We start from the raw sequence: 104,356 nt of genomic DNA on the forward strand, positions 1-104,356 counted from the left end.
TGGCCTCTCTGCGCCTCCCCCGCCTTCCCCTTCGTCATCCTTACTGAGGGTGGGGCGCTGAGCACCTCGCTGGGGCCAGGGGTTCCTAGGAGCGGGGGTCTTTGAACCAGGTCTCTGTAGGGAGACCCTAGTCCTCCCACAGAGCAGGGACCGCTGTGGGACACCTGTCGCCTGTGTATCCTAGACCACCAGCTGATACCTGCTTATTTAAGAGGCCTGTCGTCGTCACATGCTATGTATGGGTCAGCGGAGCAGTGGGCGACGGGCCTGGACCCTGGGTCATCCAGGCACAGCCAGCCCTGCAGTGCCACCCACCCCTCCTGCCCAGGGTGGACGTCCCCAAGGGACCGCGCTCTCCAGGCGCTCGTGGACAAACAGGCCCGTTTGTTGAGCCCTCGATGGTCCAGTGGGGCACGGACAAGCCCTGTTCTTGGGCTTCATCAGAGCCCCCCACCCCATGTCGTCCTGCTCTGGTGCAGTGCTCCCTGACCCCATCATGGGTGGGGCTGCAGCCTGGGTACCTCGTCCTCCGCCCCAGGGGTCCAGGGAGGGCGGCCATCATGCCTCAGGCCTGGATCCAGCCGTTGCTCTGCTCTGACCCTGTGTCTGAGGATGGCTGTGGCCTCTGTCCTGAGAGACCGCCCGGGGAAGGAGCTTTAGGCCAAGTGTTAGCTGGGGTGTGAAGCTGCATGAAAGGTGGGCAGGTGAGGATGCGGGGCCGGGCTGGTGTTTGGAGAGGGGTGAGGAGCGTAGAGCATGGGGGCGGCGGGGAGGGGCGCAGGAGGAGTCTGGGCTGGGCCAGGGCCAGCTCTGATTTGCATTTTCCGTGAAGCCTGGGGCCCGGGGCCCAACCCGGTGCTCTCGGTGGTCTGGGGAGCAGCACATTGTCCCCAGCACCTGGCCGAGTGCAGGGGCCGGCAGTTCCGCCTGTGGGCAGGGTCTGGGGAGCCTGGGCCGAGGCTGAGCCGGGGCGGGGGGGCATGAGGATGACGGCATGAGCTGCCCAGGCACGTCCCTGCGCTGGTGCCCGGCCTTGTGGGCCAGAGTACGTGCATGTGTGCGTGTGCGCGTGTGTGCGCGTGTGCACGCGTGTGTGCGCGTGTGCGTGCCTTACACACCTCAGAGCCTGCTCGTCCCTTACCTGTCGAGCTCCCCGAGCCTGACGGTGGGCAGTCTCCTCCTTGCACACATGAGGAGAAAGTCCAGGTGGGGGGGGCGGGCACCTGCCCAGCCTTCCGAGGAGCCCCTGGGCTTGGCCCTCCGTTCCTTGGGGTCTCCCAGGCCGCCCCTGCCCAGTACCCGCGTCCCTCCGGTGCCCCGTTGGCCCAGGCTGCCCCTCCTCCGTGCAGGGCGGCACCGTCATCGGCAGCGCCCGCTGCAAGGCCTTCACCACGCGGGAGGGGCGCCGGGCGGCCGCCTACAACCTGGTCCAGCGTGGCATCACCAACCTGTGCGTCATCGGCGGGGACGGCAGCCTCACGGGCGCCAACATCTTCCGCAGCGAGTGGGGCAGCCTGCTGGAGGAGCTGGTGAGCGAAGGTGGGTCGGCGGCGGAGCGGCTAGGGCCGGGAACAGGCAGGACCAGGGGAGGCGAGACGCTGCTGGGCTGCCGGCCGGGAGGAGGGGGCCTGGCCCGAGATCAGGCGGACCCTGGGTGGCTCTAGGAGCCACGGGCCCGGGTTTGGCCGGTAGTGAGGCCTGTGGAGACCCAACGTCAGGGACCCCCAGGCAGTGCTGTCCTCCTGGTGCTGGATGGCAGTTCCCAGGCTGACTCAGCTGCGCTGTGATTCATTCCCCGATGTGGGTTACGGGCTTGTCACAGTTTGCAGAAGTGTGATAGTTAAAATTTGGTAACATAAGACACAGAGTCCTGGGGGGTCACCAGTCGGAAAGTGACCTGTTGGAGCTTCGTTGGTTCTGTGCTGCTCGTGGGGGACCCGGAAGTGAGGGGTGCACTCTCCAGGGCTCCCCTGGACGTCTCCCAGAGGGTGACAAGTCCGTAATCAGCGGTTCAGCCACTGCCGCCGGGCCCCAGGACCCCTGCTGCAGGACCTGAGGAGGGGGAAGCTGAGCCTGGGGACCTCACCAGGCTGCACTGCCGGGTGGGCTGGGGGAGGGGGTGGGGATTGGGGTCCGGGCCCCGTGTTGTGGCCAAGGGGGCCGGGTGGGGCCGCTGAGGCTGCACCTGGGCTGGGCTCCTCCTTCCCAGGCAAGATCTCACAGAGCACGGCTCAGACCTATTCGCACCTGAACATCGCCGGGCTGGTGGGTTCCATTGACAATGACTTCTGCGGCACCGACATGACCATCGGCACGGACTCGGCCCTGCACCGCATCATGGAGGTCATCGACGCCATCACCACCACCGCCCAGAGGTGAGTGAGGCCCGCAGCCCCCCGCCCAGCCAGGCCACCAGGCAAGCAAGCTTGGGACCCCGTCTCCCGGCGAGGGGCTGAGGCTGCCCTTCTGCAGGGTCAATGGCTTGTCAGCGTAATTCCATCCCTAGGAGCCTGTACTGGCTGCCCCCAGCCCCCAGGTGGGGGGGACTTACAGTGGGGTGAGCGGAGGGGCTTGGGGGTCTGGTCCCCACCCTGCCAGGTTGTCCCGAGCCCTAGGTGGCCAGTGGCTCTGACAGGTCTCCTACGGCCCTGGGGCAATGATGCACCCCACAGGGGATTCTCAGGCTGCTGGCTAGTGACGGCCAGGCCCCAGCAGGGTGAATGGCCTTCAGCCTCAGGAGCAAAGATCAGTGAAAACCAGCGTGAAGCTGGCCGTGAGCCCGAGACAGAGGTGGCTCTTAGCGCAGAGCCTTGGCCCCCCTGGGAATGACAAGGGCTGTCTGTCCTTGGGCTGCTCCCGCGTCCTCTGTCTCTCCTGGGCACGCCCTTGGCAGAGCTGGGGCCATGGGTGGTGTGGCACGAGAGGCCAGGCTTCGTGGCTCAGCTCCGCTCAGGGGGCCTTTGCACTGATGCCCTCTGCCCTTTCCGTGTCCACAGCCACCAGAGGACCTTCGTGCTGGAGGTGATGGGGCGGCACTGCGGGTAAGGGGGCTGCCCGGGTCAGCCGGGGGGCCCGGGGCTTCGGGGGAGCGGGAGCAGGGTGCAGCGCCTGCAGGGCTCCTGGCGCGTGGCAGGTGCTCACTTGACACCGTGGGTGTGAGAGCCGGGGTGTGGGGAGTCCTGACTGTGGGGCTGGGTGCCGCTCAGAGCTGTACCTCCCCTGTGACCCAGGGACCGGGGCCTGTGGTGTCGGGTTGGGGCCCACCTACTGCAGCCCCTCGCCCTCCCGCCCCTCCAGGTACCTGGCCCTGGTGTCCGCCCTGGCCTCGGGGGCCGACTGGCTGTTCATCCCTGAGGCGCCTCCCGAGGACGGCTGGGAGAACTTCATGTGTGAGCGGCTGGGTGAGGTGAGGGCCTGGGGGTCTTCTCCCAGGGTCCCTGCCGTGAGCTGCGTGGCCCGTGTCCCCCACGAGAGTGTCCCTGGGGTCACGTGGCCAGCTTTGGCCGATTCACTTCCCTCTGGTTCAACAAGCATCTGCAAGCATCCCCCCCTGGGGGCGGCACCGCAAGGAGTGGAGAGGGCTTCGGTGCCGATGGACACACCCGGGGGCTGCCCCGGCGCGCAGAGGGCGCTGAGGGGGACACTCACCACTGCCCCAGGCGCGGCTCTGCGTGGTCAGTGCTGACGTGGGCGAGGGGCGGGAGCGGGGACACGGTCAAGCTGGCTCCCTCGGGTCCTGACCGCTGAGCCTGGGCACGGGGAGGTGGCTCTGTGAAGATGGGTGGACGGGAACCTGGGGCAGTGGCTCCAGCAGAAGAGGCTGTGGAGGCGGGAGCAGATGGGGGGCTGAGGCCTCATCCAGGAGATGAGCAGGGGTGCCTGAGACGGGGTGCCTGGAACGCGGCTCTCCAGGCCCTTCAAGATGGAGCTGGGGGGCTCTGGCACAGAAGAGGCAGATACTCTGCCCTGGGCATCCCCGAGGCCCCCCAACTAGGATAGGCTGGCCCCTTGGCTAGGCCAGTGGTGGGAGGGCTGTGACGGGGGGGGAGAGGCGCCTTCACATCAGGGGTCGGGGGGCACTCGAGGGCTGTGGTCTGGATTCAAGGCAGGGGAGCCCCTGAGACTGTGCACCCAAGTTCACACTCGGGCCCAGTCTGGGGCCCTAATGGGCTGTGTCTACCCCCAATGTCCTCTGCATCCTGGCCCAAGGGCAGGACGAGCGTGGAGGCTGCCCGGGCCAGGCCTTTTGTTCTGGAGTCCTGGGAGATCAGTGCCAGGCCCTGTGTTTCCTGAGGGAGAGGCGGGCGGCCCGGGGCTGGCTCTGGAGCGTCCCTGTCCCCATGTGACCGAGGTGGTGGCATCACTCCCGTCCGCTGCCGGATGCTGCTCTCCCTACCCCCCACTCACACCCCAGGGTTTTGTACCCCTGCCCAGGGCAGTGGGAGGGGCCGAGGGTCATGACCGGCTTCTGGAACCTTCCCCAGTGAAGACAAGGGTAGGGCCGAGCTGAGCCTGGCGGCGAAGCTAGCCAGAGACCTCTGTCCTCTCCTTGGGTGGAGTCCTTGCACCCCCGGGTGGCCTTGTAACCTCGCCTGGGTAGAGGGGGGCTCTGGTGGTGATGGTCTCTGGCTGACCTCGGCCTTGGCCTACTCGCTGAGAACTTGGGGCTGGGTCTTCCTGGAAGTGGCCTGGACTCAGGCCTGGCCTCAAATCCTGGTTCCTTCCTGCTCTGTGTAAGGCCCTCGCCTCACCCCGACCCGGGGTTCCCTGAACTTCAGTTTCCCCAGCTGTTACATGCAGGTGTCACCCTCTGCCCTGCCCGCCTCCTGGGCTGCAGCGAGTGAGGCTGAGGGAGGTGTGGGCTCTTCTGGCTGTCTCACTTCACTGCACCACCCCCACCTCCTCCAGGCAGCCCTCCACTCCTGGCTCCCCCGCCCCTCTGTACCTGGGTCTTGCAGGAGCTGCTCTGACCCTGTCTTTCTCTCTAAGTCTCTTCGGGTGCTGTGGGGCAAACATCTGAGGCTGGTGGATCAGAGTGAATCCCACAAACATTTGTTGAGGAAATAAATAAGCAAAAAGCACTTTCAAATCCCCAAAGAGCTTTGCCTTTGCAACAGTTAAGAGACGCTAATTCGCCCATCACCAGCTGATGTAGGAGATCTTCCCTCAGTCCGGGGAGTGGGAGGGGGAGGAGGAATCCTCCAGTCCCCCAGTCTCTACCCGCAGGAGGGGCAGCTGCCCCGCGGCGTGGACCCCAGGGCGGGCTTGCAGGTCGCAGCCGTGGCTGGGGCAGGTGTCTGCAGGCTAGCGGCTGAGCGCTGCCGTGTCTCTGACCCAGACCCGGAGCCGAGGGTCCCGCCTGAACATCATCATCATCGCCGAGGGCGCCATCGACCGCAACGGGAAGCCCATCTCATCCCGCTACGTGAAGGACGTGAGTGGGGGGGCCCCGGGTCATGTGGGGTGGGCGGGGCCTTGGGGAGGGGGCTCCCCTTTATCTCCAGTGCCCAAGTGCTCTTGCTGGGGCCCCACCCCCAGCTCCTGGAAGGAGCTTTCTTGTCCCTAACGATTGCCAGATGTGGGGTGGGTGCAGCCGGGACCCCTGAGAAGCCCTGGCCCCCCTGAGGCTGAGGTGTGGCTCCCACCTGCTGGGAACCCCCAACCCTCTGGTTTCCAGTCTTCATTCAGATCATCCCCCATCCTAGGGGCCCTGTCCAGCCCCCCAACAGTGTCCCAGTGACAGGGTCCAGCCCCTGCCGGCCCCGCATTGACACGGGAGCCCACTGCCTATCCAGTACCAGATTCATAACAGAACAACTCTGGGGGGGACTCCTTCGTCCCTGTGAGCGGCACCCACCTGCCGGGTTCTGCCCAGGGCCCTGGGCCCCCGTCCCCCAGTGGGGCACAGCCCCTGGGAGCCTCCATGCCCCTCACTTTGGTCGCCCACCCTGTCCTTGAGTTCCCAGCCAGGTGCTGCCAGGAGCCGGCCCCTCTGCCAACTCTCTGTGCGCTGTGCTTCCTGCCACAGTACCTGGCAAGGCCTGACCCACAGGGGCTGGAGACCATGATGAGCTCTTGCAGCCGGCACGTGTGGGAGCACACGCCCACACACTCACATGGAAACACACACCCACACACACAGGAGCACACGCCCACACACTCACATGGAAACACACAGCCACACACAGGAGCACACGTGCACACACTCAGGCTGTAGGCGTGAACCCTGGGCTGCCTCTCTGGGGCCCCTGGGGAGCTGACACCCTGAAATCCCTGAGGCAGGGTGGGGAGGGGGGGAGGGGCGAGGGCTGGGGGCCACGGGGTGGTGGGACAGTGGGGTAGAGCGACAAACTCAGGCACCCCCTCTCTGTCCCCACGAGCAGCTAGTGGTCCAGAGGCTGGGCTTTGACACACGTGTGACCGTGCTGGGCCACGTGCAGAGGGGAGGGACCCCGTCGGCGTTCGACCGCATCCTGGTAGGTGGGGCGTCACCCTGGTGCTGGGTGGGCACGCGTGTGTGTGCGTGAGCATTTTTTCACTGCTGCTGGTGCTTGTGGGTGAGACCACGGCCTGGCAGCCTAGGCCGCACCCTCCTGGCGATGGCTTTGGCAGGACCTTGGGAAGGGAGGGCGGCGTGAGCAGCAGGTCAATGTCTGGTGGTTCTGAGTCTGGCCCAGGGCCTGGGTGCCGAATCTTGATTACCGCTGGTCCCACCTCACCCTCTGCAGGGTGGGAGTCATGCTGCAGCCCCACAGGGACAGGACCCGGGGCCAGGGAGGCCCCGAGGTGGTGAAGCGCCCGCCTGTGAGGCGCTGGTCACTGGGGCTGGGGGCTGGAGACTGCAGGGCTGGCCGGAGCTGTGCCTGGGCCCCTGTGCTGGTTGAGGCCGGGTGACCAGCGTGGGCCTGGGGGAGCCGCTGGACCGAACCTCTCCCAGGAGGCCTCGGTGCGTCCCCATCCCACACAGAGCAGTGGGGACACTGACCTCAGAGGGGGTCTGGCCCCAGGGGTGCACTCGGGACGGGGGGCCAAGCACTGGCCCTCCACCAGGCCTGGCGCACAGAAGGGGCTATCGAGTGCCAGCTTGGGCCCGGGGTCTCGCCTGGTGGCAGGAGAATGGGCTCACCTGCTGGTTTTGCAGATGGTGGAGACACCGGAGGCCTGGGTCGAGGACAAAGGGGCGCCGGAGGCTCAGCTTAGTGCTGGCCCCCGAGCCCAGGTCCTGCAGGGTGACACCTGCACACAGTGGGTTACAGGAGGGCGGCCATCACACAGTTCCCGAGGGACACAGGCGCTTTCTCCCGGACTGTTCCCGACACACACCTGACCAGTGTGGGAGGCCGGGGGCGCGGTCTGGGGGCGCGGCGGAGGCGGGGGACGCCGCTGTCTCACCAAGCTGAGCCGCGGGCCTTGGTCTCTGGCGCGCCTGTCTGTTCCCATTGGCCGTGGCAGGACCCCTGTTTGTGATTTGTCTCCATGGAGGATGGTCCTTACCTGTTTTAGCTGGTCCAGCCCGCCAGTCCATGCCCAAGTTTGCACACACATCAGGACAGCTGTGACAAAGGAGCCCCAAGCGAGGAACCTCGTCATAGTGGAGAGAACTCCGGAAACCCCGGTCCAGCCCTGGCCCTGCCACTGCAAGCCCGGGGTGCGGGGGCCACGCCCTCCTAGCAGGGCCGGCTGAGACCCCATGAAATGGTGCCGGGGGGCTGCTGTGAAACGTGGTCATGCTAAGTCACCATTTCTAGTATAAACAGTGTCGCTTACTCCAGAAGCTTCTAGTGTGTGCGTGTGTGTGTGTGTGTGTGTGTGGCTCTGAGAGCCAAGGGCGTGTGCGTGGCGTGGGGCCGGCTCCGTGCCGGCTGCACCTGCCTGAGCCCCGCCCGCCCCTCTCTCCGCTCAGAGCAGCAAGATGGGCATGGAGGCGGTGATGGCACTGCTGGAGACCACGCCCGACACGCCGGCCTGCGTGGTCAGCCTCTCCGGGAACCATTCCGTGCGGCTGCCCCTCATGGAGTGCGTGCAGATGGTGCGCACCCGCCTGCCCGGGGTGCCGGTGTGGGGGGCTGCCCAGGGAGGTGCCTGGGGCTCTCATGCCCTGCTGGGCTCTGCCGTGCCCCCTTCCCGGCCACAACCCCGGAGCTGCCTGTCCTTCCGGGCCTCTCGGCCCAGCCAGCAGGCCTGCTGCAAGCCCCCCGCCCCCCGCGCCCCTCCACGCGTGTTACACGGAGCGGGCGGCAGGTGCATCGCACCTTCTGTTGTGGCCCCCCTTCCGAGTGTGTTGCTGCGCCCCCCAGCGGGCCTCAGGGTATCCGAGGCCTGCAGTCCTCCAGGTGGGGGAGGGAGGTGTGAGCACATCCCCAAGGTGCCCCCAAGGTAAGACAAGCCCGAGACAGGTGCGGGAGCTGCAGGGAGCTGGGGAGCCCTGGGGAGCCCGTGGGGGGCCTGGGGAGCCTGGGATCGAGAGGAGCCAGGGGAAGCCCAGGGGAGCCGGGGGTGGGGGTAGCTGGGGGGAGCCAAGGACACTTAGCTTCCCAGAGCCAGTGGCCTGGGACAAACTGGCTTTGCAAACTGGGCAGGGTGGGGCCCTGGGGCTAGGATGGGAGGGGGAGGGGGAGCGGGTGGCCAGAGCCACCGGGACATCTCATGTGGTCGGAGCAGGGACCACGGGAGTGGGGAGTGGGGAGCAGAGAGAGGCTGAGAGGCTGGCTGTGGGGACACTGGGGTGGGGGGCTCGGTAGGTTTGGGGGGCCCTGCAGCTGGGGGCAGAGCGGGGCCTGCCCAGGGGAGGTGGGCTGGCGCAGGAGGGGGGCCTCCCTGGCGCTTCTCCTGGAAGATCCTCCCGCGGCGACCTCCCCTGGGCCCCGCTTTCGGGCAGGCTGGTCGCCAGTGGGTGGCGGGTCTGGGGGCCAGAGCAGCCTCACCCTTCGTTCCTAGGCCCTTGCTGCCCCCCACCCCCTTCCCAGGGCTGAGGAGGAGCGAGGCCCGGGTGCCCCTTCCAGGGAGGGGAGGACCTGGCAGGCCAGGTGGGGTCCCCTCGGCCCCTCAGCGCTCTCGATTGCCGGCAGTGACGGCTGCCCGGCGGGTCTGGGACAGGCCCCCCGCGCTGGGCTCGGACGCATGTGCCAGGCCTCCGCCTCCAGCCTGTGCATCTTGTTTTCTTTAAGACCAAGGAGGTGCAGAAGGCCATGGATGAGAAGAGGTTTGAAGAGGCCATCCAGCTCCGAGGCAGGTGAGGGCCCGGGGGGCCTGGTGTTGGGCGGCTGTCTGCTCAGCGGGGCCCACAGCAGACTCCGAGTGGCTCGCACACGGCCACCCCCGACATGGGGACGTGCCCACCTGCAGAGGTGGCGCTCTGAGACCCTCCTCCTAGGGCATGCATCGTGTAGGAGGGACAGGGCCCGACAGTGGCCGAGAAGTAGGCAGGCTGCGTGGATGTGCCCCGCGGGGCTGGCGGGGCCTGCAGGGCGCTGGGGGGATGGGGGGGACACAGCACAGGGAGGGCACCTGGGAAGGGGGAGGGGGAAACTACAGAAGGCAGCAGCGAGGCAGGCCCGGAGGGGCCAGGTCAACTGGCCCTGCGGGTCTGCTTCCCGTGGTTCCCGTGGCCACGCTTCCCGCCCCGCTGCGGAGCTGCCGGGACCACGCAGGCTGAAAGCGGGCGCTCGCTTTGCCGAGAGGGGCGTTGGGATCGCATGTCCGTGGGGGTCTCTGCCGCCCGGCGATGGCGCCCAGCCAGGGTCCGTGGCGACAGGAGTGGGGAGGTGGGCCGCACCCGTGTCTGGTTCCTCTGAGGCTGTGCTGCCGGCCCCGTGCTGTGCTGAGATGTTTGGCTGTGGGCTGCGCCATGCACGACCCGCTTCCTTTCCAGGAGCTTTGAGAACAACTGGAACATTTACAAGCTGCTTGCGCACCAGAAGATCTCCAAGGAGAAGGTGAGGGGCGAGCCGCAGAGCCCACACCTGGCTGTGCCCTCGGCCTCCTCCCGCCTGCCCTGCCACCCGGCCCAGGGAGCGGGGAGCTGGCCCCACTGAGCCGGGACCCTCCCTCCTGTCTGGGGTCTGAGCTGTGAGCTGAGAGGACCAGACCTGGCCTCTGCTTGACCAGCAGGTCCCAGACAAGCCTGGGGATTACGCTGGCCCGTTGCTTATCAAACGGCTGGAAGAATTTAAGTCAGGAGAGGAGGTTTAACTCAGGAGACGAGGGATGCAGTGTTATGACACGTTCCAAAATAGCTAAAACCCTCAGGAAATGGACTCTCTTCAAAATAAAGATGACAGCAGGATTCGTTTCTGAAACCACGAGGGCAAGGAAAGGGTCCCACCAAGACAGTCTTGGACGGTGGGGTCCTGGCCCCCCATTTATCCTGGGAGCTGGTCAGGGGTGGGCAGCGGCTTCTGGCAAGGCAGAGTGGTCCCCACATCCCCTTCCAGAACCGCCTGGGGCATGACCACCTCGGGCGCGTCAGGCTGGTATTACCAGGGCCCACTAGAGCCAGGCTGCCCAGCAGAGCCGGTGGCCACACGTGGCCGCGGAGTGCTGGGAACATGGCTGCCCTAGCGAGGTGTGCCTACACGCCACACGGGCGCAGGTTCTGAGGAGCAGCGAGGGAAGCGGGTGTGAAAGCGCCCCATAGCAGTGTCTTACATTGATGCCGGGTTGAGGTGATGACATGTTGGTTCTATCAGGTTCCAGCAACCCTAGGATTAAAAGAGCATCGCCTGCTTCTTTGCGCTTTCCTGTCGTGGCTACGGTGGCCCCCTGCCCTCCACGCACCCGTGCTGCTCGTCAAGGACTTCCTGGGGTGCTGCTGCCCTGAGCCCCGAGTGTGGGGTGGTTGCTGAGGGCCTCCAGGCAGGCGCTGACTCTGGCCTGAGCCACTGCTGCCCCCGCGAGCCGCGCTTGGCCGACAGCGGCCCGAGTCCCGCTCCTGCCTTTGGCCGAGGACTTTGCGGTCGTGAGCGGGGCCTGCACCGTAGCTCATGTGGTCTTGGGCAGAGCCTTGTGGTGTCAGGAGGACAGGTCTTTGTCATGCCCGGGGGAGTCCCATCTCTGGCCCGTGTCCAGGCTGCCACGAGGACTGGGGCCTCTTCTCCGGAAGCCGCTCTCTGCTGACTTCTGTCCGGGTCGGCGGTTCCCCCGCCCCAGCCCCGTGCTCATGCTCTTGTCTCCCCGCCTTCCCTGAAGACCAGCTTCTCCCTGGCCATCCTGAACGTGGGGGCCCCAGCGGCCGGCATGAACGCGGCCGTGCGCTCGGCGGTGCGCACCGGCATCTCCCAGGGCCACACGGTGTACGTCGTGCACGACGGCTTTGAAGGCCTGGCCAAGGGGCAGGTAGGCGTGGCCGTGCCTGAGGCCGGGCGGGGGACCGGGCCTGCGGTGGTGGCCCTGTGTGTCTTTGGTCAGTTTATGACGTGTCCCCGGCTTGCTTACGAGCAAACAAGGACCGAGGGGCTCGCGATGTGGGTTTAAGGGCAAGGCCAGGTCCTCTCCTTGGGTTGGAGGGGGAGCAGCTGGGTCCACTTTAGCCCGGCCCGGGCCCCGAGACCCCGCTCTGACCTGTGGTAGGACGGTCAGTGCCAGGCACGGCCTCTGTCCCCCCTCCCCCGAGGACGTGCACTCCCTGAGGACAGGTCCATCACCTGAGGAGGGGTGGGCCAGCGCCCCTGGCCTGCCCCCCGAAGCCGTGCCTCCCCCTGCAGGTGCAGGAAGTGGGCTGGCATGATGTGGCTGGCTGGCTGGGGCGAGGCGGCTCCATGCTGGGGACCAAGAGGTGAGCACCTGGCCCCCGAGGGCAGCAGCGGGGTGGGATGCAAGGGAAACCAGCCCTGTGGCCCTGGGCTAGGTCTCCTCTGGCGGGTGGCCTGTCCAGAGCGGGACACAGACCCTCCTGCCTGGGGCTTCCTGGCCAGGAGCTCACTTGAGGTCACCTGTGTAGAGGAAGGCTGTTCGGGCAGCTCCACACCTACGGAAGGGATCCCCTCGGGCAGGAAGTGAGGCTCGCAGCCAGGCTGTCGGGAGGGCAGTGGCCAGTGCCCAGCGAGGGCACTGAACGGGTGCCAGGCCGCTGGTGGGCCCCGCCGCCCCCGGGTGCCCCACCTTTGCTTCCACCTCTAATCGGGAATCCCACCGCCACGCCCCAGGCCTGCCTTCTCCCGAGCTCAGACACGGTGCGGACGTGGGTCCTTCCAGCCTGGCGTTCTGTACAGATGCAGCACGCCCGTCTGATTTCTCTCCCACTGCAGGACGCTGCCCAAGGGCTACATGGAGAAAATTGTGGAAAACATCCACATTCACAACATCCACGCCCTGCTGGTCATCGGAGGCTTCGAGGTGAGGGGGCAGCTGCAGGGGAGCAAGCGGGGGTGGAGGAGACCCCAGGGTGTGGGCCGCCGAGGTGGCCCTTCCGGAAGCCCCATGTGCAGGAGGTTACCTTGAGCCAGCTCGACTGACGGGGCCACCAGGGTGAGTGTGGCGGGGCTGGTGAGGAGGGGGAGGGGGTTAGGGGGAGGGAGGAGAAGGAGGAGGAGGGGGAGGGGCAGCTCTGACCGCAGGGGAGGGACAGTGGGGGTGGGACAGCCCAGGCAGGAGGGCCGAGTGGCCTCAGCCTCCCGCCGCTGAGGTGGTGGTCCAGAGCGGCTCTCGGCGGAGTTCTGGGTAGCGGGGGGCACGTCGGTGTGATGCTGGGGCTTGGTCAGCCCCCGTAAATGACAGATACCCACTCCTGCCCTTTCCTGAAGGAGCCCAAGCCCCCGCAGACTGCATGGAGTGGGCTGGGGTCAGGGCAGGGTGGGCGGGCCTCCTTCCTGTCCTCCTTGGAGTCCAGTTTCCCTGGTGAAGGCGGCTGCAGAGCTCCTGGGTGGGGCCCGCCTGGTCTCGGTCCTGGGGTGTGGCAGGTGGGCCCAGACGCCCATCGCCAGGCACACAGCCAGGAGCAGGACCCAGGGGCCCCTCCTCCTGCCTCGCCCGGCAGCCCGGCCTCTCCGGGGCCGGCCTTGAGCCCCCACCGATCCCTGCAGGCCTACGAGGGGGTGCTGCAGCTGGTGGAGGCCCGCGAGCGCTACGAGGAGCTGTGCATTGTCATGTGTGTCATCCCCGCCACCATCAGCAACAACGTGCCGGGCACCGACTTCAGCCTGGGCTCGGACACCGCCGTCAATGCCGCCATGGAGGTGGGGCATGGGGCCGCTGCCCCCGCGTAGGCCGGCAGTGGGCGGACGGGGCGCCTGGGAGGGGAGGGCGCCCAGAGGGGCTGCCGAGAGGTGGGATGGGGTGCGGGGCCCCCACCGAGGCTGGCGGCCTGCATGGGGAGTGGGCAGGACCCGGCTGCCCCCGAGGTCTCAAGGATGGCAGCGAGGGTGTGGCTCTGGGGTCACCAGGGTGTGAGGATGACGGTGGTCGAGGCTGCCGCTGACCTAACTGAGCTACCGTACTGGTGTGGACATCGGGCCATGGTCCTGTCCGGTGAAGCAGCCACACGTGGCTCTGGGGGGAACCCAGGCCTCCGGCTGGGACGTGGGAGGGTGGGAGGTGGGAGCCCGGTTCCTGGAGGGATCCCAGCAGGCTGGCACCACCAGGGGCTCTCTGGGGGCATCCCCACTGCTGTCCCCACCCTCTAGACCTTTCCCACCTTTGACTGTGACCCCACATGAGCCCAGCTTCCCCAGGGGTTCAGCACCTCCGTTTTGGGGGGGTCTGAAGCTGGAAGGGGGTGTGTTGCTCAATCAAGTGCTGCGTGTTTTTAGATGGAGGAGAAAATACAAGTGAAACAAGAGGCTAAAGGAGATCCCACCCCACCCCCATCTCCTAACCCAGAGTCCCATGATCCTCAAGGGTTTTCTTTCAATTTACCTCCCATCTGAACTGGCTGTGGATCGCCCACGGCTCCTCTGAAACTTCTCGTGCCCCTGCCCCTCACCAGATGAGGGAGGACGGGGTTCGGTTTTACTTTGCAGCTCTGATTTCTGGTTGAATATTTTTCTATATGTTTATTGCCCATTTGTCAGGGGTTTTTTTGAAATTATCTTTTTCCACCACTTGCCTATTTTTCTCTGGGCACGTTTTCTTTTTTATTTGTAAACGTTCTTTACATATGTAGGCTATAGACCCTTTGCCAAACATTGCAGCTGTTTCCTCCACTTTGCTCTTCATCTGTTATCTGGGGTTTATCCTCATAGTTCAGACACCAGTAGCCTACGTATCTGCTTTATTTCTCTTTCCTCAGTTCTTTATTTAATGCTCGAATTTCTTTGAACTGTTCAGTTAGGATTGTCATCATCATTAGCGTCTGCAGAGCACTTACTTCACGTGTCGTCAGGGCCCCTGTTTACGAAGACCCTGCCCTGGCAGAGTGTCTTCCCCCGTTGGCAGATGAGCAGATTAAGGCCCAGTGTGTCCCTGGCCCAAGGTCAGGGAGAGCCTCCTAGAGCGTCCCTGGCCCCTACCCACTAGATGCTAGTGACACCCACCTTGTCCTGGGGGCACAAATGCCCGGGCTGAGGACCCAATTCCATGTGGCCGCATGGAGGGCGTGTGGTGAGGGCTGCCAGTGCCCTGGGCACATGGGGCAAGGTCCCAGCCGCTCCTGATCTTCAGTCACTTTGGGAGAGAGACCCAGGTCCCTGCAGCGTCGCGGGTCCCCGCGGTCTGAGGGGAGGGCTCTGACCCGCACCCTGGTTCTCAGAGCTGTGACCGCATCAAGCAGTCGGCCTCGGGGACCAAGCGCCGTGTGTTCATTGTGGAGACCATGGGGGGCTACTGTGGCTACCTGGCCACCGTGACCGGCATCGCTGTGGGGGCCGACGCCGCCTACGTCTTCGAGGACCCCTTCAACATCCAGGAGTTAAAGGTGAGCCGAGCCCGTACCTTTCTCCCGGCCAGGCTGAAGGGTCCCCTCCTGAGACACAGCGGAGCAGGCCTGCGGAGGAGCCAGGGCCCCCGCCAAGCAGCCATGGCCCAGTGGGCTGGGGGCTCGCTGCCTTCGAGGGGACCCAGCCCGTGACCCTCTGCACCCCTCCCCCTCCCCCTGGCAGTGCCCCTGCCGCCCTGTGGCCTCCGTGGCCGCTGGCCCCGGCCCTCCCAACGCGGCTTCACGGTCCAGCCCCAGGCCCACACCCGCACCACCCCACACAGCCCTCCAGCAACCGCAGCCCGGTCCCCACCCCCCACCCCAGGCTGATGTGGGTCTTCTCAGCCCCACCTGTTGGCTCGTCCGGAATAGCCCCTCCCAGACAGCCTCAGGCTGCTGCCCCCGACCCCGCTCAGCCCAGGTCTTCACCCCACAGGCCAACGTGGAGCACATGACCGAGAAGATGAAGACGGACATCCAGAGGGGCCTGGTGCTCCGGTGAGGCTGCTGGGCGAGCCCGCAGGGTCCAGCAGTGGGGGCAGCTGGGTGGAGCAAGGCTGGGGGGCTTAGGAAGGAGTGGGTGGGGTCGGGCTTTCCCGAGAGCCTGTGGCCCGGCCCGGAGGGGCTCAGCATCCAGGCGAGGCTCAGGCCTCCCCTGCCGCTCCCACCCCGTTCTTCTTCCCAGAAACGAGAAGTGCCACGAATACTACACCACGGAGTTTCTGTACAACCTGTACTCCTCCGAGGGGAAGGGCATTTTCGACTGCAGGACTAACGTCCTGGGCCACCTGCAGCAGGTACGGGGTGGGGGAGCACGGATTCCGTGGAAGGCTGCTCCCTGGCCCCCGGCCCCCAACTGTGCCCGGGCCGAGGGGTCCCAGGAGGCCGTGGCAGGAGGAGGACCCCTCTCTGTGCCCCTCCTCATGGGGCACCTGGCTGTAGGTGCCCCTTGGTCCCCACACCCCCGAGCAAGGCTCGCATCCTGCCGAGGCCTCAGCCTGAGGAAGGGGCGGGCCCGGGAGCCACCTCCACCCTGACAAGCCCCCTCCCCTTCTGGCCCCCCGGAGGCCCTGCAGCAAGCCCGCGCTGTGGGTTCCAAGCAGACTGAGGGCCGTGTGCACCCCTAGGGCTCCCCTCTCCCGGGGGGTCTTTGCTCACTGGTGGTGGGACCTGCCTGCCAGATGCAGGGGCCCACGGAGGCCCCCCAGTCAATGAGTAGGCAGCCCACTGCCCGGCCTCTGGAGGTGGCTTTTAGGCCAGATTTGGGACGGAGAAAGGGGCCGGGGTGCTGCAGGTCGAGGGGAAGGGCTGTCAGCCCAGCAGGGCTCACCTGAGGTCATGGCAGGGCCTGGTTGCTGGGCTCGGGCCGGGGCTCGGCTGCCTGAGGCCCAGCTCCTCCCTGAGGGCCAGAACCTGGCCTCACCCACTGTGTTTCCAGGGCGGGGCTCCCACCCCCTTCGACCGGAACTACGGCACCAAGCTGGGGGTGAAGGCCATACTCTGGATGTCGGAGAAACTGCGGGCAGTCTACCGCAAGGGTGCGTGAGGGAGGTGGTGGGTAGCGTGACCTGTCCCCGCCGAGGGCCCTGGGTGTGGGGCTGCCAGCACGTGCCTGTGTCCACAGGGCGGGTCTTCGCCAACGCCCCCGACTCGGCTTGCGTGATCGGCCTGCAGAAGAAGGCGGTGGCCTTCAGCCCCGTCACCGAGCTCAAGAAGGACACCGACTTTGAGTGAGTCCCTCCGAAGAGAGGGGTGGACCGCCGGGCCCAGACCTGCCTGGACCGCTGATCCCACAGGGCCGCCCGGTCCCCACGCCCAGGGCTGACCCTGGGTCCCTGTTGCTCCGGACGGGGCAGAGAGTGAGGGTGGGGTCAGCCATGGTCGGGTCTGCAGGCGCTCGCGGTCTGCCGAACCCTCCTGGGGGCGGGCCCCGGCACCTCTGAAGCGCGGTGGCCGGAGCTAGCCTCCACATGTCCCGGGTCCCGAGGTCCAGGTGTCCCCAGGGGGCGTGCGGGGCCCAGCTTGGGGTGGCGGCCCGGGAGCTGACCCGCCCCGCCGCTGGCGCCGCCTGCCCCGCCCCTGGCGCCGCCTGCCCCGCCCCCTGGCCCTGACCCCGCCCCGCCGCAGGCCCCGACCCCGCCCCCGACCGAGTCCCGGCCCCGCCGCAGGCACCGGATGCCCCTGGAGCAGTGGTGGCTGAACCTGCGGCTCATGCTGAAGATGCTGGCGCACTACCGCATCAGCATGGCCGACTACGTGTCCGGGGAGCTGGAGCACGTCACCCGCAGCACCCTCAGCATCGAAACAGGATTCTGAAGCCGCGTCCCTGCCCCGCCCCCGCCTGCGCCCGCCTCCCCCCCCCACCCCGCCCCCACTTTGGAGCCTGGGCTGCTGCCTCCTGGAGCCTGCGGGCGGGCGGGCGTTGGGGAGGTGCACCCTGGCTCCGGGACTCTCACGGCCCAAGTCCCAGCCTGCTGTCCGCTCGGCTCTCCCCCAGGACAGAGCACCCTGGGCACCCACCTTCCACGGCAGGGGTATGTGGGGGCGTCCACGTTTGGACACCACCGCCCCTCTGCCTCGGTACCCCGAGGTACCTCTCCCCAAGCTGGCCCTGCACCCTCACCAGCCCTGGGGGCACAGCAGCCTGGGTCTCCGTGCCGGAGTGGGGACGTGCCCCGGTGCGCCTCACTGTGACCCAACCCCTGTGTGCACTGACCGGCGGGGCTGAGCAGCGCTTGTCACCTTTTCTAGAAATAAAATCACCCCGACTGTGGGGTGCTGTCAGTCTCTGGAAAGCAGGGCCTCTGGAACCTTCTAGGGAGGGTGGGCAATCTGGTGGTTGGTAGCTCCCCACCTGCACACACGGGTCTGGGGGCCTCCTCTGGGCTCTGGGCTGAGCCCGGTCTCAGGGACACGGGCCCTCTGGGGCCGCACCCTCATCCCAGGACCAGCAGCCCCTGCCCATGTGATGAGCTGAGCCCCCCCCCATCCTGCGGGGTGACCTGAGCCCCCCAACCCCGTCCTGAGGGGTGACAGGCCTGGCCTCCCCCCGTCTTGGGAGGACTTCTGAGCCTGGTTCTTAGGCCCCAAGTCTGACCCGGACCGTTCCCCCCGACTCAGCCTGGGGTCTCAGAAGTAGAGCCAAGGATCCCGGGGCAGGTGGCTGAGGGCAGGCAGCCCTCGCTCCGCAGTGTGGCGCCGGCACCAGGGTCCTCGGGAGGACAAGCTGGATGTCGACCTCGTGGTCTGTGCTTGGCAGGTCTCCGTCACCCCTGCGCAGGCGGCCCATCCACGTGTGTTCCCACTGCAGTCACTCGGGCCCTTCGCCCGGGGCTGCTCTGCCTGCACTCCTGCCCTTGGCACCCTTAGAGGTCAGGACGAGGTTCTGGGACCCAGGAGGTTTTGTGGGGAGGCCCACAGGCCAAGTTGGGGGTCCCCGGGTGGGAGGGGGTCTCTCTGTCGGGCCCAGGCTGGGGCCCACCGTCTTAGGCTGCCTTCATGTCCCCACAGACCCTGGCAGGGACCCTTGGTGACTCCTGGGCGCCGCAGGCCTGGCTGGGCTGACCTGTGCTGGGGGCCCACACCAGCCTCACTGTGTTGCCGAGAGCCTGGGGGCTCCTGGGTGGCCATTTCTGGAGCTGGGGACCTTCCGGTCTGCTTTGCCAGCCCTGGGGCAAGCCAAGGGGGGACAGTCCCCCAGCGGTCTGAGCCTCTGTCTCAAAAGACCAGGGGCAAGTTTCCAGGGCCCAGAAACCTGAGTATGTGTGCATGTGTGTGTGTGTGTGCATATGTGAGTGTGTGTGTGCACGTGTGCACACCTATGTGCCTACATGTATGTGCGCACACGTGCCTATACATATGAGCGGGAGGCTGGAGCTCAGGGGTGGTGACTCCCTTGGGGGTGACCCTGGCTGGTGGCAGCCGTGTCCCCTCTGTCCTCACCACACGCCCGCCCCAGCCAGGATGCCACGCTGGCCCAGGCACTGCCCAGTGACGGCCTCGTCCTCGCCTGGCTCCACTTGACCCCTGCAGTGCTGGGGCCAGCCCCTCCCAGGGTGCCCAATGCCCAGCCTGGGGGAGGGGGGAGGAGCGCTGGAAGGCTACTTTTCCAGGGTTTTCGGGTTGGTTTGGCTTAAATGTGCAGTGTCTTCAGATGCTGGTATAATGAGCACTTGGCGGTCGCCTCAGCAGCCGTGAAGGACCTGGCCCTGTGCTGGCCTCCGAGGCGTGGACGCCCCCTCCAGGCCTGCTCCCTGCCTTCAGGCACTCAGCGCTCCCCAGGGCGTCCCGCGCGGGGCACACAGGAGGCTGCCTGCCAGGCTGGAAGGACGTCCGCGGTGCCACCGGCCGCCTGTCCAGCAGCTGGGAGGCCCAGGCAGAGGCTGCGGCAGCTGCAGAAGGGCCGAGGTGTCCGGGCCCAGTTCCTGCCCTGCTCCTCCCTCCCCGTCGGCCCCCTTCCTCCTCTCAGCCAGCCTCTGGGCTCCCCAAGCAAAAGGGGGCTCCCTGTTCGGCCGGGTTTGGTCTCACCTGGACCTCGGCCCTTCTGAGCTGCCTGTTGGTAGAATTCCAGCGGCAGCAGGAGGGTGTCTTCTGCTCCTAGTTGCTGAGCTCGGGGAGGGAAGGCCCTCAGCCTCCTTAGCCCTGATCCGGGGATGCCTGGAGGGGGGTGACGTGGGGCGCCGAGGTCACCAGATTAGGGCAGGCCCACCAGGACACTCCCTTCTGTTAACTCAGAGTCACCTGATTAGGGGCCTTAACTACATCTGTGCAACCCCTTCACCTTGGCCATATACGGCCGTGTATCCATCACGTTCACAGACTGGCCCCCCATTTGGGGGTGAGGATCTGGTAGGGTGTACACGCCAGGGGTCTGGGACCTGGGGCCGCCTCAGAATCCTGCCCCCCGCCACAGACAACAAGACTGGGCCTCAACTGCAGGAAAGCATGTGTGCAGCAGTTTCTCAGAACAGGATGCGGGTGGGGTGTGAGGCCAAGGGCGCGTTTCAGGGGACATGGCTGGGGAAGGAAGGTGCTGCAGGCCCAGGAACGGGGCGAGCCAGGGACCGGGCATCACCCTCGGGCTCCCTGAGGCCGGGACAGGGCCCTGGGAGGGGCCGGGTGGGGTCTGCTGCACACTGGGGTGCTGGGCAGGCGTCCACGTGGTCTGGAGAGCAGGGGTGATGACCCACCTGGCTTGGGAAGCAGCCGGATCCCCACGATTCCTGCAACCCCCCTCAGCCCCACTGGTCTAGGGCCACCCGGCTGAGCAGGGTGGGGAGGGCCTGAACCCTGCGCCCCTCTCAACCCTAACAGCACCCCCGAGGCCCAGGACGGTCCTGGAGGGCAGCTCCCCCGAAGCCATGGCCCCCTCCCTGAGCCTGGTGCCCACCGGGGAGGCTGCCCGGGCTGGCTCTGGGACGCAGGTGACCACAAACGCATAGTTTTTCTGTCTCAGCGTTCTTGCATTCTGTCTCACTACGCGAAGACTATAATTTCAGGCCCTGACAAACACTGCTATTCCTGCGAGCTTTCCAGGGAACACAGCCCATGAGTCAGTCTTGCGGGGGTGATGGAACTCTGAGAGCGTCCACCAAAGTAGACACTTGTGCAGCAGGTTCAACTAGAGCCCTTCTCTGTAATTCTGCTGGCGGCGGGGCTCGGCAGGTGCTGGAGAGCATTGAAGACTACCCCAGAGGCTCCTGTGCAGGTGCGCTCACGACAGGACTGTGGGAGGGGCCTCCCCTGAGGGCCTAAATGCAGGGGGGTGGGGGGAGGCCCTCAGACGCTGTCCCAGACCCTGGACAGTCCGGCCAGGGGACATCAAGGCCACATGTAGTGTGTTTGTCTCAGGCTGATGGTCGAGTCGGGGTGCTCACCTGTTGAGGTGCTCACCTGTCGGCAGTCCCGCCCATTGGGCACGTGGGGACGGTACGGTGACGCCGTACTGGCTACTTGTTGACGTCTTGAGGAAGGGTTTACGCAGGTGCTACACCCCTGGCCTGACTAAGGGCCATAGGTTTGTCTCTTCCAACCCTGCCCTGCCCACCAGTGTCTGCAGAGGGGGCAGGGCATGTGTCGGGCTCCCCAGGCGAGCTGTGGCCACACCCACCTCCCTCACGTGACGCTGTGATGGGCAGCTTTGCCCTTTACGAATAAATAGCAAAAAGTGACAGCCCTGCAAGAGCAGAAAGACGCCGACTTCCCAGGGACCAGGGCCCGTGTTGAACAGGGATGAAGGTACTCAGGTCGGCTACAGCAGGGCACAGACCAAGCTCGGGGTCCCGCGTGCCCACGCCGTCCTGGCTGGCTGAGCGGCCGCAGGAGCACGGGGCAGGCACTGCTGGCCTCACTCGGCCAGGCCACCGTTCGCATCCACTCCTCGCTGGGCCGGCGCTCTTCCTCGGCCCGAGAAGATCCGGTGATCGCCACGGTGGCATCCCGCTCGGCATCCCCAGGTGCTCCCACGCCCTGGCGGGGCCCCTCGGAACCGCAGGCTCCCCGGGAAGACACCAGGGCCCGTGTCCATTCACAGCGCCCTGGAGAACCGCTGTCCTCAGGGGATGCTGGCAGCCAGGACACCTTGTTTCTTGTCTAATTTCCCAACTGGTTTGACAGGGGCCCCGTGAGCATCCCACAGCCCCTCTGGGGACAGAGGCCCCATAAACGCTTCCCGGAGGATGACCATCAGAGGGAAGCCCCAGTGTCCCCCTGCAAACAGGGCAGCCCTGGGCTCGGGGACAAGGTGGGTACGTGGCCCCTGGACGGCTCCCTTCCACTCCCGCTCCTCCTGCAAGTCGCCCCCAGTCAGCACGAGCAGAGGGCAGCCCCGGCTGAGTCCTCCCCAGAACTCGGAGCTCACCTCCTGACCCGCTGGGGGGCGGGGGGAGGGGGCTGAGGGAGCAAACTGGGGGGTGCTCGGGGTCCCCATCCACCTGGCGGCTGGGAGACGGGGTGTCGCCTCCACGTGGGAGGCTCTGGGGGGGGGGGACACCGGCCACCTCCTGGCTCAGGCTGTGCTGCAGCCTGGCCCAGCGCCCCACGTCAGGTCAGGACCCAGATCTCGGCCTGTCCTGCCACGAGTGTTGGACGCTGCGTGCGGCACAGGGGCTGCTGGCCCAGGTGACCCAGTGGCGGGGTCCGAGATGCAGTGACCACCCTCGCTCCTGGGCAGCAGCTCCGTGGAGAGCACACTGCGTCTGGCCCGCCTCTGGCTGCACTGGCCAGCGTTTCAGACGAGCGATGTGTCCTCTTGGGTCTCAGCCCTCTCCTCCTTAAACGGGGGCCAACAGGACACACACACAGGCTGTAATGCCAGCACCTGCTTTGCTCCGAAACCCCACCTTCAGGGCTACCTGGGGCGAAGTTCACGGCTGGGACTATGACGTGCCCACAAAGACCAGAGGCCTGGGATCCAGGCCAGGGCTGGATGCGCGGGGAGCTGAAGAGTCAAGGCGCTGAGGCCGGCAGCTCACCCCGACCAGGGCCCGAGTCGAGGGTCCCCGACTTCGGCGTACCAGGTCGTGGGGCAGGGGAAGTGGGTGTGAGCCGCGCCTGGTGGGTGGGGAGAGGGAGGGTGTTAACGAAACATAAGCACGCCCAGCTCGTTCTAACCAGGACGAGGCTTTATTGAGAGCATCCAACGTCCCGTAAACACGAGAGAAGGCACATGCACAGGCCGCGGCCACCCGTCCTAGACGGCCCCGCGTGGCGAGTCCTCGCTTCCCGCGGCCAGACCTCACCCCCTGCCCTGAGAACTACAGGGGGGCCCCAAGGTGAACCACCGCCTTCCCCGGGGCCTCCCACGAGGCCAGCGTGAGACGGTGGCACCACGAGTGCAGCTTCATCTTCCCAGAGCCGGTGGTCTTCCGGGCTGGTTTCTTGCACACGTTGTGGTCAGTCCCCCTTGGGTCTGTGCAGCCCTCATGCAACCCGACACACCCTCGGCTCCCACAGGGGCGTGGATGTTCCTGCCCCGACAGGACACCAGTCCCGGTCATTCCAAGGCCAGCAAGAAGGGACCTCCCCTAACGGCTCGGAGGGCACCCTCCTCCCCTTGCACTGGGGGCACCAGGAAGGACCCCAGGGCTGTGGAGGCACCCGCCCGCATCCTGGTCACCGCAGCAAGGCCTGCGACTCTTCTCAAAGGAGGAGAACATAAGACGCGGTTTCCAGAAGGCTGTCCCTTCCCATGCAGCTGCGTCAGGTCCCCAGACAGAAGCGGCAGGCCTGCTGTCCAGGTCTCCTCACTCGGGCAGCACAGACCCTCTGTGTCGTGCGGGGCTCTCAAGAAGGGACACCAGTGCCCTGCAGACAAAACGTCCCTGGAGGGGGCGGGCAGCCCATCCCTAAGGCTGCCACCGTTCTGGAAGTCTCCTACGGTCGACAGAAATCCATCCCATGACGGAGTCAGACAACTGGCTGAGAAAACTTGCGCGAGCGACTGCCCTTACCTTTAACAAGAATGTCAAGGCCGTGCCTGTCATTCAGGAAACATCTGCTTCCAGATCAGACTTTGGAAAAATATTTATTAGGGAGGACGGCTGCAAAGCCCACCTTCAAGAAGAGGCAAGTCGAGGTGGCCCTGCCATATAGGAGGGCATCTGGCTACGGCCCCTCACGGCAGAGGGCACAGGGGCAGGTCTGCCCAGCCAGCCCCTCCTGCCCTGGCGTGGTGCCCATCCACAGCGAAAGCTCGGCTTTCCTGGGTGGGCGAGGCTTCCTGAGGCCGCAGCCCTGTGTGCCGAGGCTCAGCCTGGGGTCGAGCAGAGGCCGCAGCTGTGCCCCCCCCCCCCCCCGCTCTCCCAGGTGTTCGGGAAGACGCCGGGCTTCAGCTCAGGGTCCCCGCTGACAGTCACTCCATGGCCCCCTGCAGCTCCTGCTTCTGCAGGGCCTGGAGCCGGCTGACCACGCGCTGGTGGACGGCCTCCAGACCCTCACTGTCTAGTTCCCGCAGCAGCAGGAGGACGGCGGTCAGGATGTTGTTCTGGGGGCACAGAGAGTCACCGCGTGAGCATCACGCCTGCGAGGCCAGGCCGCCCACACCACGACACACGCGCACATCGCGGGAGCACGGCCTGCAGGAGGGCGGCCTTGCAGGCAACAGATGGAGACTCCGGCAGACGGAAGCCACAGTCGTGGCACGGGCGTGGCACTCACCTCCGGCAGGGACTTCCTACGAACTGACTTACCTCCTGTTCACAGCCCTGAGGCCCAGAGAGGCTGGGCGGCAATGCAGCAGGGGCCAGAAGCAGGCTCTCAGCAACACGCACTCAAATGCACACGTGCTTAGTGTGTGATGCACCCGTGGCCACATAGCTACACCTGGTTTCCATCTGCATTTGAGCAGGGAAACATTGCCATTTCTACTAGGAAAATTCTGGAAGGATTTTGCACAAGGCGGCTACTTGAGCCGATCCCTCTTGTGGGATGACCTGAGGCAGAGCCGCAAGCCGGAGCAAGCGGCCCGTGTGGACACGTGAGGACGTCGCTCAGAGGCTCACGCTCGGGGTGCTGAGCCCTGGCTCTGCAACGCCCTAAGACTCCTGCTCCCCTCAAATCTCACCAGCCCTCCCCCGTGTCCCCAGGTCTTCCTGGCCACCGGCACCTTGCACTCGGAGGCTTGCGGGGGGCTCGATACCCACAGGGACACCCAGCCTGGCCGGGACCCTCGGTGGCAGAGCCAGGGCCCTGCTGTTCTCTGCTTTCAGAGCAGGTGTCCTGTTTGAGCAGGTTTGATGGTCTTTCGTCTGCATTTATGGCAGGCGCGGAGTTGAACCAGTGTCTTCACTCTCTGGTCCACTCTGCACTGCAGAGGCCCTGGGGTGGGAGTGAGGGTGGGGGGAGCTTCAGGCCTTAGCCCACCTGCTGGGCAGACCTGCCACTGGGGACGGTACATACCTCGGGCTCCTCCCAAAACATGTGGGAAGTGTGTGCAGGGACCCTGAGCTGCCCCACGCGGCCACCTCACTGAGAGTGTTGTCACGAGGGGACAGTGACCTGCCGGGGTGGGGCAGGGCGGGGGAGACCAGCCACAGGCCAAGTGACTGCTGCCAAGATTGGCCTTCAGCCTGCGGTCACATCTGTCCACAGCCCTGGGGGCTGGCACTTCCAAGGACGGGGCCTCAGCCCATCCACTTCTGTACCTCCCGTGAGCTTTGCACGCATTTCAAGTGGTCACACATGAATGAGCAAGGCCCAGCCCGTGGCTTCGGGCAGCCTCGCTCGGACTGTGGTGCCCCCCTTCATGATGCCGCAGGGAGGTCACAACACCTGACAGCTCTGGTCAGGCCGAGCCAGGGGCTGGAGCAGGTGCTGGGCCTCCCCACAGACCCTGGTTCTGCTCAGACAGCTCCCCTTCCCACGTGAGCCGGTGGCGAGGCCCCCTCTGGGCTGAGCTGACTGGTGACCCATTCCCCTGCCAATGACCGGCTCAGGGAACTGACACCGAGCCTGCTGGGGGGCAAGGGCACGTGGGGAAGATGTTGCACTGGTAAGAGGACACACGGCAAGAAACGGCCCCACCCTTCTGCCGGCCGCGAGCCTGGAGCAGGGCATCCCTGTGAGCGCGGGACGAGCCCAAGCACAAGCCAGAGTGACACGAGAGGACTTGGAGGGACCCGGGTCTTTGCCGATGTCACTCAACTGCCCATATGACCTACTTATCGTTCAGCCAACAAGCCGTGATCCTTACAGGGGTGCCTGCAGAGCCGTGGGGCCTGCCGCCTGGTCACTGCACAGGGACACCGCCGCCGCCCTGGCCAGGAGGGTCCCTGCCTCTGACCGCAGGCGGGAGGCCTCTCCCCAGGCAGCAACCTTCCCGCCCCCAGACCGCCCTCGGCACAGCCCCGGGTGCGGGGGGGCCCCCGCTGCGCACTCAGGCACCCCTCCTCCGTCTGCCACGTCCAACCAGCTTAGATGTAGACACAGACACTGGACCCAGACGGTCGGCTTCCCACCCTCTAGGGCCTGGTTTTGCGCGTTCCTGTGGTGTCTCCAGGCCCCGGCCCCCGACCCCCGGCCCCCAGTCTCCACATTCTGGGGCCACTTCCGGCCAGAGCAGCTTCTGTCACACTCACCCTGTTCTTGCGACTGCTTGTGGCCGCCCTCTGCGGGAAGGAAGGAAACTGGTCCCGGGAAGGGCGCTTCAGGCCGAGCTGCCCCTGGATGCTGCTGGCGGGGGCGGGTGGGGGGAGGACAGCGCGCGTGAGGCCCGGGGGGCACGGAGCCCCGCCCGCACTGTTCACACAGCATCTGTGGGCCCAGCGCCTTGGGGCACAGCGAGGAAGAGGCTCCTAAAAGCGGACCCCACCCCATCCACAGGGAGAGCCCCACTGCAGGACCCTGCTTCTGGGGGGACAGGAGCAGTGGCCGGGGGGCGGGGCAGCTCTACTTCTCTGACCCCTGGGGTCACCTCCCTGCTCCTGGAGCTCCCCCCAGGGCCGGGGGGTGGGGCACGAGCACAGATGATGCACGAGCCCCGGACAAAGAGCAAAAGCCACGTGCCCTCCCTCTCCCGCCGCGGGGCAGCAAGGCGCACGGGCCTCATCTGCAAGCGGGCGCCCGGCCTGGGGCCCTGCTGTGAACAGTGGTCTCCACCACGTTCCCCAAGTCCAGTTTCTGCCCACAAACGTCTGTGACAATCATTCAATTGAGGTGCCCTGTGGGTCAGGGAGGGCCCTCCCTCAGCCCACCTGCCCTGCCGTCCCCGGGGCTCCTGAGGCTGCACAGAGGCTCGGTCGGCCACGGCCATGGCCACGAGGCTTCCCTCCTGCGCAGGGGGCCCTGCACGCCCACTAGCCCACCGCCCCGAGTCCACCACTCCCTGCGGAGGGCTGGTCCCACACGCGCACGAGCTCCCTGCCCTGGGCCTTCTCTTGGCCACGTGGCTGACCCCAGGCTGAGGGCCCCTGAGAGCCAGCCCAGAAACAACCACCCGCACGCCCCCTCCAGCCCCAGAGGCACAGCCGCGCGCGGGAGGACCGGGCAGGCCCGCGGGCCACACCTGGTCTCCTCCTCGCCGAGGCTCAGCGGGTCCCGTGGCATCTCGGTGGCGGCATCCACGGTGCTCGGGATGTAGGACAGCTCAGGCGGGCCACTGCCTGAGTCCTCTCTGCTGGGGGCCGTGACCTCCTCTCCCTCCACCAGTGCTCGGGACACCTCCTCCTCCGTCACAGCTTGGGGGGGGGGAGGGGCAAGACATCAGCGGCCTCACCGCGAGCGAGCCCCCTGAGCCGTGGCCCGGCCGGCCCCTCGGCGCTCAGCACGGTCTGCTTCGGAGTTGAGGCGGCTGTCTGTCCACCCCGACGGCCAGCCCCCGGGAGCAGGGCTGGGTCCCCCACCATTGCATCCCGCCCTGGAGGTGCTGGAGACACGACAGATGGCCAATGACTGCTTGTGAATCTGAATGTCAGCATTTGCCAAAAGCAGGTAGATACTCATAAAAAACCCTAAACTAAGACAGGGTTTTAAAAGGAACAGACTACACTATATTTCTTCTATTTCACTCACACATGACAGTTTATGTGAAGTTTATTTATATTAAAATCATTCACCTAGGAGAAAATAATCGTGCACATAAGGGTCAGGAACCAGCACAGAGAACGCCAGGGGATTCACAGGAAAAAGGCATGGCCCTGGAAACGAGCTGGAACCCCAGAGGTGTGAGCAGGAAGGGCCCACACACATCGCCTCGTGGGTGATGGAGGAGACGCGGGTTGAAACCGCAGGAAGGCGCCCCCCATCCCCCCACCCCACCCCTCCAACAGCAAGGCAACCCGGGGTGGGGGGGGTCAAGGAGCGATGCAGCGCCCTCACCTGCTGGCATCACCACCTTGGGACCCTGTCGACCAGCAGCGATGCTGCCCGGCCACCCAGACCGTCACGTGCTCCCGGGGCAGGTGGACGAGCATTTGGAGCAGAGGGTACTTAGCAGGATAAAAAGGAGAAGCAGCAACTCAGCGCTTCGATGGCGGGACAGAGAAACAACTGTGCGGGTTCAGCTGAGATCCTGCACTCCGCGAGGGGCCACGCCGGGTGGCAGACGGCACAACCTGGGGCTCCCCGAGGAGGCCGGCCTCCCCGGGCCCTGCGAGACGGCAGGGGTGGAGCCTGCTCGCGTGCGACCCGGCCCGCGGGCACCTACCCTGGTTGTCCAGCTTCTGCAGGTGAGGCAGGTTGCGCAGGACGGTCATGCGGTAGAGGTGAGGGCAGGCGCCGCAGCAGGGGTTCTCCGCCAGCCACAGCACGCGCAGGCACGGGAGGCCCTTCAGGTAGAAGAGCTCCGCCAGACTGGGGATGCAGTTCTTGCGCAGGTAGAGCTCGCTCAGCTGCCGGCAGCGGCTCACGGGCTCCAGGGTGGAGATGCTGTTGACGCTGCGGGGAGACGGCCGTCAGTGCCCGCCGGGGCACCCCCGCCCCACGGAGACGAGAGCGCTGCTGGGCCAGTGCCCACCTGCCCTCGCCTTAGAAGTAGGTCAGACCCGGCATGGCTAGTCAAGTGCAAGGGAGGGCCCAGGCCCAGGAGAAAGCCCTGGGGGCGGGGGAAGCTCCTCCAGCTGAAGGTGGGAGCGGCAGCCCCCGCTCTGTTGAGGCCGCGAGGAGTCAACCTTGGGGGTAGGAGGTCTCAGCCCCCTTATAGGACAGGAGACTGCGGCCTCCCGGGGACACACCAAGCCCAAAGCTGGCAGCGGCCAGGAAAACCCATGTGACCGAGAACCGAGCACTGAACTTCCAAACCCCAGGTTCACAAGAGAAACAGCTTCGGGTTTAAATTATGAGTGAACCAGAGACAGGACATCAGCCAGGCACCAGGCAGAAACCTACAGGTCTGAGCTGACGGAACGGGATCACCCCCTGCACACCCAGTCGGACCAGCTGGCTCAGCTCGAGGGGGGCGGCCAAGCACCCTCATGCCCTGAGCCCCAGGCCGCAGGGGACCCTGCCCGACGTGCCAGACCGGTCTAGACCACCCTTTGCTGGCCGCTGCATTTGTGCCGGGCAGGCTGTCCCAACTCCTGCCTTAGGGCCGCTGCTGCCACACCCGACACTCGCTTGTCAACGTGGCTGCTGGAGTGCTCGGCACCACCTCGCCCGGCAGCCGGGACGAGGCTGACGCCATCTCACCACCAGCAAACCCAGGCTTTGGGATCCTCACCATCAGGGAAGCTGCGCAGGCGATGGGGTGAAGCGAGAACTTCAACCTGCAGGGCCCGGAGTCCCCTCCTCGCCCACTGGGCTAACGCTGCCGTTGCTACAGACCGAATGTGTCCCCCAGATTCAGATGCTGAGATCCTGACCCCCAGTGCAGTGGTGTTAGGAGGTGGGGCCCCCATGAGCGGGGTCAGCGCCCTTATAAAAGGGACCCCACAGAGCTCTCCGCCCTTCTGCCAGGTGAGGACACAGGGCGAAGATGCCGTCTGTGAGCCAAGAGGCAGCCCCTCACTAGACCCTGATCTCAGGCTTGTGGCCTCAGAACTGCGAGGAATGAATGTCTGTAAAATCCCACTAGAGCGGCCAGAATGGACTAAGCCTTCCTGCCCACGGGCACTGAGACCAAAGCCAAACGACGTCATCTCACAGGATGGCCAACCCGCATCCAAGCAGCAGTCCCCACCAGTTCAAGCGGCCAGCCAGCCAGGCGACAGCCCTGGGCACTGTCCTCCCCCGGCTGCGGTGGTGAGAACCCCTGCTGCACGACGAGGGGGCCTTCGGCTCGGAGGCCCAGCAACTTGCCCCAGGTTCCTCAGACAGCGCTCGGCAGCGACAGGGTTAAGTCCACAGCCCGCTGCAAGTTTCCTGCTGTCTTTGGGTAATGAAAGTGTATACATTTGTTTGTCAGGTAAGGCCTTCTGGGGCGTGGGCTCAAATCCCAGCTTCACTGATAATCGTACCAGGTAAGTGACAGTGGACGGCTGGCGCCTGCACATGCTGGCGCTCCGAGCTCCCCACTGCACCTGCTCTCCTCGCCTCCACCCCACCCCACCCCGGGGCCACTGCTGCCTTCACCCCCGTCTGACGGGTCTTACAGCCAGGGAAGCCAAGGCACACAGGCCCGAGCTGGGCCCCGGGTGGGAGACGGGTCCTGGGCCCACTCCTTCATTCATTCCTTCATCCCACAAGAGGGTGCCGGCCTGAGCCTGTCGGGTCGGGGCTGGGGGTGCGTGAGCACAAGGTGGGCGGCACGGCACCCACCAGGTGACCCTGGAAAGCGCAAAGGAGGCCGAGCAGAGGGCTAGGGAGGGACAAACAGGATGGCCGGCTGTGTGATGAGGAAGGTAAGTCACGGGATCTGCACGGGACCAAGGGCCTACGACCCCACACACAGCGCGAGCCCTGCGACCTTCTGAGCTGCCAAACAGGGAGTCTGCCTTCCTTACAGGGCTTAAATCTCCCTGAGGTTTCAGGTGTGGGGACCTGCAGAAAGCACCCACCCTGGCATCTGGGCATCTGGCAGGGTCAGCTCCCTCCTGGGCCCAGAGTGGACAGGACAGAGCTCAGGGCTGGAGGGCGTTCCTCCCTCCCCCTGACCCTGCAAACTCCCCAGGCGCCTGAAGCCCCAAAGGCAGTATTTGGTTCTTTCGAGGCTTCCTTTGTTAAACCGCTAATGGCTCTGGAAGAGGTCAACTATTACCAAGGACAGATCGTGTGATGCAGGGAAGCTGGCAGAGCTCCAGGCAGTGACAGAACCAGGAGGGCGGAAAAGGCTGGCGCGCTGGGGCAGACGTGGTCACGCTGGGGCAGCTGCTCACCGTTAGGAGGGCGGCACCCACTGACCCCCGGACGGGCAGGCGAGCTCAGGGGGAGGCCCGGGTGCCCTCCAGGAAGGGGGCGGAGCTGCCAGGCCCTCGTGCTGCCTGGGCCTGGCCTGCAGCAGCGGCCCTCCCAGACCTCGTTGGGAATTTTCAGGTTATCTAAGGGCCTGCAGGAGGGACCTGAACACTCTCCTCCTCCTCCAGCCCCGGTGACTTAAGAGTGGGGCGGGCCGGCATTTAGTACCTGAGGGTGATCACTTCCAGGCTGGGCATTTCCCGGCAGATGGAGATCTAGGAAGGAAAAGAGTGTGATTTTGCAAAAGTCGCTGGGCGCTGGCCCTGTGACGTCACCCCTCTCCAGCAGCCAAGAGAACCAAGATGGAGCCGCAGTCTACCCCACGCCAAGGGCCTAAGCAGAGGAGCTTCCCTCGCCCCAGGAGCACGCAGCGCTCTGCATCCCGCTCCCCTCTGCAGCCCAGATGTCCCCTCTACCTGATGGAGAAACGGGCACCCTCTCCACAACTTTAAACAGCATCATTACTACCAAATGCTGCCAGCCCTCGAGACGGAGCGTTCCTAATTTTACATGCCCTCGAAGGACATTGGTAAGGGGAGCTGAATGGACAGAGGGGCCACTGCTGCCTTCACCCCCGTCTGACGGGTCTTACAGCCAGGGAAGCCAAGGCACACGGGCCCGAGCTGGGCCCCGGGTGGGAGACCGGTCCTGGGCCCACTCCTTCATTCATTCCTTCATCCTGCAAGAGGGTGCCGGCCTGAGCCTGTCTTCTTGCTGCCCCTGACATCCAGGGAAAGGACAGAAGCCGCTTCTGGCCAACAGAGCTGTGCCAATAGGGAGACAGGCTTGAAACTGGATCTCAGACCATCTTAACACTGACTCAGCGGAAGAGAGCAGCGGGGCTCAGGATGGTCCATGCAGGCTCCCTGACCTGTAAGGCTGATGAACGGTGAAGCCCCAAATATCTGTGTGCCTGCCAGACACCACGCATGGCGCCAGATGGGGTCCTGACATCAACAAGTGCACTGCCTGGTCCGAATGCTTCACATTTGCGGTGGATCTGTTTTCTGTTACAGTGGTGTTTTGCTTCGTTTGTTTTTGCTGCTGAATAGGCAGCACTTCAGCTACAGAATGAGGCGGAACCGGCTCTTCTGGACAGCCCTGACAGCATTTCCAACTTTGTTTCTCAGAAAAGGTATGGTTCAAGGTACAAAAGAGAAGTCAATAAGAACCCGCTGACTAGCACTCACACTCTGTACGAGCTGGAGACATTCATCCCAGAAACAGGCGGGCGGGGGTAGAAATCTATTCATGGACTTACAGCTCAGCCCAGCGGCCCAGTTCCGTGCTCCGCCCCCACCCAGGCCCCATCTCTTCCTGCCATGGGAGTCGGGGTGAAGCTGGATCTGACCAAGGGGAGGAGCTGAAGTGAAGAAACTCCTCGGGGACGTGAAGTCCAGGAACCCATACAAAGAAACCTCCAGCTGAGCGCACTGCTTCTTAAAGTCACCCAAGCCACTGGGGCTCTTCCCCGGGTGGGAGCAGGTCTGTGCCGTGGACCTGCCCGCTCCTCTGAGAGGCCTGCCTTTCACCTGCAGGAGAATGTGTGCAGGAACGTCACAGTGCACTTGGGTGCTACAGAACTTTTCTTTCATGAGTGGTCCCGCCTTACAAAAACTGCTCAAGGAACAAAGGACTGGTCGGCCGCCTGGATCGAATGGGAGAGGTCTGTCAATTTAACCAGCCTCTTGGGGACCAGGGATTGTCTGGAGATGATCAGCATGATACTTACATCAGTGAGGCGGCTGCCCCTGGGGAGAGAAAAAGACATACGCGCTTTTATTTTGTTAAAGTTGAATTTAAAACATTAAAAACAAAAATTAATGACAAACGTCTACAAACTTTAAGAGTCTGTGATTTTAACGACAAAGTAAAAGACAGCTTTCCCAGATAACTGACAAAGGTGCCAAAAATCGTTTCCTGGTTGATTTTGGACAAAACTATTTGATACTGGCGGGCTCCTTCGCAGACTAAGGCACGGCAGAGGTTGCCCCATTTGAAGGACACAAAGATTTACTCATTCTCAAGGCTGTTGCACTGAGGGATGATTCCCTCACTAATGTGCATAAACAAGGGTGTCTTTGTAAGGGCCAAGTTCAAAGGCTAAACATGCGACTTATGAAACACACTTCAGAAAGCCTGGAATAGGGCTGTTATGCCTCCCCGCTTAGGGGAAGAATGACCGCCCCATGCAGAACAAAGGCACGCATTATTGAAAACAATGACAGGGATGCTGTGGCCAAAATACCAGAAGTGCAGCGCAAAGAGAAAGGCTTTTAATGAACAGGCAGAGCTCACTGCGGTCAATCTGCCCGACACCAGTGGGAGGACGGTCTACTTCTGGCTGAGCGCCACCTGAACTGTCCAGTGTACAGGGCGCGTGGAGCCGTGCTCTGAACCCCCAGTGAACGTGTGCGGACCTTTCCGGAGTTTCAGAAGTACTTCTGGTCCTTCCTCGGCTCAGCTAGGCCTGGCCGCCCTGCCTTTGAACCTGCACCTGTATCTCTTCCTGTCACCTCCCGGACAGTGAGTCCCCTGGGGACAACCCCTCTCCGCACCCCCCAGGGCTCAATTACAAAAATGTTTACTGAAGCATCACTCTAGAGTCTCAGTTTCCTTTCTTTCCCCTAGCAAGGGTGTCAATCACCTTGATCTCCCACCTTATCAGCAGGCCTGGCTCCCAGGGACTGCTGGCAATGTCAGAAATGAGACCTGTCCACAGAGGGAAACGTCTGCCCACTAAAGCTACCTAGAAGCCCAAGAGCCAGTCTTCAAGGTAATTCCAATTGTTTCCAGCAAGGAGGGCAGGAGGGCAGCTTTGGAGCTGTGTGTGAAATACCACTGCTCAGGAGGAGTGAAAATTCTGAAACGACCTTTCCCCAAAGGCCCCCTGAGCTTATGGCATCACCTCCCAGAGGCTGTGAGCCCCTGGGACCGGGCAGACCAGCCTGGACAGGGGCCAGGAAGGTGAGGCCAGAGGTGCCCCCCTCCACCCCGAACCCCTCTGCATCCTCCGCAGGCCCTTCTCGGTCCCGCCCCAGAGCAGAGGGGGCGGGCTGGGGTCCCCGCTCCAGGGCCGAGGTGCTGGGCAGGGGTCTCCATTCCTAGGCGGCTCTTCCCAGCCCTGTCCCAGGGAGAGGGTCCCGGGAAGGGGGTGCCGGGCAGCGGGGAGGACACGCGGGGACGGCCCCCGGCCTCTGGGCCTCACCAGCAGTTGAGCTTCCGCACGCTGTGCAGCTCTGAGGCCTTGGCCCGGGACAGGACCATCTTCCGCGTCAGCTTCATGACGGTGGGCCGCCCGGAGCCCTCACCCCGGCCCAGCTCTCAAACCCCCAGCTTCCACGGAGGCCATCCACCAGGCCGCGGCGTTTCTCCAAGGGGCGGGGCCCGCGTCGTCAGGGGCGGGTGCTGAGAGCCCATTGGCCGGCAGCGAGGGGGCGGGCCGGCGCGAGCGCAGTGGGGCCGCCTGGGCTTCTGCTCCGCGCATTGGCTCCGCCTCGCCCACTCCGCTCTGCCCCCGGCGCCGCGCGCCCGGTTCTGCTCATGCGCATTGTGGGGACGCCCGGCTCTGACGCAATTCTGGCACGGCTCTGACGCAATTCTGGCGCGGCTCTGGCGCGATTCTGGCGCGACTCTGACGCGATTCTGAGGCGACAGGGTTGGAGACTGCAGCCAGCCGCGGGACCCCGGTTGGGTCCCGAATCCCAACCCCCGGCCCCCAGCCCCCTCCCCGATCCCCGAACCCTGGACACCAACCCCGGGCCCCAGTCCCCGCCCCGAGTCCCAAATTCCGAATCCCATCCCCGGGCCCCAGTCCCCGCCCCGAGTCCCAAATCCCGAATCCCATCCCCGGGCCCCAGTCCCCGCCCCGAGTCCCAAATCCCGAACCCCATCCCCTGGCCCCAGCCCCCGCCTCCGCCCCGGGCCCCAGTCCCCGCCCCAAGTCCCGTGCATTAGAAGTGATGGTCTCCTAACTGCCCTGAATTAGAAAGATTTAAAGTGTTGAGAGGAGAACTCCAGGACAGTCCCAGGGCTGCGTTGATCCTCTCCCTCTCAGCATTTAAGGAAAGGCGGCAGGTGCCAAAGGTACGGGCCAGCCCTAACAGAGACCTCGCAAGTACTTAAACATTTTAGAAATCAAAGGTTACTTGGGCTGCAAAGTACATTTAGACAGGTACCCGGGATCTCAGACCCGTTAGAATTGACAAGACCAAACTCAGCCTCCTCTGGGACCTCTTTCCCATTAGGCCCTGGTCCAGTCTTTGGCCTGCCCAGCCCGATCTCAGCAAAGATCCTGCGAAGTCACCCCCACCCTTGATCTCTGATCGCCCTCATTATCTGATTAAGCGCCTCATGCCTCCCTCACAAGTGGTAGCTAATCTTCTTGGCCTGTAGTTTGCAAGATCCCCTGCCCTTGAAGTCTCTTAGTAACTTTCCATCCACTGGCCCCTCACTGCTCCTTGGCTGTAAATCCCCCTTTTCCTTGTTGAACTTGGAGTTGAGCACAATCTCTCTCCTCTAATTGCAATAATCTTGAATAAAGTCTTCCTTACTCTTCTAACACGTGTCAGAATAATTTTTTCTTTCACAGGGGTCAAAGGTTGCTTTCCCATGGTGTCACAGCCACACCCGAAGCCCAGGGACCTGGAGAGTGGTGAAGGACCTGCCTGTACGAGGGACCCCTGGCAAGACCAGGGGTTGCAATTCAGTGGGGGAGAGTGGAATTTTGCTATAGCATCTCCCATCCCATCCAAGCCCACCATTTTTATTGTAAAGACAATACAGAGAATTCTAAAAAAAGAAAAGCATCCCCACAGTAGTTTAACAATTGCATTTTCTGTATTTCATCCTGTGTGCTGTATTTTGCTGGGACACACTGTGTTGTGAGGGGTCTATCAGTCAATTCTTGCCCTGAGCCCCCTCATCCATGCCTGGGTTCTACCGTATGGTGGGTGGGCCCAGAAACAATCTTGAGTGAGTGGAACCGGGTGCGAGGGGCGTGGGGCGGAGGGCACAGCTAGCTGGAGCACAGGTGGCCCAGACCCCCATGCCACCTCCACCGTTGTCCCAGCGCCTGTGGCCACACGGGGGCTCCTCTGATCAGCTGGTGAAGGATGGCCAGCTCAGTGTGGGGCTGGAAACTAGGGAGCTGCAGGATGTCATCCTCCGGTGGCCCTGAAAGACTGGTGAAGGCCAATGCCTGCAACAGGCAGAGCTTCGAGCAGGGTGTCAGCCTGGGGTTTGGTTTGATCCCACTTGCAGGCTGGTAAGTCAGCCTGTTACTCCTTCGCGGGTGCCGGCAGGAGACTGCGGCTCCTGAGTCAGAGACAAAGGACGGTTTATTCCTCGCGGCACCGGCACGTTTGCGTCAGCGCCCCGAGCCGAGTTCCACGGGAGCGACGCGAGGGGCTCAGTGGTGCTCACTGCCCACACTGTGGGTTCATGCGGTGCCAGGAGGGATCAGGGAGCTCTGGATCCACCGCTTTTCCAGTCACCAGTGAGCAATCCTCATCTTGGTCCAGGGGCGACATGTCTCATGTCTCACGGTTACCAGCTGTGGGAACAACCCAAGGAAACGGCCTTGCAGCCTTGGCACACCAGCGAGACCTGTAGGTGAGCAAGAGGTCCCAGGAGTGCTGGCCCCCCACGTGGAGCGCCTGTTCCTCCGCTCTGGGGTGGGGAAGAGCACTGACTTCGGGTCACGCGTGGACTCACGGGCAGGCAGGAATGGCCTGACCCTCTGGGTGGTGGTGGGACCGAAAGGAGAGAGACGGGAGAATCGGGAACCGGGAGGTCCGGCAGAGACACTCGGGGTGGGCCGCGGTGCGGAGATCCTCATACGCAGCAGTGAGGCCACCGGGCACCACCCACGGACGAGGCGCTGGACGGCCAGGGAGGGCAATGCCTCGGCCAGTTGATGGCCATCAGCCTCTGTCCTCAGCCAGCCCGGTGCTGGCTGGTGAGTCAGAGAGGGCAAGGCCATGGTGGCCCAGACGGAGGCCGCACATGGTACCCTCTCTTGGAGAGACGGGACGGTGATGCACTCGGGCAGGATGGACACGTTCTGGGGCTGGCCTCGGCTTTCCCGCCCGCAGGGACTCAGGCAGCACCATGGTCTGAAGGCTCGATGTGGTTTGATCCACCAGCACAGGGTCCCGCAACATCTCGTCAGATCAGGGGACCCACATCAGGGGCACGAAGACCCTGCGTGATCTGGCCCCTGCCCCCTCCCCTCATTTCGTGCCCCACTCCCCTGGTGCACTCCACCGGCCACCATGGCCTTCCTGGTGGTCCTCAAACACACGACTTGAGTTCACCTCGGGGCCTTTGCACCTACTCTTCCCTGGGTCCAAATGGCTTTCATCGGATTGTTCTGGTTCAATCCATCACACTTCCTTAGAAAGTGGATCACTTCCTCAATGCACCCTGCTGAGAAAGGCCGTCCCAGCTTGCCTGACACTGACCCTGTGACCTCCAGCTCCTGCCCCGCTGAACTCCTCAATGTTTTTCACGCCCTGAGGTGGTTTAGGTCATTCTTCCCCTGGACTGCGGGTCTGGGCTCCTCTTTTCCCCGGAGCCCCAGCCCCTAGACAGGGTCTGCCCGTGGTGAGGCTGGCTGACCAACGTGCATGCAGGGTCTGCAGGTGCCTTCGGATGCCAGCTGTGGCAAGTCCCCGAGTCACCGCTCCCTCCCCACCCACTGGGGGTGAGAAGGTTTCCTTCCACACTGGGTCGTGAGGACTGCCAATGGACGTGGGAACTTAGCGTGGTGCTTGGCAAGCAGACGGGAGCTGGGGGGTGGGGGGACCAGCCGAGCGATCGAGCCTCTCTGCCCTCGTCCACCGACGGTGACGCTGGCTGGTGCAGAGAGCAGTCCGGACGGACAGACTTGGCTGCAAACCACAGAATGGACTTGTGGAAGAGAAGTGAGTCCTGTGTCTATTCACTTTATTCTGTGTCCTGACTGTCCGGGCCATTTCCATCTCCGTTCTCATCCTTGTCGCTGCAGAATGAATGGGCCACCTGGTAGAGCTTTCTGGGCGGGCACACAGCCACGAGGGTGTCCACGGTCTCTACCCTCCTGGGCAGCACCACCGCGCCCACTTACTTCTATGGGCAGTCCTTTTTGATTAGACGTTTCTGGAATGCAGTTCATCCTTTGACCTCAGAAATGAAGGGATGAAGGAAAACAAGGTTGTCCCCCAGCATGAAGCCCACTTCTCTTGGTCCCCTCTCTAGACCAGGGTCAGCAACCCACAGCCAACAGGCCAGATCCAGCCACTGCCTGTTCTTATAAATAAAGTTTTATTGGCACACAGCCAGACCCATCCGCTTATGTTTTGCCATTGGCTGCTCTCTCGCTGCAAGGGCAGAGTTGAGTAGTTCAAACCGAGACCATCGCCTGCAAAACCTGAGCTATTAACCATCTGGCCCCGTACAGAAAAAGTCTGCAGCCCCTGCTCTAGGCTCTGGCCATGTTGGCTCCCAGCCCTCAGACCCTCCCCGCCTTCCTCTGCTCTCCTCCAAGGAGCCGCAGCCTGGCCTCTCTTTGCTCCTGTGTATTACTCATGACCAGGGCTCGCCATGCTAATCGGTTAGATCACTATCCTTTCAGCGATTGTGGTTTTTCTCTCGCTGCCAGACCAAGGGGCTTTATATCTTGGGCATGATGCCCGTGCTGTAACAAAGTCTTCTGCGCTGCATTTCCTTTACCTGAACTTGAAACAACCCTCGGTCAAGATCAGTACTTGCTGCTCTTGTACCTTATGGTTCCTGCTTTTTATTTTTATGGAAAAGACATTTCATAATTGCTCTTGCAGCAGTGTCCGGCACGTGGAACAGGACCTTCTTGTGAAATATGTTCGTCTCTAGAAGGGAAAGAGCCCCACAGGGAACAATGTGGGCACATATGTTTCGTCAGAAGCCTGATTCATGAGATACTTCACCTTAAGCAATGTTCCCACAGAGGCCCTGGGGTACCTGGAAACGAAAGCCAGCCCGTCTGCACCTGTCCATCGGATGGTCCTGCAGTTACTTCTGTCTCATGAAATATTAACTTCCCCTCAGGGTGCTTTTAGTCATGATGGCTCTTGGGCCAGAGGGCATCAAGGAAGGAGCCCTGGGTGAGAGTATGGGCACAGCTGCTGACCAGCAGCTGCAGACACGGGTGGGTCTCCTCTTCCTTTGCCTGTTGACTAGGGTCTGAGATGCCTTTCTGGGGTTGTGGCCGTCCTCGTAGCAGGATAAGTCCTGTAGCGGCCACTCACTGAGCGCTTGCTGCTTGCGGGCTCTGAGGGTGCAGCAGTGATGTCTGGAAGGCTGTGCCCCTGCAGCGTGCAGTCCTGCAGGCCAGAGCCATTGGGTAACACCCACTGTTGCTGTTCTTTAACTCCGTGGTGCCAACCACCTTGGAGGAGTGGCTCCAGCTGCCTTTAAAGTGGCTGGAAAAAACGATCAAGTGCTGTACAAGGGGCTCTGATGGGTTCCGACACCTTCCCCAAGCTGCTTAGAAACCTCCTGATGACCGGAGGGTGAGACAGGGGCCAGCCTTTGGCCGGTGGACCCGTGGCACTGCCGGCTGGCTGCTTTGCAGAGAGGCAGGGGCGGGTGGGGGCGAAGGGCCTTCCAGAGGGGGCTGCTCCGGGCAGGAGTCTGGACACTAGGTCAGCACACCCAGGGGAGGAAATGAGGGTCAGCAGGCAGCCCCCCGGGCCCTGGGATCAGAGAGGCACAGGACCCTGTTCACTTCCCTGGACCCTGAGCAAGGGCCCGGGAGTGGCCGTGGGGCCTTGTGGGGTGGCAGCTGGGAAGGAGAGGGCAGAGGGCCTCTGTTGGGTGAGAGACTTGTGGCCAGGGAGTCTGGACCTTTAGGGAAAGTTGGGATCAGTCTTTCAGAATACAGTCAGTCCCCTCTGCCCTCCAGCCAGGAGGACTGAGCGGGGCAGGGCAGCCAGGGTGGAAATCAGGCACCTGTGGGCCCAGGGGCCAACACGTGCCAGGGTGGATGCTATGCTTTCGCATCTTTCCGGCTCCTCCTGCTGCCTCAGTTCCTGCCTTACCGGGAATGGTCTCCTGGCTTTGGGGCCCCCAGGAAGACAGGTGACGGCAGGGATAGGCCGGTAGGGGAAGTGGTTGACCCAGTCCGGGGGCCCCCTGGGTCTCCAGCTCCCGCTGACACAATCCCCACCCAGCCCTGCCCACCCCCCCACCCCCCCAGGGCTCTTTGGACTTGACCAGAATCGCTGCCCCGGGTTTGCACGTGCCACCAGCCTCTCGGGAGGGGATGTGGGGAGGCTGACCCCGCAGCTCGCAGCTCGGGCGTCTGGGCGACCCTGCTCCTGCGGCTGTTCTCTCCTCTTTGGCTCTGGCCTCGGGCGCGGGACGGGGCGAGCTGCGCTCTCCGGAGCCGTGACGCAGAGCGCGCTGCGGGCCTGAGATGCGGGCGACCCCGCGGGGCCAGGGCTGCAGTCCTGCGCAGCGGCGCGAGTGACGCGGGGGCGCGGGCCTCCCCGAGCAGGTAGGCGCGCCGGCCGGGGTGGAGGACACCGGGGTGCGGCGAAGGCGCGGGTCGCGGGGAGGACGCGCAGGGGTCCAGGGGCGCCGGTCGGGCCGGCACAAGCGGAGCACAGGCTGGGGTGCGTGCGCCGCGGGGTGCGGGGACCCAGGCACCCGCCTGGGTGCAGGCGCGGCGGCGGGAGCTGGGGCGCGGCTGGGGTTCGGGGGCGACTTCAGGCTCTAGGGTCTGAGTGGGCCGGGGCGCAGAAGGCTGGGCGCGGGCCCGGGCTGGGGTGCTGGTGCGGGGCTGCGGCGGGCGTGCGGGGACGAAGGCAGGGACCCAGGCAGCGCGGGTGCGGGCGTCCGCTGGGCTGCGGCGCGGGACGCAGACGCTGCGACAGGGCTGGGCGGGGTCTGTCCGGGGGCGCCGTGTCCCGACTTGGGGAGATCAGGGACTTGGCCATCTCAGGCTCTTGCTCCGACCCCCCCCCCCGCCCCCGCCCCCGCCCCCGCCCCCGCCCAAGACCTCTGTGGCTGGTACTTCCTTTGCCCCTCACCCCGCGTGTGGCTATTTATAGTCTGGAAAGTGCTTTCACAGCCAGGATTTCAAAGGATGCTGGAGCGGGAGCCGCTGGGAGCAGCTGCAGGGTTTAGAGGAGTGGAGAGGGGGTTGCGCATAGGGCCGCAGCCGGTGTGCCCAAGCCCGCTTGCGGTTCTATTTGCTGGTGAGTCTTCTGGGCTGAGGGGGGTGGGGTACCAGGAGGAGCCCTGTCTTGGTGAGTCTCCGTGGCCTTGACCCGTGGTCTTGAGCGGGACATTCACCCCCCTCACTCCCCCCTATGGCCACAGCTTCACATTCTTGCCAGTGTCCTGTGCTAGGTGACGTTTGTGGGTGTGCGTGTGGTGTGGCCGTATATTCAGGCCTATGCAGTCAGGTACTCTCTCTCTCTTCTTGGAAGTCATTCACTTTTAGAGTTTTCTCAACACACCTGTGCTAATTGCTTATGAAGAACTTTAGCTATAAAACAGGGTGGCCAAGTTTGCTTTTAGGTGATATGTGAAGAAAGCAACTGACGATGTGATTTTGGGGAGAAGAACCCCAGAGAAGGTTGGATGGGGGGGCTTTGTAAGGTCATTGTCAGCGCTGGGCTTCCGGACTCTCCCAGGGCCTAGGCTGCTGGACAGGGAGCTGGGTTGGGGGGAGGAACGGGGGGAGGAGGGAGGAGAGGGTCAGGCCAGCATCCCCCCTGCAGCTGGGCATGGGAATGCTTACACATGGCTGGCTCTGTCCCCTGAAGTCTGATGGGGTGGTGGGTGGGAGGACTGGTGTTTGACACGTTTCCCAGGGACCTGTTGGCAGCTGGGATTTGAGAAGATCCACACAAGCCTCTGTGGGTGTCTGAGATGGGCAACTGTCTGAAAAATGTGAATCTGAGCAAACGCACTTGAGTTTCTTAAGACCAGGTCCTTTATTGCTCATCCTTTTGCTCTTTGTCCTGTACAGGACCGAGCCCTGGAGAGGGGGGCGGGAGCTGCCTCTAGCCCAGGTCCCCTTACAGACTAGCTGCCCGGCTGTGCGCTTTTCAGAGCCTCATTTTCCTCTTTGGTCACCTGGAACACTTCCTACTCATCTGCTTCCCTGAGAAGCTGGTCGTGAGGCCAGGTGAGCTGCTATATAGGACTGCAGATGGCGCTGTAAGGGCCACACAGGTATAAGGCCCCCTCCACCATGAGTGCTGTGCCAGGAAGCCCTGGAGGGGCTGCAGAGCCAGCGCTGCTCACTGCCGTGTCTCAGTCCGTCCAGGCCACTGTAACACAATTCCACGTTCGGTGGTTTATAAACAGCAGACATTTATTCCTCACAGTTCTGGAGGCTGGAAGGCCAAGATCAAGGTGCCCGCAGGGTTGGTGAGGGCCCCCTTTGGGTTGCAGGGAGCTCTCGGGGGTCTCTTTTATAAGTACCCTGATCCCATTCACGAGGGCTCCACCCTCCTGACCTAACCACCACTCAAATGCCCCATCTCCAAATACCACCGCATTTCGGGGGGGCGGTTTCAACATAGGAATTTTAGGGGAACACAGTCAGACCATAGCATTCTGGCCCCCAAAATTCATGTCCTTCCCACATGCAAAATACATTCACTGCATCCCAACAGGCCCCAAATCTTAACTCATTCCGGCGTCCACTCCAAAGTCTGAGTCCAAAGTCTCCTCTAAATACTACCTAAGTCAGGTGTGGGAGGACTTGAGGTAGATTCACCCCGAGGCAGAGTCCTCTCCGGCTGTGAACCTGGGAAACCAGACAATGTTACCCAGTGCAAGTTCGTGTGTCCGACGGACGCACAGTGAGGCCAAAACAAACTGAAACGTCGGAGTCTGGAGCAGAGAAAGGTTTATTGCAGGGCTGAGCAAGGAGATGGGTGGCTTGTGCCTCCCAAAACCCCAAACTCCCCAATGGCCTTCAGCAAAGCACTGTTAAAGGCCAAGTGATGGGGGGAGTCACAGGGTCTGTGATCAGCTCGTGCACAGTTCTCTGACTGGCTGATGATGAGGTAACGGGCGGGGTCACAGGGGCTCACATTATCAGTGCTCAGGCTCCAGTGGGTCTGCGGGCTACATGCTCACAGTCAAGTAGTTAACATCTTCCGTTTGGTGGGGGAGGGGGTGGGTGGTTTCACAGATGTGAAACAATGCAGGAAATGTACAGCAGAGGATGTGGGGAAAGGGCCTGCCCCCGGAAGGCGCCATAGGGTCCTGCATGCTTACAACAAGCTGTGTGCTTCCAAAACACAGTGGACGGACAGGCGTAGGGAGGACATTCCCATTCCAAAAGGGCGAGATTGGGAAAAAAGGCAGGGTGACAGGGTCCTGAGCAGGTCTAAAGCCTTGAGGCCCACTGAGGGGTGCTCCTGCCCCTCTGCTTTGCTGGGCACCGTCCACTGTGCGCGCTCCTGGCCCGGAATCACAGGCCAGGGGCTCCACCGGTCTGGGGCCGCCCTGCCCCACACACTGCCCTCGAGGCAGCCCTCTGCCAGGGCGCGTGCCCTGGGCTCTGGGCACCTCCATCCTTCAAATCCGGGGGCAGGTAGCCACGCTACCCCCAGGGCTGTGCACGCTTCCCATCGGCAGAGACAGCATCTTGCAGGCGCTGCCACGCCAGACTGGCTGGGGCCACACTCCTGCTGAGGAGTCCAGGATAGGAGGGGTACAGGGCAGCTGGGCCCCCCTTTGAGGTCGTTCTGCCCCTCATGCCCTCCCACTCTGGGCCTGTGCTGGGAGGACAGCCCCGTGAGCTCCAAAATGCCTTGGGGTCAGTCTTCCATTGTTGTGGACGTGGGTCCCGGCTTCTGTTGAGATGGCTGACCAGTCTCCCCAGCTAGATGAAAACAAGCAGCCCAACTACATCCTTAGCAAACCTGGCCACACCCTGCATCTTCCGTCCTGAACAAGCTTTCTCATTCCTTTCCTTGTCTATAGGCTGAGAATCTCCCAACTCTCTAAACTCTGAATCCTTTTTGATTAGAAGTCCATCTTTAGGTCATTTCTCTCTCCTCACAATTTGCTATAAGCATTCAAGAGAAGCCTTAGCTGTACTTTCAACACTTTGCCTCGATGCTTCCTCAGCCGAATTTCCGGTTTCATCACTTACAAGTTCTGTCTTCCACAAAACACCAGGAGAGGAGCAGTTCAGCCAAGCTCTTTGCCTCTTCAGAACACGATCCCCTTTCCTCCGGTTTCCAACTCTTTATAACACGATCCCCTTTCCTCCGGTTTCCAATAACATGGTCCTCGTTTCCGTCTGAGACCTCGTCAGAATGGCCTTTACCATCCACTTTCTACCAACGCTTGCTCGTGACCACTCAGGCTTCTTTAAGGAGGCTGAGGCCCTCTCTCCAGCTCTCCTCTCCTCTGAGCTCCCCTCACCAAACTTGCTCTGTCTGTCCGCAGCGATGGAGGCTTCTTCTAACGCCCCTCCGAACTCTTCCGTTCTGCACATTGCTCGGTTCCAATGCTGCTTTTCCATTTGCAGGTGTTTGTACCAGCAGCCCCTACTCCTGGTACCAATGTTCTGTGTTATCCCGGTGCTTTCATGTGAGGGAGGTTTGGCTCCTTCTTCTGAGCAGGTGTGGGCGCCTCTGGGAGTGACCCTGCCCCAGGAACAAGGGGGACGGGAGCTGCCTGGAGGAGGGAATGAGAGGTGAGGTGAGGGTGGCCTGAGCCCTGCGCGCCAGCGACTGGGTGGCTGAACCCCAAGTGCCCAGTGTGGAGCTGAGGGACCCCGAAGAGGGTGGACCAGGAGGGCCAGGGGGTCCAGATGAGGGCTGGACGGGTGCCTCACTCCCCGACAAGTCCCCGCCCCTCCCCAGAGCACAGTGACCGCATGTTGACGCTGGACGAAGGGTGTTAGGGAGGGGAAACTCCCTCCGCTGCCCCTCTAGGGTTCTCGTGGCTGGACTAACAGTAAAATTTACACAAGACAGATTAGCAGGAGAGAAAGAAACTAATTTTAATTCATAGAAATGGGACCTAAGAAGTGGCCAAAGCAGGCAGCTTTTATACTTTTTAGTATAAATTTGTAAAGAATTGACAGGACAAAGAAACTCAGGTTTTGGGTGCCCAACGAGTGAAGGATCTAAGCAGAGTTTGGGCGTTAGTCAATGAGAGAGGTCATGAGATTGGTTTATACAGGCTTCTTGGCCCTGAATCCCCCATCTTTGATGATAAGCGTGTCCTTCGACCTCCAGGTGCAGGGACTGCACCTTTCACACGAGAGACATTTCCTGCTCTCAGGGAGACAGAAAGGAGGGTCAGAGTGTCCCTCTTGCATTGGTCGTTTCTTAAGGAACTCTAATTCAAAATAATCAATATGCCTTTGAGGCATATTTTGGGGCCACCTACACTGGGCCCCAACAACGGGCAGAGAAAGGACCGTCCATCAGTGACCATGATGTGTGGGGGAAGGTGATATGGCCAGAAAGGGCTTCAGGGCGGGAGACGGAGGGAGACCTTGTGACCTGCTCTCTGCCCCAGATGGCCCCCGTTCACACCCTTGGAGCAGCTGGGTGGGGGGTTCCTCCCTGGATGACACCTTGGGGTGATATGGGGTGACATCATGGGATATCATCATGGGCACCATGGCTCCAGGGAGGGCCTGTGGGGTTCACACACATTTGTTTTTCCTGTTTGTGAGCTGAGGGAAATGATCGGGCTGCTTACGGAGGTCTCAGTGATGGAGCTGGAGCAAAGGGTTTGAGGAAATGAGATCTGTTCTATTGGGAGGACCTGTGCCATGGAGGGCAGAGCTGTGCCACTCCCTGAAACCAGCTCTGTGGGCAGTGGGGGCTTTTTTCCTTTTTGGAAAACAAAAGAAGTGGACCATGGGACTTCCCTGGTGGCGCGGTGGTTAAGACTCTGCACTCCCGATGCAGGGGGCCCGGGTTCGATCCCTGGTCAGGGAACTAGATCCCACATGCATGCTGAAACTAAGGAGCCAGTGAGCCACAACTAAGACCTTGCACAACCAAAAAAAAAAAAAAAAAAAGGGAAGTGAACCATGTGTGGAAACAGGAGGATGAGACCCCAGCGTGAGCACCACGTATGATGACCGGGTGGTTTCCCCCCTGGTCTGGGGGCTCCTGGGCACCAGCAGGCACACAAGGAGTGGTGGTGGGGGGGGGATGGCACTCTTTCTCTGGCCCTTCACAGTGACCTGAGGTTATGAGTGGGTGGCTGGGCCCCGGGGATGCGCATGCGCCTCCAGACTGCCCAGGGCCCGATGGGGCTAGAGCTTGGGCAGCCAGGAAAATGTACAGACCGGCGAGCAGATGGGGCCCTGCACGAGGACACATCTGACTCATTTCCCCCGATCCACTGCAGCAGCCCCCATGGCCTGCTTCTGACCTCGGGTGGCCGTGGGGTGTGGCAGCTTGAAGCGGGATCTCAGTTCCTTGACTGGGAATTGAACCTGGGCCAAGGTGGTGAGTGTGCCGAATCCTAACTGCCAGACCACCAGGCACTAGTGGCTAGGGTCAGAACCCTGGTTCCTGTCTGCTTTGAAGAAAGAAATCAGCAAAGAGACAGAAAGTAGTGAGGCAAGTAAAGAGTTTATTAAGAACAGAATACCTGCAGATAGACACATGGGTGGGCTCAGAGAGTCACGTGCAATGGGGTGGCTTAGATCACTTATATGGGGGCCGTTTTCCAGGTCTTTGTTTTCCTCTGGACAATCATCTTGCTTTGTTCCCATATCCGGTCTGACTCAGGGCCCTTCCCTGTGTGCGTGAGCATCTTCTAGCCAAGATGGCTTCCAGTGCGAGGGTCTCTGGGAGGTTGACAGGACATATTAGGGGCTAATGCCCCCTCCCTTTCTGACCCCTGAGGAACTTTTCTGTGCACGTGCAGTGGGGGAGGTCTTCTTGATCTCAAGAATGAAAAACATGGTCATCTTATCTTTTTACTCCATCAGAGCTTAGCTCCCCTCTGCTCCTGCCATTAACTTTTCCTTGAAATGTCTAATTGCTCAGACTGATAAGCTCCAGCTACTCAGCCTGGGTCGCATCTACCTCCTACCTCACTTCCAGGCCCCTCGGCCTTGCAGGCTGGAGAAAAGCCCATTCCGAGGGAGCAGGACAGAGCCCGTGCTGCGGAGCCGAAGCGGGGCTGTCAGGATGGAGCTGTCGACGCTGAGGCGTCGGGATGGAGCCGGCTCCAGGCAGGAGGACGGCTTCGGGGTGCAGCCCAGGAGGGTGGCTGACCTGGGCATGGTCCCCAACCTCCGGCAAAGCAACAGCAGCCTCTGCAGGAGCAGGAGGTCGCAGTACCCCTTCGGCAACTGTGAAAAGGTAGGTCCGGGTGCCGCCGGGTCTGCCAGGGCCCTGGTGGGGTACAGTGAACACCCAGGGAGGGCAGAGACCCGGCTGAGCTGGGGGCTCCAGCCCAGAAAGGCCCTTTAGCGGAGGGGACTTGGAGAGAGTGCTGGGTGGCTGGGTCTGTGCCCGGGGACTGTTCCTGTCCTTGGTGCGCTTGGGAAAGTGCTGGGTAGGCACTAGGGTCCCGGGCCGCCCTCACAGAAAGCCCTCCACCCACATCACTGCGCAGTGACTGCACGTCCTCTCCCGACAGGGAAGGTCCCAGACACCCGCCAAGTCCTGGGCTGGCTTCACGGAAAGCCCCGGCAGGCCTGTGTTGGAGACACTTGAATGTCACAGGCCCTGGTCGGGTGGGAGCAGGGTGTCTCATGTCTCAGCCCGCAGCCCCGCGGGACATAGGCAGGTATCCTGGCACTCACTGGCCACCTTTGCACCACATCGCGCTGTTCCTGAGGAAGGGCACAACCTGGAAGCACAGTGCTTCCCAGTTTATAGGCAACATTGACCTATAAACTGTAAAGGGCTGTGAACATTCCCCGGGGCCCAGGAGGAAGCAATTCCTCAGGCTCACTCTTCCCTCCCCGATCTGCTCCCGAGGGCCTCCAGCAGGTGATGGGGAGGGCTCGGTCTCCCATCTCTGAAGAAAGACCCCTGACGTGTGCCGGGGCGCACAGGCGGGTCTGAGCGAGGTGTGGGATGTGGTCTTTGGAAGAGTGTTGATTTGACTGTCTGAGGATCTCAAAGTGCCCTTTTTACCCTCAGCAAGGAAACCTTAGTTCATGGATTCCTGAGAATATCAAGAAGAAAGAATGCGTGTACTTTGTGGAAAGCTCCAAACTGTCCGATGCTGGGTGAGTGGCTTGTTCTGTGTTTACGGCCCCTTCCCTGTTCCCACGTGGAGTGGCTGATCAGAGCAGGGCCGACCGGGGGGCCTCAGTGGGGGACAGTCCCTGTGTCTGTACCGGCCTGGGATGCTCGGAGTGTTTCCACGTACCCCACAAACAGGGTTGATTCGTGTTTGCGTTTCCCCTCCAGACACACCCTCGCCTGCGCTGTGCCACAGACGGGCCTCGCTCTTTCTTACTTCCACTCCTGTGTCACCCGGGGACGCTGCCTCTGCCGTGGAGCCCTCCCTGACCGCGCCCTGGGATGTCACCTCTCTCCCCCACTACACTCCGTGTCTCTCTTTTATGCCAGTTGCCGACGGCGCTGCGATCGTGTGGCTCTGTGGTCCTCTCCGAGCTCTGACCGTGTCTGAGTTACTTTATTACTTCCCTGCTGGACGGTGATGGTCAGCATCCAGCTCAGGCTGTGAACAGTGCAGGGAGGAAGGGCGTCCTCTGCGGGGATGATAGAAGAGGATGACGATCTGGAACCAGCCGTGCACGATCACCGACGGGGATGCTGTTTCTGGGGCCCTGGGATGTGCCCAGGGTGTTATCACAAAAAGTGCCCCGTTTGGGGGTTCACGCTCCAGCTTGGCTCCCTTTCAGACGAGAGCCCTCCTCTCTCCCCGGGTAGTGGTAGGGGCGGACCCTCGTGTCAGAGAAAGTGGCCCCCGTGCTCCAGATGACGGCCTCAAGGCTGGCAACCTCTAATGTACTTGGTGGTAATCAGAGTTCAAGTTCACACCGATTATCCTGACAATATGTAGAGAGTGCTTTGCACTGAGGTCTCCAGTTTTAGTTTTTAAAAATAGGTTTATAAAAATAGCCTCAGAGGCGACTCGTTATACCCAAGCTTTCCATACAGGAATCACTGGTTCCAAAGCACTTTGAAGACGGTTACTGCAGAACCTGGGTCTGGTTGGTAGGGGTTCGGGGGCTTGACCATCTGTCAAGCCTCTGCCCCATCATTTCCTCTGAATTCTGAGCCAGTGCAGAAACGTCCACAGGAGTCAGTGAGGCTTGGGGTACAGTTTGAGACGGAAATGGGGCTCCCTCCTCATTCAGTGTCTCTGTCCCGCTTTGAAGAAATGACGCTCAGGATGCGTTTGGCTCTGAAACTTCCAGAAGCACCTTTCTCAGTATGAGGATCCACGCAAAGAGCAGCTACGGTGGTGGCAGGTGGAGCGGGCTGTCACTCAGACGTTGCTCTGAGTGTGTGTAACTCCCTGTGGTGGCTCCTTCCTCATTTGTCCCAAGGGGCTGGCGGGGGTGCCCCACTTATGCCCACGTAGGCCACGAGTGCAGGAGGAAATTCTCTGATTATTCAATTTCTGGGTCAGCGGTCTCAGTGCAGTTTCCTGCTTTGTGTCTGGTTTGGGAATGCCACGTTGACTTAAGATCTAATCCCACTGGGGGGATGCTTAAACAGAGGAGGGAAAGGGTCTGTTCTAGGCTAACTGTTAGAACCTATGAGAAAGTTTTGGGTAGCCTCGGGCCAAGCTGGAGCGTGAACTCCCAGACGGGGCACTTTTTGTGATAACACCCCGGGCACATCCCAGGACCCCAGAAACAGCATCACCGGCGGTGATCACGCACGTCTGGTTCCAGATCATCATAAAAGGGGTCCTCGTCCTGATGACCCTCTTCCCCGCCTCGGACCCAGCTCTCTCCTCCGTAAATGGAGGAGCTTACGCGAGGTGCTCGGAGAGAGCCCTGCGAGTCTGCGAGTGACTTGAGTCCCTAGGGGTCGTCGAGGAAGGTGTGCGGGGCGTGCTGGGAGTTCCTCATGGCTGGCCCTGTGCTCCCAGCCCTGGGGGCCCCGGCCTGAGCGGTGGGGCCAGGGGTGGCCAGGGACGTGCCTTGTGGGTGGAGAAAGGGCCCCCAAGTGAGCCCAGGAGACTGGGGTACAGGGTGGGCCGTGGCCCTCTTCACCCGCCCTTGGTCCTCTGCATGGCTAGTTAACCTGCACGAATTTTATAAATTATTTCCCATCTAGAACCTCATTTGACCCTCACAAGTTTTGCAAGCTCGAGGTCAGACAACGTATTATTTTCCCCGTTTAACGATCGAGAAGTTGAGAGTCAGAAGACCCTAAGGACAAACACTCCGTAAGCAGCAGGGAAACTTGTTTTCTCTCTCTGAGTCCAGTCGTGTTTCCCCCATGTCATCCGCTCAGGTTTCACCTGCTTTTGGACTTTTTTGGTTTGGTCTCATCTATATCTAGTCTTCTAGGTCACTTGTTACTAGCAAAAGCAGGACTCTAAAAAAATGTGTAGATTTCCGATTAAACAAGCTGTAAAGAACACAGTTGCTGTCTTCTCTCTCTCCTGCAACCCCAAAGAATAGCCGTAAAGGAGTAAAACGATTTCAACCCACGAAGACAAAGAAGGCAAGAGGTGACAGTCGAAAAGAGGTAGCAGGGTGGTCTCTTTGGGGGACCATGTGTATCCTGCTAGCCCTGTGTCCAGAAGTTTCTGCTTGGAGCCTGCACTGTGTGCTTTTTAAACCTTTTTATTTTGAAATAACTATATATTTATAGGAAATTGCAAAGATACTACCGGTAGATCCCATGGTTCCACCAGTGGTTACATGGTCACCTCCTCTAACCCACCATCTGTAACCCCTGGCAACCACTTACCTGCTCTTCATCCCTATAACTGCTTCCTTTCCAGAATATCATATAAATGGAGCCATACACAGTGTGATCTGTTGAGATTGGCTTTTTCACTCAGCAGAATGCCTTTGACATCCATTCGAGTTGTGTGTGTTGGTAGTTGCCTCCTGTTTGCTGCCAAGGAGCAGAGTGGCCGCCATCACAATATTTGTAGTGAGGCTTTTGTGGACGGCAAATATTGGGTCTTATTATTTTTTTTACTCACTCTGCCAGTCTCTGTTTTTTTTGATCAGTGTATTTAGAATGTTACAGTTAATGTGACTATTGATATATTAGGACTTAAGTCTGCCACTGTATTTTCTTGTTTACATTTCTCTCTGTTTCTCTTTTCCTGCCTTTCTGTGGGTTACCTGAATAATTCTTAGAGTTCCATTTTGATTTATCTATGCTGTTTTTGACCATATCTCTTTGCATAGCTTTTTTTTTTAGTGGTTGTTCCAGGTATTACATTATATATCCACAACTCATCGCATGTTACTGACATCTACTTACCTACTGATGTATCCAAAACCCATCAGGGTCTCCTGGTGTTGACATTTACCAGGTTGAATGAAATGTAGAAACAGTCCCACCTTTTACAACACTTTGCCCTTCCCCATTTATAATATAATTATCTACAAAATTTCGTCCACATGCACTGAGAATTATGTTAGATCATGGTGCAATTTTTCTTCAACCATCAACCATACTTCAGAAAATTCAAGAGGAGGAAAATGTGCTATATTCACCCACACTTTTACTCTTTCCATTGTTCATTCTTCCTTTTTAATATTCCAAAATTCCTTCTTTTATCATTTTGTTTCTGTTTAGAGAACCTTCTCTAGCCAACCTTTTTGGGGTAGTTCTGTTGGTGACAAATTCCCCAGTTTTCTTTCATCTGAGAATGTCTTGACGTCCCCTTCATATGTGAAGGATATTTTTGCTGGATGTAGAATTCTGGGTTGGTAGTTTTTGTCTTTTGAAAAATGTCATGTCACTTCTTTCTGGCACTTGTTTCTGGCTTTGATTCAAAGTCAGTTGTTGGAATTATTTTCCCCTAATAGGTAAGGTGTCATTTCCGACTTTCAAGATTTTTGTCTTTGTCTTTAGATTTTAGAAGTTTGACGATTATGTGTCTCCACCGGCTCTCGGCTGGGGCACCTCGTTCGCCCTGGTGGGCTGCCAGTCCTGACCCCTCTGGGCCTCCTCTGACCCCCGCAGTGGGGTGGGGGCAGGCGCTGGTCACCCCTGGTGACCGAGTGGCCTTTGCAGGAAGGTGGTGTGTGAGTGCGGCTACACGCGTGAACAGCACTTGGAGGAGGCCACCAGGCCCCACGCCTTCCAGGGCAAGGAGTGGGACCCGAAAAAGCACGTCCAGGAGATGCCAACAGACGCCTTTGGTGACATCGTCTTCACGGGCTTGGGCCAGAAGGTGGGAAAGGTTGGTTTCCATGACTCCGTTGCTCTTACTGTGGACCAGAGCCCACTGTGGGTGACCGAGGTGGCTGGGACTCCCTGGGGTGGGAGTGGGAGGCTGGTGGAAACCCAGGGCGGAGCCCACCTGCCCAGCGCTGAGGGCGGAGTGGGTGGGGCTCGCATGGCAAATGGGAGACACGCGGTGCCCTCAGGGAGCAGGCAGGGCCGCTGCTGGCGCTCTGCAGGGTGTGGGCAGGGTGGCCTGGATGGCTTTTGTCACTGCCAGGAGGGAGTGGGAAGAGTACACGGGCCACAGGTGGGCGGGGGTCGGGGAGGGAGGGCAGCGGGGAGGACCTCGGGGATGTGGTGAGACCCAGGAGCAGAGGCGAGAGCCCTGCCAGCGGGGGAGGGGGGGCGGGGTCCCAGGCCTGCCCGGGAGCACGGGGGCAGGGAGGTGGCAGCAGCCAGAGGGCCAGGCCCCGCTGGGCTCCCAGGCGCTGCAGATTCAGAGTGATCGCTGGACCAGCAGCATCTCCAAGCAGATTTTTGGACCCCACCCCAGACCTGCTGAATCAGAGGCCCAGCCACCCTGGTTTTAACCAGCCTTCCGGAGGATTCCGTGGCAGCTCTTGGGCCGCACTGTCCTGGAGGGTCTGGTGTAGCCACTTATTTCTGTGCTGGGGTTCTGGGACCTTGAGCTTCTTGTTAGCCGGGTGTGACCTTTCCCCTCGACGACTCTGAGTCGCTGAGACGCTGCCCACTTGGCCAAAGAGGCTGAACAAGGAGGGTCGGTCTGGGGTGGGCACCGGCCCCAGAGCCACCTGCCTCAGCACCGTCCCCAAGCCCTGCCCCTCGTGAGCCAGTGTCAGTGCGATGCCAGGCCCCTCCAGACGCAGCTGGCTTAATCTGAGAGGGGGCGTCCTCTGCGGAGCATTGGTGGGAGCGGGGAGGGAGGAGGCGGTCTTCTGCAGCATGGGGGCAGGGCAGCGGGCAGCGGCGGTCAAACCCTGAGGAGGCGATGGCGGGCGTGGCCTGGAATCGGGCATGGGGCTCAGGCTGGGGTGCTCCCAGAACAGGGGCCAGGGGCTGGTCTCCTCTGGGCGGCCTCCCTTCCCTGCCCCTGCCTCCCCCTTCCCTCGAGCAGTGTCCTGCTCGGGTGCGGCCCCTTTACTCGCTGGGTCTGGACCCGGGTGCGAGCATTCCCCCGCCCAGCTGGGGCTCTCAGGCACTGCTAGTGCAGGACGGCTGGGCTCTGGGGCTGGGCGGCCGCTCACTGGCGCTCTGGGGTCTTCTGACCTCCCCGCAGTACGTCCGCCTGTCCCAGGACACACCCTCCAGCCTGATTTACCACCTCATGACCCAGCACTGGGGCCTGGACGCCCCCAACCTCCTCATCTCCGTGACGGGTGGGGCCAAGGACTTCAACATGAAGCCCAGGCTGAAGAGCGTCTTCCGAAGAGGCCTGGTCAAGGTGGCCCAGACCACAGGTAGCACCGGGGGTGGAGGGCCCAGGGCCCCGGCCACAGGAGGGGCTCAGGCCTGGGAGTGATGGGCGGGACGGAGGGTCCCTGGGAGGCCAAGTCCGGGTCTTGGGACTGGCTGGCCCTCGGGGGTCACCGAGGCCAGGCCCGGGCCGGGGGTGGGTGTGTCCGGTGGGACTCACCCCGCCCTGTCTGCTGCTGTGCTTGGCTTGTGCATGGCGGCAGGTGCAGCTCTGGTTGGCTCTCCGCTAGTGATGCTTTGAGATAGACACATTCAGGGGCAGTTCTGAGATGCCGTGCTCCCGAGAGCAGGACAGAGAGAGGCAGCGGGGAGGTGGGGAGAGAGGGCAAGGCCTGCAGTCAGCGACGGGGGTCCTGTTCCTGTCCCCGCCCCCGCCTGAGCAACGTGGGGAACCGCAGCTCCCAGCTGCCGCAGGAGGGCGTGATCGTGGCGGGGCTTCCATGAGGCCCCGGTTTGGGGTAGAGGGGCTGCAGATGCGGGGCAGTGAGCCCCAGAGACGCACAGGGCGTGGGCGTCGGGCGTGGGCGTGGCAGGGCCCTCTGTTCCTTCCCAGGGGCCTGGATTATCACCGGGGGGTCCCACACGGGCGTGATGAAGCAGGTGGGCGAGGCGGTGCGGGACTTCAGCCTGAGCAGCAGCTACAATGAAGGGGAGGTGGTCACCATCGGAATCGCCACGTGGGGCACCTTGCATAACCGGGAGAGCCTGATCTACCCCGCGGTGAGCTGGCGGCTGCTCCGGGGCGGGCGGGGGCGGGGCGCAGCGGGGAGGCCGAGGGGGCTGTAGGACCTTAGCGGGTGCTCAGCAGACAGGCCACCACCTGGGCAGCAGGGTAAATGCAGTGTGGAGGGGAGTGGCTGCACGGGGACACAGGAGACCCGGGCTCAAGCCCCCACGCCGTGGACCCTGGTGACCCCAGGCGAGTAGCTACCTTGGTTGGACTCTGGTTTCCTCCGCTGAGATCATGGGATGGGTCCACACAAGAGTGTCTGGAGCCGCCACTGGTCGGGGGCTCCTCCTGACGCCTCCCTGATGAGAAATGGACTTTGCAGAAGGCGGTAGCTTGTCCGGGAGCACACAGCCGGTGAGCACCTGGGTTGTCAGATCCCAGGGCCTGGCCTTCTAGCCCAAGGATTGACAACACTCTGGTTCCCCCACTGAAGACAGAGCCTTCCTGCGTCCGTCCACCTGGGTGCAGCCCTGAGAAGCAATTGCTTAAATGTGGGGATGTGAGTGGAAAAGATCATTCGATTCATTCAGTAAGATTTTGGAGGACAGTAGATGTGACATAATGAGCACATGTCCACCTAATTCACGGAGTCAGGAAAGTTTGGGGGAAACACTGGCCCCAAAGACAAGTCTCCTTGACTTGCTGAGGAGACGTTATTATAACAGCCCCTCGAGGGGAGATTTATGAACGAGCCCTTGCCCTTCCCGGGCGGTGGCGGCGTGCCTTCACTTCCTGGGGAGAGCATCCTCTGGAAGGTGATTCCTTGCGTCCGTCACAGACACTTGTCATCAGGCCAGTCTGCCCCTCAGCCCTTGTCCTTTTGCGTCAGCGTCACAGACGTGCTTAGTGCACGGGACTGGTTCTGTCTTGAATGCTTGTTATATGGAGTGGAAATCTGAGGCCACGGGAGACTGGCTGACTTCCAAGATCACGCTGCACTTTTCTCCCCGTTTCGAGTTCAGAAGACTTCCTGCGATGCCACCTGCCATCCTCTGTGGACACCAGGGGCCGTGCGCGCGGGCCCGGCAGCCACCCCTCCTGGATCTGGGTCCTGGGGCTGCTGGGACAAATGACCACAGAGCTGGTGGCTGAAGGCAACAGAAATGTACTCTCTGACATTTCCGGGCACCAGAACTCCAAGACCAGTACCACCCGGGCAAACTCGGGATGTCGGCAGGGCCAGGCTCCCTGCAGAGGCTGTGGGGGAGACGCTATTCCCTGCTTCTGCCAGCTGCTGCTTTCCTTGGCTTGTGGCCGCGTCGCTCCGGTCTCTGCCTCTTGGTCACATGGCCCCCTCCTCTTCCTCTGCATCCGCTTCTAAGGACACCTGTCGTGGCAGTTGGGACCCACCTGGATGATCCAGGTTAATCTTCCCGTGCTGAGATCCTTAGCTTCATCACGTCTGCAAAGACCTTTCTCCAAACGAGGTTCCAGGCATTAGAGCCTGATATCTTGGGGGGTGGGGTCACTTATCCAGCCTGACGGAGCTCCTGTTCTCGGTGGGAAAGACGTAGAACTTTCTGTCTGTCCGTGCCCTCCTCCTCCCCGTCCCCAGGGTGGCTTCCCAGCTGAGTACGTCATGGATGAGGACGGCCAGGGGCACCTGACCTGTCTGGACAGCAACCACTCCCACTTCGTCCTTGTGGACGACGGGACCCACGGCCGCTACGGCGTCGAGATCCCCCTGAGGACGAAGCTAGAGAAGTTCATATCGGAGCAGACCAAGGAAAGGGGAGGTGAGCGAGGCACGCTTTCCAGGGTGCTCGGGGGGAGAGGGGAGCAGGCTGGTCCAGGTGTCTGGGGCTCCGCTGGCCGTGACCAGCACATTCGGCAGGTGGGGCGCTGGGGAGGTGTGGTCAGAACACACCTGGATGTCTGTACACTTGCTCAGGGGTTCATCTTCTCGCGTCCCTTTTAACCAGCAGAAGGAAAGTTCGGGCAGGCACTGAGGTCACAGCATCCGACGGTCACTTTACATCACAAACATGTCTCAGTTCAGAAATCAGAGCGTGCGGTAGTCAAAGCTTGGACCTTGACATCTCTTCCCTTGTGGGTGGGATGGGATGGATTCTGGGGTGTTGGGAGGTCAAATACACAGGATTTTGCACACGATTTGCAGGTTGGTTGGACACCTTTGAGCCGAGGTTTTCAAGCTTCATTGCACATCAGGGGTCCCCAGAGTGTGGGTTCACCCTCAGGGTCTCTGATTCACAGGTCCGGGGAGTGAGGATTTGCATCTCCGAGTCCCCAGGGGACACGGATGCTGCTGGCCTGGGGACCACACCTGGAGAACTTGTTTTGACCAAGAGCAGCTGGGTGGGAGTGTTCGGGGTGTGTGAGTGTTTGGGGAGGGTGAGACCATGTGGACTCTTGGAAAGAATGTTTGCTTCCCAGGGAAAGATGTTTCTAGAATCTTCACAAGCCCTCCTGGTTGCCAGGCTGGATGAAAGGCTGAGGGTGGGGCTGGCTGGCCAGAGGACGGAGTTGCGACGCCGTACTCCCGCGCCATGCATGGTGCCCGTTGGCTTGACGTGTCCCCAGCCCTGCCCAGATTTGAGGCGCCACGAAAGGGCTGCAGGGAAAACAGGCTGGTCGCAGGGGCCAGCCGGGCAGAGCGGACCAGCTGGGGGAGCCCTGGGTGCTGAGGGTGGTCTACGGCCCTCGGCTTCCCGCCACCCCAGAAAGGGACAGGAGTGCACTCGGTTAGGCTGCAGCTGGCGGTGGGGGGGCCCACGGTCCTAAACTGGGCTCTGTGCTTCGTCCTAGGCGTGGCCATCAAAATCCCCATCGTCTGCGTGGTGCTGGAGGGGGGACCCGGCACGCTGCACGTGAGTCCTGGCCAGGGTGGGTGGTAAGGGTGGGCTCTTGGGGGTCAAGTCCTGCTGCGGGTGGGACGCCTGCCCCAAGTGCTGTCACCAGCCCCCCAGGGGGTCATCAGCAAGAGGGGACAGGGATCCTGTCCGCTGGGTGGGGGGGTCGGAGCCCCCTGAGTGGCCCTGCCTCAGGAGGGATGCTCTGGCTTTGGCCCTGGGGCTTGACCTGCACAGAAGAAAGAGGGGCTCCAGAGGGGACTGGGGCAAGGGTGGAGCCCATGCCCCCCCCAGGACCCCCGGGCAGCTCATGGGGGTTTCTGCAGCTCTGCACCCAGACTCCCGGGCGGGGTTCTGAAAGTACAGCCCTCGGCTCCCCCTCAGCCCCGTGGGACCAGCAGCTAGATGTAAAGCAGGACCCTCAGTGGCTTTGACAAGCTGCCGTGGACCTTTGTTCAGAACCCACTCTCTGCCGTGGGGTGGGCCTCCCTTGTGGAACGCGGGCCAACTTGCCCTCTGCTGTAGTAACACACGACGACATTACAGCCTGCAGATTTGGGGCAAGAGCATGACGTTCTGTTTATGGGATCATCGAAAGTGTCTTTTTATGTTTAGTAACCGCAGGAGGTCAACACAGGATCCTGGGGTCCCTGGGAGGACGGGATGCGTCTGGTCCCCACTCCCACCCTGGCTCTCCCGCAGCATCGCCCAGACGGCTTCCTCAGGCCCAGAGCAGGGCGTCCTTCCTGCTGGGGTAGAACCCCTTCCTCAGGTTGCGCTCACCCTGGGTCTCCGGGCGTCTCCCTCGATGTCCTGGTTAACGAGGGGGCGGACCTCTTGCAGTGCCCCCTCCTTCTGGAGATGGTGCCCGTGTCCACACATCGAAGGGCGGAAACGTCCGAACCTTTCGTGACAGTGGTGTTGAGTGAGAGGCCTGAAGGAGGTGGTGTGTCGGGTGTGTATCCCACGTACATCAGGATTAGCCACTCTCCCCTCTGAGCAGTGGCATGCTGCCAAGCAAATGTCTTCTGTAAACTTCGCAATAGCCAGACATCAACACTGTTTGAGCATCTCTGTATTAGAAGGTGTCCGTGCGGGTGAGGAGTCAGGTCCCGGGCTCACGGTCAGCCCCTGTGTTGCAGACCATCTACAATGCCATCACCAACGGCACCCCATGCGTGATCGTGGAGGGTTCGGGACGAGTGGCTGACGTCATTGCCCAGGTGGCCAGCCTGCCCATCTCCGAGATCACCATCTCCCTGATTCAGCAGAAGCTGGGCCTGTTCTTCCAGGAGATGTTCGAGACCTTCACCGAGAGCAGGATTGTGGAGTGGACCAAAAAGGTGAGGCACACGGTCACATGAGTCACCAGGCGTGGACCTGAAGCCAGTAAGTTAGACGCTGTCAGCTTGGCGAGCGGGACCAGGACACGCCAAAACCAGACACAGAGACCCCAGCGGGCCTGGGGCGGGCACGGGAGTGATCTGCAGAAGGTGGGGGGCTCTGAGCCCGGAAGGCAGTGGGCCCAGGGCAGGCGGGAAGCCCTCGGCTGAGGCAGCAGGCTGTCCTTAAGGGAGGACGTGCTCAGCCTCTCGCCTGCAGAACTCCGGGCCTGGGCCGGTACCGCAGGGCACGAGACACGGCCGTCCCGGGAAGAGGCCCCTGCTGCCCTGGGTGGGCAGGAGGCTGGTGCTGAGGCCCTGGGGGCGGCAGAGGGGTGGGGAGCCCAGATTCCGGCACAGGGGCGCTGCCAGGTGACGGCAGTGGGTGGCAGGGTCCGGCCCAGCCTCCAGGCCTGGTGACCTCAACGCCACCGGGGAGATTAATGGAGACCTTCTGGGGTCGACAAGGCGGGCAGACGTGCCAGATGGGGGCCCATGCGTGGTTCCGGGAACCGTGTGGTGACCTGGGGGCTGCTTCACGTGCACCCTTAGATAGAGGCATTGGTGGCCCGGGCCCATCCTGGGGCCAGTGTTCTGGGAGACCCCCCCCCCCCATCGCCAGGGGGTTTGGAGACTTGAGACCTGGGAGGGAGCTAGTTATGCCCCAAACGGGCACCCTTTCTGCCCTGTGGGCAGGAGGTACTGAGTGGGAGCACGGGGAGTTGGGTGCTGAGCAGGGCACACGTGACCCTGCGGCAACAAGTCCGGAGACAGACCGCTGGAAGGGCGGCCTCAGCTGTACTCCATGTGCCCGCCTGTCCTCTCTCTGTCTTTGTTTTGTAATAATTTTAGATTTGTGGGCCGGCAGCACAGGTAGTGGAGGGTGTCTGTCTACCCTTCCCCTAACTCTGCTGCTGTCAACGTCCTACATAAGCCCGGCGCATTTATCAGAACCTAGCAGTGAGCTCTGCTTCATCCCTGTTGACCAAACTCAGGCTGTTTGGATGTCATGTTGATCTACTAGTGGCCTTTTTCTGTGCCGGAATCCAAACCATTAGCCTGGTCTCTTCATTGTCTTTTTTCTTTCTTTTGTTTTTTTTAAGTGTGACATTTTCTAACTAGCCCACTGGATTCCACAGATTTTCTGGAACACCACCGTATGAACTGGGTGAAAGTGGGCTGCTCTGGTTGTGGGGTGGGCTGGGGGCTCTGGGGCCTCGCTTTCTGCCCATCTCCTCAACTCCTGAGCCGTGAGCCTCGTGGATGCTCCCAGCCCCAAGAGCTCTGGTTTGGGCCCCTCTCCTGACCCCGGGAGACCATGGCTGTTACAGCCCAGGACCATAGTTGCCCTGCATTTCAGTATTTTTGCGTTAAAGTGCATTGGTATTTGCTCTTTCGTAGCTACAGTGGGAGATAACACTGGTTACAGACGGGTGTAGACTTTGCTAGCATCCCTTATAGATGGGGTCCTTGGTGGACCCAGGGGGAGAAATAACACAGGAATGTGCATATGGAAGTCTCTCCAGGCCCTGAAAAGAAGGAATTTCTCTCTCACATACTCTGAGGCTGTTTGGCTCAGTTGGGTGATCTGGGGCATTTGGAATGGGCCTCAGAATTGGCCGTCTCCCCAGTCCAGATTTCGGGGGCCCCGGTGAGCTCTGCAGAGGGACCCTAACCCATGGCCATGGCCCCAGCCTCCAAGGGGGGTAGGTGTGAAGGAGAGCGCTGGCTGAGCCCTGAGCACCCACGAAGCCCTGGGCCGGCGGAGAACCCCGCACCCGCGGCCCCTGTGTCCTGCCGACCCCGCTGTCCGGCCGCACTCTGAGCCCCGGGGGCAGGGGCTCACCCGCCCCGAGGTCACCTGACCTCTATTTCGTGGCAGGATTCTTTGTGGGATGGGGGCAGTCAGTGCCTCTCTGACCTTCGGCTTCCCCAACAAGTTGGGGCTGACAAAGCAGTCAGGGTCTGTGACTTTCATCCAGCTCCGTGGATGCAAAAGCCAGGCTGTAAAAACTCATGGAAATTCAGTTTTAAGTGCTTGACGTGCTTTTCAGGGCAGGTCTATGGGGCAGCTTAGCTCCCACCGCGTCCCATTTCGGGCCATGTGGACGGTCTGTGCCCACCAGCCAAGGACCACGGGGAGGGCTGGGACCCCGGATGGGGGCTGGGGGGGGAGGGCAGCGGACCCGCTCCGAGGGGAGCCGGGCAGTTTTTGTGGGTGGCACGGTGACCCTGCCCTTGTCTGTCTTATTGTGGCCTCAGAGGACCTCCTTAGAAGCCAGTGTTCTGTGAGATTGTTTTTGCTGTTGGCGTCAGCTCAGCTGCCAGTGGAGATGGTGGGGATTGGCTGGCCGGCCCTGTGGCCTTTCCTCAGTTAGTCTGTAAATTATTCAGGCAATTCTCAGAAGTGGATCTAACTTGCCAAGGTTTAAAGGGGCCTGTGTTTTCAATCCCTTGCCAAGTAGAGGCCTGAAAGTGGTGTTTCATACACACCAGTCTCAAGCCAGGGGGTCGCCCTCAGTGGTTGTTCTCGTTCAGTGGGGAGAGGACCCCCAGAGCCGCCATCACTGATTCACTCCACAAACCTCGGGGCTGGTCTGCCCCATGGCAGGTACTCGGGTGTGGCCCTTGGCGGATGTGGACATCTGCCATGGGGGTCTCACTGCCAGCCCACCAGCACCACATAGCTGGGGTCAGAGGAGTTGCTGGCCCTCTCTCAGCAATCCCGTTTTCTTACCTGCAGAATAGGGGTAATTGGTACTTAAACTCAGAGGATGGAGCAAGGTCACCTGGGAGAGTGCTAAGTGGTTGGTCGGCACAAACACACAGTAGCTACTTCATCCTGTGAATCAAAGGCCGGGTTAAATCCTGGAGCGATTTCAGCTGGAAGATGGGATTGCGGTTGGGGAGAGAGACCCGGGGTATTTTGGAGTTGACATGAAAGCTGGACCCCGAGGGGTTAGGGAGGTTGGGGTCTTAGAGGCGGAGGTCGGGTGTCCTCTAGGTGGGAGCGGTCTGTACAGAGGCGGGAGCTGCACGGCCAGGCTGCAAGAGGAGGTGGGAAGGCAGGCGGGGCGGCCGGGAGCTGGGGGAGGAGCCTGAAGCTTTGGGGGTGTGGGGAACTAGTGGATGGCCCCCCCCGGTCTCAGGGTGAAGGGTTCAAGGCGGGGCAGCTGCTGGTGGCAGCTGAGAGATGATAGATGCGATAGGTGATAACTAGATAGACAGGTGATAGGCAATAGATGATAGATAGATAGATAGATAATAGATAGATAATAGAGAGATAGATAATAGATAATAGATAGATAATAGATAATAGATAATAGATAGACAGATAATAGATAGATAGATAGATTGGAAGGTAGGTAGCTAGGTGTATAGATAAGTAGGTAGATAGATAAATAGGTAGGTGGGGTGACTAGCTAAATAGATACATAGAGTGGGTAGGTAGATATATAGAAGGGTAGGTAGGTAGGTAGGGTAGGTAAGTAGGTAGACAAGTGGGTAGGGTGAACAGATAGGTACATAGATACACACACACACATGCCTACATACATACACGCATACACACACAGACTGATGGATAGCTAGGTAGGTAGGTAGATGATTGGATGAATGAGTGGATGGATGGATGGACAGACAGGTAGGTGGGTAGGTCCTCCCCCAGGCAGGAGGACCCGGGGAGAAGTCTTCAGTTAAGTGGTACTGAGTGTTGATCAGTGACCGATCAGTGAGGTGAAGATTCTTTACACTTGGGCTGTGTTTTCCACCCCACAGGCCACCCGCAAGCACCGTGTGTTTGGTCCTCATGCATCTTTCATCTTCACCGTCCGGGGTTGGGGGGGCGGCGAGGGGGTGGCCCTGACTACACAAGCAGTTAGGACTCCTGCCTGGGGCTCTGGCTCCGCGTCCTGGGCCTTGGTTCCGTGGGTGCCCTTTGAGGAGGCAAGAGGCGCCTCACGTGGGGACTGTCCTTTGCAGATCCAAGACATCGTCCGGAGGCGGCAGCTGCTCACTGTCTTCCGGGAAGGCAAGGATGGCCAGCAGGACGTGGACGTGGCCATCCTGCAGGCCTTGTTGAAGGGTGAGGGTCAGGCAAAGTGGGGACAAGGGGGAGGCGCCAGGTGAGGGTTCAGGACCCTGAGTCCTAGCCTAGAGGAGCCAGAAATGCCACCCGTGGGCAGATGCGCTGGTCAGAGGGCAGGTGGTGGTGGACCTCGCCAGGCCTACCTCATGCTCCCACTGGGCAGCTGGGTGCCCACCATCGATGTTGGGGTACAGGATCCTTTCTCAACTTACCTTCTTCCCTGAAATCTGAGTGCAGCCTGCACTGATTTACCCCTTAGTGGTCATCATAGTTTCTCATAAAATTCTAGCATAGAAAGAAAGAACCCTGGAAGTCTGCTCCTGTCTCCCCACGGTCTGTCTCATGTTTAACTCCTCTGCCCCCAGCGCAGGGCAGAGTCCAAACGCGGGGGTCTTCATGACCAATAGGGCTCTCGACCGACTTCTGCTCCTTAGTCTGACCTCTGCCCTCCAGCCCGTTCTCCCCGGGCCCACACTTCACTCTTCCCTCTTCTCCCACTTCTGTGGGGGAGGGAAGCCAGTGCTTCCCTGTCCTTCCCGCCGGTGTTGACATGGCTGAGACATCCCTGGTGCCCAGAAGCCTTTGCTCTGCGCTGAACAGCCCCTCACCCTGGAGGGACACCAGCCCCAGGCCAGCCCTGATGGCAGAGCAGGAGGCTGTCGTAGCAGAGGATCGGCTTTCACTTTATTTCTGTGCATCCATCCACACGCCATGGATGCAGGTCTGGGCTGTTCTGCATCCTCGCCAACACTTGGTACTGTCAGTCTTTGAAGCTGTAGCCCTCCTGGTGGCTATGAAGGGAGATCTCCGTGTGGTTTGGATTTGTGTCTCCCTGGGCTTCTTAGCCATTTGTATTTCATCTTGGTGAAATGTCTGTCAGATCTTTTGTCTGTGTTTATTTGGTTATTTGTCTTCTTATTTTTAAGGTGTATGAGTTCTTGATATATTCTCATACAAATCCTGTGATGGATATATGTGTTGGGTGTATTTTCTCTTGGTTCATGGTCTGCTTTTTTTTTTTAATAAATTTATTTATTTTATTATTTTTGGCTGCGTTAGGTTTTTGTTGCTGCACGCGAGCTTTCTCTAGTTGCGGCAAGCGGGGCCTACTCTTCCTTGCGGTGCACGGGCTTCTCATTGCGGTGGCTTCTCTTGTTGTGGAGCACGGGCTCTAGGCGCGCTGGCTTCAGTAGTTGCAGCACACGGGCTCGGTAGTTGTGGCTCACAAACTCTAGAGCGCAGGCTCAGTAGTTGTGGCACACGGGCTTAGTTGCACCGCGGCATGTGGGGTCTTCCCAGACCAGGGCTCGAACCCGTGTCCCCTGCATTGGCAGGCGGATTCTTAACCACTGTGCCACCAGGGAAGCCCCTCATGGTCTGCTTTTATATGTCCTTCGAGGTGTCTTTGGAGAGCAGAAAGCTTATATTTTAACACATTTTAGTTTACTAATTTTTTTCTTTATGATTCATGTTCTTTGCATCCCAAGAAATCTTTTCCTTTCCCACGGTTGCAAATATTTTCGTCTGTTTCATTGTGGAAGCTCTATAGCCACAGCTTTTATATTTAGGTTTATGATCTGCCTCAGGTTACTTTTTCTGTGTGGTGTGAGGTAAGGGTCAAAGTTCTTTTTTCTTTTTCCCCAAATAACAACCCATGTTTTAAAATGTTAACCCAGCAAGAGCAGAAACTAGTTGGGCAAGATACTTGCACTGAGAACCTGGGTGAGGTGGTGGTTTTGCAAACAGGGCAAAGGAAGGAAATGTGATGGCCTTTGTGGTCCAACTTTTGAGTATGAATCTGAAATGCCTGCCTTTCAGAGACCCGTGTTTACTTTAAACTTAGGGTGGGGGCTTGACCAGGAGCTGGGGACAGAGTGGAGGGCTGGGGTGAGTGGAAGTGGTGACAGAAACCCAGAGATTCTCTGATTCTACCACTGAAAGGAAAAGCGATTTTATAAAGGTGCATGCAGGGGAAGGGTGGGGGGTGGCAGTGATTTTGTGACTGAGCATCTTATCTATTCAATTAAAATGATGGAGACGGGTTGGTGACACACCACTCCCTCTCTGACTTTGTTAGATGGGAAGTGGCTTTGAGGCCCAGATCAAAGCCCCTGATGCGTGTGCCTTTACCTGCAGCCTCTCGGAGCCACGACCACTTTGGCCACGAGAACTGGGACCACCAGCTGAAGTTAGCAGTGGCGTGGAACCGCGTGGACATCGCCCGGAGCGAGATCTTCACGGACGAGCGTCAGTGGAAGGTGAGGCTGCGGGGGGGGGGGGCCCTGGGGAGGGGCTTGCTGGGCCTCGGAACAAGGGCAGGCCCTGAGGTGGCCTCGTCCAGACCCCAGCTCTGCCCTCAGTGAGGGCGGCTGGCACGTCTCCTTCTCCCGAAACAGGAGACGCTGGCATCCCCGTCTCGGGGGCACTGAGATAAGGGTTATGCGGGGCAATGACCAAATGCACGGCCCCCCACGTCCCCCTCTCAGCCCTCAGAGCTGTACCCCATGATGACGGCCGCCCTCATCGCCAACAAGCCCGAGTTCGTGAAGCTCTTCCTGGAGAATGGGGTGCGGCTGAAGGAGTTCGTGACGTGGGACACCCTGCTCTACCTGTACGAGAACCTGGAGCCCACCTGCCTGTTCCACTACAAGCTGCACAAGGTGCTGGCCGAGGAGCCCGAGCGCCCGGCCCCCCGCGTGCAGATGCACCACGTGGCCCAGGTGCTGCGGGAGCTCCTGGGGGACTCCACGCAGCCGCTGTACCCCCGGCCCCGCTCCAGCGACCGCCCACGCCTCCTGCTCCCGGTGCCCAACATCAAGCTCAACGTGAGTGCTGGCTGTGTGCCACGCGCACTGCTGCGTCCTCGGAGCGTTGAAACACGCGCTTTTATTTTCATTGGGAAAGTCAGCTTGGGCTGCCGTAACACAGATGGGGCGGCTTACACAACAGGTGTCTTTCTCTCCTCGCTCTGGAGCCTGGAGTCAAGGTCAATGTGTCGGCAGGTGGGCTTCTGGTGAGGTCTCTCCTCCTGGCCTGCAGGGGACCAACCATCTTCTTACCCTGTCCTCACACAGCCTGTCCTCAGTGTGTCTGGTATAGTTTCCTCTTCTCCAAGGAACACCGGTCCTGTTGGATCAGCACCCCACTCTCATGACCTCATTTAACCTTGATCACATGCTTGAAAGCCCATCTCCAAATACAGTCACATTAGGGGATGGGGCTTCAACATATGAAATCTGGGGGACACAGTTCAGTCCATAACTCTCCCTTTCTGAAAACCTCCAACGGTACAAAAAGTTATGTGGGGAAAATGCTCTCCCCTGTGCCCTGTACCCCGAGCCCTGCTCACAGGTGTAATCGGTGTCTGTGTAGCCAGGTCAGCAGCTCCACTCGTATCTGGGTGAGATGCATGTGTGTTGCAACAATAGGACAGGGGCTTTTCTAGTCTGCATCCTTATCTGATGGGAATCCCGCAGCCTCTCAACATTAAGTACAACGCTGGCGTTTGTGTGTGTATTTATGTGAGGGAGCCTCTTCTTCCGACTTATTAAGTTTTTACAAATAAAGCCTCAGTGCCGATCTTTGTCAGATGCCTTTTGAGGAGTTGAACTGCTCTTCTTTGACCTATGAATTTGGTGAATTATAGGTCGTTATTATTTTTTTATTCCTGTTTTGAATCTCAACTCGATTGCAGGGTAACATGTATTTAATATGGTGTTGGATTCCCAATAGTTTTAGGATTTTGCATCAGAATGTTTAAGTCTTTAATTGTAGTTTTATTTCAGGGGGGTTATATTTGTCAGGTTCTGGTATCAATTTTATGTTAGCTTTGTAAAAACATTGGGAAGCCTTTCTTCTTTCTCTGCCCTGGAACAGTTTATGTGGCTGGAGTTCACTGCTTCTTACAAGCTTGGCAGACTCCCCTAGGAGTCCGTCAGGACCCGGTGCCTTTTTGGGTAGTAACTGATAACTTTCTCATTTTCTTTCCTGATGGTCCTGATGTTTAGGTTTTCTGTCTGTTCTAAGATCACATTTGATTTTGTTTTTTTCCTGCTAGAAAATTATCCACTTCCTTCAGGTTTGCAAATCTGTCCATTGTCCTGTGTGAGCTATTCCTGACCCCTGAGAATGATGTGGTTGTGGCTTGGTTTTATATATTTACAGTTCTGCTTCTCTTGATTCCACTGTGTTTAAGATGTCCAGTTGGAATGTGCTCAAGTGGAAGCTCACGCAGACCCATGTCTATAATTTAAGAAGATGAACTAATTTTTCTTTTTTTATAAAGATGAGTCTTCAGGTGATTTCTAAAATCACTTAAAGAAAGTGCAATTTTGTGTGTGATGTGGGAAATGTGTTCTTTGCTTCTGGGAATTGTTTCCAGACTGTCTGAGGATGTGTTTATTTACTGATGGGCCAGGAAGCCTGGGTTCTCATATCACTGTAGGTTGAGTGTGTCTGGGGTCAGGGCCTTCCCACTCACACATGGCTTTGTCTGTCTGGTGTTTCTTGCTGACCTTCTCTGCAGGAGACATGGTGTAGGTTCCCTTGAGGAGCTCACAGCATGAATCTATTAACAGACTCTGTGTTAGAATCTTACTTCATAGAAAAAGGCTTTGATGCCAGCAGATAAGAGTAGGAAACATTGGGGTGCCTGGCTGGCAACAAGGGTCTACAAATATTGGTGTGGGAGGTAACTGGGTATTGCACTTTTTGGGTGTGTCTTCACATCTCCAGAGTGGTGCTTTAAAAACCCCAGTGTGCATGAGAAAGATTTGGGTGTTGTTGGAAATGCAGTTTGCAGGGCTCATCCTCCAGGGACGGTGGGGCTGAGCTCAGGACCCTCAATGGGCCCCAGGGTTCTGATGTTCGTGGGGCCCTAGGTGAGGGCTCTAACTGTCCGCTGCTCACCAGGTGCAGGGAGTCAGTCTCCGGTCCCTGTACAAGCGTTCGTCAGGCCACGTTGCCTTCACCGTGGACCCTGTCCGTGATCTTCTCATTTGGGCCATCATCCAGAACCGCCGGGAGCTGGCAGAAATCATCTGGGCTCAGGTACCCAGACCCGCTTCCTGGCACGCATGGCTATGGGTGGACCAGTGACAGGGCTCTAGCTGGGGCTTCTGGCCAGAGAACCAACCGCAAGGGGTGGGTGAGTAGCACAGGGCCATGCAGAGAGGGCAGTGGGTGTCCACAACACCAGAAGGAACTCAGGGTGTCCAGGGTTGGAGAACAGAGAGCTTGGCCCTAGGCCCTAGGCAAGAAGAGAATTTTTAGAAAGGAGTGCCACACAATCTCCTCCTGTGGTCTGTCTGGGCCAAGGCCCACCTGGCACACACACCAAGCAGGCCAGGCCACCCTCTGTGGTCCACACTTTCTGGTGGTCAGCGCACGTGCTGTGCCCCCCACCCTGCCCCACCCCGGTCAGTAGACTCTGCAGGCAAATTCCATCCCTGGAGGGACGGCCTCTCTTTCCATTGATGGTTGGGGGATCTCAGACACAATCTGTTACTAAGATGGGCGCTTCCCAGGTGCCGCTGCCCTGAGCTGTTGGTGGGCCGTCTGGGAACACCTGCCAGCTAGCCTGTCGGCTCCTAGTCCCTGGGCCTGCGTGCGGCTTCATCACCCGTTGCGGGGGACTTGCTGGGGAGCTCCCTGAGAAAGAGGGCACTGCAGGCCCAAGTCTTCCTGAGTGGTTTTCCTTTAGTTCAAGCTGACTCTCCTCGTAAAGGGAAAGTAAAGTTCTGTAATTTTTTCTCAGAGAGGCCCCGCTTTTACGTGCTGGCATTTCCAGGCTGCTCTCAAGAGCCCGCTCCCCCCAGGGTCCCAGCAGAGGCTCTGGTGGCCCCCCCCTTCTCCGTAGTTCTGGGAGGTTTGCCCTCGCGCAAGGTGCTTGGGGAGGGGGTCGGCAACAGAGCCGGGCCCGACTGTGGCCTCAGGTGTGCCCCTTGGGGCTCAGGGGAGAGAAAAGCCAAACTCGGATTTCCACGCTCTGACACCAACCCCTCGCCTGGGCTGGCACTGCCCTCAGACCCAGCGCCTCTGGGCTGAGCTTTGAGACCCTCCATGAGATCTTCTTGGCCCCCACTCTGGTGCCTGGGACTGGCAGTGCCACCAAGGCAGGGCACCCTGGGTTTGGACAGGGACGTGCGAGGGCCTGGTCCCCGCCTCTCACCTTCAGGGTGCTCCATGCATGAGGTTGGCCAGATCCCCGGGGAGCTGTGGGCCTCGTGCTGGCAGGGCTGTGCTAGCACCAGTGTCCAGCCCATGTTCTGGGGAGGCAAGTGGGCTGCCTGGTAAGCAGACCACTTCCACCGGCCCGTGCAGGAAACTGGCCACCAGCAGGGCTTACCTGTGATCTGGGTGAGCCCAGTGGTTTATATGGAAGGATCCACAAGTACTTGCTCCACAGCCTGTGCTGTCTCGGGGCCTCTGCTGTCTCGGGGCCTCTGCTCTCATCACCCTGGGCGGTGTGTCGGGGGTTCCCGGGGCTGGACCATCCAGGTCCTCACGGTGGCTTCCCCTGGTGCCCAGAGCCAGGACTGCATCGCTGCGGCCTTGGCCTGCAGCAAGATCCTGAAGGAGCTGTCCAAGGAGGAGGAGGACACGGACAGCTTGGAGGAGATGCTGGTGCTCGCGGACGAGTATGAACAGAGAGCCATCGGTGAGTTCCTGGGGCCGCGGCCTTGGACCTGGGCTCGGCTCCTCCTGGTCACCCTGGGGTCCTCGCCCCGAGTCTCAGCGCCACCCCTGTTCAGGCAGTGTCATCTGTAGAGGCCATGCTCCGACACTGTCCTCGGCTGTCACTGCTGGGGACATGGCTGCTGTGACGTGACCTTCCTCCCATCCAGGGGTCTTCACCGAGTGCTACCGGAAAGATGAGGAGAGAGCTCAGAAGCTGCTTGTCCGCGTGTCGGAGGCCTGGGGCAAGACCACCTGCCTGCAGCTGGCCCTGGAGGCCAAGGACATGAAGTTCGTGTCTCACGGGGGCATCCAGGTGACCTTCCAGAAACAGCTGCCGCGCTGCTGCAGGGGCAGACGCGGCCTCCCACTCACACAGACAGCACAGGAGGTCCCTGTGTGGGAGCCCCCAGCAGGCCCCCAGGAGGCCCCAGGGACAGGACTCGGACGCCCGCCCCCTCTACCTGGGGCCTCACGAGGGATACGTGGAGGGGCAGGGCATCCTCTTGGCGCACCGAGTGCAGGATGCCCTGGCGCTTCCTTGGTGACAGGGCGCGCGTGGCACACAGTGGGTGTCCCTCGGAACCCTGGCGCTTCCTTGGAGCACAGCCTCCTGCTGTCACCACGTCCACAGCACTGTCGTGTGCCGGCCGTGCTGGATCCCAGGGACGTGGCGGGGAGGGGGTCCTGTCCACAGCCCCCCACCCCCAGAGAGAGCTCAGAGGGGCCAGCTGGTGAGAGACAGGGGGACAGAAGTCCTGGGCTTGAGCCCTGCTCTCCGCCCCTTCTGTCTGGGAGAGCTGGCCCTGCCCTGCCCTGCCCACAGGGAGCCTCTTCCTCGGCCGGGAGGTGACAGGCCCTGTGCTGAGCTGCCGCCGCAGCGTGCAGAGTCAGTCCTCCTGGGGGCCTCAGGGAGCACGGGGTCGGGGGTGGGGGACGCCCGTCGCCCTGACACCGGCCCCTGTGTCTGCAGGCCTTCCTGACCAAGGTGTGGTGGGGTCAGCTCTGCGTGGACAACGGGCTCTGGCAGCTGGCCCTGTGCACGCTGGCCTTCCCGCTGCTCTACACGGGCCTCGTCTCCTTCAGGTGCCGGCCTGGCTGTGGGCGGGGGCCGGGGGCTGGGGGCCTGGGGGTCCTCACCACTGCCACTGATCCCAGGGCGGAGGGGACTCATGCTTGGGGGAGGGGCCCCCCGGGCCGAGACCTGCTGTCCCCCAGTGCCCGCTGGGGCTGAGTGCCACCCTGCCTGCGCCATCCACCGTGGCCTGAGTATTTTGTTACAGCCCGAAAGGAACCCGAGGCCCTTTGGGGACCCCTCCGTGGGGCCGTCTGGCTGAGCCCCCGCTGAAGCCATGCACGCAGGGGCAGCAGCCGCATGCGGGTCCTGGTCCCCCCTTCTCTGCGGTGTGACCTGGGTGGGCTGTCAGGCACCTCACGGCCGCGGTCCCCCCACCCCGCGTCTGCCCCCAGGGACAGGCGGCTGCAGGCCGAGGGGGGCCTGCCCCGCATCCGCGCCTTCTTCAGCGCGCCCGTGGTCGTCTTCCACCTGAACATCCTGTCCTACTTCGCCTTCCTCTGCCTCTTCGCCTACGTGCTCATGGTGGACTTCCAGCCCAGGCCCTCGGGCTGCGAGTGCCTCATCTACCTCTGGCTCTTCTCCCTGGTGTGCGAGGAGCTGCGGCAGGTGGGGCCCTGCCCGGCCCCAGCCCCACCCACTGACCCTCCCGCCCCCGGGCCGCTCCCTGGGCTCGGTCACTTTCTCACGGTGGCCCTTGGCCCAGCGCCGTCCCCGGCGAGACTCACGGGGCCGCTGAGAACCGCGCAAGGCCCCTCGGAAAGGGTGGCCTGCGGCCCCCCAGCCACACCGGCCCTTGCTCCTCCTCCACCTGACCTCCCCTCCCCAGGCTCTGCTTTTTGCTTGAAACCCTCTCTGATCACCCCGAACGGGATGCCCTCACCCGTGGCCTCCTGGACCTTGGGGGCGTGTGAGACCCCAGCTCCGCTGTGAAGGGCACTGCAAAGTGTGGGGTCCCAAGACCACTCTTGGGTTTGATAATTCTCCAGAAGCACCCCCAGCGCCCTGAGCCGGCAGCTGGCGGTTACAGGTGAATGACCGCACAGGAGGCCACAGCTTAACATCGGCTGAGGGTCGAGGTGCACGGCAGCGTCCGGCCAAGGATTCTGGACACAGAGCTCCTGTTGCCCCCTTCCCTCGGTGGGCAGGGTGTTTCCTGGGGGTCGGTCGGGTACTGGAGGGTGGCCCACCTCAGTGTCCAGCCCCTCTGGAGGTCAAGCTGGCCCTGCGCGGTCCAGGCCCCATCCTGAGTCCCGCTGTGAGCCGACCTGGAGAACAAAGACCCCTTCCGGGCTCGGATGCCTCCTCGGGGGCCCAGGGCAGAGGGAAAGGCTGATCCTCACGGCTTGTCCCACCCCCACCCCGTTCCCACACTGTCCCCACCTGCCAGTACCTGGAGGCAGCCGGTGGACGTGACCCTCAGCTGGTGTGGGGAGGGGCCGGCCCGCTGAGAGACGCCCGCTCAGACTCACCCCTGCTCTCTGAACTTGGCAGCCAAGAGCCCCAAGATAAAGCCAGCTTAGCTCACATGCGCCAACACCTCCGCCTGCGGGGGATCCTAGGGCACCATCAGGGTCCCCAGGAAGGAGGTGCAGGGCGGGCGGCCAGGCCTGGGGCCGCGCTGGCTCTGCCGGCCTCGCCTCGTCCCGCACGGCCTCCTGCAGCAGAAGCCCCCGGTCCCTGAGCCCCGGCCTCACCGCGGGCAGCCCCAGGACAGAGGGCAGGCCCTTCTCCCGGGGTCTGCCCAGCGGTGCCGGGGAGGGGACCCGGTTGCTCCCGTGGGGCCGCCTGCCCCGCGCACCCAGCTGCTGGGGTCCGGGGTGGGGACTCCCGCGGGGCAGGCCAAGCGGGGCCGCGGTCCCTCCACCGTCTCTCCCTCCTCTGGGGGCCGCTGCAGGGGGCGGGGAGCCGGCCCCTGACACCTTCGCTTGAGGCTGGGGCCAGCGGAGGCCACGTGTCCTGCCCGCGGCCCCTCCCCAGGAAGCCGTGGTTTGCTGGTTGCTGGGGCCGTGAGAGGGATAACGCCCTGGGCCCACTGTGTCCCCTGCCAGCTCTTCTACGACCCGGACGAGTGTGGGCTGATGAAGATGGCGCTGCGGTACTTCAGCGACTTCTGGAATAAGCTGGACATCTGCGCCATCCTGCTCTTCATCGTGGGGCTGACCTGCCGGTGGGCTGCCTCCCCGTGTGGCGCCCGCCCCGCCCGTCCCGTCTGAGGCAGCCGCCCCACAGGGTCCCCCCGCGGGGCTCAGCTCCCCTCTGGACGCATCTGCCCCGAGGGTGCCCTCCCCCCGCCCGGGGACAGTGAGGGAACCAGGGCGGAGACTCGGGGCTCTGTCACGGTGGGTAGCTGCCGTGTGCGCGCGCCTGCATCCCAGCCTGGGGCTCTGACCTCTCCACTGCCCGTCAAGGCTGCGCGTGTCTGCTCTGCCGTGACCCGCTTTCTCCACCAGGCGAGACTGCCCGGCCCAGCCTTCTGGTTCCCGGGACGCCCATGCGGCCTGGCTTCTCTGCCCGTGGCTGGGCTTCTGGACCCTCCTGGAGGCTCTGCCCCTGAGCTCACACCCAGCCTTAGTACTCTGGGGTCCCGGGGTTGCCCCTGGACTGGGGCAGGTGAGCAGGAGGCTGGGGCCAGGCCCTCGGGGCGGCCAGCTGAGGCCCTGCTTTGCCCAGCCAGGCTCGTCCCCTCGCTGCTGTACCCCGGGCGCGTCATCCTCTCCCTGGACTTCATCCTGTTCTGCTTGCGGCTGATGCACATTTTCACCATCAGCAAGACGCTGGGGCCCAAGATCATCATCGTGAAGCGGATGGTAACAGGATGAGGGGCCCCTGATGCCAGTTGCAAGTGAGGCGCCCCAGGGCTTCAGCACACCCCGTAAGATCCCCAGTCCCTGCCTTGCCCCTTGGACTCCCACCCCCGGGCACGCCCGTCTCGGGTCTTTGCCTGTATGTTGCCTCCTCCAGGCAGCCTTGCCTGATCTCCACAGCTCATTCCTGACCCCGGTTACAGCTCCTATCACTCCCCTCCTGGGTCATGGTCACGTTGGACCCTTCCTGCACTTCAGGGGGAGCCCAGCGCACCTTTGGGGTGTTGGGGCAGCCCCAGGGCTGTTCCCCCGGAGCTCCTGGCTCTAGGCGTCCATGCCGTGGGCGTCAATGGAGTCCCCCTCCGCTGCAGGGCACACAGGAGCCCACCTGTGGGCAGTGAGGGTGTGGGGCTGCAGCCTGGTGTCCCCCTGTCCCCGCAGATGAAGGACGTCTTCTTTTTCCTCTTCCTGTTGGCCGTGTGGGTCGTGTCCTTCGGGGTGGCCAAGCAGGCCATCCTCATCCACAATGAGAGGCGGGTGGAGTGGATCTTCCGGGGGGTCGTCTACCACTCGTATCTCACCATCTTCGGGCAGATCCCGGCCTACATCGACGGTACGATGGGCCCTGACAGCCATGGGAAAGGAGGTGCCAGCCCAGCGGGGGTCCTGCAGGCTCACAGAAGTGGGGGAGGGAGGGCCCGGGGGCCGTGGCTCCTGCAGTGCCTGTGGCCGAAAGGGACAGGTGCACGCTGGGTCCAGCTGAGAAGGGAGGGCGTCAGCTGGCGGAGCCTGAGCTGTACCTCGCAGCTTCGGGGAGATGGGGCCCTGGGGCATCAGCTGACCCCCACCCCCCGGCATTAAATGCTGCCCTATTCCTTCTGTTCCTCCCACTGCAGTCAGAAATAAGTCATCCTTCTCTGGACACAGAGAACACTCTCTGTGTACTGAGTTTGTTCTCTTGAACAGCTTCATTGAGATTTAATTCACATTACCATAAAGCTCACCTGTATAAAGTGTCCGCTGCAGTGGCTTTTAGTATATTTACAGAATCTAATTTTGGAACATTTGCATCACCCCAAAGAGACACCCCATGCCCATTAGTAGTCACTCCCCTTCCCCCTTCCCCTCAGCCATAGGTGACCTCTAATCGACTTTCTGTCTCTATAGAATTTGCCTTTTCTGGACATTTCATATAAAGTGGATCATGTAATACAGAGTCTTTTGTGTCTTGCTTCTTCTACTTAGCATAGTGTTTTCAAGAGTCATCCGTATAGTAGCCTGTATCAGCATTTAATTCCTTTCTGTTGCCAAATAATACTCCATTGGATGGATTTGCCATGTTCTGTTTATCCATCCATAAGCTGGTGAACATTTGAGTTGTTTCTACGTTTTGGCTCTTATGCCTAATGTGACTATGTTTTCTATAAATTTTTGTGTGGACACGTTGTCATTTCTTTTGGATGTATACCTGGGAGTGGAACGGCTGGGTCACATGGTAATTCTATGTTTAACTTTTTGAGAAGCTGCCCAACTGTTTCCCACAGCAGCTGCACCAGCAATGTATGAGGTTCCAATCTCTCCACATTCTCACCGACACTTGTTATTATCTGTCTTTTTTGATTCTAGCCACCCTACTGGGCGGGAAGTGTATCTCACTGCGGTTTGATTTGCACTTCCCTGATGGCCAATGATGTCGAGCATCTCCTCATGTGATTACTGAGCCATCTTCTTTGGAAAAATATCTGTTTCTATCCTTTGCCCATTTTTCAAGTGGGTATCGGTCTTTTCATCGAGTTGTAAGAGTTCCTTACATATGGTTACCAGTCCCTTATCATATTTATGATGTGCAAGTGTATTCGCCATTCTGTGGGTTGTCTTTTCACTTTCTTTATGTTGTCCTTTGAAGCACAAAAGTTTTCAGTTTTGTTGAAGCTCACTTTGTCAATCTCTTTGATCATTTGTGCTTTTGGTGTCATATCTAAGAACACACTGCCCAAGCCAAGGTCAGGAAGACTTATGCCTATGGTGTTATTCTACAAGTTTTATAGCTTTAGCACCTACTTTTGGCTTTTGATCTATTTAGATTAATTGTGTATACAATATAAGAGTCATTCTTTTACAGAAAGCATTCAGTTGTTCCAGCACCCTTTGTTGAAAAGACTATTCTTTCCCCATTGAATTGTCTTGGCACCCTTGTCAAAAATCAATTGACCATGAATGAAAGCGTTTATCTCTAGGCTCTCAGTTCTATTCCATTGATCTATGTGTCTATCCTTGTGCCGATACCACAGTCCTGGCTAGTATAGCTTTGTAGTAAGTTTTAAAATCAGGAAGCGTGAGTCTTTCAACTTTGTTCTTTTTCTCAAGATTGTTTTGGCCTCTGGGTCCTTGGGTCCACATGAATTTTTGGGTCATCTTATCAATTTTTCCAAAAAGAGCATCTAGGATTTTGACTGTAAACATGTGATGTCTTCCACTTATTTAGATCTTTCATTTCTTTCCATAATATTTTTTATTTTTCAGTGTATAAGTTGCACTTCCTTTGTTAAATTTATTCCTAAGTGTTTTATTCTTTTTCATGCTGTTGTAAGTAGAATTGTTTTATTAATTGGATTGTTTACTGCTTGTGTATAGAAATGCACTATATTTTGTATATTGAACTTGTATCCTGAAGCCTTGCTGAACTTCTTTATTAGTTCTAATAGTTTTTAAGTGCATTTTTTGGAGATTTGCTATGATCATGTCATCTGCAAATAGAGATACTTTTACTTGCTCCTTTCCAATCTGGATGTCTTTTATTTCTTTTTCCTGCCTAATTATCCTGGTTAGATCCTCTGGTACAGTGTTGAAACGTATCAAGAACAAATGTCTTTATCTTGTCCCTGATCTTAGGGGAAAGCTTTCAGTCTTTCACTACTAAGTACTCTGTGAGCTATGGGTTTTTTGTAAATATCCTTCATCAGGTTGACGAAGTTCCCCTCTATTCCTAGTTTCTTGAGTGTTTGTATTATGAAAGGGTGTTAGGTTTGTCAGATGCTTTTCCTGCATCAATTGGAATGTTCGTATGGTTTATTTTCTTTATATTGTTAATATGGTGTATTATATTAATTGATCTTCAGATGTTAAAAGAACTTTGCATTCCTGGGATACATTTCACTTAGTTATGGTGTATAAATCTTTTTATATGTTGCAGGATTCAGTTTGCTAGCATTTTGTTGAGGATTTTTGCATCTATCTTCTTAAAGGGTGTTGGTCTGTAGTTTTCTTTTCTTGTAATGTTTTTATCTGGTTTTGGTATGAGAGTAATACTGGCCTCATAGAATCACTTAGAAAGTAGTCCCTCCTCTTTTATATTTTGGAAAAGCTTATGAAGGATTGGTCTTAATTATTCTTTAAATATTTGGTAGAATTCACCAGAGAAGCCATCTAGGCCTGGACTTTTCTTTGTGTGAAGTCTTAAAATTACAAATTCAATATCTTTACTTGTTATAGGTCTATTTGTGTTTCTACTTCTTTTTCAGTCACTTTTGGTAGTTTTTGTCTTTCTAGGAATTCTTCCATTTTTTATAAGTTATCTAATTTGCTAGCATACAATTTTTTTGTAGTATTTCCTTATAGTTTTTTCTGTTTTTGTAAGGTTGGTTGCAATGTCCTCTCTTTCAGCTATGATTTAGTCATTTGAGTCTTTCTTTTTTTTTCTGGATCAGTCTAGCTAAAAGGTTGTAATTCTGTTAATCTTTTCCAAGAACCAGATTTTGGTTTTGTTGATTTTCTTTATTGTTTTTGAATTCTCTATTTCATTTATTTGCATTCTGCTGTTTATTATTCCCTTCCTTCTGCTTGCTCTGGGTTTACTTTACTAAAATGGAAGGTTATTTTATTGATTTGATCTCTTTTTTTTTTTAAATATAGGTATTTCTAGCTATTATAATGAGTTTCTATCTTAGAAAATTAGTAGCACTTTCAAAAATATATTTGATTACAGAACAGTGCATACTCATTGCTAAAAAAATTTTAAATTCAAGTTAAGTATAAAGAGGAATGTTCATAATCCTACTTCCCAAAGTTAACCACTATTAACTTAGTATATTTTCTCAGAGATTTTTAAATGCACAAATGGAATATATATTTATGTTTTGTAATATTATATTACAAATATTATAATAAAGGATAAATGATAAATATTATCCTTTACTTTTCTGCAATTGTGTGGCTATATTTTGTTTTGTAATCACTCGTTCCACATATAGGAATGCTGCCTCTGTAGCTTTTTTCCTTTCTCGTGTCTCCCTTCTCTTTTTGATAGTTGTTAATTTTCTCCTTGAATCCTTTCCCACCGCGTTTTTCTCCCCAGGGTTGGGACCTGTGCCTTATGATGACACAGCCCCTCCTGGTGCTGCCCCCGCCTGGGGCCCAGAAAGCACCCTGGTGGGATGGATGGCTGGATCTGGGCAGGGGCACGTGCCCGCCTGGAGTACAGGTCTGGCTTCCCTTGGCAGCCGCACTTCCTGCCCGCGAGGATGCTTGGGGGTAGATGGGTGCCCCTCTTCGGGCTGCCCTCGCGCCTGAGCTGACAGCCGTGGTCACCCAGATGTGTGGGTGCCCAGGTCTGCGGGCTCATCGCCCGAGGACCCTTGTGCTTCCACTTGGCTTTCTTGGCTCACCTGCCCCCTCACTCCCGATGCAGGCGTGAACTTCAACCTGGACCATTGCAGCCCCAATGGCACCGACCCCTACAAGCCCAAGTGCCCCGAGATCGACGCGACGCGGCGGGAGCCCGCCTTCCCCGAGTGGCTGACGGTCATCCTGCTCTGCCTCTACCTGCTCTTCACCAACATCCTGCTGCTCAACCTCCTCATCGCCATGTTCAAGTAAGCGCCCTGCGGCCTGGCCGGGCGCACACCCCTGGCCCTCCCGCCATCCCCGTGGGGTGCGGACGGGGCGGAGCCCGGGACCTGGCTCAGCCCAGGTTGACCGTGCGCGGCCACGCTCTCTGGTCACCGCTGAGCCCGTCCCAGGCACTGCTGCTGCGGGACCAGTGCACGGGCCGTGTGCCCGGAGGCTGCGGGCTGGGGCACACGGAAGTCTCGCCCCTCCCACCCTGGAGGGAGCGGGTGCGGGGCAGCGACCTGGCTGAGGCCGGCTCTAGATGTGGAGGTGCGTGTCACACTTATTGAACATCCGACGATGCAGGATGACCTGTGTTTGCTCTCCATGGCTCAGGGCATTGCCAGCCCCTCAGCGCCCCTCCCGGCCTCCGCAGAAGGGCCCCTGGGACCCACGGTGACCCTGGTGAAAATCCCTTAATTCCTGGTTTGGGCACCGTTTCTCTTCCCTTTCATCAGCTAGCGTGATGAGGTCGCCGCTTTCTGATTTACCACGTGTTCTGAACAGTGAGAGACCCTGACCTGTGCTGGGCTGTGATAGAGACAGAGAGGCCAGAAGGCCGGCGGGCAGGGGCTGCATCTTGGCCCTGCCTGGCCTCCCTCCCTCCCTCCGAGGGCCTCTCTCTGGCAAGGATTCGGGTCAGTTGAAGTCCATCCACGAGACACACACGTTGCAGAGAATAAACGTGTCGGCCTGTTGAAGACACCGTCCCTTCTGTGTGTCAGATTCAAGGGACGAGCCCCTGTTAGAGTCCAGTGCAGGACACTGTGCATCTCCCAACACACGCAGCTCTGTTTTACCCTCTAACGAGGTCTGTAGAACCTAAAATCTAGGTCTTCTTTCTTCCTTCTCCCCTTGGCTCCCAGGAAGCTCAGAATTCTGAGGCCGGCAGTTCAGCTGCCTTTTCCTGCATCTGGAGTGGCCCCCGGGTGGTGTGTGTGCTCTTTATGGGCCGTCACGGCAGACACGCCGGGCAGTGACACGCGTGTGTTTGTAACCGTGTTTGGGTGGCCTGTGTTCCCCTGTAACCAGTGCTCTCTGCCCCCTGCAGCTACACGTTCCAGCAGGTCCAGGAGCGCACGGACCAGATCTGGAAGTTCCAGCGCCACGACCTGATCGAGGAGTACCAGGGCAGGCCCCCTGCGCCGCCCCCCTTCATCCTCCTCAACCACCTGCATCTCTTCATCAAGAGGGTCATCCTGAAGGTCCCCACCAAGCGGCACAAGCAGCTCAGTAAGCTGCCGTCTCCCTCATCCCAGAGCTGCGTCTGGGGCGCAGACGGGGTGGGGTGGGGGCAGCAGCTCCTTGGAGAGTTCCGGAAGCTCGGTGGGCGTGCAGACCGCTCAGGCCACCGACTTCCCACCAGCCCGCTGGGGGAGGGTGTCAGGGTCTCGGCCCCTCCCTGCGGGGCCCCGAGTGGGTCAGAGGCTCCCCTCCCCCGACAGAGAACAAGCTAGAGAAGAACGAGGAGGCGGCCCTCCTGTCCTGGGAGATCTACCTGAAGGAGAACTACCTTCAGGACCAGCAGATCCAGCAGAAGCAGAGGCCGGAGCAGAAGATCCAGGACGTCAGCGACAAGTACGGGACCAGGGCGGTCCCCTCGGGGTTCCTGAAACGTGTGCTCTTGCCACACAGCACATGCGACACCGGGGGGAAGGCAGCTCAGAAACCCCAAACGCAAAGGACGAGAGCGTTTGGAAGTATTTTTCGTATAAAAACAGAGGCCGCGTTGGGTGCAATTCCTATGTTGTAGCAAAAGAAGACAGAAACCAAACCAACATTCCCCAGACAACGGGGCTGCGTCCTCCTCCTTCCAAAGTCCCCAGCGGTAGCTTCCCCCACTGTGACTCGGCTGTGGAACTCGTGGCAAATCGAGGCGAGGAGCCGGGCGTGTGCGCGTCTGCACACCTGCACCTCTCGCCCAGCCATGCCCCCCCCAAACCCCGGGGCTGTTGGGCAACCCTGTGAGCCGGGGGCGTCCGTTGGCTAAGAGATCTTCCCCTTGGGCCACTAGGCGGTGCTCATTCTATACGGAAACGTATGGTATAAATACTTTCAAATTAAGAGGAAGATGTGTGAAATTAAGGCCAACAGAGCCTGGGCTGCTGGATCTGATAGGCCACCCACCTGCAAAGAGGCACCAGGCTTCCTTCACATCCTGCCCCCGGCTGGCCTGCGGGGCTCAGCTGTGTCCTCTTGCAGGGTGGACACCATGGTGGACCTGCTGGAAATGGCACATCTGAAGCAGTCGGGCTCCATGGAGCAGAGACTGGCCTCCCTAGAGGAGCAGGTGGGTTCTGGGCTGGGACCTCTGTTTCTGGGCACAGCTCCGATGGACCTGGAAGGTCGCTCTGTGGTGTGGTGGCTTTGAGAGTGAGCATACTGGGAAGCCAACCAGGAGAAGGGGGCGGTGACATCGGGGCCATTGCTCCCAACTGGCAGGGACACCTTCTCCGTCCTCCAGAGAACTCCACCAAACGCTCCCCTGCCTGCGCTCTGCCACAGCGCACGGTGTGACGGCCACATCGGGGGCTGGTCTGAGGGAACAAACTCTTGACCTTCCCCTGGCCTCCTTGGAGCTGTCCTCTGAGACAGCCGCTGTCTCCAGACTCTGCACCTGGAACCTGGGAGGGGGCCGTGGAAATAACTAACAGCCCTTGGCTGCTTTCTCAGGCTGCCAGCTATGCTGGGAGGGAGGGAGGCCATGGGGCCAGCAAGGATGCGTATGGATGTCCGTGTGGACAACTGGACTGAGGGGCAACATCGGAAAGCAGCATGTGGATGTCTCAAAGCAGCTCCAGATGAGAGAGCGGTGGCCAGTAGGCGACAGGAGAGCCGCCTCCACCCGCCCCTCCCCCCTCAGTGTCCACTGACAGCACCCCATCAGCTGGGCAGCCCTGAGTGGCCTCACGTCCAAGAGTCATTGTCTCATAGGCCAGCTGGGCTCAGGTGCCTGAGTGATGCTGAGGGACAGTAATGTGTATTAGTTCATCCATCCATCTATCCATCCATCGATCCATTCTTCCATCCATCCATCTGCCCATCCATCCATCCATCTATCCATCCATCCGTCCATCCATCCATTCTTCCATTCCTCCATCTGCCCATCCATCCATCCATCCATCCATCCATCCGTCCGTCCGTCCATCCATCTATTCATCCATCCCTCCATTCATCCATCCATCCATCCTTCCAGTCATTCATGCATCCATCTATCCATTTATCTGTCCATCCATCCATCCCTCTATCCATCTGTCTGTCCATTCATCATCTATCCATCCATCCATCCATCCATCCATCCCACGTTTCCTGTGTGCCTCCTCCGTGCCTGTCCAGAGCCGGCCTTGAGAATGTCAGGGTGACAGGCATTATCTCATCCTTGAGGATTCCCAGTCAGGGGGAGGCACAGACATAAAGGTTCATTGTCACAATGTAGTTCAATAGGCACAGTGAAGGAGGTGGATGCAGGAGCTTCGGTCAGGGAGGCCTTGGGACTCCAGGATGAGGAAGGGTGGACCAGGCAGAGGCCAGGTCCCCGCCCCTCCGTGCCCCTCCTGCTGTGCCCTGACCCTGTGCCCCCCAACCCCGTGGGCCTGCCCTGGGTTCCCTTCCTCACTCTGAGTGCTCTGGCCCCAGGGCCTGTGCCTTGTGACGCAGGGTAACAGGGTGGGTGGGAGCTGGGCATTCCGTGTGGGGGCAGGTGTTGACCAAGTCTTGTTTGGGACGTGCCTTCCAGGTGGCCCAGACGTCCAGAGCACTGCACTGGATCGTGAAGGCCCTGAGGGACAACGGCTTTGGCTCGGAGGAGGGCGTCCCCACCCTGGGTGAGTGGGTGGCCGTACCAGCAGCTGGTCTCTACCACCTGTGCTCTTTTGCGTCCGGGGGTCCGTGGGGAGGAGATGCAGCAGGCCCAGTGCCTCGGGGAGCACGGCCCACCCCACAGATGCACGTGCAGAGTGTGGCCAAGTCCCCCGCTTGACCAGCTGGGGACTTCTGGAGGCCGCCTGGCCCCCAGCCCCATCCCCCTCCTGTGCATCAAGCTACAAAGTGGGGGCAGCTCCAGCAGATACCCGAGACCCAGGCACATCGACTGGGTGACAGAAAGCAAGTCTTTGTTCCTAAATTTGCAGTCGGCCAGGAAATGGGCATGAGTAACCCTCCTGGGGTGTTGCTGGCCCCGGAGGAGCAGTGTGCCCTCCTCAGCGGGACAAGCTTCTGTAAGGGCCTGTGCGTCCAGCTGATTACTGAGAGCTCTCCTGGGGGCTGTCCAAGGTGGTGGTTGCCTGACCCCAGGTCTCTGTCCTCCTGGGCCATGTGCTGGGGGCCCTGGGGAGGGTACCCTCTTCGGGGCTGGCATTCAATCCGGGCTTGGGGAAGTAGAGGCAGCCCAGAAGTTTGTGGGAAAGGACCATAGAGGATGGCCCTGTCCTGCGCGCCTGGCACCCGAGTCCGGGCCCAGCTTTGCCCACAGCTCCGTGGGGCTGTTCCCATTCCCAGCACCCCAGAAGGCCTCGGTGGGGCGGGACCCTGAGCTGGACGGAGGGCTGAAGGTGGAGGATCCGGGCGACGCCTACCACGTGGATGCCCGGCACCTCCTCTACCCCAACTGCCCCGTCCAGCGTTTCCCGGTGCCCAACGAGAAGGTGCCCTGGGAGGTGAGTGCCTGTCCTGCTGCGTCCACCAGGCTGCAGGGGCCCGGTGTCCTGGCAGGGAGCAGTCCAGCCCCCCGGGGTGGGTGAGCCCTCTGCGGCCTCACAGGGACATGACAACAGATGCGAAAACGGAGGCACGCGGTCCACGTGGCCAGAGGGGGTGGAGCTGGGGTTTGAGCCAGGACGCTGGTGGGCCTCCATCCACACACAACCGACTGCCCTGCTTGTCCGACCCCCTGTCCCCAGTGAACAGTCCCCGCCCTGTTTCTGAGTGCCGGGGAGGCCGGAGGTGGAGAGAGAGAGGGAGAGATGGTTGAGGCATGGGGGTGCCCCCCCCTGGTCTTCTCTCTGGTTTTCCTTGGAACATTCCAGGCTGTTACTCTTCCCCAGTCTCCACTAGTAGGACCCCTTCTCCCCTCTAGAGCCCAGCCTAGCCCCCCATCCCCCATCCTGGGGGCTGGTCTGGGTGTGTGCGTCCTCAGATCTGCTGAGCTCGGGCTCCCGGGCCCTTTGGGCCGTCCCAGGGTCTTGGGCTCTGAGGTCAGCCGTCCTGGGCGCCAGCTGACCTGGGGTGGTGACCGACTGAGGGGAGCCCCGTGTCGTGCAGACGGAGTTCCTCATCTACAACCCGCCCTTCTACACGGCCGACAGGAAGAACAAAGACCTGGTGGACCCTGTGGGGGAGTGAGTGCCCTGCTTCCTGCCTGGACCGGTGGCCCGTCCTCCCTGGGGGCTGGGGCCATGCATGCTGGGAGGGCGGCGGCCGGGGAGGGGCCCTCGTGGTGGACCCCCTGAGGGCTCACCGCGGCCGCTCTGCATCCCGCCGTCTTTGTCGGGGACGCGACCTCTCCTCTCGCTCCCAGCGCCCTGGAGCCTCTGTCCAGGATCAGCTACAACGCGGTGGATGGACGCCTGGACCGGCGCAGCTTCCACGGGGTCTACGCCGTGCAGGATGGTCTCCCTCTGTGAGTGCAGCCGGGCCCTCCTCCGCGGCCTCTGGGGGTTTCCTTCCGGGGTCAGGTCTCCTCTCCGGCAAAGTGGGCGTTTTTCTGATAAAACAAACAAAATACGGAAGAAAAGAAACAGCCACATAAGGTGTTTCCTTCGTGGGGAGGTGGGGGCCGTGGGCTGGCCCCGCTGGCCTGGGCGCTGCGCCCTCGTCCCCCCATGTAACCTTTACAGCTTCCGTTCCTGTGGTGTGGAAATGGGGTAAAACGTGGACCGCCCGGCTGCCAGCTGCACCGATCATGAGAATGAAGGGGGGGAGCTGTTAAAGTGCCCCTGGGGTTACGTGTAGGGGATGGAGGTGTTTCCAGGTCTGCTCTCTGTAGAGACGGGCGCTGAGCCCCACTGTACAGGTGAAGAATCAACATAAAGATGTCAGGTGACCCGTGGCGTCAGGCCCAGCAGGCACTTAGTGGACGCCTACTGTGTGCCAGCCTGGGGTTTGGAGGTCAGAGGGCCTCCTCTGATGGGGTTTGCTGGGGAAGCAGCACCACAGGGCGGAGGCCGAGGAAAGGCAGTCAGCATCTGTGGAGGGACCACAGATGGCCAGGACGTGGAGACCCCAAGGAGCAGGCGGTCATTGAGGGGACCTGGGGGGGGAGGTGTGTGGTGGGCCTCTGGGGAAGTTTCTGGAACAGGGAGCAGAGGGAAGGAGGTGGTGGGGGACGGGTGGGGCAGAAGAACAGACGTGACCAGGAGCGTCTCCAGCCCTGGACAGGGGAGGGGCCTAGGCGGACGTGGTGTTCAGGACGAGAGCAGGACGGAGTGTCAGGCGGGGCGGGGGGGGACCGTCGGGTGCCAGGTCACAGGACGGCCGAGGCCCTCGGACGCAGCACGATGGTCGGTCAGGCGCTCTCTGGGGGGGGTCTGCAGTGGGGCTGGGCTTCTGCTCCCAAGAAGACCCCTTTCCTTTCCAACTCACGCCAAGGTGACCTGAAGCCTTGGAGTCCCCCAGGGACAGGATTCGGGGTGGACAGCCCCAGCGGGTGATGCGGAGTCGGCCAGTCGGTCAAGGGGCCCGCGGGCGTCGGGGGTCAGCTCCGGGGCTCCGTAGGGTGGCCTCCTCCCTGCTCCCGTCCATCCTGGGCCGGGGCAGGTGTGGGCGGAACCGGCACGCGCCCCATCAGAGGCCCCGCCTGCGGCCCCGGCCTGGCTCTCCGGCTGCAGGCGGCAGGCTGAGCAGACCCCTGTCCGCGCAGGAACCCCATGGGCCGCACAGGGCTGCGCGGGCGCGGGGACCTCAGCTGCTTTGGCCCCAACCACACGCTGCAGCCCGTGGTCACCCGGTGAGTAGCCCCGGATGAGCACACAGCGTGCGCCACGCGCCCTACCCCGTAGTGGCCTGGATGAGCGCGGGCGCGCCCCAAAACACAGGGCAGGAGCGTCTATGCCCCCAGGAAAGCCCAGGCCTTTCCTGCCCCCAGGCTGCCCTCACTTCCCTGGGGGTCCCCCTCCCTCAGAGGCCCCTTGGGGGAGGGACAAAGCCAGGGCCAGGGCTCACTACGCAGACAAAATGAAAATCCATATCAATCTACCCGTCATTTCCAAAGAGTCACAGAGGTGGAAGGGCTGGGTCCAGGGCACGTGCTTCTTTAAGGCTTTTGATAGAAAAATATTCTCCCAAAAGGCCTACCCATTCTAGTCAGACCAGCAGTTATGGGAGCGATGGTTACCATCTCTGTGCCCCTGGAGCAGGTGCTCAGGAGTGGGGGGGGGGGTTGCCTTGGCCTCCCCCGCAGCGGGGGAGGGGCTGACATCAGACCATCCCTCCTGCAGCTGGAGGCGGAACCAGGACGGCGCCATCTGCAGGAAGGGCATAAAGAAGATGCTGGAGGTGCTGGTGGTGAAGCGCTCCCTCTCAGAGCACTGGGTGCTGCCCGGGGTGAGCCCGCACCCGCCGTCCCGGGTCCCGGGGCCCTGCGTGCCTTTGCCCATTCCACCCACCGAAGGAACACCACCCCCTGTGGTCGCTGCCCTGGACAGCTCAGACTGTCCTTTCCTGAATGACAAAGGCCGGTCCCTGCCTTTTAGAGGGAATTCTCCCTCCTAGTACCTTGTTTTGCGGTTGTGAAAACGGGTTCAGGTGCTCTTCGGAGTGTAAGCACTAACTGAGCACCTACTGCATCCCGGGGGGCACCAGGCTCAGGGCTGGGGCTGCCTCGGAGGCTAGACGGGGTCTCCCTGCAGAGCTCAGGGGTTGGGGTCAGACGCGGCTCCCAGGTGGGTGTCTCAGGCGCGCACCTGCCCCTAGCCCTGGGGCCCGAGCTGAGCCTGGGGCAGGGGACGGGGGTGCACAGGCCCTCAGCTCAAGAGCAGCAGCTCCTTGCAGGACCGAAGGCCGGCGTGTACCCCAGAGGCCTTGTGGTGACAGAACTGGGGTGTGGACGGCCCTGGGCCTGTCCTGTCCCAGCGGGCCCAACCACTCGGATCCTGACCGGTCAATCTGCCCTCCGCCCCCACGACCCTGTCGCCGCTCTGGGGTTGGAGTAGGCTGACCCTGGCAGGAGGACCGTGTCGCCCACCAGGCCCCCGGCTGGTCTCTGGGTGCAGCTCTGTCCGGGGTCCCCTCCTCTGCGCCTGTACCCGGGAGTCCGTGATTCGCCCAGCTCAGCAAGAGGCCGTCGGGTTTCCCCACCACCCACCCGGTGGCCCAGCAGCTGCTCTGCTGGGACAGCAAGTTAATGGGTGTGTGTGGGGCAGTGGTGCCACTGAGGGTCTTGAGACCCCAACCAGGATTCCAGGGCCCTGGGCGGCTCTCGTTCTTGCAGCCATAGCCCCTGTGCCCTCTAGCTGAGGGAGCGCGGCTCTGAGCCCAGGCCCGGCCCTCTCCTCCCACGGGTTCTCCGGCACCATTCAGCCTCCCTCTCTGGCACTTTGGTCTCTCCTGCCGACGGGCATCTTCTGAGCTGTGCCCCTGTGTCCCCGAGAGAGGTACTGAGGGGCATCTGATGGTCCCCGCCACCGCAGCCAGCGAGGGGCTAGGGCGTCTCCAGGGCCTACGTGGATGGACGTGATGTGGACTGAGAGGGTCCCCTAGACGGATGGGGAGGGGAGTGCGGGTGCAGGCCCGTGTCCGGGGCGTCGGGAGTGGCCGGGAGCCCGGTGTGCCAGAGCAGAGGCTGGAGACGGGGACAGGGGTGCACACAGACAGGACACAGCCCGGCTGGTGGTCAGGGTGGCGGCGGTTGGGGGGCTGGCTCCGCTACAGTGCCCTGCGCGCCTCACAGGCTGTGCCGCCCTCCTGCCCCGCGGGCTGACCTGGGCTCTGGGCTCTGGGCTCTGGGCAATGTCACTCCAGCCCCGAGGCAGCCGCTGCCAGCCCCTTGTCCGCCCGTGGCTCCAGGGGGCTGGCCCGCGGCCCACACCGGGCAGGTGGCCAGAGGAAGCAGGTCCCCAGACAGCCGTGCTGACCCGCCCCTTCCTCCCTCTCCGCTCAGGGCTCCCGGGAACCAGGAGAGACGCTGCCCCGGAAGCTGAAGCAGGTCCTCCGGAGAGAGTTCTGGCCTTCCTTCGAGAGCCTGCTGACGCACGGCATGGAGGTGAGGTGACCTTTCTGCTTGGCTCGCACCTGTGCGTCTGGGGCCCCGAGGTGCGGGTCGTGACAGCTGCAGGGCGGGCTGCATGGAGCTGGGGAGCCTCCTGGAGGGACCCACGTGGCCGCGGCTCTGGGCCCCTCGCCTTCTCTCTCTGTCTGGGTTTGCCCCTCCCGAGATCAAGTGGGGGGCCACGGCCTCTGCTGGCCTGGAGCCGGGGCACGCCTGGTGTCCGGCCCACACTCCCTCTTGCCCTGAGCACAGCTGGGCACAAAGATGTAACTCGCTTTTCAGTTAATTTGCAAAGGCCATATGTTTAGGTCCACATTTCCAAATCCACCTCACTCTTTTTCAGGACCACATAATATTTTGTGCCATGATTTATTTAAACAGTCCTCCAAGTGGGCATCTGAGTCGTTGCTGGTTCTGTCTCTGTGGCGTCTCAGGATGAAATAGGCAATGGCTGATATTTACGGTTTTGACCTACAAACCAAGCAGTTTCACACGGCTTGTCCCCTGCGGCCCCACAGGGAGCACTGCCATGTCTCGTTTCTCTGCTTTGTGAAAATAAACTTCTTTCATTTGTTGAGGTGAAATCCAAACAACATAAAAGGAACCATTTTGAAGTGAGCAGTTCAGTGGCATTTAGTACACAGACAGCGTGGTGTGGTCACCACCTCTGTCTAGTTCCAGAACATCCCATCACCCCGAAAGGAAGCCCAGACCCATTGGCAGTCACTCCCTTCCCTCCCCCAGCCCCTGGCACCCACGAGGCTGCTTTCCGTCTCTGTGGATTTGCCTGTTCTGGGCATTTATTATAGGTGGAACCATACAGCGTGCAGCCTTTGGTGTCTGGCTTCTTTCACTTTGCGTAATGTTTTGAGGTCCACTGGCCCTTTTTAATCCTTCCAAGGACAGTCGAGGCAGGTCTGGGTACCAGGCCAGAGACCAGAAGGGAGACGAGTGAGGCTGTGGGTCCCCACGATGTGTCAGTCAAGCTGAAGGTGGTGTTGGGGGCAGGTGGACGGGGTGGGGGAGAGCCAGGCGGGGCTTGGGTGCAGTGGACAGTGGGGCTCAGAGCATCCCGGACCCGGGCCGGCTGCAGAGAAAGCATGGGGCCCCTTCCTCTGGGAGAAGACCGGGGGGCTCAGGGGTCCGTTAGGCGAACCAGCTCACACCTGTGCTGCCTCCCAGGTGTACAAAGGGTACATGGATGACCCAAGGAACACGGACAACGCCTGGATCGAGACGGTGGCCGTGAGCGTCCACTTTCCAGACCAGGGCGACGTGGAGCTGAAGAGGCTGAACTCTGTATGTGGCCGGGGTCTCAGGCTCTGGGGAATGGGGGGGCCGGGGGCATCAGTGCCCCGGAGAGCCTCGGGGCCTATAGGGATGGGTCTGAGGGGTTCCGGGGCCTGGGGCCAGAGCTGGCCAGGACCAGAGAGTGGGAGCTGCGGGGGTCAGAGTTGTGCCAGAGGGTACCCAGGGGGCATCCGGGAGAGGCCAGAGGGCAGCAGCAGGAGGCTGGGGCGCAGCCGGGGCTGGCCAGGAACCCTGGGGGCCTCCAGGGTCGCACCCAGGGGAGGCCGGTTCCAGCACTTTTGTGGGGATGCCGTCCTCCGTACCCCTAATCCAGAACTGGGACCAGGAAGTCCCAGGGAACAAACCCCGGGCTGTGCCTGCAGGAAAGAAAACCCCACAACAAGGCTGCACCTCTCCTCTCTCCCCCTTCAAGGGTTTTTAAGGCTTTGTGGGCATGTTCTGATCCGCGCCTGTGCAGCAGAAGGGTAAAGCGAGTGGCCATCGGCCAGGCCTGTGGCAGGGCCGGGAGCCGGGTCGCGGGGTCCCCGCCACCCCCTGACGTCTCTAGTCCCGGGGTGTCTGGGTGGGGGCAGGGCCGGCTCAGGAGGGAGTCAGGATCTACCCCTGTCCTCGCAGCACCTGCACTCCTGCGATGCGGGCGTGTCCATCCGGTGGCAGGTGGTGGACGAGCGCATCCCGCTGTACGCCAACCACAAGGCCATCCTCCAGAAGGTGGCCGCCTTGTTCGGGGCCTACTACTAACCTGGGCACGCAGCCCGCGCAGCTCTGCAGGGGCCGGCGGAGCCGCTCCATCCACGGCCCACTCGGATCACCAGCCCCTCCTGCCCAGCTGCTGAACTGGGAGGCTTCGGGGTGCCCTGGGAGGAGAGCTGAGCAGGGCGCAGGGGGGCTCCGGCCACGAGGCAGGGCCTCAGGGTTGAGGTGGCCACGGACACCCCACCAGCCGACACTGCTTCTCCCGAGCCTGCTGGCGGCCAGTGGACACCCTCCTGGCCACGTCCTGTGAGCAGCATGTCCACCATCAGAGGTGTCTCCACCCAAGGCTGGCACATCCTGGAGAGTCGGGGTTCCCCTGTGGCCTCCTCCTCGGGCCCACACCCCCGAGAGGGCCTCCTCCGTGACCTAACTCAGACCCTTGCCTGGCCTGGGGCGGGGCACCGTGGGACCCATTTCCCTTGGCTGTCAGGGCTGAGCCCCTTAGCAGGGCAGGAGGCGCAGGCAAGCTCCGGCCTCCTCCCGAGATGCAGAGGTCTCTGCCTGTGTGCTGCCCCGGGACCCAGGCGGGGAGGACGCAGACGCACCGGGCGGGCGGGGGCTCTCCTGCACATGGTGCCCCCTCCCCTCACCCTGAGAGCCCAGGAGGAGGGGCGGTAGGTGTGGACTGAGGGGCCACCCAGCTCAGCATCAGCGACTCACAGGCCATCAGCACAAGCCATCAGGAGCCATGGAATGTTGTGAAAACCCCACATTAAATGTGCTTTCCTACACCAGCCTCGCCCGCCTCTTCTATGCTTCCCTCAAATAAAGTTATAGACACAAGCAGTGGTCAAGGGTCTGTGTCTGGGTCACCAAGACCTCACCCAGCCCACAGCCAAGCTTCCTGGGGCCTGAGGGGGTCTCCTGTGGACACCCTGCAGCCCCTCCGGTCCAAACTCATGATTTCTCCTCCAATCAACACCCCCCCAACACACACACACACACACACACACACACACACACTCCTCTTCCTCATTTCCTAGACCCCGGCTCCAGCCCCCAACTTGGGACTCAGCCCCTTGTGCCTCCCCCTGGCCCCCCACCCTGCAGGTGCTCAGCCACTGTGGGGGCCTTGGTTTTTTATCTAGAATCTCATATCCAGCCAAACTAGTGTTCAAGTGGCAGCACCAAACAAAGACATTTTAGAAGCATAAGGACCCAGAAAGTGTGTTCCTCATGCACCCTTTCTGAAAGAATTTCTCAAAGATGAATTACAGAAAAGCAAAACACACTGTCTTAGTCAGCTTGGGCTGCAGAACAAGGCACCACAGATGGAACATTCACTTTCTCACAGATCTGGAGGCTGGGAGTGGGGGTCAAGGTGTGGGCAGGGTGGTTCCTGGTGAGGGCTCTCCCCTGCTTGGCCATGGCCACCTTGAACTGTGTCCTCAGGTGGCCTTTCTTTGGAGTGTGCAGGAGTTGGGGGGGGCTCTGGTTCTCCTCTTATAGGGGCACTAATTCTATCAAGTCAGGGCCCCACCCTTATGACCTCATTTAATCCTACTTCCTTAGAGGTCCTCCCTCCAAATACAGTCACACTGGGGATTATGGCTTCAACGTAGGAATTTTGGGGAGGGACACAAACATTTAGTCCAATACATGCACACACACACATGCGCGCTTGCACAGACTGAGCTCTGTGGAATCAAAGGAACCAGTAAATGTAGGGCCCAGTCTTACCATTGTTGAGGCATAATATAAAAAGAAAATTTAATGATAACTTCTTGTTGAAACCCCAGCTGGTCTCCCTGGGAGCCGGCAGAAGAACAAACGCAGCCAATCCAAGTGCAGCGCAGGTCTCCTCTTACTCATGAGGAGGAAATAGATGCTGACTGGGCATAGCGCTGGGAGAGAAACGCAGGCGGTGAGCCCTGTAAGTGTATTACAGGTCCAGGGTGACCTCCAGAGGATAGAAAGAGAGGAATAATGTCAAACCACCGGAGGAAACAAAAGGAACGACCAAATCAAGGAAAGAAAAAATATCAATAGAAGATGGTTCACGTGAAATAAAATGGCAGGAAGCAGTCAAAACATGTCAGCAGTTATGGCACACACAAATTGTGAGTCATATTGGGATAAAAAATAAATTAACAAAAAATTTCTCTTCTTTTCTATATGTTTTTCTCTATCACCCAAAAGAGACATGTACTAGATGACAACACAAGGGATTCATCCTAGCAAACACTATCAAAAGGAAAACTGGGGAGACACATCCAGCAGAGGACAGAACCCAAGGCTCGAGTTTGTCCTTTTAAAGACAAAGGGGAATATTTGAGTGGGAAAAGGTATAAGTCCTTTAAGAAGGTAGCACTTTTGTGAACTGCTATCCACCTAAAACAATACCTTTTTAAATATATAATGCAAAATTGATAGAAATTCATGGAGAAATGGGCAAATTCACAGTAACGTTTGAGACTTTTCTCTCAGAAATCAAGGAATCAAGGAGCAAAAGAAAAATAGGGCGGAATTTGAATAACGCAGTCAACAGGATTGAGGTCATCCTGTGCGGTGTGTGTGTGCATGTTTACCTACATATTATGCGTGTGTGTATTTATCTATAAATATATATTATACATATATATTATGCATAATTTACACATACATGTGTTTATATGTAAGTCGTGTGCAATATGTTTCTTTAGGTACAATATGTGTAATATATATGTATATTTGTAGAGTAAATGATGTGTAATGTGCGCATATATGTACACACAGTCTATGGCGTGTGTGTGATTCTGTACCCACCACCACAACAACATGGCCCAGAAGAGACACGTGGTTCTCAGACACGGAACATTCACAGAAGTGGGCATGCATCACACCCAGCAAGTGTGTGGATCTCAGCAAGTCTCCAAGGCAGCTCCATCACTGAGGCCGCACTCGGCTCACAGCTTCCGAACAGTAATGTTAGAACGCGGCCGTGCCCCAGAAGAGGACAGAAGGTACATCAGTGGTTCCAGGTGCCTTCACGGGACGTGAGTGACCAGGCCCCTGACCGCTGGGAGGGAGCTGAGGCGGCGTCGGGCACAGGACACTGTGGCGCCCCACCCTCTGCCCTCCCTGGTGGGCGGCTTCTGTCCTCACTCTGGAGCCTCTAGTTTCACGGCAGGAGGACCAATGGGGAGCGGCAGTGTCTCTGTGGGAGAGCGGTGGCTGTCCCCGAGCCTGGTTGGCACTAGGTCCAGGGCCACCCCTGCTGCTCGGGATTTGGGGCAAGTGAGGCCTGCGGGCCGGGTGCTGCATGTGCTTCCACGCCCTCCACCTCCCGCCCGAGACCTGCACCCTCCTGGGGGGCAGCCAGAGCGAGACAGTGAGAGAGTCCCAGGTCACAGCCCCAGGGCTGAGGCTGAAAGTCTCAGGAAGGAACAGCTAGGACCCTAAATGCACTTATTTGAAGACGAAAAGAGTGAAAGTAAATTATCTGAGGTTATGACTCAAGAAGCTCAAAAAATAGCTACAGCATCAACCTAGGGGCTCAGGCAGGGACCAAGTCAGAATTTAATGAGAGAGGGAAAAATTAAGAATTGGCATGGTGAATATATTCAGAACTTGGCTCTTGAAAAAGGGCAACGAAATGGACAAAACTTGGAGAAGAGGAAGAGTGAGAGGCCTGGGGAGGGGGGCTGTGTGCTGGGGCGGGGGGGAGGGAGACTGCCCTGGAAAACCCAGAACCACTAGATAAGGTGCAGGTGGCCTCCACTTCCCTGGGAGACGGACCACCCTCTGGTCCCACACTGAGTCCTGGCGGCGGCCCAGAGCGTGAGGCCCTTTGGTTCCGAGGGGCTTCGGGAAGGGCGCGGGGGGCTGGGCCCTAGCTGCTCAGGCCCAGTGCTCGGGAAGCCCTCGAGGGGAACCAACGTCAGGGCTTTTCGATCCAGGAATTCCGGGAGATCCAGGGATTCAGGGAGCGTAGGAGGAGGTCGAGTCTGGCCCAAGCTGCTGAGGGTAACGTTGCCCAAGGCAAGCCATCCATCGAGGCTCTTTGGCGAGCTCAGGACCTGCTTTTGTGGTGCTGGGCAGCGGGCGGGTTCTGTCAGGTGCCCTGGGTCCAGCCCCTACCCACGAGCCGGCTGCAGTCAGCAGAGCCTGGCCGGCCTGGGGTTCTGTCTGAGGGTCCCCACGGCTGCACGAGGGCAGGAGGGGGGCCGTCTGGAGCCAGTGTGAGGCTGGGGCGGCTGAGGGCCACGCTGGTGACTGTGGGCGGGCAGGTGGGGGAGCAGGGCGGTCAGCACACAGCTAGACGGCCGGCCACGCCGCAAGGAGGGGCCAGTCCCAGGCTTCTCTGAGGGGTCTTCGTGGGCAGGCAAGGTTTCGGCCTTGCCAGGATGTTTTATTCATCCCCACCATAGTGGCTGCAGCAGGCTTTGCTCCGCCCACCTCCTCCCCAGGGAGGTGCACTCAGACCTTGCTAGCAAAACAGCCTGCCTGATGGGACGCAATCAACCAGCTGGAGCATTGTGCTTTCTCCCGGGGGTCAGAAGGCCTGGATTCCGGGTGGATAAATGGGTGAGGTAATCAGCCCGGAGCCCATTCACAGCTATAAGGGCGGCTACAGTGGGCAGACCACGTGGCCAGGATGGCGTTAGAGGGTTTCTGGTATTTCTGAGAGCAGGCTTGTGGTCTGGAGCAGACAGTGCGCCAGGCTCTCGCGGGGCCCTGCGGCCTGGACCTGGCCGGCTGCCAGCACCTTCTGTGGCATCTCCGACGTCATCACCTAGTGAGGCCACGGACCAGTGAGGACCAGGAGGGCAACACTGCACCCTGAATGGACCCATCCACCCACCCATCCATCACTCTATTCATCACCTACACGCGTAACCACCTGTGAACACACACGTGGCCAGCACACCATTGTTTTCTTTTATTGAGGAGTTACACGCCCTCAGTCACCCGCCCACATCTGAAGCGTGAGCAGCTTGGTGGGTTTTTTACTTACGCTGACGATCAGCACCCAGATCAAGACACAGAACATGCAGCCCCAGAAGCCCCCTCGCACCTCTTCCCCGTCCCTGCCTCCACCACCTGATCTTGAACTTTCCATAAACAGAAGCCACAGCGTGAACTCTGAGTGTCTGGTCCCTCCCCCCACTGCATAATGTCTGGATTCACCTGCATCCACACTGTAGTTTTGGGTGGTGACCACATTCATGTGTTTAACTTAAATATTAAAAATATTCCATAATTTGGGGCTCCCCTCTTCAATCTACTCTACAGTAACATAGCGGCAGCTTCACAGCTCATCTTATTTATATCCCTTTAAAAGACTGTTGATGGTAAGATTTGAGGGGTTCCTACACACGTGGATGTCCACAGCACGGCCGGGGACGGGCACACCCTGCAGGCCTCCCACCCTACGCGGCAGGTGGTCTGATGTGACCCGACGCAGTCTGTGATGAGAAGTGACAGCCGACACCACCCCCTAAAGCGGCCACTGACATAGCAGTTAGGAGTCAACTAAAGGGAGAAAATGGGCTCAAAAAAGACTCAGTCCAGAAGAAGGCAGGAAAAGAGGAAAAGGAAACAGAGCAGAGGGACAAATGGGGCAGAAACAGAGGACAGACGGGAGCTCACGGTTCCCACCACCCTGTGGATGTGGGTTACCAAGCCATCACCTGCACCACCAGCCTTATTGTGTGCCCCGTTTCCCCACTGTGCCCGGGTATATTCCAGGATCCCACATCCCATTTAGTTGCCATTTCTTGTCTTTTATGATCTCTCCATTTTGGAAGCGTACCGATCAGTCACTTTGTAAAAAGTGCCTTTCAATTTGGGTATGTCTGACGTGTTCCCACGATTGGAAAGAGATTGTGCGTTTTTGGCAAGAATACCATAGCAATGATGCCGTGTCTTTCTCAGGCCGTGGTATCAAGGGCTACATGATGTCAGTCTGTCTTATTACTGATGATATTAACCTTGGTCACATATGTAAGGTAGTTTCTGCTAGGTTTCTTCACTGTAAAGCTATTATTTTTCCCTTTGCAGTTAATAAATATATGGAGGATGAAACTTTGATGCTATGGAAATCCTGAAGGAAACGAAATATAAAGACATAGGAGGGGGGAGGGATAAATCGGGAGATTGGGACTGACATATACACACTACTATATATAAAACACGTAACTAATAACTAATAAGAATCTGCTCTATAGCACAGGGAACTCTACTCAATACTCTGTAATGGCCTATATGGGAAAAGATTTGATATATGTATATGTATAACTGATTCGGTTTGCTGTACACCTGAAACTAACACAACATTGTAAATCAACTATACTCCAATAAAAATATTTTAAAAAAGACGTAGGAGGTTAAAAGCAAAAGGATGGAGGAAGATATTCCATGCTAACCCATCAAAACAGAGAGCTGGAGTGGCTATTAGTGTCAGAAAAGTAGAATTCAAGGCAAAGAATCTGGGGATAAGGAGGCTCTTTTCATAATGATAAAGTGGTCGATTAAGCAAGAGGACATACTCATCTGAATATAAGCCTTCAAAATGTGTGAAACAAAAACTGATAGAACTGCAAGGAGTAACAGACAGATCTCAGGAACCTCAACACACCTCCGTCGATAATTAAGTAGCAAGTAGATGGAAAATCAGTAATCATACCATCAGCAGACTTGACTTCATCAATATTTATAGAATATTCCTCTGAGCAATAGAACACATATTTAAGTACACACATAGCAATTTTTAACATGGGCCATATTCTGGTCGATAAAATGAGTCTAAATAAGTTTAAAAGGATCTGATGCATACAGTGTATATTCTCTAACAACAATGGGTTTAAATTAATAATCAAATGCAGAATAATCTCTGCAACATCCTCAAATATCTGGAAATGAAATAACGTACTTCTAAACCCATGGGTCAAAAAGAAATCAAAAGGTGTATTTGAAAATATTTCAAACTTAATGAATATGAAAATACAACATAGAGTTTTTGGGACGCAGCTAGAGCAAGACTTGGAAATTTATATGCCTACGCAGGCATATCTTGTCTTATTGCGCTTTGCTTTATTGCACTTTGCAGATACTGTGTCTTTTACAAATTGAAGGTTTGTGGCAACCCTGAGTCGAGCAAGTCTATCGGCACCATTTTTTCCAACAGCATTTGCTCACTTCGTATCTCTCTGTCACATTTTGGTAATTTTTTCGATATCTCAAACTTTTTCATTGTTATTACATCAGTTATGGTGATCAGTGATCAGTAATCTTTGGTGTTACTACTAGGACTCAGATGATGGTTAACAATTTTTTTAGCAATAAAATATTTTTAAATTAAGGTATGTAAATATTTTTTAGACATAATGCTATTGCACACTTCATAGACTACAGTATAGTGTAAACATAAGTTTTATATGTACTGGGAAACCAAAAATTTAAGTGACTCGTTTTATCTTGATATTCATTTTATTGCAGTAGTCTGGACCTGAACCCGCAATATCTCCAAGATATGCCTATACTAGAGAATAAGAAAGGTCTCAAATCAGTGAGCTCATCTTCCTCCTTAAGATACTAGAAAAAGAAGAGAAAATTAATGTAAGTAAAAGATTAGAGTAGAAGTCAATGGAAAAAAAAAAGGAAAAAAAATAGAGAAATCTATGAAACTAAGAACTGGTTCTTTGAGATTATCAATAAAATTGATACACTTCCATACTGACTGGTCAGTAAAAGGAAAGAGAGAAGACACAAGGTACCAACATCAGGAATGAAAGAGGTGACATCACCTCATACTCTATATTGAAAGGATGAACAATTTTATGCTGATAAGTTCAACAGATTTGATGAAATGGGCAATTCCTTGAGAGATGCAGGCTATAACATTCAGTCAAAGAAAAAAATAACCTCAGCAACTCTGTATCTATTAAATAATTCCACAGCATGTAAAAATAATAATACATCATGAGCCAGTGAGATTTATTCCAAGGACACAAGGTTGATTTAACACTTGAAAGTCAATCAATATAATCCATCATATTAATAGACTAATAAAAATATTCTTCATAGATGTAGAAAAAAAGTTTGACAAAATCCAACATCCATTCCTGTTAAAAACTCTCAGCAAACTAGAAATCGAAGGAGGCTTTCTTATACTGATAAGGACAGCTACAAAACCCTACAGTCAACATTATTCTTAATGTGAAAGACTGAATGTTTTCCCTTAAGGTCAAGAGGAACAAGGATATCTGCTCTCACTCCTCCTGTTCGGTATTGAACTAGGGCTCTAGCCAGCACAGTTAGGTATGAAAATGAAGTAAAAGACATTCAGACTGGGAAGAAAGAAGTAATACTCTTTTTATTTACAGACAACGTGATTGTATATGTAGAAAATCCTAAGGCTTCTATTAAAAAGTTACTAGAACTAATAAGTGAGTTTAGCAAAGTTCAGATCAGTATATAAAAATCTATTTTATTTCTATATATTAGCATTTAACAAAGATAAATTGAACTTAAAATACCATTTACAACAGCATTACAAAATCAGAGCTAAATCTGACAAAAGGTGTGTGAGATCTGTAAACCAAAAACTACAAAACACAAATTAAAGAAATAAAAGAAGCTCTAAATAAATGAGAAGATATACCATGTTCATGGATTGGAATACTCAATATTGTCAAGATGTTAATTCTCTTAAACTGATCTGTAGATTCAATGCAATCCCACACAAAAGCCCACTAGGCTTTTTTGTTTTTGTTTTTAATTTTTGGCTGCACCGAGGCATGTGGGATCTTAGCTCCCCGACCAGGTATTGAACCCACACCCCCTGCATTGGAAGGCGGAGTCTTAACCACTGGACCGCTGGGGAAGTCCCCACTAGGCTTTTTGGGTAGAAGTTGTCAAGCTGATTCTAAAATTCATGAGGAAATACAAAGAATCTTGGATGACCAGAAGAACTTTATGGAAGAGCAAAGTTGGAAGAATCATACCTCACACCGTACACCAAAACTAACTCAAAATGGATAATAGACCCAAATGCAAAATATAAGTGCAATATGTAAGATTTCTTACATATGACACCAGAAGGATGATCCATAAAAAATAAAACACTGATAAATTGGACTTCATCAAAATTAAAATTTTCTCTTTGAAAAACTTTAAAGAGAATGAAAAGACAATCCACAGAATCAGAGAAAATATATACATATCACATATCTGATACAAATCACAAAGAATTCTCAAAACTCAAAATAAGAAAACAACTCAATTAAAAGTGGGTAAAAGATTTGAACAGAACACTTCCTTAAAGATAGACAGACAGCAAATAAACAGATGAAAAGACACTTAAGTCGTGAGTGAAGTACAAATTAAAACCACAATGAGATATACCCTTACACACCTATTAGAATATCTAAAATTAAAAAGAGTGACCATACCAAGTGCTGGTGAAGATGTGGAGCATACACAGCACAGGAATGTAAAATTGTACAATCACTTTGGCAGTTTCTTAAAAGTTAAACATAAGCTACCGTATGATCCAGTCATTCCACTCCTAGATATTTACCTAAGAGAAATAAGAGTATTTGTCCAAACAAAGATTGTACACAATTTTCATATCAGCTCTATTTATAATAGCCAACAGCTGGAAACAACCCAAGTCTCCATGAGCAGGTGGGTGGATATACAAAAGATGGAACATTCCTGCAATGTCTCATTACTCAGCCCCAAAAGGAATAACCATTGATAAATGCATCAGCACCTGGTGAACCAAAATTAATTATGCTGAATGAGAGAAGCTAGACAAAACGTACACACCCATGATTCCATTTATATAAATTACAGGAAATGCAAACTGATCTAGCGATAGAGCAGATGAGTGCTTGCCTGGTGATGGGGATCAGAAGGGATGGATTGCAAACGGGAAACTCTGGGGTATTTACTATCAATACTTTGAGGTGGTGATGGTTTCACGGGTGTATACAAATGTCAAAATGTATCAAATTTGAATATGTGGTTTATTGTATATCAATTACACCACAGTAAAGCTGTTATAAAAACCCTAAGGATGGCTCAATCCCCACATTGCCTACGCGCCATGGACGCCCATGCATGGACCCTAAGACGGGAGGTGGAGGAGTGGGGGTGGGGATATGGGGGGTGGGCAGGAAGAGACCCAGGTGGACGGAGACCTAACTCCATTAACGCTTTGGCAGCCGCTGGCGCCATACCTGAGACAGACAGTCTGGGTCTTCGCGCCGACCCGAGGGTCTCCAACTTCCCCGCCCCCCACATCCTGGGGCCAGAGCCAGGGGCGGAGCTGGACACGGGCAGGGGCGGGGCTCTGGGGTCCCCCACGGCCCCGCCCACAGCCCATGAGACACACTCCTGATCCCAGGCCCCTGATCCCAGGCCTGCCCCACGCCTTCCCACAAGCTAGGCTCCCAGGCCCCGCCCCGTGTAGCCTCTACGGCCCCACCCAAGGCCCCGCCCTTCGTCCTCAGGACCCCCTCCTCCCATCGTCCAGGCCCCGCCCCACCCAAGACTCCGGCCAGACCTCGCCCTGGCCCCACCCCCCATCTTTAGGCCCCGCGATGTCCTGGCCGCGTCCTGCCACACAAGCTCCGCCCATGCCCCGCCCCTAATTTTCAGGCCCTGCTGTCGTTCAGGCCCCGCCCCGCTCCGGACTCCGCCCCGCCCCACAGCTCCGCCCCAGACTCCGCCCAGGCCCCGCCCCGGGAGCGCAGGCCGAGCCGCGTGTGTACCCTGCGGCCGCGGACTTGGGCGCAGGCCTCCGGGTCGCCGCCGCCCTCCGGGCGTGGCGCCGGCTCGGACTCCGAGCGGCAGAGAGCCTCATGCACAGCAGTCTCCGGACGCGGCCACGCAGGTAAAGCTCCCGCCTCATCCCGGAGCGTGGACACCCCCGCCCCCGTCCATCCCCCACCCGGGAGTCCCGGGGGTCCCTGGGGTCCGGAGCCAGGGGATCCCGAGGTCCGAGGTCTGGGGTCCCCCCGGGGCCCGAGCCCCGCCCGCCCAGGCCCCGCGCGGCCCCGCCACTCCACGCCCAGCGCGGGCCGCGCGCCCAGGGCTTGGCTTTTCTCTTTTCTCGTTTCCCTTTTTCAAACATAATTGAAATAAAAGGCGCCGAACCCGATGCCGGTGCGGGTGGCTGTTCCCGTTAGGGCCGACAGAAGAGCTTTAATGTTATAATTGTCAAAGGGATTGTCACAATTAGCAAAGCGCTGAGCTTCTGACAGCAGCCTAGCCCCGCGGGGATGAGGGTGCCGGCTTGGTTCGCAGTGGTGGCCGGCGGTCGCCCCTGCGTTCCAGTTTCGTATGACAACCCTGCAGGCCAGTCTTCCTGCTTTCCAGCCCTGAGCAGCTAGGAGGGGTGGACTCCCATTACCCCGTGCGGTCCAAGCCCCTGACCTCCAAGGTGTGCAGTGGGTGTGTCCAGGGCAGGGTGGCAGTGTTCTCGGTCGGCTTTGCTGGGCACCACCCCCCAGCCAGCAGGCAGCACAACCTTGCTCTTCCGGGTGGCAGTGGGAATCTCCAGGAGTAAGTCACAGAGACCCCCCCCCACTGGTCAAGTGTGTCCGTTTGGCTGTGACATCTCCCCCAAAGTCAAAGTGTGCCACCGGGTCCCCAGCCAGACCACGGCCGGCAATGCTGATTGCTCCTCTCTTTTAGGACTGAAAGAGAACATGGTTCTTCCTGGCACGTGAGGAAGGAGAGTTTATGTCTGTGTGGGATGGTCCCTTCCACAGCGGCACCGGGGAGTGGGGAAGAGTGTAGACCGCAGCACTGAGTGAGAGCAGCGTGCCATCTGTCTCCAGGTGGTCAGGATGGGCCCCATGGGCAAGCAGAGCCCGTCCTCCCTGCCAGTCCCCACGGGAGGGTCTTGCCTCCTCCTCCTCTTCTGCCTGCGGTTGGGTGCCTCTTGCCCGCAGAGCTGCCAGTGCCCTGACCATGCCGGGGCCGTGGCCGTCCATTGCAGTGGGAGGGGCCTGCAGGAGATCCCCAAGGACATCCCCACTGACGCTGTGCTCCTGAAGCTTGACGCCAACAAGATCGCCCGCATCCCCAACGGAGCCTTCCAGCACCTGAACCAGCTGAGAGAGCTGGACTTGTCTCAGAACGCCATCGAGACCATCGGCCCCGCCGCCTTCTCGGGCCTGGCCGGGGGCCTGCGGCTGCTGGACCTGTCTCACAATCGCATCCGCAGGATTCCTAAGGACGCTCTGGGCAAGCTCAGCGCCAAGATACGCCTGTCCCACAACCCCCTGCACTGCGAGTGCGCCCTGCAGGAGGCCCTGTGGGAGCTGAAGCTGGACCCTGACTCGGTGGACGAGATCGCCTGCCACACCTCGGTGCAGGAGGAATACGTGGGGAAGCCGCTGATCCAGGCTCTCGACTCTGGCGTCAGCTTCTGCAGCGTCCACCACAAGACCACCGATGTGGCCATGCTGGTCACCATGTTCGGCTGGTTCGCCATGGTGATCACCTACGTCGTGTACTATGTGCGCCAGAACCAGGAGGACGCCAGGAGGCACCTGGAGTACCTGAAGTCCCTGCCCAGCACTCCTGTGTCCAAGGACCCCATCAGCCCTGCGCCCTAGTGCCCAATGGCTCGAGCAGGCCGAGGCCCACCTGGCTCCCATCACTCTTGTAGCAGATGGTGACTGAGTCCCGCCTTTGATGTTCCCCCAGTGAGGCGGTGACACGGCTGCTTCTGTCCAGTGCTTCACTCTTACAGAGCTCTTTCCATAGGGCATGTAGTTGCTGCAACACCTTCAGGGCAGGCAATTCTACCATCAGACCCACTGACAGATGGGGACACGGGCTCAGAGAAATGGAAGGTCGCGGACAGGAAGTGATCCAGCTGGGATGTAAAACCAGGCCGTCCATCCTGATATGTCCCTTCGGCTCTGGGAGCCTGTCCCACGGGGCGCCCGTAGGGTGAACTAGCATTCAGAGAAGAAAGGGTGCGTGCCCATGAGCGAGGCTCCCCGAGGAGGTTGGGTGCATTTTGTTGGTTGTAGGCACAGATCGTCCTACCCCGTGGAACTGGTTTGCCTTTGCTTCCCCAGTATTTCCTGAACACCTCTGACCGCAGGGCTCTTTCCACAGCCAAGTGGTAGAGACCGGATTTTTCTCGGGAGATAAGTGGAACATGTAACCTTTGAACAACTTTGTCAACTTTGTTTATTCTCAGAATGTTTGTTAAGAGTAACACTTGTACCAAAATTTCAGTCCAGTGAGAAGGGAAAAAAGAAATAACAACCCAAAACCAAGAAAATTAAACCATGGAGAGAAACCTGAGGAAGGTCCATAGTAGGTCATCAGGGGGCCGTGTTAGCAGCCAGAGAAGTGTGGCCGTGCCCGGTTCCTGCCCCTCCGGCTGTGCCCCGCCCCAGGGAGCCTGTCATCTCGGGTCGCTCCGTGCCTTGCTTTTCTACTCACTAAGCAGCTCCTTTCCAGTGGACGGGAGGACCGGCCTCTGATGTGTCAGGGCTCATCAACAGGCTGCTTCCTTTCCTCCAGCGACAGGGACTCTCTCTCCTTTTCAGCTTTGCTGACAGGACTCTCAGTGCTACTTTACTGCTCAGTTTTCTTACCTAATTCATGTTCAGGGCAGACTTTACCTCCACCTCTGTAACCCTGATCTGTCTTTCCAGTTTTATTTTTCATGGTCTTTTTGTATGAGTGTTTATATTTTAAACTACTTCAAATATTTTGGGGGGGGAAGCAAGTTAGGGGTACATTGCTCATGGATCTAAGGTATAAAGGACAGATGCTTAGAAAGGGTAAAGGTGGAGGGAGGTTTGTACTCGGAAAGTGTGTGACTGGCAGTGGGAAACACATTTACGCGCTGATGCAGCGCATCATGATTTTTCAGTTGTGGTGCGTTAAAAAACAACCAACAGATGCCACTACCCTCCCACACCCCAGCACCCCCACCTGCGGTCACGGGGGGCACCGCACGCACAGTGTGTGAGCGGGGGGCTCTGCGCTGTGAGTGTGGGGTGGGCCCTTCTCTGCCCGCCGCCCAGACCAGGGTGCAGGAGTGGGGGGCGGGGCTCAGGTGACGCTCCGAATGATGCCACTCCGCGGGAAACCAGCGGCCCACCCACCCTTCCAGGGAGAACTAAAGCCAAGCAGCCAGCCTGGGTGCCGGTCCACTCGTGGGACAAACGCCATGGGAGCAGGTACGTGTGGCCGCCGGCTGACCAGCGGGACACGGGCTCCGTGGGTGAATTGGGTCGCCCTTCCCCATGCATCCCGGGGAGCACACAGTGGGGAGAGGGGTCCCGCCACACAAGGAGCCGTCACCTGGCGGGTTTGCCCGATGGACGTGACCCTGAGTCCCTGGGTCAGGGGAAGAGAGCAGACTGAGGCCTGGATGGAGGTGGGGGCAGATGTCAGGGTCTTGCCGTTGTGGCTCGTGTCCCATAGGTGCCAGCCAGCCTGGGCACTTTGGGGGGCCCTTTCCTTGCTGCCAGGGAACTCTTCGTTTGCTCTTACACAGAATCAGCCCAGAGCCTGATGCCAGCCAGATGCTCTTCTGGGGGCGCACGGGGAGTGAGTGGGGCTTCTTTCCCCCCAGGCTTTGCTGGTACCCAGCGCCCAGCCAGCCTTCCCCCTGGTGTGGGCCTGCCGGGCTCCTGTTCCGCCCTGCTGGGAAGAGGAAGTGGGCCCAGGACCCCAGAGCACACCCGAAGGCCCACTCCCTCTCATCCTGAGTCCAGAGTCAGGGCGCTGCCGGGCCCTCCTGGCCTTTCTGGGCTCCTCATCTCTCGTGGAATCTCCCCGGAGAGGATACCTCCCTCCCCAGACCAGCAGGACCCCAACTCCAGGACCCAGAAGCTCCTTCCTGCTCATGGAAGCTCCCAGCCCTGGTGTCTGGGAGCCCAGCCCTCCCCTCGCCCTTTTTCCCCTTCCTCCTTTTCTCTGTCTTCCTCTCCCCTCCCCTAAGGGACTGCTGAAGGCAATGCCCTGCCTGGGCCCACCCGGTTCCTTGCTGCCCTGTGTGAGTGCAGACGCCCATCCCCAACCCCGTGGGCCCTCGGGCTGACCCTCCACCTCCAGCCCAGCACCGATGGGCCGGCATGGGCCGGCATCTGCTGTCTTCTAGTTCTGTGGAGGCCAGGGTCAAGCCGGCCCCGTAGAGGGGACCCGTGTTGACGGTGGTGGGGACACGGC

At 59.4% G+C, this 104,356-nt stretch overlaps 4 protein-coding genes and 1 non-coding gene across 11 annotated transcripts in view; 4 read left to right on the forward strand and 1 right to left on the reverse strand.

The window, feature by feature from the left end:
* The window catches only part of PFKL (phosphofructokinase, liver type), a 27,732-nt gene extending 10,097 nt beyond the window's left edge, over positions 1–17,635 (forward strand). The window contains exons 4-22 of one of the 2 annotated variants that reach the window (XM_036851041.1): positions 1,350–1,539; positions 2,210–2,375; positions 2,997–3,041; positions 3,298–3,406; positions 5,339–5,434; positions 6,384–6,476; positions 7,904–8,029; positions 9,168–9,232; positions 9,872–9,935; positions 11,188–11,334; positions 11,703–11,773; positions 12,246–12,333; positions 13,020–13,172; positions 14,684–14,848; positions 15,285–15,346; positions 15,534–15,645; positions 16,287–16,386; positions 16,473–16,578; positions 17,017–17,635. In XM_036851041.1, coding sequence (XP_036706936.1) covers positions 1,350–1,539; positions 2,210–2,375; positions 2,997–3,041; positions 3,298–3,406; positions 5,339–5,434; positions 6,384–6,476; positions 7,904–8,029; positions 9,168–9,232; positions 9,872–9,935; positions 11,188–11,334; positions 11,703–11,773; positions 12,246–12,333; positions 13,020–13,172; positions 14,684–14,848; positions 15,285–15,346; positions 15,534–15,645; positions 16,287–16,386; positions 16,473–16,578; positions 17,017–17,164 — 2,106 coding nt within the window. In that variant the 3' untranslated portion in view covers positions 17,165–17,635. The remainder of the gene's footprint in view (positions 1–1,349; positions 1,540–2,209; positions 2,376–2,996; positions 3,042–3,297; positions 3,407–5,338; positions 5,435–6,383; positions 6,477–7,903; positions 8,030–9,167; positions 9,233–9,871; positions 9,936–11,187; positions 11,335–11,702; positions 11,774–12,245; positions 12,334–13,019; positions 13,173–14,683; positions 14,849–15,284; positions 15,347–15,533; positions 15,646–16,286; positions 16,387–16,472; positions 16,579–17,016) is intronic. The other variant, XM_036851042.1, reaches the window with a different exon arrangement.
* Positions 17,636–23,353: 5,718 nt separating this feature from the next.
* Positions 23,354–34,070, reverse strand: CFAP410 (cilia and flagella associated protein 410). 2 transcript variants are annotated; one of them, XM_036851395.1, is made up of 7 exons: positions 33,882–34,070; positions 32,406–32,424; positions 30,842–30,888; positions 27,990–28,219; positions 26,850–27,021; positions 25,924–26,014; positions 23,354–23,831 (listed from the first exon to the last, which is right to left on the reverse strand). In XM_036851395.1, exons 1-7 carry the CDS (start codon positions 33,956–33,958, stop codon positions 23,700–23,702), a joined length of 768 nt encoding a protein of 255 aa, XP_036707290.1. In that variant the 5' UTR covers positions 33,959–34,070; the 3' UTR covers positions 23,354–23,699. The 2 variants fall into 2 exon arrangements, with proteins under 2 accessions (XP_036707290.1, XP_036707289.1); XM_036851394.1 differs by having other exon boundaries at positions 25,924–26,017.
* Positions 34,071–37,269: 3,199 nt separating this feature from the next.
* Positions 37,270–89,948, forward strand: TRPM2 (transient receptor potential cation channel subfamily M member 2). 4 transcript variants are annotated; one of them, XM_036851801.1, is made up of 33 exons: positions 37,270–37,599; positions 46,750–47,010; positions 47,800–47,888; positions 51,850–52,018; positions 53,300–53,480; positions 54,050–54,216; positions 55,782–55,962; positions 56,993–57,054; positions 58,179–58,379; positions 62,400–62,502; positions 64,642–64,763; positions 64,992–65,330; positions 67,417–67,554; positions 69,034–69,163; positions 69,351–69,496; positions 70,154–70,266; positions 70,651–70,864; positions 72,307–72,425; positions 72,933–73,065; positions 73,504–73,675; positions 77,750–77,933; positions 79,001–79,182; positions 79,395–79,527; positions 80,152–80,239; positions 81,686–81,773; positions 82,447–82,604; positions 83,209–83,285; positions 83,465–83,566; positions 84,806–84,892; positions 85,383–85,488; positions 87,044–87,145; positions 88,334–88,450; positions 89,078–89,948. In XM_036851801.1, the coding sequence occupies exons 2-33, from the start codon at positions 46,837–46,839 to the stop codon at positions 89,201–89,203; spliced, it is 4,503 nt and encodes a 1,500-aa protein (XP_036707696.1). In that variant the 5' UTR covers positions 37,270–37,599; positions 46,750–46,836; the 3' UTR covers positions 89,204–89,948. The 4 variants fall into 4 exon arrangements, with proteins under 4 accessions (XP_036707696.1, XP_036707695.1, XP_036707699.1 ...); XM_036851800.1 differs by lacking the exon at positions 37,270–37,599 and adding an exon at positions 40,105–40,190; XM_036851804.1 differs by lacking the exon at positions 37,270–37,599 and adding an exon at positions 40,105–40,190 and having other exon boundaries at positions 51,850–52,009.
* Positions 85,690–102,836, forward strand: LRRC3 (leucine rich repeat containing 3). 2 transcript variants are annotated; one of them, XM_036851806.1, is made up of 2 exons: positions 85,690–85,701; positions 100,956–102,836. In XM_036851806.1, the coding sequence occupies exon 2, from the start codon at positions 100,999–101,001 to the stop codon at positions 101,770–101,772; it is 774 nt and encodes a 257-aa protein (XP_036707701.1). In that variant the 5' UTR covers positions 85,690–85,701; positions 100,956–100,998; the 3' UTR covers positions 101,773–102,836. The 2 variants fall into 2 exon arrangements, with proteins under 2 accessions (XP_036707701.1, XP_036707700.1); XM_036851805.1 differs by lacking the exon at positions 85,690–85,701 and adding an exon at positions 99,906–100,040 and having other exon boundaries at positions 100,844–102,836.
* LOC118895050 lies at positions 87,011–87,087 on the forward strand. The gene has a single exon (XR_005019827.1). It is a non-coding gene; the product is annotated as a Z6 small nucleolar RNA (small nucleolar RNA).
* Positions 102,837–104,356: the final 1,520 nt, after the last annotated feature.

The sequence above is a fragment of the Balaenoptera musculus genome, chromosome 4, assembly GCF_009873245.2.
Source record: "Balaenoptera musculus isolate JJ_BM4_2016_0621 chromosome 4, mBalMus1.pri.v3, whole genome shotgun sequence".
NCBI lineage: Eukaryota > Metazoa > Chordata > Mammalia > Artiodactyla > Balaenopteridae > Balaenoptera > Balaenoptera musculus.

Bases quoted from the DNA above. Each gene is read 5' to 3' on its own strand.
- TRPM2 (XM_036851801.1), top strand. From the start codon at position 46,837: ATGGAGCTGTCGACGCTGAGGCGTCGGGATGGAGCCGGCTCCAGGCAG. The intron at 73,066-73,503 runs GTAACAGGATGA...CTGTCCCCGCAG, and splicing joins TCATCATCGTGAAGCGGATG to ATGAAGGACGTCTTCTTTTT. The intron at 80,240-81,685 runs GTGGGTTCTGGG...CGTGCCTTCCAG, and splicing joins TGGCCTCCCTAGAGGAGCAG to GTGGCCCAGACGTCCAGAGC.
- LRRC3 (XM_036851806.1), top strand. From the start codon at position 100,999: ATGGGCCCCATGGGCAAGCAGAGCCCGTCCTCCCTGCCAGTCCCCACG.
- CFAP410 (XM_036851394.1), bottom strand. From the start codon at position 33,958: ATGAAGCTGACGCGGAAGATGGTCCTGTCCCGGGCCAAGGCCTCAGAG. The intron at 26,018-26,849 runs GTGTGGCCCGCG...CGCCCCCGCCAG, and splicing joins CTCGGCGAGGAGGAGACCAG to CAGCATCCAGGGGCAGCTCG. The intron at 23,832-25,923 runs GTGAGTGTGACA...CTGTGCCCCCAG, and splicing joins CAAGCAGTCGCAAGAACAGG to AACAACATCCTGACCGCCGT.